Source organism: Sparus aurata, chromosome 6, assembly GCF_900880675.1.
Source record: "Sparus aurata chromosome 6, fSpaAur1.1, whole genome shotgun sequence".
In the NCBI taxonomy this organism is placed as follows: domain Eukaryota; kingdom Metazoa; phylum Chordata; class Actinopteri; order Spariformes; family Sparidae; genus Sparus; species Sparus aurata.
In genome coordinates this window covers 24,477,957-24,591,636 of record NC_044192.1, presented here as the reverse complement: position 1 = coordinate 24,591,636, position 113,680 = coordinate 24,477,957, and the positions used below count along the sequence as shown (strand labels likewise).

The 113,680-nt window shown below is 40.2% G+C and overlaps 7 protein-coding genes, 1 long non-coding RNA gene and 2 other non-coding genes across 12 annotated transcripts in view; 6 read left to right on the top strand and 4 right to left on the bottom strand.

Moving 5' to 3' along the window:
* The window catches only part of LOC115582915 (uncharacterized), a 6,580-nt gene extending 4,093 nt beyond the window's left edge, over nucleotides 1-2,487 (top strand). The window contains exons 3-4 of the long non-coding RNA XR_003984270.1: nucleotides 1-79; nucleotides 870-2,487. The exon at nucleotides 1-79 is cut by the window's left edge and continues 143 nt beyond it. This is a non-coding gene — a long non-coding RNA (uncharacterized LOC115582915). The remainder of the gene's footprint in view (nucleotides 80-869) is intronic.
* Nucleotides 2,488-4,836: 2,349 nt separating this feature from the next.
* LOC115582552 (adenosine receptor A1-like) lies at nucleotides 4,837-14,134 on the bottom strand. The gene is made up of 3 exons (XM_030418560.1): nucleotides 13,157-14,134; nucleotides 8,580-8,874; nucleotides 4,837-8,424 (listed from the first exon to the last, which is right to left on the bottom strand). Exons 1-3 carry the CDS (start codon nucleotides 13,495-13,497, stop codon nucleotides 8,041-8,043), a joined length of 1,020 nt encoding a protein of 339 aa, XP_030274420.1. The 5' UTR covers nucleotides 13,498-14,134; the 3' UTR covers nucleotides 4,837-8,040.
* Nucleotides 14,135-51,521: 37,387 nt separating this feature from the next.
* On the bottom strand, nucleotides 51,522-55,846 carry LOC115582961 (histone-lysine N-methyltransferase PRDM9-like). Its single transcript, XM_030419228.1, has 2 exons — nucleotides 55,356-55,846; nucleotides 51,522-54,105 (listed from the first exon to the last, which is right to left on the bottom strand). The coding sequence occupies exons 1-2, from the start codon at nucleotides 55,705-55,707 to the stop codon at nucleotides 53,186-53,188; spliced, it is 1,272 nt and encodes a 423-aa protein (XP_030275088.1). The 5' UTR covers nucleotides 55,708-55,846; the 3' UTR covers nucleotides 51,522-53,185.
* A 1,010-nt stretch (nucleotides 55,847-56,856) lies between these two features.
* On the top strand, nucleotides 56,857-61,650 carry gnl3 (G protein nucleolar 3). The gene is made up of 15 exons (XM_030419227.1): nucleotides 56,857-57,008; nucleotides 57,222-57,280; nucleotides 57,403-57,543; nucleotides 57,824-57,943; nucleotides 58,028-58,099; nucleotides 58,191-58,326; nucleotides 58,436-58,539; nucleotides 58,891-59,041; nucleotides 59,375-59,462; nucleotides 59,654-59,831; nucleotides 59,927-60,069; nucleotides 60,292-60,428; nucleotides 60,611-60,759; nucleotides 60,960-61,026; nucleotides 61,107-61,650. Exons 1-15 carry the CDS (start codon nucleotides 56,996-56,998, stop codon nucleotides 61,193-61,195), a joined length of 1,647 nt encoding a protein of 548 aa, XP_030275087.1. The 5' UTR covers nucleotides 56,857-56,995; the 3' UTR covers nucleotides 61,196-61,650.
* LOC115584195 (small nucleolar RNA SNORA47) lies at nucleotides 58,650-58,784 on the top strand. Its single transcript, XR_003984516.1, has one exon. It is a non-coding gene; the product is annotated as a small nucleolar RNA SNORA47 (small nucleolar RNA).
* On the top strand, nucleotides 60,126-60,200 carry LOC115584193 (small nucleolar RNA SNORD19). Its single transcript, XR_003984514.1, has one exon. It is a non-coding gene; the product is annotated as a small nucleolar RNA SNORD19 (small nucleolar RNA).
* Nucleotides 61,651-61,809: 159 nt separating the features above from the next.
* On the bottom strand, nucleotides 61,810-66,127 carry glt8d1 (glycosyltransferase 8 domain containing 1). Its single transcript, XM_030419229.1, has 9 exons — nucleotides 65,523-66,127; nucleotides 65,198-65,296; nucleotides 64,865-65,075; nucleotides 64,578-64,695; nucleotides 64,389-64,473; nucleotides 64,155-64,267; nucleotides 63,890-64,056; nucleotides 63,606-63,718; nucleotides 61,810-63,146 (listed from the first exon to the last, which is right to left on the bottom strand). The coding sequence occupies exons 1-9, from the start codon at nucleotides 65,536-65,538 to the stop codon at nucleotides 62,962-62,964; spliced, it is 1,107 nt and encodes a 368-aa protein (XP_030275089.1). The 5' UTR covers nucleotides 65,539-66,127; the 3' UTR covers nucleotides 61,810-62,961.
* A 58-nt stretch (nucleotides 66,128-66,185) lies between these two features.
* On the top strand, nucleotides 66,186-67,458 carry spcs1 (signal peptidase complex subunit 1). The gene is made up of 4 exons (XM_030419230.1): nucleotides 66,186-66,349; nucleotides 66,742-66,801; nucleotides 66,908-66,994; nucleotides 67,167-67,458. Exons 1-4 carry the CDS (start codon nucleotides 66,314-66,316, stop codon nucleotides 67,290-67,292), a joined length of 309 nt encoding a protein of 102 aa, XP_030275090.1. The 5' UTR covers nucleotides 66,186-66,313; the 3' UTR covers nucleotides 67,293-67,458.
* A 95-nt stretch (nucleotides 67,459-67,553) lies between these two features.
* Nucleotides 67,554-76,100, bottom strand: nek4 (NIMA-related kinase 4). Of its 2 annotated transcripts, none has more exons than XM_030419226.1 (16): nucleotides 75,785-76,100; nucleotides 74,780-75,046; nucleotides 74,480-74,677; nucleotides 74,285-74,392; nucleotides 73,353-73,507; nucleotides 72,973-73,108; nucleotides 70,910-71,599; nucleotides 70,780-70,830; nucleotides 70,487-70,624; nucleotides 70,236-70,400; nucleotides 69,924-69,990; nucleotides 69,665-69,777; nucleotides 69,383-69,471; nucleotides 69,031-69,242; nucleotides 68,820-68,953; nucleotides 67,554-68,243 (listed from the first exon to the last, which is right to left on the bottom strand). In XM_030419226.1, the coding sequence occupies exons 1-16, from the start codon at nucleotides 75,872-75,874 to the stop codon at nucleotides 68,145-68,147; spliced, it is 2,712 nt and encodes a 903-aa protein (XP_030275086.1). In that variant the 5' UTR covers nucleotides 75,875-76,100; the 3' UTR covers nucleotides 67,554-68,144. The 2 variants fall into 2 exon arrangements, with proteins under 2 accessions (XP_030275086.1, XP_030275084.1); XM_030419224.1 differs by having other exon boundaries at nucleotides 69,383-69,474; nucleotides 75,785-76,099.
* Nucleotides 76,101-77,412: 1,312 nt separating this feature from the next.
* camk1b (calcium/calmodulin-dependent protein kinase Ib) lies at nucleotides 77,413-112,385 on the top strand. 2 transcript variants are annotated; one of them, XM_030420357.1, is made up of 13 exons: nucleotides 77,456-77,569; nucleotides 79,427-79,439; nucleotides 83,727-83,840; nucleotides 98,146-98,277; nucleotides 104,367-104,441; nucleotides 106,056-106,194; nucleotides 106,399-106,525; nucleotides 106,734-106,809; nucleotides 106,976-107,088; nucleotides 107,811-107,889; nucleotides 108,084-108,171; nucleotides 108,759-108,876; nucleotides 108,980-112,385. In XM_030420357.1, exons 2-13 carry the CDS (start codon nucleotides 79,429-79,431, stop codon nucleotides 109,075-109,077), a joined length of 1,170 nt encoding a protein of 389 aa, XP_030276217.1. In that variant the 5' UTR covers nucleotides 77,456-77,569; nucleotides 79,427-79,428; the 3' UTR covers nucleotides 109,078-112,385. The 2 variants fall into 2 exon arrangements, with proteins under 2 accessions (XP_030276218.1, XP_030276217.1); XM_030420358.1 differs by lacking the exon at nucleotides 79,427-79,439 and having other exon boundaries at nucleotides 77,413-77,569.
* Nucleotides 112,386-113,680: the final 1,295 nt, after the last annotated feature.

Sequence of the window (113,680 nt, the reverse complement as noted above, 5' to 3'; positions counted from 1 at the left end):
GAAAAATACAGTCCAGAGTGCCATGGCCTCATTCCTCAACATGAATCTGTGCAAATGGGTCGCTGAGCAAGGTGGATGGGTAAGTAGGGCTATTCTTAAAATTGCCATCACTTGCATTAGGTATAAAACAGCAATATTGAGGAGACTTGAGATGTTTCTGATGAGATTAGATGTTAATCATTGCATTGGTCAAGGACTTTAATTACTGGACCACTAGAAAGCAAAACTTAACTTAATTAAGTCAGAACAGAAGAAGATTTAGATCAGGCAATTGGTGTCTTTCATTCTTCTTTTATGATTGAGTCACTATATAGTACATGTCATGCATTGTCATTGCAGTTGCATTACGTTTTACTAGAATTCATTAATTAGTCAAAGTGCTTCCTCTTAGTTTTTCAATCCACCTGGTTTGGTAAAATGGTAGAAACCAGCAAGAGCAAGCTAAACCAGTCCCTTTATTCATCCCTCCAAAGCCACTCTCCAAAACGCATGAAGGTGCATTGCCAGTCTACACTAACTGCCCCCCTAGCTCTCATAATTTCCTATCTTATAGACTGACTTCCTGGTGGAAAACTGGCAGTTGATATGCATTATGGAGACATGTGAAATCAACTGACTTGTAAGCTGTAACTGTAACATTTAAAGATAGACACTTAAATACGGATGTTCAACCTATCTGACATTACATTACTGACTATGCTTATTTTATGTACTGTGAAGAGCGCATCTAGGACTGTTTGTTTTGGGTAAACTAAAGATGTCATTTAATTTCTTTTTCATTTCAAGTCTGTGGCCCAACAGGTAAATGTGTTAATGACAATTTATAATTTTCTTCTGTTTTCTATTTTTTTTTTTTTTTTTTTCTCCAGAATAAATTGAACATCTGAGACTGAATCTTGCCCAAGCAGCCTCTCTTTAATAAACTACAGCCACTTGAACAACAATTTTTCACCAGCTGACCTTGTGGAGCCATCGTATCCGTCTGTAAACTGTCTGTCTGTTATCACTCAGGTACAGTGATTGAATGTCAATTAGTATATTTTTCAAGCGCTTTACCTAAGTACAATTTCGAGGCACTTGTAGTTCATGTGATTATTTCAGGTTTCTCCTACTTGATACTTCCACTCCACTACATTTTGGAAGCAAATATTGTACTTTTGACTACATTACATTTATTTGATCATTTTAGCAATTAGTTCTTCTGGAGCTTGCTGCATCAGAGCTGAAGTGCAGCCATTTTTAAATTAATTTATTTGATCATTTTAATCTGACAGATTCATTTTAATCTGCAGTGGATATATACGTGTAAATATATGTATGATTCACTTTGACTTGTATTTTTGATACTAAAGTACATTTATCAGAAAATTACTTCTAATGATTAAGTATATTGAATATACTTAATAAACATGTACTCTTTGACTTTACTCAAGTACTTTTCAAATAGGTGACTCTCACTTTTACCAAAAAATATTTCAATAAGATATCTTGACTTTTAAATAATTTTCGTACGACTTTCAGGTATGTTTACAGCACTGCACAGGCAGAAATCTGATCGCAGACTAAACCCCCTTCATTACAATTAGTTCCTGTTTCAGACAATCTGGCACTCATCCCATTCTCAAAGTGATGCACTGAAAGTCACAGCAGGTTAATGCAACCATGTCTGTTAAGATAAAAGGAATTACGGCTGATAAGAATGTGAATTAATTGGTCTACCAACTAGGAAGAAAACAAACTATTAATAAGTCACTTTCACTGTCATTAAGCTTAATGTTATTTCATCAGAAGACACTTAGATCACAACATGATACTACAGTCTTATTTTTTTCCACTACATCATTGTTTCCACTGTTATGAAAAGAAAAATAGATTTGTCTTGAGCTGAGTTTTCTATGTGATCAGTGGCAAAGGCTCCAACTTTGTATTTTTTTCCCCATCCATATGAGTTATTCTATTGGGCCCTGAATTTATTGCTTAATTAAATCAACGTGATATTAATTTAAGTTGACTAATTTTGCGGCTGTGTCTCTTTGTGCTTGCCATATCATATACAACTCACAGTGCCAGAAAAGCTCTTAACAGTGATTGTATTTCCTGCACTGATAAATTAAAACAGTAAAACAGTTCACACATTGGCATCAGTTTGCATCTAAACTGTGTGTGTTCAGTCAGGATATGTCGGGAAAGTAAATCAGTGTGTTTTGTTTTGTTTTTTTGTTTATCACAGAAAACATATGTATGTATATGATTTTCTTTTCCTTTTTTTGTAACCCATGTAGATGGGTTATGTATGCGATGTTTGTAAAAAATGTGTTGTTTTGTATATAATATTGTTTACATAGTTCAGCAAAAACATTTATGTCAAATATTTTATTGCTGGTTTTGTTTGTTATTTGCAGCTTGTTGAAAGCAGGATTAAAGGGGCACACTGTTTTTCTAATTTTTAAAAATGATTTTCATTAAAAACTTTACTTCTGAAAATGATTTGTGTATTATTAAATTCTGGACAATGACAATAACATGTTAATGTTATTTTAATACTTTTTCTACATTAAAGCCGTATTCTTGATTCTGCATCTCATGTGTTCACCTTGGAGAGTATCTCTACAGTACAACAGATGGCTCCTGTGTTTATTATCCTGTAAGTGTTTTATACTGTTCTGTCAATGTGCAGCCAGTTCCTCCAGACCAGGATCACGTACAGCAACAGCAGCTGTGAAGAGGCAGATACATTTTAGTTTCAGGGATCAGCCTTGTAAAATATCGAGCTCCGTCTCCTTTTTGTTTATCATTGAGATGGAGCAAACACAGGCGCCCACATAAAACATCTTGATATTCTCTATACTCGTGTGTCCAGGAGGAGCAGTGTGCATTTCTCCAACATGCTTTGGCTCAAGCCTCTGTAAAAGGATCGCATCTCATATCTGCCTCTTTATCTCACAGAATAATAACACAAACAGTGACCATATTTCATGAAATGCTTTCCAGGCTGCAACATTTTTAATCAGATAGATAAACTGGAAACATTACATTCGGAGGAGGACAATAAAGCCAGCACACGACTCGAGATATGAGAAATGTCACCCCTAACAAATGTGTTTTGTGCTCCTGGAAGAGGAAAGCATATCTTGGTTTGGAAAGATTGTTCTTTTACCATATATGTACACAAAACATGGTGCCTTTGTGAAAAAACCATAACCTTTATACAGCTAAGTATGAATTTAAAGGTGACCCACTTTTTTTCAGCATGTATTTCCTACCCATTACACCTACATTCTCTTATAATTTATTAAAGGAAAGATTTAACTGAAGTATTTTGTGTACAAATCTTAACTTTTGAGTAAAGAAAATCAAATATCTTGCTTTAAGATTTAAACTCTCCACAGTTCTGCGTTGCCTCATATGTTGTTTCATTACTGGGCTGTAACCAGCAGAGTGCAGCGCTGAGCCTCTTCAATCATTAAGATGCCAAGTATGAAAAATGCTGCCCACTTTTTTATAACCAGCCAAGCATCATGAACATGCAGGGAAATGTGTGATTAGAAGGGATGAAAAAGAAGAACAAATTCAGCCCATGCCTAAATTTTAATGTGTTTAATGTTTGCAAGATTCTCTTCCTTTTGCAGATTTGTGATCATCACCAAGCCTGCAGCTCCGTGGCTGCAGTTCACACATGGATGTAAAGGTATCTGACTGTAGATTTTCACCTCAGTGAAGAGGCCGGAAAGTCAAGGGTGCTCATAAATATGTGAGAAATTCTTGCTGACAGTCAGACACAACACACACCAAATACCGTCTTCACAGAAAAATGAATTTGGTGTTGGATAAATGTACTTTACATTTATTTATTTGATCTGAGGTAATATACAGCCATTGCATTCATGGACTAGCAGATTTGTATAACCACTCCTGAAACAAGTTTGAGTGCTAACACCTCACCTCTCTGTGCTGCTGTCTGCACCAGCTGCACACTAACTCTGTAAGACATCACAGGGGAGTCCTGAGACTCCACACGTGACACCAGCTTGAAGGCAAATCCATAGCGAAAAGCTTTACAGGCTGAAGAAGAAGCCTGGAATCCATTAGGTTTATTTATGAGGTGGATATTTCCAACAGACACTGTGCACACCTTTAAAAATGTGTTTCCATTTAAAGGGCCTCTATTCATTTGGGAAAAAAAGCACACCTCCATTATATAAATGTGGCAAAAACTACATACACATCACTGATTCCAGTCGGGGAAGTGGGGCCATCCAAGCAGTACATGAATGTGTTATCAGACTTGCAAGAACAATCTCAGGTGGAAGTAACAACACTACTGATGGCTCTGTTCCATAAAGTAATGCAATGTAGTACAGCAATCAGTGGTGTTATTAGTGACACCTGTGGGTGACATTTTTAAAAAAGACTGCTGTGAAAAAGGTCTGTTCAATTATTTAAGTTTTGCTCCACATTTTTCTCCACAAGTCTGATACAATTTTTTTATCAAAACAAATAAAAAAAGAAATAGATGACAGATGAAAAAAAGGCAGAGAGCGCTTGCTGCACAGCTAACTGAGCTAACTAGCTAATGGCAGCGTCCGTTAGCAGCAGTTAGCATTTATTCTAGTGATGTGCTGCTCCCCATTTGCTTTTAGTAAGAATTTAACAGCTGGTCAATTCTTACATATTGCACCTTTTAGATAATAGACAATGACCATTGTGTTTATGTTTTATATTTGCGATTTCAGGCTGAATAAACCTGACTTGACTGTACGAGCGTGGTTAATTGACAGAAAAAGAAAAAGATACTTGGAAACACCTTTCATCAAATCCATAACAAAAGCAACTTCATTTTCATTTTATTGTGTTTAATGGAAAAGTTTATTTTCCAACAGCACAGCAGTCAACACCGACTGCATTCACACAATGTACACATTCAACCAGGATTAAGAGTCTGTGTTTTGACCCCATCTATTGACCTATGTATTCACATATTCCTTCATAATTACAGTATACAATATTGGCACGTACTGCTTAGATCATCCAGGCCTTAAAACTGATAAACAGTGTCTACACATTCACAATCTAAACTACATAATTTCCTTTTGATATTGTTAATGTACATCTGATAATATTGCACACAGAATGTTTCATTTGTCACACTGGTTCAGTTAAAGTAAACAGATGAAAACATAAAGCCACTATATGTAGAATTTAAAATGTAGGTGCCCCCTAGTGGTGGTGACATAAAAGACATTGTGTTAGACAATGAGCTGTATAATCCCCACATCTCCACCCTCACCCAGAGGGCACAGAATGAAGTATAACATAATATATTGTACATATTATATCACATTCTACATACAGTGGCTGTAAAAGCATTTCACATAAGCAAATAGTGAGATAAAAATCACATGGAATCATTATTACAAAAGCAGCATTGGAAATACAGTGAGTACAACTGTCCATTGTAGACATATGTATGTGTCTGCCTATATATTGTTTAGGTTATAGCACTCAGCAGGTTAAGTGGTCACATTAACATTAGGTCTCTTGATTAGATGGGAAAGTGTCAGGGTGGCCTTGATGTTGACCTCCACTCGTGATGAGTTCCTCAGCTGCACTCTCTCCTTCTGGCTCCCTTGTAAACAGAATACTCCTTTTCGCCCGGTCCCACCTCACCCCTGAATTCCTGCATTCCTCATAACCTGCTCATTTATTCACACATGAGCCTGCTGTCTGACAGAAGATCAATGCGTGTCCACAAAAAAATGGCCCACCGCTGATAGCTTCTGCTTCAGCCTTGATGCAGAGAATCATGTGGAGAGAGAAAGAGATGCTATTTCTGTCAGAGTGGATTTTGATGCTGCCACCTGCTAAAGCACATACAAAGTAAGGAATTGAAATCAGGACGCATGATATGCTGCTACAGTTGTTGGTTACTTTCCTCTCTACATCTAAATATGTCACAAAGAAAATCTAACGAGATGCTTTGAAGACGGATTTCACAATCTGCTCGCTCAACGGCTGTCAGAGGACGCGTCAGAGATGAACAGCTGTTTGCTCAGTGAGCTGAGTTCTATAAAGTAGCTTCCATTGTTCCATTTATACATATATTAGTAACATACAATATATATTCTAAGTATTAGCAGTCTCAACTCAACACGTACCCTTAAAGTCAAATTGTGCTAATTTTAAAGGGCAACACTGGTCAATTTTAAAGCTGCTACAAGGAACTTGTCCTCAGGCTGTGAGACTCCTCAATTTATCCTTAGCGCTTCACCATAAAAACTTTTTATGACTGATCCAACCCGGACAAGTTGGAATCAGATCTGGTGGCAGGCATCAAGAATAATTAAAGTAACTATATAGAAGATAGCCAAGCTTCCCCTAGATGTTTTTGTTTGCTTATGGGGGTCAACCTAAGGCATCAGTATAAAATTGACCGTGTCATAACCAGTTAAAAGTTCTTTGTCGAACGTTAATTTAATCCTGGAGCAAAAATTACAGGTAAGTAGTGACGATACAATATTGCTATAATGACTTTGTCATAATCAGGAGGAAGAAAAAGAAAACATAAATGGAAACACCTGCAATGTGTGGTGAAACATGTACAGCAGAGGTACATTATAGTGTTAAAATGATTATCACCAAGAAAATGAAAGCTGCTGTAAGTACTGTCATCATATAAACTAACTTCAACACCATTTTGCAGATAGCAACCCCCTGACCCCTCCTCTCCAAGTCAACACACTTGCATGCCTTTATTTGGAGCACCTCGCTTTGCATCTTTATTCTCTTCAAGCACTTTCCCTTGCTTGGAATGTTTGGTAGAATAAGTCACCAGGAGCAGTGGAATTGGTAGCTTACATTGTTCAGCCATTCAGGAGGCTCCTATTGTGGGCAATGTGATCAGGGATACAAAAAATATATATATATATTCTCTTTAACTGGATGAGCGGCAACAGGAGGGACATGGGTTACTCAATCATAACGACCACTGGAATATAGCGCTATTTAACACTAATAATAAAGCAATGCTCACAGCAGCTTTGAGCTAATTGCATGGAGGTGCTCCAATGTTCTTCAGATTCACAGTCAACCATTCAAAAAAAATGGTGCAACTACAGTTATATAATTACCATTGGTTTGCTTGGCGTCCATGTCCACAAATATTGGGTGAGGAGAATTTTTCTTTTAGCATGGATGCTGTTTTCAACTACAACTATTAGCTAGGATTAGTCATTCTGTCAGTCAAATGGTCTCAGAGATGTCAGAAAACCGTCACATGCACTGGGATGCACAACACATCTGTAAAGGCCGTGGGTCTAATGACAGTGGTGGCATTCCAAACGAGCCGATATTACGTTTCTTCAGTTAGGCAGCCAGCATATAGTAAATTGTGTGTCTCTGTCCATCCCAGAGCACCAAGCTGGTTGTGCAAACTTCCCGTTGCCTTACACTTGTTTACCAGATTCACAGACTCAGCTAAAGCCTTAGTTCCTCTTCATGACACTTTCTGTCCTTAAGGCCACAGGACTAAGCATGTAAATGTAAAACACAATACAATGCTTAACTATTTGAGAACATTCACATGAAAAAGGCCATGAGTTATAGTTCACCACCAAAAAAAACACCACAGCAGACCCTACTATTGTACCGCGTGTGCTACAGATATACACTTACTGATTCAAGTTCAACAGGTTGAACTGATGAGAAGCCCCTTTTCCCATTAGACATCATCATCATTTTGTAAGCCAGTGGAGAGATAAACAATCAGTCTTATTTAAATCAAAGTCTGATTCAGGATCTTTATCCTGTCTCCTTGCTCATTTGTCATCCTGCCCTCTTACAGTGTGTTGGATGGAGGAAATCAGTCAATTAACAAAGGAGTTCCCTCATCTCTGTCATCCCTGTGGCATCCTTTGATGCCATGAAGACCGTTTTCACCGGCAATCCCTTGAGCATGAAAAGAAAAGCCAGAGTCTTTTCCATTCTGTGAACCAGTGGAGTGAAACTCAACAGTTACACAGCAATCCTGTTAGTTGACAAAGGTCACACGTCATCATCGTCATCGTCGTTCTGCCTCAGCCTCCTCTCATGACTCTGTCCTCTCTGGCTCCCTCTTTGAGGAAGCCGACCAACAGGATCCTGACAGAGCACATACAGTTTCCAGATTTTCCGGAACGCTGTGCGGAATTTGTTGATGCGGAAAGCGTAAACGATGGGGTTGACTGCCGAGTTGCCATGGGTGAGGATGATGGCGATGTAAATGAGGAACTCTGGCTTATCGCAGGTAGGGCAAAATAGGGTGATGCAGTTGAGGATGTGAAGAGGGAGCCAGCTGACTGCAAACAGGAAGAGAACGAGGGCGAGCGACTTGGCTAGCTTCAGCTCCTTGCCGAAGTAACGGCTGGGGTCTGTGTGGCTGGCTGTCACCTACAGAGATGAAAAAAAAAATTAAAAAAAAGATTATCATCAGCATATAAATGGAGCTTTAGTCTAACTGGTTCATATTAGATCTGTTTGAATAGCAAAAGATTGTCGTTAGATTGCTGCAAATCGAACGAGATTGGTCCTACACAAGTACCCACCTTTTTGTTAAGCTGCTTGTGGATCATGTAGAAGATTTCGACATAGATGGCCAGCATGAGGAGCAGAGGGGGAAGCACCCAGCCAAAGAAGTTGAAGTAGACCATGTAGTCCATGCTGATGACCGTCTCAAACTCACACGTCACCAAGAGGTCATCGGTGACCAGGGAGCCATTGTCACGGAGACTCTGCAGGTTGTTCCAGCCCAACATGGGCGTGAGGCCCACTACGATGGACACCAGCCAACACAATAGCACGGCTGTGCCAGCTCGCCGAGGGGTCACCACCCGCTTATAGCTATAGCAACAAGGGAGAAGATAGACATATTTTGACTTTCCATTATACTTTTTTTGCAAAGTGAATAATACATTTCGATCTGCAAGTGCCTTTATTACTAATTTATATGCTTTATTGTACATGTCATTAAAAATTGATGAAAACTGTTTACACCTTAAAGGTGCAATATAAGAAACTGGCCACCTGTCGAGAGCATACTCAAAACAAATGGGACAGCCTATCAGCAGGGTAACCGCTTCTTGTTGCTAACTATAGCTGCCATTAGCTAGATAGCTGAGTTAGTTATTCATCTAGTGGTTTTGAACTGGGATCTTGAAGCACCATGGAAGTGTTGTTGTTTACACTGCTAGCACAGGGTCTTTGTCCTGGGACAGGCTGGGGCTATCTGGTTAGCACGCTAACTTCAGTAGAATCCCTGCAACACAGTACATAGACAACTTATCTTCCAAACTGTTATTTCTTGGCAGTCTGATGATAATCACTGTTTATTTTTGAATGTTTACAACTAAAATATTACATATTGCACCACTAAGTAAAAAGGAAAAAACAGGAAAATCTTTATTTCAGTCCACTGAAACATCTAAACGATTGCAAAAGTAATTGTAGTGCCGTTCCTTTTGTTGAAAAGTATCCACTGTTGCCACAGTTGACAATCACCAGATAATCGTAAATGCTGAAACATAGTGAATCAGTTTCAGGTTGTTGGGGGTTTTTTGTTTTGTTTTGTTGTCGCAGTTTGGTTAGGATTAGGCACCAAACTAATTGGTTAGGTTTTGGGAAAGATCATGTTTTGAGTTCAAACAGAGCCTTTCAACTTGCATCACAGCAATGAATGCTAGCCACAGTTATAGCCAATAACTGCACAGTAGAGAAGGATGAGTTTAAACAGTCTTGGGGAAAAAAATAATGCTAAAATGCTGAAGTCAACACAATGGCTTAATAAAGCCTTTTGTGGAGCAGTATCTAGAAAAGGCTGCTAACATTGGCTAAAACCCTTGAGCTGGTTGAGCAGTGCTAAAATGTTACATTTATCAAGGGAACACTGAATTATCTCCTTTTTACACACTTTTGCTTTAAGGCTGTTATTTTTGTGACGTTGTCGTTTTAGACAGAATTATATTATAAATTCATCCAGTTAATTTGTCCTGAAATTCCAGTTTCGTTTTTGATCTCTGTGATACATTAAACCCATTGACGTAAGATGTTTTTGGTCATCTTTCTCTGGAAATGACTCCTGCTGTTTTCTAAGAAACATATCAGATTCTAAGGAGACACAAGCTAAGACATGTATCTGCTTTCAAGAGAGAAAGAGGCAGTGGGAGTTGTTGCCTAACACAACGGTCTGCAGCTCTTTGAAGTCTTCAAAGGATGTGACCAGGCCTGTCCCCCCACACACAATCATCTGCTACTGGACAGGTCCATGAATTAGTCATTCTCATGACATGGCAAGATTATTGCGGTGGACAGAACTGTTGATTCCTCTTAATCCACCGCATACAGAGTTAGCACTCAATCAGTGATGAAATGGTTGAGTAAATCACTCTCATTTCTTCACACTCTGGCATACATGAAGTAAATTTTTCCTCTTATCCTGTCTGGACGCTGGCTAACCTTGCTAACGCTGTACAAGCACATAAACACACAATGAAATATGTGCCAGACTGACATATTTGCCCTTTTCCTCTTTGTTCTTTCCTTTCACTCTCCCTGTGAAACACACACACACACACGCACACACTCAGAAGTTAGCCACAGTGGAGCAGATACAACACAAGATGAATGAACAAGTCCTCGAGGAATGTTTGAACAGACTCGGTCTGGAGTAGGTCTTATGTGATGACAGTTTATGTGATGACAGTTTTTATCTCAACTCTGTTAAGCTGCTTGTAAAGCTAAGCTACGTGTCTGCATAACGATCGGTTGTCCCTTTGCCAAAAAAAATACCTTAGGGTTCGACTGTCCTCCATCTTTCCAGTGGAATTTAAATCCTTGTTTCCCCCACCTTGCAAATCCACTCCTTCGGGCTGCTTTATTTTTTATTTTCTTATTATCATCCTCTAATCTCACACACAACATCCTTATCATGGCAGTGTGCTTCCCCTACATCCACTATAAAAAGCAATCAGTGCTTGTTAAACTGTGTCCCTCTGGAGCACCAGAGGTGGTTTAAGTGGTAGTTTAAAGGAAAAAGGTGGAAGCCAAATCCATCCGTGAGATTAAGTCTATTTTCTCTCAAATATTGGCTATGGAGAATGCGTCTTTTGCTGTTTTCTTCGCGGGGAAGCATCTAACCCCTCTTTCTGCTGCTGGTGCAAATCCTAATGAGAATTACTGATTTAAACTCGTAAGACCTATTGTCATTACACCAAATTATGAATACAGATATTACCTTGCATTGTGACTAAGTTCCCCACTGTGTGATGAAAAGGGCTGAGCAGTCCTGCAGCACACTGATGAACAGCAATGAAGCCTATCATTTTTGAGATAATACGACACATATGTTTTGATTGCTCCTGTGTGTAGCCTCACTGCAACCTGGATGTAAGTCCTCTGAGGGGTTTGTGTACATGTTTTTGTGTGTGTGTGTTGATTGCCAGCTTGGGAAAATTATGCAATCCATCAAGCAGCCACCATGAGCCTATTGACCAGTCATGCATTCTGTGCCAGACTCATCAGGCTTATTGTTAAATGAGCCAACTTAAAGTGGAAACTTTCGCTAAAATTGCGGGCGACGCAAGGGCAGAGGACAAAAATGCCCTGTTACCATGCAACAGAAATAACAGTTTATCATCAGGTTAACTGTGAGGAAACCAGAGGAGAAGGAGAAAAGAAAGAAGAAAAGCTGAACATGTGTGACTGCCACATGCGCCTTGTGTGGGTGTGCAGATGGAGAACAGCTTCGCTCCCCACAGATGTGAAATTCAACAGCTTTAAAGGTGCCAAATGGACCTTGACCTCTGGACCTGGAGTATTCCAAATTAAATCCTACAAATAGAATAAATTTTTTTTTTTAACATCAAGCTATCTATCTATCTGTCTATCTATCTATCTATCTATCTATCTATCTATCTATCTATCTATCTATTTATCTATCTATTTTCCATATTCTCATCCACAAACTCATCCACTTAAGGCAGTCCTGATAGAATTTGACTAAGTACATTAACTCAAGTGCTGTACTTAAGTTCAGTTTAAAGGTAACTTACTTTACTTTTGTATTACATTACATTGTCTGCGTCTTCATGGTTCCAATCCGCTACATTGCAGAAGTAAATATTGTCCTTTGCACTCCGCTAAGTTTATTTCATAACTGTAGTTACTTTGCAGATTGCTGCTTCAGAGCCGGCAGAGCATTTATACATGTATAAACATCATCGGCAATCGGAGAAACAAAACACTGTAATTGAGAAAAATGCAGAATATCAGATCTTATATGATATAACTGTACAGACCAACAAGAGGTTTACCTGTAGTGCACAGAATATACAAATGTGTAATTTATTTTTGCTTGTATGCCTGATATTTAAGTCCAATTATTGTCTGATAATTACTTTTGATACTTTAGCACATTTGTTATCAGACACTTTTACTCAAGTCTCATTCTTATAGTTGACTTTCACTTTTACTGAAGTGAAATTTTAACACAGTATCTTTAACTTTGCACATGTATAAGTTTTGGGTTCTTTCTACAACACTACCTATAGGCTCCCTGAATTATTTCAAATATAATACCATCTATAAATATTGAATTAAACTGTAAGGGCAAAGTGCTTTTAAAGTCAAGTATCAGTGTTTGGGAGGATGGTTTGTTTGTTTTTTAAAAAGAAGAGGGCAGTTCATATCTGATTCTTCTTTTAAGTTCCAGCCCTTGTTGGTCACGATATGTTCAGGTTTTCAGCTCATATTTTGGATAAAATTATGTGTTGCACTAAAGTGAATGAATAAAAGATGATTTGACAAGTTTAAATCTAATGTGAATTCATATTGAAAGCTGTTAATAAACTGGCGCAGCGTTAAAAAAAAATAATGAAAAGAAACAATGATGAAATCACTGACTGGCTGTGAGATGTCAGAGCAGATGCGCGCAGCCCTTCACTGTAAACTAATTAAAATGATAAGACAACATCTGGACACTTCATATCATCTGCTCGGATCTGAAATGGACATCCCTGCATGACCGTCCCCGGTGCCTGCCCTTGGACCAGGCAGCGGTCCAGACACAAAGGCTTCTCGCACATGACACAAGGTATGGACAGCTGGAAGAATTCACCTTTCTGCCTACCTCATGGGTATCTTGACTCTCAGATAGCGGTCGATGGCGATGGCCAGCAGCGCCAGGATTGAACTTTGAGTGAGGACGAGCACCGTGCAGGCGACCAACAAGCAGCTGTAAAAGTGCGTCTGGAGTCCGATGCTGATGGTTATGGCGAGGGGAATGACGAGCGCCCCGACCGCAATGTCAGCCAAGGCCAGGGAGACGATGAAACAAAACGTGGTGTCTCTCAAAGAGCGGTTAATACGCACAGCCCAGACCACCATCACGTTCCCGATGACCGACGACACGGCGATCACCACCTCCATCCCGATGTAGAGGGCTTTAGAGGCTGGCAGACCCGAAGTCATGTTCAAGGATGCTGGAGGAGTGTGCGCTCAGCGGAGAAAACGGCTCCACAACACGTCGAGGGAGTTCCCTGTTGGAGTTTGTTGGCACCGACTGAGACAGCCAGGTTTGGGGTTCGCATGTTTTATGTCCCCACAGAGGTAGAGGTAGTGTCTGATGCTCTGTATTATTTTAGGATCTCCTCCAGGACATCGAGCTGCGCGCCAGACGCTTGACTCGGTCTCCATACGGTCCCGAGGCGGTGGTTCCGAGAATGAAGTGGCCCCTGCAGTTTCGCGCTGGCAGAGGGACAGGACCGACCGGAGTACTGAATGAGTCACGAGCAGGTTCCCAAAGCGCGTCAGGCATGTGTCAAAGGTCGGCAAAATAAATAGAGTTAATCCCAAATAGTGTCGTTTCCTGCTCAGTCTGACTCATTTTTGATAATTGCGCCATCAGCCAATCCAGAAGGATCTCTCCTCTTTATTCGGACGCGATTTAATTGGCTCAAGATACGCAAATGTTTAGGTTCCTCTGGGTAATTGTTTCTCACGAAATAATCCAAATTTAGACATGCTGACATTCAAGTTCAGATTATTACAAAAAACAACAACAACAAAAAAAAACCTTATTTTCTTTCTGCAAAGTCACATGTGTGACTGAAAGCTCGCCCTCTGTGGGAGTGGACACACTGATGCCTGAGGAGAACATCATTCATTCTCATGACAGGTGCATATTGTCCAAGTAATGCAAATCACAGACGTTTACACATGATTTCATCATTTAGCCTCCCTATTTAACTCAGTCACGCCAGTATAAATGTTGGCTATGTGCTTTCTGCAAACCACGGATATGTTTCAACATTAAGTTTCTTCAGGTTTGAACATCTGTTTTAACGCTGTGCACGATCTGGTCAGGTTTATGCACCAAAACCCATTGGTTAGGATTAGGAAAAGATCATGCCTGGGCTTAAAATACCTGTTTCGGTCGCCGCAAACATGGCTAGAAATCTCCAGACTTCTCGTCAAAAATATTAAATTTCTCATCTAGCAGACACTTTTGTCAAAAGCGACATACAGTAATTCACACGTACATTCGTACACTGATGGCGCTGGCTGCCATGCAAGGTGCTGACCAGCCCACCAGGAGCAGTTTGGGGTTCAGTATCTTGCTGACACTTTGACATGCAGACCATGGGAATCGAACCAGCGACCTTTGGACCTTCTGATAACAAGACGCTGGCTCTACCCCTGAGCCACAGCCACCCCACATATTTGTTCTTTTGCACAGCACATGTTGAAACACAGCCTCGAACTGTGGTCACTGGCTCGGGCGCCTTTTTGCCTGGACGTGAAAGTCAGGTCATAAACATGTGATGAGAATGTGATAACAAACATCTTGTAGAAATGTCAATATCCTACGTCGTCTACGACACGTACAAATGTGAACGTATCAGTGATTTGCAGAAAATGTTATCTTGGCAACCGGGCTGAAAGCTGAATTGAAAAGAGTGTGAAAAGCACAAGACTTTGAAGCTTTGACACTAAGAAAGAAGCTGGGCCGAGACAAATGGCCGAATGCTTTGTGTTGGAGGGAGACAAGACAACAATACTGGACAACGTTGTCCCGGTATCAGTGGCAAACAGCAGGACTCAGCAGCACGACAGACGCATTCAAACTGACCTATCTAGATGCAAATGAGACAAATAAACAAGTTGCGTGAAAGCATGTGATGCATACACGTTCTGTTTACACAGACATGTCTTGATCCACAGTGTACTGAATTTTGAACAGACACACTTGGGACAAAGTTTTTCGTCTCCTCCAGTCAGGGAAGAGATCAACACTGTGACAACCTGTTCAGTGACAGAAAATGATCAGTGTGAGGCCTCTTTCTCTCACCTTGGCTACAGTGAAGGTCTTTCCCCTGAGAATGATTTATCTCGGCCTCTGTCCTCAATCCTTCACGTGTCTGTAACTCCGCCCTGACTTTCATCATCATTTCCATCGCTGCGCATGAGAACTCAACTCACTCTGCCACGTCTACTCAGAAATTCTTGCCGGGTTTTTAGCCACGGCTTGCTGATAAATAAATGCTACAATTCATCTGTAGAGAATTCATTAATAACAAGGAGGTGCCTGACATATTTTGGCTGTATGCTGTAAGAGTGTGCAATTTGTCAAAAGCCCTCCCACGTTTTGGAATCAAAAGGGCAAGACGTTGGCTCTATCAGTGGTTAGATTATCGGCACATTGTCTGCTACCTTTATCTATCACATTGTTTTTTTAAAACTAAATTTTCAGTGTTGGTTTCAGGAGAAAAAAACAGATGTTTCACATTTCGATTGAATGTTCATATGTGTGTGGACAATAATAAAGGTGTTTTAACTTTTGTACCTTAATGAACTAATGTGTCTTGATTTTTTTAAGGGTGAATCCATTAACTTTGACTCCCATATTTGCTTTCGGCTGAAGCTCAGTACTGTGTAACAATAGTAAGGCTGACAGACTGACTAAGAACAAATGGTCAAAATCGATACAGCAGAACCAGAGATCAGTTTTACTCCACTTATTCTTCTTCCTTTGAGTGTCCAGGCATGCTGCCACACTACACTGAATACATGATATGATTATAAATGGCGGTAATGGCAGCTCTGTGATTCTGGTGTTGTGTGTCATGGCCAAAGTTGAGTAACCTTGACTTTGTTCACAGGATGCACTCATCAGACAGATCCATACTTGAAAGTGTTCAGATGATGACAGCTAATGATCCTGTTTGGGATCCTGATCATGTTTGCTGTTTGCTGACTGAGTGCTTCTACATATTTTATAGAAAATGCAATCAGAATCATTTTCAAAATATGAATCAGTTGATCAGAGCACCCGTCCTATGTACAGAGGCTGCATCATCGCAGCAGCGGTCGGGATCTTTGCCGACCTGCGGTCAGCTGCTGCATCTCTCTTATCTCACCTCCTGTCATGTGTCTCAAGCTGTCTTAACGAATAGAGCCATAAAAGGCAAAAAAAGACAATTATGAAAATAAAAAACAAAAATTTGAATCAGAGCTGATGATTACATCTGAGCATTTCCTTGTAAAGGGGGATTATCTGCAGCTTTTGGGAGGTCTCTATCACTATGACTGTTCTTCATTGCTGAGGTTTTCTATGTGGAGCAGATTGACTCAAAACATCTGCCTGATCATGTGAACTCCAGAAGTTCAACTCTGTTGTCCTTTTATCTTTCTGTAAAATAATATTTTGTCTCCCCCGACCCTCCATCTGAAGATGAGTGCATGTGACTGCCTGCGCATCTGTACAAATGGAAGGACGGTCTAGACTCGAAAGCCTTGAAAAGTTCTTATCTTTGCTGGAACAACCTAATATTTATGATACATGGCCATGATTTTTATGTGATTCATACAGCCTGCTGACCTTCTGCAGTCCATCCTGGCAGAGATATTATGGAAAGTCTCTTCTAAGTTACAATGTTTCACTCAGTGATACAAGACTATATTTATTGGAAGAGTCATTAAATAAATTCCAAGTATTTATTTTCGCCAGCAACCCACTCTCTTCTCAATGTGTACGTGAACAAGGGGTCTCATCAGGGATTTAACCTTCACCACAGAAACAGAGGTCTGTATGATGGATTCTGCAAGTCATGCTGCAACCGGGAATTTGCTATTTCTATCTGAATTATACCATTGCTGTTTCCATGCAGTCCTCCACCTCCTTTACAATGGCAAAGCTAGGAGTGTCAGACGGTCTCTGGAAGTTGCTCTCGAGGCAGATCGAGGTGAGGATGGTTTAGCTGCACACTGTCAGCTCTGGTCTTTGTTCTTACCACTGCAAGAAACCTGCATGAGAGCCCAGGCTGGATGGGGTTTGTGACATAAAACCACTGAGGGACTAAATCTGTTCTCCTGTCACACATCTGACTCGAGAAGATGACCCTGGATTTGGAGCGAATCTCCGTAAATATTTGCTCCATCTGTCACTTCACTTCAGTCTGAGCCCATGCGTGTTCATGGTGTGTGACGAATTCATCAATGCATGACATTACATCATTTTGCTGTAAATTAAGTCGCCACCTTCACGAAGCAGGTGATGAGCTGTATTTTGAAATTGATGAGTTCTGGTGATAAGCCTGGTAGATTTTGTTTTGTATAGCATTACTCTACCAGGCTGTTACAGTCTCTGATCCCTCTGCTCAATATTTACTCACTCCCTATGTCGGATCCACGACTGACATCACATCCTTTTACAGTGCAGGGCGGTTTAATTGCACCAAGGACGAACATGATCTTAAGGCAAATATGGAGGCCCAGTAGGGCCATAAACAGTGAAAGGAGAGATTATTACTTCACTGTGCCGAAGCCTCAAAATATACCTCATTTACATCTGTAATCTGTAACAGCTTTTCAACTCATTAACTTCACTCCACATTTTGCAGTCCAACAGCTGTTTCACAGACACTGTACTCGTCCAAGGAGACAGAAACCATGGTGGAAATGAAAGAATCATTATTTGAGTCTTAGACTTTCTTTTATTGTCATTCAAATGTCACTTTACAGTGCAATGGGAACGAAATGTCGTTGCAGATAGACTCAGTATAGTGCAGGATGAAAAAAACAGCAGCATGTATTTACATAAAAATAAATGATTTAAAAATGTAAACATAAATACTATATAAAATATACAGTTTCAGACAAAAGTCATGTCCATGTGTGTTTACAGTATGTGTGCATCCGTGGTAGAAAGTATCCAAGTACATTTCCTCAAGTACAGTAGGTAAATTGAATTTTGAGGAACTTGTGCTTCACATTTTTTTCCATTCCATTTTTACTTTCTGCTTTAACTCCACCAAACTTCATAGGGAAACATCATATTTTTTAATTCTATTACATGTATTTGTTAGCCTAAGTTTGAAGTGACTTCAAGATTAAAGAGATTAAATAACAACAAACAATAAAGACCAAACTTAAAGATTCAATATTATAAAATAAGCTTGAACTTTATTTTTCCCAAAGGAAAGAAGGGGGAGATGAAACCAGTTTGCATAAAAGCACCATCTAGTTGGAGTCTTGTCAAGTTTCAGATGTCTATGAGTTGTTAGGCATTGCACAAGAAAGAGATTTTCATCTGACAGATTTACTGAATCAGTCAATAATGTCCTTCATTATGAGTTGCTTCATCCAGCAGAGGAGGAGCAGGAGCTGCTCTACCGGTTGTTTCTCTATGTTTCTTTACCAGAACTTACAAATAAGTGAACACATCTACGCGAACAAGTAGAAAAATGTGATTGTTTTCTTCACCTGTTTCCTGTGCACCACACATTGAAAAATATTTGATCTGGGAGTATTTTTTCTCCCTCTTTCAAAGAAATGAAACTTCACAGGCCTGTTGAATGATTCCCTGCTTGTATTGAGGTCCATTGTGTTGAATCTGTGCGGTGGCTGTTGAAGCGTGATAATTTAGGGAGAGAACGTGCAGCTCCTCATCAACCCTCTCCAGCCCCGTAAATGGAGGGAATTGTTCAGATACTTTACTGCTGGCGTGAGCCTCGTATCACAAGCTTTGCTGACCTGCACCATTCATCAGATGATGTGCTGAAGTTGAAATATTTGCAAAACGTCCAGTAACTAAAATTGATTCATCAAGATGCAATACTGAAGATTTCAAGCAGTTTTCACTTCTCTTGACTTCAGTCTTAATTACATTTTTAAGATTCTGTGCGGGGTGCGACAAAGAACAAACACTTTAAAATAATGCTTTCCGCCCTATAAGGAAAGAAATCATTTCAAAATATGGAAATTAGAGCAGCTAACAAACAGTGAATGTGAAAGACAAAATAGGTTGAACAATAAAATGACATGACACAACCAAATGAGCAAAAAGTGGTCCAAGATACATCAAAAAGACGTGTTCTCGGTACATCCAGAAGACGTCCTCAGATTAGCCAGAATGAAAGTTTTTATTACGTCTTTTCTAGACGTTGGATAGACATTTTATTTTGGATGTTATATGGACGTCATTAGAAGACTTTGTCAAGACATAATTATTGAACATCCAGAAGACGTCATTCAAGGAGCCAGAATGAAGGTTATTAATATACCAGTCCATCGCAGGGCCCTTACTGATGGCAGAGGCCGCCACATAATATGCCAACTGCACATCAGGAGCAATTTTTGGGTTCAGTATCTTGCTCATACTTCCACATGTAGCTCAGTTCCGCCCCAGTGCAATGCAACATACTACATGGATTTCCCATGACAGATGATTTTAGACATGACAAGCAGTGCTCTTTTTTTTTTTATTATAGCTGAAACAAACAATCAAGGACAACAGAATGGCATCCCCCACTCTTACGAACACATTCTCTCTCTCTCTCACACACACACACACACACACACACACACACACACACACACACTACTTATACCCCCCATGATCACTCATGGCTATCAGTTAAGCCACTTTAGGAAACTAAGCATTTTGTGGCTCTAGAGCTGGAAAAAACCTGTTTGGCAGCTGGTTTGTAATCAAATGCGTGATAATATTTCTTCACATTTCACTCTGAGAAAGTGTGGCTGCCAGGAAGACAGGGAGACACCCAATTTTCCTTTGAGTCGATTGTTACTGGAAAATTAGGCTTTTTGACCAAGTATGTATACTATATTTAGACATTTATACTCTAGTGGTTTAAATAAAATAATCAAAGAAATTACTCATACTGTTGGGAAAGAGCAAATGTCTTCATGGTTATGCCCCTCCTTTATTTGATTAATACACATTTTTTGGTTGTCCTTTTTTTTCAGCATGTTGTTGAGGTCAAACTGTATAAGGACACGTCATGTTCACCTGAGAGGGACATCATAAAGTCTCACCCAGGCCAACCATGGCCCATTAACGCATAAGACAAGTAAAGCCTGTTCCTATGTTTATACTGTCACATAATTACAGGAGTAGGAGGATTAAAGGAGACCATCAGCTCACACACTCACTGATTGTCCCATTGGTTTACTCATTAAGAAACCCCCTTTTCTGCTTCATAATTTACCCAGAATGCATGTGTGTGTGCGGTGTGTGTGGTGTGTGTCTATGTGTGTGTGTGTGTGTGTGTGTTTGTGTTTGTCACTATTATATTTATTTACATGGGAACAAGTTGCAAATGACATAAAACTACAGCTTCTGATCACAATCACATGAAATACGTACATTTTGTTATTCAGTCTTAGAAAAGTAATCATAATACAAATTAAAAGTTTGGGAATCTTTCATGTTCACCGTGATCATCATGATCATCATCAGCTTATCACATGCTGATGCAACAGCTGACAGGACAATTTCATCAACTAATTCTGGCTGTGATATGGACGTCCAGATATTGGTGTAGCAGAACGTCTATTTGCAGCCCAGAACCGGGTCAGGCTGGACTATAATCGCAATGTCATTTATCAACATATTCTGGCTGTGATATGGACATCCAGATCAACCGATGTGATATCAACTTGTCTTGGACGTCCATAGACGTTTCTTGCTCAGTGGGAAATGACAAAACATTTTAAAATTAATACATGGTCATTGCAATCCGATTGCAAAAAGGAATGTTTAAATCAGAAAACTAATCATCAAAATAACCAAGGCATCATACATCTGACATCACATACTTCCAATAACACAACGGAACAGTCTCTTTCAAACTTTAGACGTTCCATTAAATATATTTAACCTCTATGTACAAATTTTTAAAAAATACATCACTGGATATATTTTTTTATATTCTTTCAAAAAGTCTCTCCAAAGCCATAAATAATACTTTCAGTAGGCCCCATGAGCCGATGAGGAAACTGATCTTGGATTGCAAATTAAGTTAATCTAACTAATTACTATTTCCATCGTTACAACACCATTACCGTTACCGACTATTAAATGTGGTGCATTACAAACTGAAGCTGCTCATTGAAGCTGTTGTCATCCGACTCGGTTCTCAGCCACCGGAGCTGCAGAGCTGTTTTACTTTATTATTTTTTTAGCTTGGTGAGGGAGGAGAGAGGGGCGGGACAACCACATAAGTGGTGATGATTGGCTCTCTAACGTTGAGTGAGAGTTCGTAAGCCAATCAGTGGCAATGTTCGGTTTACACACAAACCACACACGCACACAGCAGCCTCGCACACACAAACTAGCAGAGGTGAGCTGCAGCTATGGCGAGTCCGGAGGGAAAGTTAACATTTTCAAAGTGGAAGTACAGACACTACTTTAATCTCCTTTGTCCACGTCCGTTGTGAGTAACTCTGATCTAATGAATCATCTCTCAAAGGCACACGCTTCTACAAAACTAATGCTGGCCAAAAACTCAGTTGCTGATGCTGTTGATGATGACAGCAGGCCAGGTGTGGCTAAGGTGTGCTCCACTAACAGTTTCACAAAAACTTGTGACACAGTGCGTTTACATGACACTCAAGAAAACCGAATTACTGGGTTAGTCTGACTATGATCGGATTTTTAACATGCATGTATACACCTTAGTCTGACTAAAATCGGACCGGATTGGATTTCTCATAGTCGAATTAGGCCTGTAGCTTTACAGGGGCACAGCCCCCCCCCGGTCAGTCTTGCGTCTGACCAGTGTCCTCCTCAACAGATATATCTGTTTCTATGGAATCTGTTCCCTCAGTGTGATGAAGTGATGGTCCCTCATGTCTTTTGCCTCACTCTCGTCTGTCTCTCTCCTCAACTTCCTCACTCTGACTTGACTGCCCATCTGCATCTTCTCCTGCTTTCACCTGCCACAGGAGCTGTCAACTACTCCATTCTGTGATCATAAACTGTCTGTGATGAAAAATAGACTCAATGTGAAATTTCATCTGGAATTTTTCAGGGGGGCACAGCGCATGTTTACCGGGGCACGTGCCCCGGTAAAAAGTGTCTGGCAACGCCCCTGACCCAGATTATTCGTTTGATAGTCGCATTACTCTTGCATGTATACGTTGCATCAGATCGGATCAGATTTTGCGTTCTGCGCAGGCACGAGATTTTTTCCTCGGGGCCATGAGCCAGAAGTAGACAGACGACGGCGGCGGCGTCTTTCCTCCGAAATCACCGCAAGAAAGAGTGCCATTGTGCACCTAGTTTGTGTAATTATCCTGTACACCATATACGAAATGTACAAAGATGTAGCTCCGTCTCGCTCTTCGTACGCCATCTTTCTTGAATGCCGAGGCAGCTGGTGACGTAAAGAGGTCAACCGGAGGTGGCTCTGTTACCACTAGTTGAAATGGGTACAGCACCACCTAGCGTACCGGGGTATGACATGCTTCGGTCCAATAACCCGATTTTCTCACCGGCATGTATACTCGGACAATTGCAGTTGTCTGGTTGAGTAGCATAGTCGAACTATGGCTGTAATCCGACTAAGCTGTGCATGTAAACGCACTGACAGACTGAACTGAATGCAATGATAGACAGGTATGTTGTTGGGAACTTGCTCCCGTTATCAACAGCTGACTCAGACTCCTTCAGAGCACTCATTGGCAAAATATCGGGGAGAGCAGGTGCCGGTCCGCCATGCAGAAAGACATTTTCTAAATACATATGTAGATGCCGAGTACGCTAAAATGAATGCCGAGCTCAAAAGGGGGAAGAAATAACGCAATAGTTACTTTTCCTGGTAACTAATTACTTTTAAAGTGGAGTAATTCCGTTACTAACTCAGTTACTTTTTGGGAGAAGTAACTAGTAACTATAACTAATTACTTTTTTAAAAGTAACGTGCCCAACACTTGCAGAAGAATGGAGGTGATTCTGCCGTCTAACTTTACAACGCTGTACTTGTCTCATTTTAACTATCATCAGTGAAGGAAATTAGGATAATGAGGTTACAGCTTTTTGTCTGCAACACTCACATTCAAATTGGCGTATTCTGCTTTTTTGTGTCTTTACTGATGTATCTGCTTCTCCGACAGCTTACAACAATACTGAAGTTTATTCAGTCCCACTACAAACCTCGTTAGAAAGACACGGCTGTGGGTAAGTGAGGACCGGTGTGTCATTATATATAAAATTCACATAACTGATCACTTCTGTAGAATTCTGAGGAAGCCGGTTGCATGTTTTGCAGAGCATGAGTGATTATTGTAAAGTACCTCACCAAACAACTATTTCCTGTGTTTACAACGGTCCTTCATAACTTTGTCCTCTTGTGTAAAACTACAGATTAATTTGATTCATCCATGGTCGTCACTGTTCCCATGAAACTGAATCACCATCTGTCCCCTGTCTGTCCCGAGGAGAAAATGTCCATGAAGCCGATTTACCGGAATCTCCTAAAACCCCCTGATGCCTATTTGTACAGATGATTCCTGTATTCAACACAACTATTAGCATACCAATGTACAAGATGCTTCAAGCATGCTCGGTGTCTCAGCTGTGCCATCGTGTTTGCAATACGTGTCCTTTTTTTTTCATGTGAATTGTATTTTATACTAGCCTCAAAACTCAAACTCTTAATGATCAAACCAAACAATTTTTCAGGATGACACATTTTATCTAAATGTTGATGACCTGAAAGTACAAGCTGAATGTTTGTATGGGGCTATATGTTTAAATATGTGTGCTTCTATGATACGGTGCAATTGCATGGTCAAGGTCAACTGTTCCTCTATGGGGTTAGACTTCCACCTCTGCTCTTATACATTTATTTATTCAGTTTCAACGGAGGAAAAAATGCAAATACACATAGGACTGAAATGTAATTCATGACCTTGGATTCTTCACAGTAGTAAGCAGTAAGCCCATGTGCACTCCTTGTTAACTGGTGCTGTGAAGTTGGATCCAGCTCGACCCACACTAGGGACTAAAGCTCCGGATAACTCAGCCTGATTTTGTTGGCTATTTGAAAAATGTCCTCAAATGTATGAAAGTTTAACACTAAATTGCTGAAACAGCCCTTTAAACTCGATCACTTTAAATGGCCCAGAACAACTTTCACATAAATTACCAAAGAGATTTATGGGTAAAGAATATAATCCCCTCCATTTTTCTGTGATAACGAGATCACTTTCTTGAGGTTTTGAGAGAACAAACTTTGTTTATCGTCATCGCAAAATACAGATGCATGTGTTTATTTTCTCTGTATTTGTGCATTTTACTGTTCCCCTCTTGTTTTATTGTGTTTGGCCGGCATGTTTTGCACTTCATGTAATTTCATTGTTTATTAGCAAACCCCTTGAAGCACCCACAAATGGTTTATCAGAAATCGCATTCTCACATATGAGATTCCACAACAACTGTGCAAACTAGTAGTTTGCCGTGATTCTTTGCCAAGTTACGGGAAGAATGTCTGTGTCTGAACACGCTATAAGAATCTCTTGCAGCCACATTTGAAATGTGCCCAAAACAACAAATGAAACAGCTCGCGCTCTCAGGGTCACGTTGGCACAGCTCCACTCAAAACCTTCAGTTTGCTTCCCCGGCATCTCTCTGACCCTCAAATGTCTTCCTACACACTTTAAACTAAAACAACTTGTTATAACATCAGGTTAAGTTTCCAAAAAGTCCATCTTTGTACCCCTCTTCTTTTCAACCTCTCTTTGCTTGTATGTAACTGCATAATTTCTCACCATGGATGGACAGCTTTCTTTCAGCCAGTAAGCTGCAGTTCCATTTGGACCCACGCCAGACAAGCTCACAGGACGATCGCGAGAAAATACAATCTTGCAATTTTCTACCAATGACGAGAGGGTCTCATGAGTGGTACACACACTATTCCATGATGACTTTGGTAACTCTCTTGAGAGTTAAATGGAAGTAACTGCTGTAAATGTATCTTTTTGGTTTTTCTTCATCAAATTCTTGAAGGTTTTCCAGAGGGGCACTTCAGTCTCTTGGGGCTGTGTCACTACACTGAACAGAGTGTCTTTTCTGAAATTCTGCCTAAAGGGACTTTGTTTTGGGCAACTAGTGTGAGAAAACACCATGTATGACTGCAGTTCTGACATTTTTCTCAAGAAATTCAATCTCCATTTTGGTGCAGTAGCTGAAAACCACACAGCATCTTTACACTTCTTCCGGTGGGAAACTTTGAAAGAAATTTTTCAAGTGCCACTGTGTGACCTCAACTGCTGCTCAGTTGTCCGTAATAAATACCATGCAATATTAAAGAAGGGTAAGGGAGCAGGTAGCAGCATCAAGCTGCATTATATGTGAAGATGAGGGACTGAAAATGTCAGCAAGGGGAAGGTGGAGTTGGTTCAGAGGCAGATAGTGAGTGACATAAACACTGACAACAAACGTCTGTTTGTCCTTTAAGTGCGTGTTAAGACTGCAGGAATCGCAAAACCCAAACAGGTTGAATTGATTCTTTAAACACAAAAGATTTTTAATTTTGTTGAAGTACATGAAACACTGGCACGACAGCTGTGTGCTGGATATTACAAACAGAGCACGACATGTAATGATGAATGGGTGATTTGAGAGAGGGGAGGCCTGATAATCCTAAGAGAAGGATGCCTGACTGAGAAACAAAGACGTTACATTCATGACAAATTCTTGGGAGCTGATAACCCCAACATTTTAGACACTTTAAAGGGGCATTCCACTTAATTTATTCACCAGAACTACTTTCTTTATAGACACAGAGAATACTTTGTTATGTACTCCTGTACAAATCTAATCTTACAAAGTCTATTTTAAATAAAGGCAAGTCAATTAATTAAGTAATTAAGATAACACCTCTAGTGTTGATGCTTTGTTGACACTACTAAAAATATTGAGCACAAAAAATTAGAGACATCTCTCAATATAAAATAGTCTGCTACAACAACAACAACAACAACAACACCTGTAATCGTTTCTAAAGAGGAGTTTATAACTGGTTATGAAACAGTCTCAATTTAATACTTTACATTTATATGACCTTAGTAAACGACAGGAAGTGGTGGTGCTCACACTATATTTGTCCTCATGGGCCGCCAGAATAAACAAGGAATGAGCGTTCCTTGTAGCAGCCTTCACTACGACCTCAGTGATCAGCACACAGTACAATTGACTTCCCAGCAATATCAACAAAAACATGACATCATAAACTCTGAAAAAGTTCCGCCGCAGCCGTGTCATTAACTTGTAATAGATTGTTCGGTTTTTCAAGTGACATACTGATTCCATGTCATCAGTGGTTGTGTGTTTACTTTATTTTTCTGTTATTCTGTGCTGTATTTCTGTTTTGTCTTGTTCAAATTTGTATCTATCGTTCAAACCACTGCTGTCGACCACAGCCAACCTCCGCTTGGCTTTGTGGATCGCACGCTTGAAAAGAAAGTCTGCATTATAAACTGGAGAGTCAGGGTTTGAGGTATGTGACTGTTTGTCTATAAGGGCTGGTCACATTTTTCTTTGTTTTTTATCTTCCTTTTAAATTTCATTCTTACTGGTCCCCAAACTTTATTGAATTTGCCAGATTAAAAAAACTACAGTAGCCATTACTCTTTAGAAAACAAGTGTATACAGCCTGTCCAGATATGCCGATTATAAATCCACAGTAACAGTCCTGACATTAGTTTGTTTTTAGTGTGTAGTGTAACTGCTCTATTCAAATTGTTAAGAAGACTAAAGAAGACATAAATAAAGGTGTTTGAGCTGCAGCATCGCGGGCAGAAGTTGTCAGGGCTCAAACCACTGTTCTATAACAACGCCACGGCCATGCTTGCTCTGCTCTCCATCTCTAAACTTTTGTATTCGCTGCCGGGTACAGCTTGTTATGTTTGCATTTATGAAAATAATTAGTTTGATGTTACACATGAAAGTAACTGCACAGTACTGTCTCCTCAGAGTGTCGCTGAGGCTTAAGGATTCTGTCTTTTGTAAGACTGAGCGGAGAACCACCGAGTATTACAGAGATGAGTTTGCCTCCTTTCAAGTTATTTGAGTATTGAGTATTCAATTTGACGGACATCAGAGAGAATCAGATGCGAGCACACAGAGCTTGAAAGAAATGTCTGGCAAGATGTCCAGAAGTCCACTTTAATTGTATCTTGAAAGGGTTTTGTCTTTTCTTTAAATTTGGAAATGTAATCATAATAATAAACGAGAGATGAGGGGGAAAATGCCAACTAGAAAATGTTTAGGTTTTTTTTTTGGCCTTTTATTGATAGGTCAGCTGAAGATATGACAGGAAACAGGGGGAGAGAGAGGGGGAGTGACACGCAGCAAAGGGATCCGGGCCGGGAGTCGAACCCAGATCCGCTGCAGAGCCTCAGCACATGGGACATACGCTCTACCAACTGAGCTAAACAGCACCCCGAAAATGTTTAGATTTTAAATTGTCACTCATTTATTTCAACTTAATCTGAGGACAAAGTAAATCGAGCGTAACTGAATCGATTCCATTAAGACTAACATTTAACAAGGCTTAACCAGTTACATATTATGGCATCTTGATAGCTCTTACAGTCAATGTAATTCTTAAAATTATATACTGAAGTCCTCAAAGGTTTTGAATGGTTTGGGATTGGGATTTAGTCAAAATTTCCCAGAACTCAAACCGCACACTGTTGCAATACAACCTATATGAAAAAAGACAATCAAATTACTTTTTGTAAAATCTATTGCCTAATCAGTCCTGCATGCTTTTATGACCCATGTTGAATCAAAACCAGCTGTGTTATGACTCTCAGAGGAAATGTGTTGGTGTACTGACCCTCTTACTGAGTTTTATACCAGTAACTTCTGAGAAATTAGTTTGACTTTGCAGTTCAACCGTACACACGCAGTAAGCAGCTTTCTCACATCCAGTATACCCGATTGTTATTGAAACGATCAATCAAAGTATGACAGGCAAATACCAGAGCTTGCAAATAACCACTTTCGGAACAGAAAAAAGAAATTCAGCAATAATACAAATAATTCACTGCATCTTTTATTAAATTGTGTCGTGAAGACAACATCAGAACATGTGTTAATGATGTAATTCTCTCGGTTTTACATTAGATAAACTGGAAAGTGGAGAAACACATAAAAACAGCAAACGCAGCAGATTAGATCATGTTCATTACAAATTATTTCTAGGCCCACTAATGATACATTTAAGAAAGCCAGGAATAAGGGAACACATCAAATAAGCAAATTAAATGATCCACTGGTTGCATTGGATTAAAAGTAGTCGGATCAATAAGCTTATCAGGGATCTTCCTCTGAGGACCATGAATGTCGATCTAATAGCTTTCCACACATTTCACTCACAATCAAGAATAGTCAACCTCGTGTTGTTAGCAGAGGAATTATTCATGAGTCATGATGATTCATTTTCTGAGGAACGCAAATGTGAATTTCTAGGACGATCTATCAAATACTTTGACCAGACTTGGAGTGCATGATGAGACAGACCGCAGCTTGGCTTGGCCGTGAACGGGATAAACACTTTAAAGGGGCCCCAATTAAACTACGGTGTCATGATTGAAGCCGCTCATTAGTTTAGGTTAGTGACTCCGTTTCTAAACTAACAGCAGCTACTGTTGCTCTCTGGATAGAGGAGCCAAGACGAAGCAGTTGAAAAACATACATAAAATCACATCCTCAGGACTGTCGCAGAAAACTCGACCCCAGTCCTTCACAAAGAAAATCCACAGTCCAGCATCCATTATAACTTCAACAAAAGGCTTGTATAGACAACTTAAGGAGACAGGAAGGGTCCCTGTCTATAAAAAACTGGTACAATATTGACCCCAACCATTTACACCCTTAGCAAAAAGTAGTATACTTGAAGTTCATTTTATTAAGTATGCTTGAGTATAAGTATAAGTATAGCTAGTATACTATGGACCATGTACTTAATAATAATATATTTAATTTGTAAAGCACTTTACATTTAGATAAATCTCAAAGTGCTACAGGAAAAGCACCAATACAAGAAAAACATTAGTAGAAGAAAAAAAAAGAAAAACAAAACACCTGAAAGTCAATAGCAACTTAGTGATCATAGGCTCTGCTAAAAAGGAAAGTTTTAAGTCCTTTTTTAAAGCATTCAACAGTCTGTGGTGCCCTCAGGTATTCAGGGAGGCTGTTCCATAGACGAGGGGCAGCAGAACAGAATGCTCGGTCCCCTAAGGTGCGGAACTTAGTCCTGGGGGGCTGGAGACGGTGAGAGTTGGTCGAGCGGAGGGGTCGAGATGAGGTTTGTGGGGTTAGCAGTTCTTTAAGATAGGAGGGGGCGTTGCCATGGACGCACTGGTGGGTGAGGAGGGAGACCTTGTAATCAATCCTGGCGGAGATAGGAAGCCAATGAAGTGAATGGAGGATGGGTGTGATGTGTTCATACTTTCGCACTCTCTTTCGCACTTGTAGCATACTAGAAAGTATACTAATCTAATACTTCTTCGGACTAAATTGGAACATTTTAAGTTTATAAAAGTATACTTTAAGTATACTTTATAAGGACATTTTAAGTTTACAGAAGTACACTTTCAAGTATACATCAAGTACACTCATCTATATACTACTAGTGTACTAAGTATATACTTCTAGTCCACATTTTAGTTTATTAACATGTAAGTTGAGGAGTAATACCTCAAAGCAAATGTGTGTAGTGAAAAACATTTCTATTCTGCTAAATTAAATATAAGCACAACTCAATGACTCAACCTTTTTATGTACTTACATCAAGATATTGTAAGTATTAGCAATTGTAATGTATCCCTCTAGCAAGAGATTCACCATTTATTATCATACATGACTACTGCTTAACAGACGGGAAGTCTCTCCCGGAAAACACCCCTTCACTCACGGTGCCAACATTTTTATCATCTTTGTTAATTCGACACAATTTAACCACAGAACAAGGATGTGAATTAACCCGCAACCGTCTTACACATCATCTTATTCACAAACACATTCAGGAACCATAATTACACTAACAACAACAGAATACCCAAGTATAAGCTTTAGTATTAAAGTATAAGTCTAAGTATTAATGTACTTAGTCTTAGACTATTCTTTATACTTTTCAGTATAAGCCAAGTATACTTCACTATACTTTTCTTAAGTATATAAAATGTAGTATATAAAAAGTACACTTCAAGTATACTGCCTCAGTTTTAGTATAAAATAAGTATATTTGTAGTACACTTGAATAAACTACTTTTTGCTAAGGGCAACCTGATATGTAAATACGAAATAACATGATTGGAGAGGAATCTTAATATTGGTCATGTTTTAATGTTTAATTATTTCTTGGACGATGTTTATTTAGCAGATAAAAGATATGTAGTCATTAAAGTGCAATTTTAACACAGAATGGAGGGACGGTGAAATAATGAGTGTAATATGTGTATGAATGTGTGTTTCCACACTGAACTTCAAGATTTCACACTCTTTTCAATTTCACGTATTATACACAAACACACTCTAGCTGGACCGTCTAATTATGGTGTGAATATATTTAGCTGCAGATACCTATTTGTCATTCCCAACGACGGATTTCACACATGAGCGTTTTTACCATTCCCATTATACAAGAAGCAGGTTGTTTCATGTCGCTGCTTCGGGTAAACAACATGCTAATTATGCATCTCAGAGCCACGCTGTGTTTACAGTATCTATTTGAGCGGATCCCACGGGAAGCAGAGTAATGAATAAACACGAGCAATTCGACAAGTAAATTGTCTGAACGTGTGTTTGTCTCACGTCTTCATGTACCTCAGGCCTCCTTTGTCAGCCCTGTCTCCCTTTATATATACTGCTAATTTGTTTTTTACAATGTGTTTGAGGAGCCGGGGCAGCCTTGGAGGAAGCTGAGGTAATGTAACATCATTACCAGAGAGGTACTGATGGGACTCCACAGCTAGTGTCTGTGAAATTAAACTAGTTAATTTCTCTATCATATCAACGTTGGAATCTTCTTGGAAAAAAATACCACCATCTGTCGTGAGATTGTGCATTCCAGGCGATATGCAAAGGCTGAGATCCGAGCCAAGGTTGAGTTGGTGTCCAGTCTGACTTGTTAATGACATTCACCCCCCAGTCACTCTGGGCCATGAAGCCAATGCTTTGGATCAGTGGTCTGTGAAAAGGGGATCCTTAAATCCCTCTAAATCTGTTTTCACTCCATCTATATTATTCACCTCCTGAGAAGAAACATAAACACACATATCTGCTCATTATCATTGTTCAAATACATTTTATGTAAGCAAATCTTCTTTTTTTAAAATAACGCATCTACAGAGGCTGTCCAAAGTCGTCCTCAAAAACATTATTACAATAGAGACTCAAATTTAGAATTGTTTGTCGGGTCCAAAATGATTGTTTTGTTTATCTCTGTGTAAGAATTCTGACGGTAGTTTCCAGCAACTGACGAAGTTTATGTGCCAGATGTAAAATGACGTTGGTATCTCGTGGTATCTGTTGGGCGAGTGTTGGTAGTTGCCAGTGTGTGGAAAAAAACATAAAGATGGCTGATTTCTGCAGCATGCACCCAGCATACTGCACTGACCTAACAGTCAACGTGATCTCATTGGATGAGGTATTAAGCACGCCACCTTTAAGGACATTTCGCCGGTCGTGTCTATGCATTTTGTGGCTCATTTAAAGGGGCCATTTGTAATGTGTTGGACAGAGTTTTAGTTTAAAACATTCAAGAAACGAACTGCATAGTCATCCGAGTATGACGACACAACAGTGATAACATGTCAAAGAGGTCAAAGATAAATTAACTGATCTGCAGGAACTAGATGCTGCAACAGCTCACTTCACTTCTACTGAGAGGAAGTTGAAACAGCATAATCAGCAGATGTTACGAAATAAACCAGTTCAACGTTTCCTGGAAATAATATAGAAATTATCATTTTGCAAACTGCTTTTTGGAAATTGGAGAGTATTATTATTGAATCATGTCGGGGTAATTTCCAGTACATACTGAGGGAATTATTCTGGTAATTGGCAGTTACCACCTCCGTACAATGAAACGTCTGGACCTGTAAAATGAAGAGTTACCAAATAATATGCAAATTCTCCCCTGTATAGAGCTTTTTTTTTTTTTTTTTTTTGGTTTTAGTTAAAAGTTCTCCCTCTCTCCTTCACTCTGATTGAAGTGAGCTTTAGTCAGAAACAGACTGCCAGCTGAGCCCACAGCTGTCAGCTCCTGTCCTGGCGAGAGGGAAGTGTCGCTCAGTGTGTGTCCGCTCCTCGTTGTTTGTCTACCTGAACACAGTGCACCTCTGCTGATCCATCCATCAGTCTACACCGTCTCACTCCAACACTCAGTGTAAACAACAGGCTAATAAACGTGTGGAAGAGATAAACCTCTGATAGATGAAGCGTGATACATAATAATCAGACTCTTATGGTCTCAGCAGGACCTGAGGCAGATATATTTGCAGCCTGTATTGGACATATTTGACGGTATGATGCCTCCCAGCAGTTGGGATATTGCATCATCACCATCAATGAGATGGTGATTGTTGCCAAGAAGGAGATTTCACAAGAAAAGGAAGTGGGCAGCTCCTTAGAATTGAGTTGTCGGAGGGTTCAGAAACAGCAGGCATGTAATACTAAGCACTACCAAACTTCAGATCATTGTTGCCAGCTCCTTAAATAAATACATTTTGTGGTTTACATATTTGATGAGTCTCATAGTGGGCCTAGTTGTTCAATGCAATTAATTGATCAGTGCCACTAAACATGTGATAAAAAAATAACACTAACTCAGTCAAAAACTGTTATGACCTGAATCTGAACAGGCCTGGTGTCTGTTTTATCATATAAACATTTCATAGAAATATAACATACACAGCCAACTTGACACCTAACTAATGCTTGACAGCTGTATCAAGTGGAAAAGCTACCTGTGGAATTAAAATATTAAATTCAGTGTGTTATCCCACATAACTGAATGCAACAGTAGCCTCACTAAATCATGGTGAAGAAGGCAAAAAAAGGCAAAATCAGGGTGAAAAAAACTAGCCTAGCTTAGCAGAGTAGCAATTACTGCCATCTCAGCATGTATTGATTAAGATACCGTCAAATCCCCAAATATCAGACCTATTTTATAGCCTAGATTCATATTCACAAACATTTAACCATAAATATGTATTGCAGACAGACAGCTAGCTAGCAAAACAGATATTTAAAACTGTAAATCATCTGTTGTTTGTAGGACTAGATATGTTCCCTTGCGTTCATTGACCACAGCCAAGAGCCAGACTGCATCATGTTTCATCTATATGCCTGGGATTTGGGGATTGAAATTATTATTATTATTATTTCATTTCTGTTTCACGGTTTGTCAAGCAGGCTTAAAAAGCTGAACCCTTTTTTTTTCTCAACTTCTCCACTTCAGTAATTACTGCTGTCTGCCTTTGCATGGCAGAATAAAGAGTTGACAACATGCTCTGATGGTAGATTTTGATCAGAGATCTCCAGAATGACACTTAACCTTATCTGATTACTAACACACACACACACACACACACACACACTAACCAGATAACTTCCTCTTTTCTCCCAACCGGAGGCACATCAGATCTACATAAGCCCGTAGCTACTACTGTGGGTGTGAGTAAGTGTGATGAACTGGAGACTCTCCCAGCTCTGTACCCAAATTAAGATGATGGGGACAAAACTAAGACAACACTATAACAATGCTGGTTTTGATGATGCCCATTACATCATCTGTGTTTGGCTCACTGGGAAGGAAAAGTGGCCCCGGCCAATCAGCCGGCCCCGCTGGGCTTTGGAAAGGCTCTCTGCCACCTACCAGCCTGTTTCATGTTTGTTGTGGCAAACATGAGGTCTGCTCCTGTGCTGTGACCTGGAAAATTGAGAGGCTTCAACATCTGCTTCTGGTCAATAGTTTAACTGCAATTGCGACATGTTTTTTGTTTTTTTTTCTTTTTTTGGGGAGGGAATTCAGGAGCGCAGAAATAGGAGCAATGTTTGTATTGCAAAGGGATTTGTCATTCTTGTCAGCTTTGTGGCTAGGTAGATGATTTTGTTACTCAAAGAACTGGCACAGATGGCCACGTTCTAATTTGTAAACATAGAGAATAGAGCAAAATGCTTGTTGTCTCTGCTTGTTTGGATTCGGATTTTAAGCTGTTCTCAAGGCTTTTAAAGTATTTTTTGAATTATAATAATGACAGGGGACATCATCCCACTTTACATTTCATCCCATTTACTTACATTGTCTAATATTTAACTTATTAAGCTTATATTCAAAGCAACTGACAATAAGTGCATTTACCCATCACCCCACATTGCAGTACAATATACGTTTCTTCAAATATGCTGAACTGCTTCCAGTGCTACACTTACAATAACAATAACAGATATGATTTTATTTTATTTATAATTAGGTGCATTTTCTGCACATCTGAATTTGAGTCTTAATATTCCAGTATCTCCAGTCATCCCTTCAACATTTGAATAAAACACACAAGCAACAGTTTAAGTAGTTTTAGGCATTTTTGGACACTGGAGGAGCTCTATCAAGATCTCTGATCAGATCAAGTCTGAGAAAAATATGCTGATGATGTCACCAGGCATCAGGTTGCATTATGGGGGAGTCATGGATCCAACATGTTTAGTGCTTGACTCATTGTGAATACTCACTGGTGCAATATGAAAGAATTTTATTGCAAAGCATTAAAACATTAGCCTGTGTTAGAGAGATATCTACTGAAATTAGCATGCTAACCAGCTAGCCTTGCTTCTGTCGAAATCAGTCATATCTCAGCATTTGTGCAGTCGTTGCACTTCACCTTTAAGACAATAATCAGCAGATTATTTTATAACCATACACCATTCAACATGATTGTGGCATCATTCCATCGGTTGGGACAAGTGTACCGTCACTTTCTTTAACCTCCAAGTCGTGCAGCACTTTTCTTTCTTTCTTTCTTTCTTTCTTTCTTTCTTTCTTTCCTGTTAACAAACAGCCAAACAGCCTCTGTCTTCAGTTGATTGCACAGTTTGTCAAATTAATTTCAGATTACATCTCGACCTTTGTGCTGAAGTGGAGATAGACTCCAAAGCATGCTCCTTTATTACTGACTAATCTCATAATGTCTAAGTGATTATAATGAGGGACAATAAATGAGTTAACAGGAGAAGAGTCATGCCATAGAAAAGGCTTACGATCTTGGGCTGACGTGCATGTGTTCACATAACTGAGCTCTGCACCATCCACGCCAAGCTCTCACTGGAGCCTGATCACCGATCACGGTTTATGAGGCCAAAGCAACCAACAGCCAGAACTAAGGAAAGGAAAAAAAACTGGTGTGAGAAAATGTCGCTATAAATTTAAGAAGTAATCCTCCCCTGGCGGGCAGAGTTTGTGCTTTTGCATTCTTTTCATAGATCCTGTATCACTCTGTCCTCTCACTCACACCCTCGGTAAGCTATGAGTCCGTGGTTTACCTTGGCACCGTCCATCTATCATGCAGATGAGTCCCCGTGGAAATGAGTTTGCTCACAGTGAAGGATGTCGGGCATTAGTAGTGTGATGTAAATAAATATATAATCTGATTGATTTTGTCTCGTCGTGTCGCTGACCTCGCCAAGTTCTTAATCTCGAACCTGTCAGCCACAAGGCTTGGAGGCGTGGACATTCATATTAAAATGATACATATTTTCCAGAGAATTTGATTATTAACACACTATTAGGCAAATGAACGCTTTCAGAGGCAAAATAACATCGTCGGCGTTGTCATTTGTGTCATAGTTTCAAAATGACATGAATATTGTGTTAGAGTTGAGGCAGAAAAAAACAAAACAAAGTTATTCAGCCGCTTGAAAGATGAATTCAAAGATTTTCTTTGACACCTTATCACATGTAGTTTTTCATAATAACACGAGATGAGAAGGCAGGCTTTCTTTGAGGCTAAAAATAGCGAGGTTTTTTTCTCTTCTCCCTCATACCAAATCACAAATTGATCCCTCTCAGCGGCATACGTTTATAGCCCTGCTGCTGCACCAACATATCCTCTCATGGCTCAGCGTGAAAGCCTGCTGCAACCTTTCTCACAACCCTCTCCCTCTCCTCCACGACAAAAACAACATGATGTCAAGCTTGTTTTTCTTCATGTTGAAATTGAATATGTCTAACTGAGCAAATTGTAGCATCTGCTTGTGAATTCATGAAGCATCTCTGGTGCATAAAATAAGACAACAGACTGATTACCGAGACCGACACGATAAGAAAACACTTGACTGATTAATGCCAACATTTTCAAAGAAACAGAGTGATTGGAGGGTGATTCGATAATGTTTCCTCTGTAATGCGTGGCCAGAGAGGTTCTTGTGAAGGCAATTCAGTAAAATGGACACATACAAGCCTCCTACTCACCAAACCATTTCTCCTGCATAAACTAATATCACAGACTTTCTGTTTAATCAGAAAATGCGAATCGTTAATCAAGTAGCACCAACACAATCTGATTTTGTCACCTGCATGACAAAATCTCTACTCAGTCACACCTCATGAGGTCATTCTGGGCACAGAGATGAATCCACAGACAGCCTCCAGAATGTGAATGAAAAGGCGCAACACCAAAGAGCCCTCTGCATTATATTGTCATCTAAAAGATATTGCTGGATGGAATAAATGTTTTCCCTTTTAATAAGATCATCCTCAATGTAATGTGCATTCTTTAAGCACAGGATGTGAAGCTCATTTTGATTATTGCAAATGGTGCACTACAATCCAAACCTTTTAGTGCCTGGAGCTTTGAATTTTGTTTCTCTTTCTTCTTTCCCTCGAGGACCGTTCGGGCTGTTTGAGAGGAAAACACATTTCTCACGCCGAACATACCCATTTTTATCTTTGAGGTTCAATCCAGACTTAAATATTTTTGGAATAAAGCAAGCTGTCAAAAATCAAGTTTTCGTGCAACTCTTTGACTTTAAAGGGGGCAGTTTCAAAGCGAGCCATTGTGTACAACACAGGATTAGAGGTTTAGAAATTATTTGTATGTTCAAAGTGAAACCAGTTGAACATCATTCTTCATGAGGAAACGTAATCACTCTTTTAAAATATGGAGCTGGAGTCAGAAGACAGTTAGCTAAGCCAGGAGCAGCTAGCATGGCTCTTTCCAGGCTGGCAACTATTCCACCAGCTTCTGTAACTCAAAGCGATGCACCATTCAACATTTTGTTTCATCGGTCTGAAAAGCTGAAGCGTGTTCCGTGACCCTACTTGCCATATTCCTACACATTGGTATAAATCGACAACTTGACAAATGGGCAGTTCAGGTTTTCCAAAAAATACGGTGTCAACTGAAGGCTGGTTCAGTACACATGAAATCAATCAGCATGGCAACGCAAAACACAAAGGGGCTTGGCAGAGGCAAGGTAGGGTCCAAAAAACATGGTCAGTAACACTAATGGGCAAATACACTAGGATGACTGCTGGCCCGCTTGCTGTGAAGGGCAAAGACAAACTGGCAGGGAGAGAAGGGAGCACACAGAGTACATACAGGAGGGAGGTAGGGATACATGGACACAGGTGAAACACATCAGGGAGGGACAGACATACACAACATTGGGAAACACACAAGGGCAGGAAGGGGATCTGAAACGAGAGGAGGGTTTGACTCCAAAAATTAAAACAGGAAACAGAACTGAAAAGACAAAGAAAAACAAAAACATGACCTAAGTTCAGACGAGACATGACACACCTACCTTGAGGATGAACCATTTGGCAGGTATTCATTTCAACTGTAGCTCAAAAAACTACCCAAATTTCTAGAAAATCTACAAATCAAAAGTGAGTTAATGGGCATTGTGCCACTTATAGGCAAATACTAGGATATGAACGCATAGAGATAAACAGCTGGTGGCACAAATTCTCACTCTGGTAATGATGTCATTCAAAGAGCGTCAGTCAAATGGTGGAGAACCAAATATAAAACAGAAAGGAAATTTGGCATTGATGTCTGTATGTATTAGTTTATGAAATGTTAGTTTCTCATGGCTCCACACAGATCTGATGTGTCTGTGTCCTTCACTTTTTGGAGTTTTCCACCATAACCTAAAAACTTTTGATGACATTTCAACAATTTTTTTATAATTCAGCCTTTATTATGTGCAAACTGAAAATGCACCTAAAAACAGTTTGATGGAAACAACTTAGGCCTTACAACATTTTTGCTGTAGTCATTGCTGTCTAAAAACTCCCATTACCCTTCAGTCCTCTCAGTCCTGCTGTATAGACATGTCTATACCCCCGTGACTTGCCCCAGATTCGTCGTTTCTGTCATGCTGGTGACCTGTTCTACGGCCTCTGGGAAATGGTGTTCTTCAAAAGTTGCGGAAAAAATTTAGTTTTTCAAAATACTTTTCAACATCGTTATCTTCTGATATGGATTGAAACACATGACGCAGTACTGAGTAAAGTTTGATCTTGGGACTATTTTTATTGGTTATTTACATTATTACAAATTTTCGTGTGATCTGAATGAGTTCTGACACATTTGTTTAATCGTTTAAAAAAAGAAATGTCGGATGGTTAGGTCTGGGGCCATTTCAGCTTCCCTCCAGGAAGTTGCCATCTTGAGGTTGCCAGGCAACCATAGGAGACCAAGATGTCACTGCTCTTGGTCAAGAAACACTCCTGCACAGATTACAGAAACACTTCCCAAATCCATACAGTCGTAGAAGTGATTAAGCACATGTGGAGGAAACAGCGGGCTAACAAAATAGCTTTTATGCTGAAGGTCATTTCCATTAACAAAACTGCTTACCTAAGAGGCAACTGCATCAACACACTGCCTTGAGTCATGTTATGGCGCACTGATAGGAGATTAATTGTAAACTGATGCCCGCACGGGTCCTCGCTGTCAGCAGATAGTTTAGAGGCTTTGTCACAGCTGTTCAGTTGCTGTCGCACATGTGTTTCATTCTCCAGCAGTGTCCGCCCACTGTGAAGACCTGGTCAGAGCTGGTTGCACACATCTATGAGAGAATCTCAAAGAGTGAGGAGGCGATCAGTGAACCGAAACAGGCTTTAATTAAGGCAATTAATCAAAACACATTTGTAGGTGGAAAAGAAGAAAGTGTATGTATTGTAAGACATAATTTACTGATCACTCAATTTGTCATTACAGATTTAATTAGACAGGGAGAACGACAGAGAATATTTTCCTTTATCTGAGGACGCTATGAAAGCTCACCTGCCCCCCCTATTTTCTAACCGCTCCCCTTTCTTGTTCCTTCTCTTTCTTCTTCACTGGCTCCGGTATCGACTCAGACAGACTGAGAGCCAAAGCTCATTGTAATGCTGCAGACAGCAGCAGTGAAACAGAACAGTGTCTCCTAAGTGAGCTGTAGAGTGACCTCCACATGGTCCTGAGGTATATGTGGATGTCACTATTTTATCCCTTTCATTTAGGTCTGAACATTAACTGAGTCCCAGCTTTGTGATGTCATGTAGACAGATTGATTTACATACCTGATGACATAATTTATATTTCAAGGTTTGAATTAGGTCAGTGTGGCCTCACAGTAAAAACGGAGTGAAGAATGTCACAGGAAACAGCATTTTGACTTCACTCATTTTAGGGACAGCTTAACGTCACCATCACACTTCAAAATCCTAAATGTAACTCTGCGCATTTTTGGTATGTTGACTTTCTGTGCAAAGATTCCATTGATAACTAATGAGAAGAAAAAAATCACAATTAACATTAAGGGAATACTCAAACTTCTGTGAAAAACAGTTATGGACTTTATTACCAAGAGTTTGATGAGAAGATTGAGTCTACTCTCATGTCTGTATACTAAATATGAAGCAGTAGCCAGCAGATGGTTAGCTTAGCTTAGCACAATTACCTTAAACAGGGGGACATATCTCGTCTGGTTCTGTGTGACAATAACTAAATCATCCTACCAGTGACTCTGTATCTCACTATTATGCTATGTTTGTTCAATCTGTTTAAGACCTTAAATGTAAAACACATATTACCATTTTTTTTTCTCATTTTTTCTCATTCATCCTTTTATTTTGGCTGTCAAACAAATATTCATTAAAGTTCAAATATATCATTGATTTCTGTTCATCCTCTGTCTGAAGCTCCTGTCTCTTTAAGGCCCCCCTCCCTCTCAAAGTTCAGTCTTTTCTGATTGGTCAGCCCAGAGTAGGTTTCACCCACTGTGTTTTCACATCAGCTCTGCAGGTGTTTTTGCAAACATGGAAACAGTCCTGAAAACGCATTAAAAGGCACAGTGTCCGAAAAAGTGCTGTGTGCATTTCTCAGTGTGTTTTGATACCTTCATCTTTTATTACCAAGTAAAAAAGACATGAAATCTCACTTCCTACAGTGTGGGACCTTAACCTTTGGACAGATTCAGGCTAGCTGTTTCACCATTTCCAACATTAAAGCTAAGGTAAACCATGACAAGTCTCCTGGCCAACTGTCTCCTGGCCCTCGCTTCATAATCAGACTCAGACATCAGAGTGGTATTGCTCTTCCTGTGTAAGTCTCAGCAAGAGAGCAGGGAGTTTATTTGGAGGGAGTTTATTTCCCCAAATGTCAATCTGTTTCTTCAGAGGGATGAAAATGTCCATAAAAATGACTGCTTTGTGCCATAAATTATGTTATTCACTTCCACATCCTCCACCTGCTTAGCTTTATCACCGCTAGGCCACCCCAGAGAGGCTCTCTGCTGTCAAACTCATTTATCTCTCAGCATGTTGTGATTGTTATGTTGTGTGAAACTATCAGTGAGTTCTGGCTCTGCTTTATCTCTGATCTATATGCAGCTATGGGGGGTTAGCGTTTGTTGACACTGCTGAATATTATGGATTTTTTGGCAGCTTCAGTCAATAAATGATGCTTCCTGCATTTTAGTGATTGACATTACGTGACACTGACACTAAATGGCTTCAAACTGTATCTGTCCTTGTCTCCCCAGGTAGTCATTGTGTCTGTGATTCAACACTTTTGCAGCAATAACTGTCAGCACTGCAAGGCTTCAGACAGCATGTTGGTTATAGATCGCTTTCTAGGAAAACTGCTAACAGGACATGAAGAGGGTGAGGTACATGTTACATCCATACAGGGGAGTTTAAAAATGTTGATTGGAGAAATGAGTAAAATGCAAATCATGTCTTTGATCATACTCCAGCAAAAAGGCCTGATCTCAAGTGAAAGCATTAGCATTTGACTAATCAAAAGGTAAGTAATTGACACTAAGTGCTCATAAATCATAAGAAAAAAGTAAGAACTACTTTACTTCTCATTTTCTGTCTGTCTGGAGTTTCACCCTTATGTGGTCTGAAGCACATGAAGGAGAAGAGGGATGTTGGATGAAAAGAAAAGAGAGGGCTGAAATGTTGTCAGCTGTTGGCTCAACACTGTGAATGTGGTGGTCGGTGCGCTGACATTTGTCTGATACGTCACTGCCTCAAAGAACAATCTGACCATTCATGCAGAAACACACAGCCGTGACTGACTGCTCCTCTCTGAGGAGCTGAGCCGAGACGTTCACTGACTCTGAGGAGACTGAGGTCTCCGTCTGTGTGTGTGTGTGTGTGTGTGTGTGTGTGTGTGTATGTTTCAGCTTGCTATGTTTCTCTCTGACATTTTGATCGACCTATTCTGAGATGACTAAATGTAGAATTACCTCTGAGGATACACCGGGGGATATTTGTATCAATGTGACCAAATCAACGCTGTTAACAAGATTGTTTTTACTTTCTCAGCTCGTGACGTTTGTCACTGCGTTCTCTTTGCTAATTTCAAGATTAGAATGTAACATGCTTTGACAGCTTTTTTGTCACGTTTTGTGTTTGGTGGGTCCTCTGGGATCTTAAGAAATATGGATCTGGCAGGTTCATCTGTTTCCCTGTCACTGCTAATTATTTTCTTAAATAAACTGGTTAATATTTAGCTATGGGGGAGAGGGTCGAGTCCAGAGCCAGACGAATAAACATCCAGAGTTGGATCAGATCGATTCTGGCACCATTTACTGATGGGAGAGGAGCCCAGAGATAACTTTTAAACTTTAAAGCAAAACTCTTTAATAACTCACGTTAGCAGTTGCTTGTTCCACTAGCTGCCATCATTCAGAAGTATTGATCTCCGAATGCGACGTAACTTGGAGGAGAGTTAAGGTGGACCACTGCTGTCTTCCGGCAACAACGCGATGCGATATCTCATGTGACTTTTCTGGCTTTTGATTTTAGAATTGTTTCTTACATGATGCTCCTTTTTCGACTTCAAGGTCAATATTGTTTTTCGCTAACGACAAAACAACAAATTATCCATGCATTTATATGGAACTAAGCTTTAGGAGCTGTCCACCTTAACTCACCTCCATGTTTAGTCGCATTCGGAGATCGATACTTCTGGCTGGCAGGACGGCGGCTAGCGGAACAAGGAAGTTGAGGAAGTTGAAAGTGAGTGAGTGAATGAAAATGAGTTTGACCCGAAAATGAAAATAGAGTAAATCTTAAAAGTGCCTCTTTCATCGTAATTATGCGTTTACACAAAGGTTTGACTCGGGTACATTCACAAAAAAAGCCTAGGTTGCATTTTGGCGAGAGCTTTGCTTAAACTTCAAAAATTGTATTTATTTTCACTTCTGTTTATCAACCTGACTGCAGCAGCGATCCGAGGAGGTGGCTTTCATTGTCGGATGTTTACTGTAATGTTGACTGCGGACTGGAGCTGGAGGGTAAATGCTCTCAACTTCCTCAACGTAAAGTTGCAGAGACGAGCCAAGTTGTGCCATGGCTCTCTAGCTTAAGGCTGATGCACAGTAAAGTTATCGGACTGTTTAGGGCGAATAGACACGTGTGTGACTCACAGGAATAAACACTAATGATCCAACGGTCTTACTCGCTTCGCTGGCAGTGAACACACCAATAAACAACCACTATTGCTCATGAAAATCTGTCTGGTATGACGCAGGCAAAAATGTTCATTCACGAGGTAATGTTTCAAACTTTCATAGACGTCATGTTTAGTCTCAGTTGCCAACTTCCCTTCTCACTCACTCTGTCCCGGAAGTTACAGAGACAGGCGACCAAACAAAACGCGTTATTACCCTGCGTCAACTTTTTCTGTATTTGTAACACTCCTTATAACATTTGGGATAATATCTCATAAAATAACTCAGCAGAGTAAATAAACGAAGGTCTAGTCGATTTTTGACCTTTGATGAAGAACCTGCTGAACAATTTCTAATGCATTTAGTAAAAAAGTTCATGACCTATACACCTACATTTCAAAGTTAAACCATCTCCGCATGAAATAGATGCATTGTAAGGACAGCCTTAGGGGCTTCAGACGCTGTTATCGATCGAGATAATACGAAGACTGACTGCACACAGCGTAAACAGTTTGAGTTATACCTCCTCAGGTTGTCTGAGGGGGCCCTCTCTTGAACTAAGGTCACCATAAACTTATCGTGGGCGAGTTTATCATTTCGAAACCAATCTCTTACGGTACACAGTCAAGTATAATAACATACAAGGCATTGGGGAGTGTGGAAATGATGCAGCACAACTTGATTGAGATGAGGTTGAAAGAGAGGTGGCTGTTTGAATGGAGAGTGGAGGAGGGAGAGCTTTGATGTGACACTCAAGTAGAGCTCATTGATCTTAACAGTTGCTTTATATATTTTTGCCAAAACAGCCTCTAATTGCTTTCATGATCCACGCAGACCGATGACTTGCATGAACCCTCCCTGCGAGCTTGAGAGTCCGCCTCATCAGTGGAAAAGCTGCGGTCTGTAAGAAAATTGTTCAAAAAGACGGTGCTGAGAGATAACAGGGTACCTCAAGTCCTTGACTTCATATTTCCAGAGACAGATGAACCTGTTTTCTGAAAGTCAGGTAGTTCCCAGATAAGGTTTGAAGATAGCTAGTATCCTCAGTTTCATGCCAATTTTCTTTTATGGTGGCAAAAGCAATGAAATACCTCATGTGCAACATCTTTTTTTTGGCTTGAGACCATTAAAGTTAAATGTGATATCTTCCAATCATCCCTCAGCTCTCTATAGTTTTTAAGAACACGGCTTTTGGCCGGATGCTGGAGAAGAGAGTGCAGTAAATCACTCTCTGTGTGCCTGAAACCCTTTATCCTTTCCTGGAGCTCAGCCAGCTCGTCTAATGGGTGAGTCTATTAATGTTATTGATTTTCAGGGTGATTCTTTCATCAGGATAAATAACAACAGAGGAGCCCCAGGGACCCGAGCGGGGCACCCCTGATGCTGATGTATTCATCCAAGCCTGTCCGCTCTGAACCCCGTCCTCCCACCGGGGTCAAAGCTTGTTAGCGAGTATCCTCTATTATGAGGCTTCATCTCTAATGAGGCCCACTGAACTCAGTGCCCACTGAACCAAGACTCCCTCACCCTCTCATCTACTTTTTCTCTCTTTCCCTCGCCCCCCTTTTTTTCCTCCCTTATACTGTCAACACAAAGTAGCCAGGCTAAAAGAAGGCAGTGTTAAGATGATTATTTTTGACACGTTTCCCATAATTCATGTCTTTATTTAAGTCGTTTGCCCAGAAAGTTCTTATCACAACTGAAACTGATAAACATCTGAAATTTCAGCCAAATTTAGCATCGATGGAATAAGTGACTCACAGAATTGCTTGATTTATGATATCCGGTATCAAAACAGTTGGTTGAAAGTGATATTCCTGGTAACACACAAGCAAATATTTAGAGGCGGTGGCGTTTCTGCAGACCAAGACTGGCTTCTGCATGTGACCCACATGTTGCATATCACCCATCCATTTCTCCCTCACATCCCTCGTGTTATTCTCCACTTAAAACTGACCAGTGAGGCAGAAAGGCCATAAAGAGATCTTGTAAAAAACAGCATGTGATGTGAATACATTGCCAGAGAAATGGTGCACAATAACAGAAGGCAAAGAGCACCTTACAAGTCCTGGTAATAGTTGGCTGTATGGAACAACAAGTAAATGATGATATTCAAAAAAAACACTAAGCCCCTCGACCCTTTAATGTTGCCACACCTGTCAGACTTTCCTCTCACAGCGACAGTGGCAGATCGACATCTTTAAAATAGCAGTTATTTTTAAAACAAGGGTATTACATTTCATAGGGAAGAGACAAAAAATACGATTCCAAATTTCTTCTCATTGGTTTGTCAGCTGAAATGTGGACATTCACAAGCAGATTTGAATGATATTTAGTGTTTTGTCAAACTGCAGATGGTTCAGGAGGGCCAACAACGTGTGTGCCATCTAATTCTGATTTTCGTCACTCCCTGTTGATGCGCTATCCCTCACAGCGTCGTAAAATTCTGACGCCGGGTGATTTGTTTTTCCACTTAAAAGAGATCACTGCCAGTAGGTGTGAAAAACACACAGATTTCCCTGTTTGCCTGGATAGCGGGATCAGAAAACAGCACATGTAATCCCGGAGACTTATGGCCGCAGACGGTGCTTGTGCGCGTAGGTCGACAACATTTAAAGGCCGCTGTGAAATATGATGGCACGGGCCAATGAGGATGGAAAAGCTGCAAGAGAGTGCTAGTGGAGGAGGAAATGATGGATGGGACAGGAGGATAAATAGAAAGGATATTGTTATGTAAGGAAAGAGGTAGAGGTTAAGTATAACAGAGAAGGAGGAGGAAGAGCAGAGGAAGGGGAATGACATGATGAGGTCTAGACTCAGCCGAGATTTGAAATCGTTAGCTTTATTAGCCGCACACCCAAGAACTATTATTATTTACAGTATCACGCGTCAGACTCTATCCACCTGTTTTGCTATGTTCTTTTCATGTTCATGTCTTTAGACGTTTTCTGTACAAACACATTCTTACACTTCCATTGTCCAGTTTCAGTTTTATGTGTTTCAGCCCTTTGAACCTCAATTTCTAGTAGCCTTTGATATCCAAGCATTTCCCCCCAGCTCTTTCCTAAATCCGGCAGTAAGAGGAGGAAACAAAAGTGGAGGCAGGACTGTAATGTTGATGGTATTTGTGACGGAGGTCTGTAATCCTATTATGTACAAATTAATTCCCCTGCAATGCTTATTATGGATTTTCCAAGAGATTATATACAGTAATTAGTCCACATGGCAAATCATATTAGTCAGTCGTTGGCCTCAGTGACTTATGAGGTCAAGATCAAGCGACGGGAAGGACTATGTGTAGGTCTAATGTGAAAATGGTCATCCATAGCGACGAACCCACAGGGAATCATGACCACACTCTGATGTTCTGCAAAGTGTTTCAGCAGCTTTCATTTTTTCTTCTGCAGAAATGTTCTGTTTTCCACTCTCGCCACTCACAGTTTTCAGCCACAGCAGGCAGCTGTTTCCAGAGATAAAGCTCTAAAAGCCTGTACTGTACACAACCTGCCAAACACCAAATGGCTGACAGACGGAATAGAGGACCAGCTGGCAAAAAATAGAGCAGCATTTAGCAGCTAAAAAGTGAGATTTTTCCCCCACGAGATCATCAAAACCAAAACACGAGAAGGGGGGGGGGAGGACATGTCTCAAACATGACTCAACATGAATAATAATGTTGCTCTGTATCTGTCAGATGCTCGAGTAGCAAGTTGGTTCCCTAATATGTCAGTCATATCATGTTAAATGATGAGTACAGCTCAGGAGCCCACCTATAGACTAAGACAAATGTGATACAACAAAACCTTACACATAATGTGATGTATATTTTTTATGAAATTTCATGGTTTTAACATGGGGATGCTCCAGTGCAACTCTTTTTATTCCAGTCTTGATAGCTCAACTCAGGATATGGCTAAAATTAGGCTCCAATCCAATTCCTATGCTCTCTCTCCAAAATGTAAAATGTGCCTTTATCAAATCTAACAGGACAATCTGTTTTGTGTATGGTCATATGAAGCCATATAACAATATGTAAAACTCTATAACAATGTAGCAACAGTCAGGTAAGTGTGACTATGTTGAAACAACTTGTCTCAGGGCAACACATGAGTTGCTGAGTACGCAATCAACACATTACTGACTGGTAGTTTCTGGAGAAGTATTAGTCATGCAGCCACATCTCTCTGGCTGGCCCCTCAAATCACTTAAGCTCCTGCCAAAATACAATATATGCTTTCATTTCCACAGTGCTCGACGAGCATTGTTGTGTCTTGAGATAAAACAGGGATCATAAGGATACAGGCGTAATCCTGGCATCTCCTGTCTTTGAAGGGCAGATCGATGTGTCATCGAGCGGTCGGACAGAAGCTGCAGGATATGTGAGGTGTTAAGAATTAAAGAAACATCTTTTTTTTTTCTTGCTGACATATGTGTGTGGGAGAGAGAGACTGGGTGGTGAGTGTCGGGAAATGAAAACGTTTCCAGAGATATCATGTTTGCCACTAGTAGTGTTGGATTGATTACAGTGTATTTTTTCACAAGGAAATTATTCATCATCAGCACAGATGACAAGATATTTATTTGTACCCACATGCAGATCTGTGAATCTGTGAAATTGGTTTCCCATCAAATGTTTGTCAAAATGTGATGTTGATGGCATAATGTAGAGACTCGTAAACTATAAATAAACATCTAAATAATAGCCTCTACATGATCATTATATTGTGGAGCTACAGACACAGTTGCAATGAATATAAATGAGAGTTGTTTCACTCACAGCAGTAGGATTCAGAGCTGAGAAACTCCAATTGAGGAAAAGATTCATGTTCTGCAGTAGGTGTGTTTCACAGCAGATTGACTTGTCATAGTAAGAAAAGCACCGATGAAACATGGGTGTAAATGATTTGTATGTGTGTGCTCAAAAAATTAAACTGCCAACCATAACGTGGCTTACACTGCTTCCTCAGAGATGTGTATCCAGCTAAAAATGGTTGATGTGCAGGAAATAGAGTAAATGACTAAGCCCTGCGTTTGCGAAAGACTATGTCGCCATTAAAAAAAAATCACTTGCTGGAACTGAGCAGGATGTACATTGGCCAGAAAATTGAATTAGGTATTTGTTGTTCCCGTAAAAAAAAAAAAAAATGGACTTTTGCATTCACAGTGTTCTCCAGTAAATAGCAGCACAGACTGGACTGATAGAACCTCTGGTCCCCCAGATGGAGCTGGAGTGGCTGCCTGCAGGGCCACAGGAAAACAGGGGACAGGCTCCCTGCCACTGCAGAGAGAAGACTGCAGCCCCCCTGGAGGGAAACAAAAGTCGATGGATGTCCAGCTAATCTGACTTTTAGACACAGACTGGAGGCAAAAACAGGGACGGAGCACCATGCTCATGTACAAGTACAGCAGCACCAAAGGCAAAGCAAGAGTTCAGAGTTTATGTTTAAACTTTTGGGATTAAAAAGTGGATTTATCTTCACTCCTGTTTATTTACCCGACTATAGGAGCCATCCACAGTGAAGACCTCCATTCTGAGTTGTTTATCTATCTCGAATAATGTTAGTACCAACTAAACAAAATATAAACAAAGGTCGAGTCATTTGTGGACATTTTAAAGCAGAACTCTGACATAAAATATCTTGAAAGATGAGATTCTTGACCTATAAAGTGGCTTTAATTATAGTGAGATGATTTACTGCTCTGAGGCTGAAATATGTTTTCTATTTACAAATGTGACGTAGACATTTGTGGTGCGTGCAAGACTGCAGCCATGCTTTGTTGCTCCACCACATTACTCTGATTTATGGACCAGCTGACTGATATCCATCTTCAGTGCCCTCCTCTTCTACACTATAGGCAGCTACCGACCACAACCCCTTTCTGCAAAACTTAATATTTAATGTCCAGCCTCGTGGGATATGAACTTCCATCTTCAATGAAGGCTTAAACTGGAGATCAATCAACATTTGAATGAGATCCCTGGAGTGCACTCTCGTCCCATCTCAATCAATCATCAGTGGTCAGACAGTGAAAGCTCCATCGCTCATGAAACAATGATGCTCTCTGCTATTTTTAGATATTAAGGGCATAGTGATTGATCAGAAAGTCCCCTGGTTGGAAGTTAGGGAACCACTGTGTGGGCCTGACAAAAGTAGGCCGCAATGTCATTTTGGGTGTGCCTTTTTTAAGAATGTTATGACAAAGGAGTATCAATAGACATGAGGTACAGTATTGTTGCTGTGCTGCTCTCCACTGAATGACTGGGTTTCTTCCAAGATATCTTCAGACATAACAATGTTTTCCTCTGAAGCTGCGGTCAAAGGAAGAGAGGTCACTGGCGAATATATAAATGTACTTCATTCATTCATACAAAAACACAAAAATTGATTTCCAGTCAAATCTTTTTTTTTCTTCTTTTGAGTGGGCAAAAGATCAGAGATTTAATAAATATCTCAAAACACGGGCAAATGAGACCAAACAGCTACCGTACGTGTGTGTTTGGATAGATACGGCTAGAGGCACAGGGAGTGAGAAGATACAAGTTGTCATGATTTGAAGATGTCTCACATATTTTAGGTATCATTACATGAGTGTTCAAAATTAACCCTTGAAAAGCCTGTAGGTAAAGGTCATTGTGAAACGGTATTCATTAAGTCAAAACATCAAAGGGTCAATTTTACTGTGAAATGCGGAGGACAGCGCGCAATTAAGGTGAGAAAAAACTTTTTAAAAGATGTTTCTCAATAACTTGTGTTTGGCAGCAACTTAAATCTGATACGAGCAAATGAAATGTAGTATATCACCTGCATCTCCCTTCTGTCTCCTGGCTGCATGGCGTTGCAGCCTGAGGAGATATGAGATCTGACTGCAAATCACAGAGCTGTGCCCGAGTTTTGTCCGCTGGATCTCCTTCGTTTTGTTATTAGTCTCAGTATTCATGGCCGCCGCCGCCGCTGCTGCTGCTAGAAGACATGCTTATATTCTGTCGACGCAGAAACAGAATACATTGTTATGACTGTGCCAGATGATAAAGGAATGATGGAGTGTTTCTCCACATCACAAGAGGCATGAAGGTGTCATTTGAAACATATGGAAGTGGTTCTAAATAAATTACTAGAGGATAAACCTTGGTAGGGCTGTCAGGGTCTCTCTCTTACTGATGTATTGTTTTCACAGATGTAAAGCTGCCATGTGTAAATAGATGTAAATGAGCAGTCATTGGTGAACTATAATATGTAAAACAACAGAATATACTACTAAACTGAATCATATTATAATGGCAAAGGCACATTGCAGTTTCCAGCTGATCCTTTAATTAGCAATTCTTTGATTGTTTTTCATTTCAGTAGCTGGAGATCTACTTCAATCACTCAGATAAATTAAGAAAGAAAAAAAAGTAAATCTGCACTGGCAGGAGGCAGCTTGAAATAGTGTCGCTCATGAAAAACATTAAAATGGAAAGTACCCCACCAGGTGTTCATATCTGTTACTACAGATATAAAACTAAACCAGAATCATTTGCTAGGAACCAACTATTTCTTTACATGTTGTTTGTGAAAATGCTGGCTTTCAGATGTATGTTCTCCTATAAGCTTTTTTCACAGCAGATATTGACTTGTCATGGAAGGAAAAGCACAGGTGTTGCTAATAATGTCTATTCAGCACTATTTAAGTGAGGGACGGACTGATTATGAGCCTGGCTGATTAATAGGGATGATATTCAGCATTTTCCCAGTCACTGGTATCAGTGTTTTCTGTGACCAATTGCAGAATAACTTTAAAAATGTTCTACTTTGCTCTGATGCAGCATTCTTTCTCTCTCTAGTCACCATTCTACAGTTTTACTCAGTGTCCTGCTCACAACATCTGACTGGTTACACGTCATGAGTAATAGCAGAGTAATCTGAATCTGCTAAGTAAGTAAAATGAGCAAAGGAGTGGAAGTATGAAGAAAATGTACAGAAACAAGTATCATTGAACATTCTTCTTTGATTACAAATAATAAGTATAGATGTCGGCACTGATAGAGCCGTGTCCATCAATCCAGAATTAAAAGCAACAATACATAACTTTCTGGAGAGAGATCCTTGATAGTTGAGTCTCACTTCCAGGTCAACAAATACTGACGCTTTAGGTTGGCTTTGGACCCAATAATCTATGATTGACTGGCACCCTGTCCAAGTTACAATAATGTTATACATTCATTTGTTCACAAAATACAAGACAATTACAATGGAAACTCAATTACTACTTTATTAAAAAATAACATTTAATACGCAATGATACAACACTGTACATGTAGAGTGTGAGTGTGTGTGTGCAGGGGGAGCAAAGGTGTCCCAGAGAAAACTGTGAGTGAAGGGCTGCTGGTCAGCTGTGAGGACGTGCTGTCGTCTCATGCTGCATTCATCACACATGGTGGTTTCACTGGTGTTCCTCCAAGAGCAAACAACTTAACTTAGCTTTGACACACTGGAGGTATCATATTAATAAGTTGATTTCTGCAGGACATTCAAGAGCAAATTGATATTCCTGCTCCAAGTAGATTCAAATCTTATGGGAAAACTCACAAACCCTGAGTGTCTGACATTTATTATAGCTATTTTTAGTCAGACGTTAGTATTTCTGGTATGCCCTCATGTTGTGAATGCAGCATTAGTCCTGAGAGGAGAAAGGTAACTGTAGGGTCTGCTGTTCTGGGGTCAGAGGAAGTACCTGATTCTGTGCTAAACCAACCAATCACTTCTGAAAAATTGCTTCAAAAAAATACCTCACATGTCCATGACTACTGTGTTGGAACATAAATCTTTGCGTACTGAGACCCCTGGAAAATCCCACAGAAAGGTTCAGCTAATACTGTATGGCCCTGTTATAGAGTGGAGTTCTGCATCGTCTCAGACAGATGCCTTAGTGCATGTCATAGAAAAAAAGACACCACAAAATTCCTAAATGCATGGTAGATCGTGACTAGTGGTATTTTACAGAATATCACATTATTTCACAAAATAGTGGAGCAGTCTCACAATAGACTTGTCCATACTCCAGTGGACAACATGAAGCACTGACGATGTGAGATGGCAGTATTTAGCTCTGCAACAATGTAACAGCACTTGGAAGAAAAAGGATAAAATAAAATATTCAAATGGAGATAAGTGCCAGGTCGGACTTCTCCTGCTAAGTCAGTCAAGTCCACAGTTTACGGAGGCGTTTTAGTATCTTTCTGTTTGCCCTAAACTTTGTGTCATTTGTTAAATTGCTACATATAAAAGAACTGGCAGTGTTAGGATAAGCCAGATGACACACACACACATACATACTTCATTTGTCAGGCCATCAATTCTCTGGTTAATTGAGAAAAAGGAGATCATTTCATGCACACACCGTCTCTTCATTTTGGGTTATTTTATTAGTGATCACGAGACGTCAAGTATGCCAATTTTAAACTCGAGTGTAAAGTTAAGGAAGTGGTTTAAGTGGCTGACAATGAGCCGTGAACGTGCTGAACATTGTTGCATTTCTTAATGCATCTCAGTTTCAAGGCATGTGTGGAAGACTTCATCATGCTAATTATATGACTAAGGAAGGAAAGGCTTGATAATTCAGGAAGGCTAGCTAATAACTCAAATTGTCAGAGTTAATACTCGGTGAAAAGTACAAAATTAAGTAAATGACGTACTAAACTGGCTAATACAAATTCTATTGAGGGACTATGGCGTGGAGAAATATTAGGTTAGATAAGAAACTTCCTCTAAGAGTTGCAGAATCCCTAATTCTTGGAAGGTAGAAAAAAAAAAAAAGCCTTGTCTTAATGGCAGCAATTTTAGCTTTTTGTTGGAAAGTTTCCCACATCAATATGATTCACAAACTGGGTTGTTTAACAACACACTTGCATCATTGCCCTGAGAAATACGTTCCCTCGCGGCTATGGGTCTGGAGATGCCTTTTGATTTTGTCTGAACGGCTGAAGCATTTGCCACAGACAGGACAACTGTAGGGCTTCTCCCCAGTATGGATCCTCATGTGAACCTTCAGGTGAGCCATCTGTGTGAAGCCCTTTCCACAAATCTGGCAGCGGAATGGTTTTTCCCCCGTGTGGCTACGCTGGTGCTCCTGGAGTCTGCCGGAGGAGCTGCAACATTTGCCGCACACTCCACAGCGGTAAGGTTTTTCTCGCGTGTGCACTTGTACATGCACATGGAGGTGGCCAACGTGACTAAATGCCTCACCGCAAACCTTGCAGCAAAAGGACGACATGTGGCCTTGTAAAGGAGATTTTTGATGGGGGCAGTCCACGGCATTGGCTCCTTGGTTGCGCATGTGAGAGGCCTGACCTCTGTTAGCACCAGTTCCATTTCCCTTAGCACCAACCATCTGTCCTCCATTCTCCACCCCAATAATGTCAATGTTGTTCTCGTTTGAGCAGTTTGGGTTCACTGGCGCTAAAGGCTGGGCACCGCTGTTTGAGGAAGTTGAGCCTCTGTGGGCTCCTCCACTCTCTACCTTCACATGCCTTGAGGGGCCTCGAGATCCGGGGTCCCTCTCCCTGTTCTCCACTCCTTGACTCTGAGGGAGGTTGGACGTGTGGGGGGCTTCCTGGGGATATTCATTTCCAACACGCGGAGGAGTGAACATGTTCTCTGGCGTGCTGCAAGAGCCGTGGCCACGAAGCTGATCATCTCCTTGGTTGGCCTGGAGATCTCTCTTATCCTTTATCTGAATAGGGATACGCTCTTCGTGCCCCATGCTGGGACTCCACTCACGGCGTGGATGCTCACCATCCTCCTCGTCCAACAACGCCATGGACGGACGATCTGAAAACACAACGAGAGGTAGAGGCTAAGATCAATAACATCAGCTACATTTCTGCAAAACACAACCACGTCTATTTATATGCCATATGGCACTTGCAGTTCACAGAAATTCAGAGTTTGCTTATAAAGGTTGTATCTGAGTATCAAAATGGATAGAGTCTCAAGTTAGCTGCAGCTGAACACAAGCTACAGACACTTTCAAACTATGGCAGAGCCTTCAGAGCATGTGGAAATACTAAGAGTGTTCTTCTGTAAAACAGTTTTTTAGCAGACAAACTTTTTTTCATCAAAACGCAAAGAGCTGAACTTACTACCATCTTGCCTGAAAATAACAGAAACCCGAATTTGATAAAGGTGATACACAACATGAATAAATTTCAACTAGGATACAGCATACAACATACAGGGCAGTACCAATGCTCCCCACAGGAAACTGTTTGGCAGCATGGAGAGTCACCAAAATCCTGTCACATCTTTTCTTGTGATCAATGTAGTTGTGCAATACTGTCCAAAACAACAAACACTCACTTTAACATATTTTGATCTGCTATTAAGCAGTAAGGGGACGTTTATAATCGCCAATAATGTTGTATGTGATGTCTACTATATCAAGTGTTCACTCTTTTGGACTTGTGTGTTTCACAACATCAACAGTGGATGTAACAGAACAAACACTGATGTCAAGTGCCAATGAACGTGCGCGCAAAAAGATGTCTACAAACGGATTGAATTCAGATGTGCGTAACAGATTTACACTCATACACAGTGACTTCTTTGGCAGTAGTTTGAGCCATGGGTCTGTGTGGAAACCGAGTTTGAAAATTGGAGAAAACAACCACAAGCGCAGTGACACAACAGGTGAATAGCGTGTATTCGTGTTGTCAGTTTTCACCAAGTTCTGTCACTGTCAAATAAACCATGACTCACTCAAAACGCGCAAAAGTATCCTGATATAAGTAAATGCTAACCCTGGAGTAGGCTAGTCGGCTAAACTAGCTGGTTGGCTAACGAACAAAGGTTGCTAACGCGCTAGCCGCTCCACAACAACAGCAGCTAACGTCAACTAGCCCGCTAACAGCTAAAGTTAACTTGTCTGGAAGTGGAGGAACATTATCCTGAGGCTCTTTGCTGTGTTATTGCTTTGTTCCTGCACACGGCCATTCTAGTTTCACTCCCCAATGCCACCCACACGCTCGGCTGAAAGGACATAAAGGGGCGCAACTGCACCGTTAGCTTTCAGCGGAGCTAACCTGGCCATATTTCAATTCCAGCGTCTCGAAGCCTGCGTCTCAGATGGTCGTTCTCCCGCTCCCGGATCGCTATCTCCTCCTGGTACTCCAAAATCGTGTCCTCGACAGATTTGTAGATCTCCTGCGCAGCGAGCATGAGACGCTCAGTCAAAAAGACGTTTAAAAACTGCAGTTTGGTCATTTTCTTGGGTTGCACGGAGCTCCTGCTATCCTCCAAAATGGACCAAAAAAGATGCTCGACCCAATCACGTGACCCAGAGTAGTTTCTTCTTCTTCTTCTTCTTCGTCTTCTTGTCCTCCTACTTCTTCCCTTCCTGTTATTTCCCAAGATTTGTCTAATTGTGGTAGGCATACACGACTTACACTTTCAGTTTCGACAAATACACATCTGTTGTGGTTTGCTTATATTTCGGCGCTGCAGTTTGGTTTGAGTTCGTTCAGGACACAGAATCTGACGGGTCACAGAATCTTGTGCTGCACCTGCTGCCATCACAGTCTGACAGAACAGCATACCCTCATGTGGCAAGTGACCGAGATCTGGCACATTACAATAAACTGCAACAGTGGCGATATATCTTAGATTGATTATGAAAACTTTCTGCAGGCTGCGTTTGTCATGAGGCTGCTCATGGTAGTTAAATGTTTACATGAGGTCATCACACATTTTATACAATACAGATCATGTCAACATCATCAGATTTCTGTCCAGTCACTACACATCTTAAGTAAGATGCAGTCTTGGTATGATGTACTTCAGTTATGCTTTGTTATTGTTTACTTTTTTAAAATATGTTTATCAGTTAGAAACAAGTAAAAAGGTGTGAAAGTTTCACATTTTACGCCTGGGCCTTGTAATAATAACAGGTTGCTTGCTGAAGCAAAACATAGACAAAGTGATCAGATAGTGGAAGCACCCTCTGCCAGCCAGCTTTGACATTTGTATGTCTATTTGTATGCATGAAGCTTTAACAAAGAATTCTGCATCGCGGTGTGAAAATGTGCCATTTTGTGTCTGTGTCTGAGTAACAATAGAAACAATAAGAACATGGTATCTCACTACACTTACACTATGTGGGTATATAAACAGTGTGTGGCTTACACTGTAGGCTACAGAACCATAGACTCATGGGCTGGAACACTGCAGTATGGAAGGGTTCAGGAGATTATTATACATGCATCTCCAATCAGGGGCAGAGTCATCCAATTAAAAAAAATAATAATAAAAGTAAGCAAATATGTAATATGAAATATAAACAGTGAACCCATTGTAAACAGTTGTTATAATTAAAATACAAATATCAACATGTGGATATAATAATATAAATGAGGTGATTATTAAATATATTGAGAAGTGAAATAGAAATAATAAGACACATTTTGAATCACAAGGCAGAATATGATGTCTTCAAATATTTTTTTAAGTTCATTTATGTATTTATTTATATATATATTTATTTATTTATTTATTTATTCCAAACGCATAAATTAGCACCGTGTCGTCGCCTGGTTGTACTCCAGCTCAGCAGGTGGCGCCACTTGTGCTGACAAAAGCGGAAGTGACCAAACATCGAAACTTGTTCGCTCCTCCACGTGTGTGAGAGCAGAGCAGGCAGTCACATTTGCAGGTCCGCAGCCCCACGATGAAACGACCAAGTAAGTCAGCACTGATATAGAAGTTATAATTTAGCTAATAGAAAACAACTCTTTAATGTCTTACTGTTCGGTTAATCCGCCGAGCTAATAAGATAACTGTTTTAGCCGACAGCATCCATTATTCGTGGCTCTGCATTAGCTTCGCTTTAGCTAACAATTCAACAAATGTTCAACTGTGGTTGTGTCAACGGTGTTTTTATCATTCATCCTCAGAGTTAAAGAAAGCAAGTAAGCGGGTGTCATGTTCCAAACGTTATAAAATACAGAAAAAGGTAAGAGTTTGTAAATTACTAAAACATTTTTAAGCTTAATGGTCGGCCTGTGTGGATGAGATTGCTACGGCTACTCTAATTTATAACCCGTTTGATGTATTGTTCTGGTGATATGTGTTTAGGTCCGGGAGCACAACAGAAAGTTAAGAAAAGAGGCAAAGAAGAAGGGAGTGAGTAAACGACCGAAGAAGGACCTCGGTGTGCCCAGCAGTGCTCCCTTCAAGGAGGAGATCCTGAGGGAGGCAGAGCAGAGGAGGCAGCAGGTGACAGCCATGTGCTCTGATGATGCAGTTTATTATAACGACCAGCATGTATACATGCAGTGTTGTTTTCAGATGGCTGTATACATCTACTCTAGTTCTCAAAAGTGGTTTAAGATGAAAATTATCTTGGTCCCATATGTACATATGTGGGCCAAGATCATCTCGGTCTAAAGATGCTTTTGGGAAACAGTACAGTCTGTACAGTTTTTTTAAGTCGACTTGTGTTGGTGCAGCCTTATTTATACCACTCAGTAAATGGTCTGTTTATTCGGTTTTGCAGATTGAAGAAGAAAAACAAAGAAAGAGACAAGCTAAAAAAGCGGAGCGAGCCCAGAAAAGGAAAAAGGAAAAAGAGCCTGCAAGTAAAGAAACAGAACCCAAGGTCAAGAGGGTTCGACAGGTAAAAGGCACCAGTGAAATCATCAGTCTGTTGGGGTTAACTACTCTGCGGTTGACTTACACTTTTTTTGCCTTGTTTTCACAGGATGTGGATACAGAGAAACAGACCGCCCCAGACAAGAACTCAAAACAGTACCTCTGCTCCGAGTTAAACAAGGTAAGCCCACCCAACCCCAGTCAGCAGTCATCTGTGACAGGAATGTCTTCCCTGATGATCCTTAAACTTACCTCACTCTCTTATTTTTCAGGTAATTGATGCATCGGATGTAGTGATAGAAGTCCTCGATGCTCGGGATCCGCTGGGGTACAGGTGTCCACAGCTGGAGGAGGCGGTGCTGCAAAGGGAAGGCAACAAGAAGCTGCTTCTGGTTCTTAACAAAATAGGTAAATGGACATGAGATGCTGCTGTGTTAATGTAGTTATGCACACAGACAGATGAGCGATTGCACCTACACGTCTTGAGTTTTGTTGAATTTGATTTTCTGTGTTATAGATCTAGTACCAAAGGAAAATGTGGAGAGGTGGATACAGTGTTTACAACAGGAGTTTCCGGTGGTGGCATTTAAAGCATCAACACAAATCAAGGACAAAACAGTGGTAAGAGGTGCATTATTTTTTTTTGTTTACAACCCTTTCTTCCATAGTTTGGATTTTTTTGTCACTTAAAACAAACTGCTGCTAATGTTGTTTATACCTTTGTTATAATATGGAGGACTGAGAAGGTTGAGCAGCTTGTGTTGTGCTACTACAACTGGTTATAACCTCCAAGAGTAACAAACAAACTACACAAATTTCATGGCTCTGTCCAAAGCAGAGCTGACATGTGTGTTTGTGGACAAAATGGTTTCCAATATGTGCATAGTGTCTGCATGGGAGCACGCTTGTTTCTTTACATGTGAATGGTATTTAAAGTAGTTTTACATAAGATCTTCTTTCTCACTTCTTCAGCAAGCCAAGAAGAGCAGGATAGTTGCCTCCAATGAAGTCCTGGACAAATCGAGAGGAGCAGCCTGCTTTGGAAACAGTTTACTCACTGAGCTCCTCACAAGTCTGGCTGCAAGCAAACAGAGTGAAACTTCACTTAGAGTGGGTGTAGTTGGTAAGATCAGTGTTTCTACATATAAAGTTACCTCCTTTGACATGATATTGTATCAGTTGTGGATTTAGAAGAACTGAGTTCTATGATGAATTAAAATCCTTTACTGAAGGGCTTGTATATGCTCTTAAAAGTTAGAAAAATGCCTAGTTTAGGTCAGGAATGTGCTTAATTTTCGCCATAGTCTTGTTTCTTCTGCACAGTAACTCCTCTAAGTCAAAGTATTTCCATTATTGATCCAGAATTTTACTATCTGCTTTGTAATGTAGTTTTCATTCTTTTGAATTGAAAATACATAGTCTGAATGTTCATTTGTAATGCTCTTTTTACCTTCAGGTTTTCCTAATGTGGGGAAGAGCAGTCTCATCAACAGTTTAAAGGGGGTTCTTGCGTGCAATGCTGGTGTCAAGAGAGGCATCACAAAGTGAGTGACAAATCAGCAGAAAAACTTTCTCTAAATGGATTATAGCATTTACTTTGTGATTTGTACCACAGTGTATAGTTGGCACCATTGCAGAGAGTTGTAATTTACACATCAACATATTTCTTAACCCCCTTGTATTTGTAGCTGGTCCCTAAAGTGAAGAATTGTCAACCTGTCGTCATCTCCCTCAGATCAATGCAGGAAGTGCACATCTTGAAGAATGTAAAGCTAATGGACAGCCCAGGAGTCATAGCCTCATTGTCCAACCCACCAGCCTCGATGGCTCTGAGGAGTCTGCAGGTGGAGGAAGGCCAGGAGAGTGTGCTGGAGGCTGTCAGGACTCTGCTCAAACAGTGTGACAAGACTCAGGTAGGAGGAGAGATGAACTGTCAACTGATGAGTTTGGGTGTTTTGTAAATTAAACCGTTTTAGTAATTTCAGGTCTCCTGCTCTTGTTGTTTCAGATCATGCTTCAGTATACTGTCCCTGACTTCAGGAACTCTCTGGAGTTTTTAAGCTTGTTTGCCAAAAAGCGTGGATATCTGCAGAAAGGTGGAATCCCCAACACAGAGCAGGCAGCCACAGCTTTCCTTGCCGATTGGACAGGGTGAGCGTTTGTATTTTCCTAAAGGAGGAAGGTTGAGCAGCAATAATGCATCAGTGTGGAAATGAGGACAAAAACGCAAATCTAGATTTCTTTATGAAGACTTCTAATCCAACTCTGATCCCAACACTGTGCCAGGAAAATTGCACATATTCAAATTCATAGAATAGGGAGTGGTGTGTGTGTATGTGTGATTTAGATCTCACAGGAGTTTTCTCTCCTCAGAGCCAAGATGAGCTATCACTGTAAGCCACAAGAGAACCGCAGCCTACCCGCCTACATGTCCGATGCTGTGATTGCTGAGATGAAGAGCGGCTGGGATCTTGACCAACTGCAAAAGGGCAACAAGGAAACACTGAAAGGTATTTTATAACCACCTGAATATCTCTAAAAATGTACATTTCCAGCTGTGCAAGGATTAGAGAGAGAGTGCAGGACTCTAAAATGCAGCAGCGCTAAAGGTCAGTCTGCTGTATCAGCTCAGTCTACAAAAAGAATGTTGTTGCTTCTGTCTGTTCCATAAAACAACTTTTGCTTCTTTCAGGTATTAAATTCCCAAACCAGGCCAGCAGTATAAGCATTATCTCTAAAGGCCCGACTGCCGGTCTGCTGAATGTCAGCGACATCTCTGAAGATAAACCTGGCGCTGCGGCCACAGAGACAGTAGCAGAGCAGAATGATGAGAATAATGAGGTAACTTACTGCCAGACAATACAGCTGCTTCAGATCAGTCAAGCAGACTGGTCTGCTGGAAATGAGGACAAAAACGCAAGTCTTGATTTGTTTATGAAGACTTCTAATCCAACTCTGATCCAGCTGACTGAACTGCTTTGTTTTAAATGTTGAAGTCACTCTGTGTATCTTGATGACTTAAACATCTGCTCTTCTTACAGCCTGAACAAACTACCAAGGAGGAAAATGAAATGGTAGAACCGGAGAAACAAAAGGAGCCACTCAAAAGTAAATTGTTTTTTTAAATTAATATTTGCTCAAATCCACACCTATTAGACCTTATTTTTATATCACACCTTGTCTTTCAGAACAACCAGGCCGCGTGCAGTTCCAGTCTGTCCCCATCGACATCAGCCTCTCTACAGATGCCTATGACTTCAACACAGATTTTAAATGAGCTTTGCCTTCACACTTATTATGATTGTGTGCCTGCGCTCATGTGGTCTGGTTGACATGCAGTCCGGGATCTGTCAGCATACATGAACATGCTGACAAAGAATCACCGTCAGGAAAAAAGTTGATTCAGTTTGAAGGCACTGCCTAGTTGAGTTATTTCATGCAGCTCCTTGGTATTTCTGACCCTCTTTAAACTTTTAACCTGGGAGACAGCATCCAGGCAAGAAGTAACTTCCCATCCTAGACCACATTTTTCAGTCGGTGGCTCCATTAAACTTTGTATTGCTAGGACTAATCCCTTCAAAGGAGATGGACTTATTTCTTAAGTGGTTGTGTGTGTATATGTCCACTGATGGCCGTTTTAAATGTCATTTGAGGTTATTTGTAATTGTGTTCATGCAGAATACTGTAAATAGACAACATACTATACATGTAATAAACCCTCTACAAAGTCTATATCTGTTGGTTCCTCAACTGCCTTTTTATATTTTTCTAAATTATGAATTTGCACAATACCAGTTGCACACTGTAGTGACAATTCAACTGCTTTGTCTTTACTTGTAGCTCTTAAATAAATTTTCAGTAAATATTTCACAAAACCTGACCGTCTTGGGAAAAAAAAGTAACAGGTCCATTACAGATAGTTTTTTTGAAATCACAAGATTTAAATTGGTTTTATTTCATGTACTTTACAAAAGATGACATATTTACACTTACAAGGTAAATGCATTGTCCAATATGTATAAAAACTGATGGGAATAAAAGATGAGAACTTCGTACAAACATATTCTTTTTTTGCAGAGGTGCAGTCTGCTTAGTGGTCTGAATTCATTAAAAACCATAATGTAACAGTTCAATGAGGCAGTACAGTACTGAAATAGTTTTGATTTATGGCAGAGTTGATAGGTGGGAAAAATAAAAATGGTAGTGTCGTAACTTCACTGCAATTAACTGTAGGTGCTCTTTAAAAAGTAATTGAAACACCCCTCAGAATAATTGAATAAAACGAGGATCAGGAGTAAAAAATTGCATTTTCTGTACAGTTGTGATGTAAATACTGAACTAGGCTCAGATCACTATAACAAGGTGTCCAAACATGGATGTGATCAATAACCCTATGTGCAATTACAAATACAAAATCCATTACTTTTCCACAGGGAAGTACTGAAATGAGGTAACTTTATAAGGAATCTTTTTAAAATGTATTTGTGTTACCACTGAGGCAACCAAACTGCTGTAGTGTGAAAATAAAGTAAATAAGTCAATATTAAGCTGCATGTGCACATCCCTTCTAAAGCCATTATTACTTTGACAGTGGCTTAAGTTGTACATGGTTGTCTTGGCACATTATCACAATGCATCTTATTACTGCTGCCTGGGATTGATGCATACATGATCTATTAAAAAGGTCATAACCTCCAGATGCAACAAGTTTTGAATCATGTTCAGGATAAATCGCTGCTCTTATAAGGAGGAAATCTTCTCTGTGCCTCTTAGTGGAAAAAAGCATGTCAGAGCAAACTCAAGGGTACTGACTAAGGAAATGTAAAAACAAATTCTGCACTCCAAGCAATAATAATGCAGGGTTACAGAAAAACGGTAAATTCTGTGTGTTCAGGGGAATGTGAGCGTACACACGTCTACATGTTCAGAGGATGTCAGAAGTGGCAAGTGAGAAGGCCTTACTTCATTCCTGAGATATCACGAGCTGCGGTCCTGCTGGGACATTGCTGGTCCAAAGTTCCTGAAACCAATTTCGTTTTCAATCTATTTGTCCCCTGTGTGTCTTCGCACAGGATTAAATTTTCCTGTAGGGTCTGGGATGAACCACTTGTCCCACAATTCAGTAAAGGAGGATGTTCTCCCCCACGGCTTATAGTGTCCATTCCAGTGGAGGAGTTTGGCAGCTTTTACAAACTGATTGGAGTAGCGGTTTCCCGCTCCACTTGCACCTGAAAAACAAGGTTTCGCTGTTATATAATCATTATTATTATTATTATTGTTATTATTATTATTATTATTATTATTATTATTATTATTATTATTATTATTATTATTATTATTAATAATAATCATCATCATCATCAGTACTTTTAACCTGAAAACTTCACATCCAACAGAGCTTCTTAAGACATTCTAAAGGTCTGTTGAAAGGAATAGTTCAACATTTTGGGACGTATGCTTATTTGGTTTCTTGCCTACAGTTACATGGGAAGATGATACCACACTCATATCTGCCTGTTCAGTATATAGTTACAGCCAGGAGATGATGACTGGGAACAGAGGGACATATTTACCATTGCTTCAAGAACTCTAAAAACTTAACAAAATACCGTCCAACTGTAAAAATCAGTTCAAGCTCAACCTCTTAATGGATTCTAGTTTCCTATCAGTAACAAACCAGAGCTTACCAAGGTGCCTGACATGCCACATGGGGTCGATTGAGGAGTGACGTTTGTAGAAAACAATGAGGAGGGGAGGGGTGGTGACACTCTCTGCCAGACTCTTACTGTACAGATCTTCACTGAGGAAACCAATAAGATTAAATTAATACAAACAGAAATAATAATTAAATTAACGTTCATTCATGTAAAATGGAAAAAAAAATCCCAATTTTTGCTTTCAGTTGTGTGGGTGTTTAGCAGGGATGACTGTCTCATATTCGCCCATCTTTTCAACAGTATGAGTAACGTACTGTGTGTTCAGTTCCATCCAGTGCTCCAGCTGCTGGGTGATGTTCTGGTTCCTCCACTCAGTCAGGTTGGCGATGATGACCCCAGGGTTAAAGGAGCATGTGTTGGCCCTCATCCCCAGCTTCTTGATAGCCTCCTTCTTGAAGTCCAGGAAACCTATATAATTATTCTATTGAAAAAGATTTGGATTTTAATCACACTTGTGATGCATAACGATAGATTGTTTTATATAACTGAATAAAGCAAGATCGTGGAAGGGATGCCTACCTGATTTCCAGCCCCTCGAACAATGCCCTTAGCAGATGCTGAATCACAGTCATCTGAGAAGGCAGCTGCGTGTCCTGGTTTGAGGTTGGTTTCATAAAGCTCCTGAATATCCCCTGTTGTAACACATATCAAGTTAATGAGTGAAATTGTACATGGAAAACACATTTTCTGAGTTACAAGTAGCTGTAAAATGTCTGGCCAAGGTAAATATCTTCCTTTATGGTGCCGTCTTACCTTGTACAATGACATCGTCATCCAAATAGACCGCTTTCTCTGCCTCAGGTATGTATACAGGCAGATAAAACCTGGCGAAACTCAACTGAAAAACAAACCATTAAAACAAAGTAAGCAAGAGATTAACATAAGTTAACAGTGGCATGGATATCTATCCTGGCCCAGTGATGAAGCATTTAGCAGTCTTACTGGTTTTGTAGCCTCCAGGGTTTGTGGATCTTTCAATATCTTCCTGTTGAGGAGCTCCGGCTGGAAAATAACTATCTTATATTTGATATTTTTCAGGTTCGTCTTACTAAGCCACACTCTGTAGATAAGAGAAAGGGAAAATGTTTTGTCAGACAATGGTTTATACTTGAATCAAATAAAATACATTTCACAAATTCCTCTTCTCTTAGGCACCTAAAGATAATAGAGATCTGCGTTATGCCCAAGTCAACATATGAAATGCATGAAGACTTGCTTTATTGTCTTACTTTAGGTGATCCACCGTGTCATTCATAGTCACAATGGTGAAGGCAACATTGGCTTTACTGTTCTGGTAGACACTGTTCATGGCAGCAATGACAGCACCGAGTCTGTCCCCAGCAGCAGTGATGAGGACGGGGATTTCCTCTCCTTTCCTCAACGCCTCTAGTCTGAGGTCAGGAGACAACTCAGATTCAAAGGGAAGAATCATCCCTGCATCTGGATAAAGACACATTTGGTGTTTTAAAAGTTGTCTCCAATGTTTACGGATTAGTCTGATAAGATGATCACAACAACAGTGCACACTAGATAGAGCAGCTGACACGCAGAGATAAACATACCAGGGTGTTCCTTGTGTAGAAAGTCACTGAGGTTGAGGAGATTTCGTTGAACTATGATCAGGAAGGCCACAGCCAGCAGCACAAGGATGACCACGTTTACTGGAAGGCACAATAAAGAGCTGGCATTAGTAATAGACGGCAACAGTGTCAGTGTGAGAACTGTGAAAACCACACCATGGGTGGAAGAAATGTGAGATTTAAATGACAGCTCAATTACATCTGCTATGTTACTATTGTTTTTCACCAGCACTGGGCTATCTGAACATAATGACAGAAACGTAACAGAGATGCCAATAAAGACACCGCTTCATCCAAACTGACTCACCTCTCCTCAGTGTCATGACAACGGCCTCATCCGTTTTCCAGCGAAGAAATTCAACAAAACCAGTAAAAACTTAAAAGTTGACCTAAGTGCACCCAGAGGTGTATTAGCTGGCTAGCTAATGTGGACTGAGGTGAACCCGTTTATCTGCTGCACCGCTGCGTGGCTACTACATGAACACACAACGAGACCGCCGGCAAACTAGCGGCTTTCAACACACTCTTTATGCTTAAATCTGAAATATTTGCAGCGCAGGTAAAGTAAGCTCTGGAGAAAAATCAGTTAGAGCGGTAAAAGTAATTGACGGTAGAGCCAAACTGCCAACTCAACATCAACAAGTTTATCCGCTATCCCAAATTGCACGTAGTAATAGCTGCCCATGCATTTGCCTGACTATAAAATGACATTCGCTTGCTATTTCCAGCGTATAAAAATATTTCTGAGTTCAGTTAAGTATGATTTTATAATCTCATGACAGGGTATACAAGGTACGAATTACATGCTTAAAATAGAAAAGCTTCAAAAATAATTAGAAATAATAGCGGTCACCCATTTAGGCAGGCACAGCTTTCCACTAACCCCAGACAAAACTTGTCAAGAACGTGTAGCACTTCGCCCAATCCCTGTTTTTATAGATCTATGAACCTGCGCAGCTAACTCAAGTTATGATACTCGGGAGGAGCCGGATGGGTCCTCGACAACACGACGTATCTTTTTGAAACCGGAAGCCAAACAGCCTCCGCTTGTATCCGCTTGAGCTAAATTCAGTCTGTTTGTTCATTTTAAGCGGAAAGATGTTGTCTATATTCAAGAGCATTCCAACGCACATGGTAGGATATAATGCGATGAAATGTGGTGGAACTATATAGTCATGCGAGCCATTCATAAATGCCTTTATATCATGATAACGGTAATTGTTAGCTAGTCAGTGCTATGGTTCAATCAACGTAACAGCTGCTAGCTAACGCGATGCTATCCTCTGAAGACATAACCAACGTGTTATGTCCTATAGTAGCTTTTAACAAAGCCGCAAATGCAATTCGTAACTTCTCTTCCGTTATTTAACATTTTCCTTATATTCGTGTCACGTTAAACAAAGCTATTAATCAACACCCATGTGACACCTGCTACCGGGTTTGCACAGCTGGACCCACTAACTTACCATCCTCACGTCAATGTGAACTCATTGTATTATAACTATCTTCCTTCTTTATTGTTGCAGGACTATAAAGGCCAGAAGCTGGCTGAACAGATTTTCCAAGGAATAATACTCATCTCAGCAGTAAGTAAACATGATGCATTCAAATTAGCAATACAAATGTCCCATTATAGCAAGAGCGTTTTTACCTGTTCAGTTTCTGTGATATCATTTGTATGGTTTTTTCCAGGTGATTGGATTCGTGTATGGTCTGATCATTGAACAGTTCGGGTGGACAGTGTACATAGTCTTGGGTGGTTTTGCAATTTCCTGTGTGGTAAGTTTTTGTTTTGCTTTGTAGTTTTTTATTTGTAGGGAATGAGTAGTATGTAGACATGTTGGAAACTCAACTTGGGTTTCTGCAGTTAAACCCTTGTCTGTTAACACTTATTGAGGCCCATACATAACAGTCAACTTTATGATTTTTTTCTTCCGTGTCTGTCCTTCAGTTGACCCTGCCTCCATGGCCCATGTACAGACAGAATCCTCTAGCCTGGCAGCCAGCTTTACCAGAGACCAGCGGGGAGCCCAGCCAAAAACCTCAGGAAAGTCTCAAGAAGAAGAAGCACAAATAACTCAGAATCATCCCTACCTGGCTGTTAATACATCCTTTTTATATTGGAAATTATTTTGAATTTTGTCCCACAGGTCACATTTGAAGCATTTTTGAAGAAAACACCATTACAGTGTTTGATCAATCATTAAATACTTATGTCCAAATAATAAACATCTGATACTGTCCATCTTTCATAAATGGGATGTTTGATATGTGTTCAGAATTGTTTTCTACAGCAGGACTTGCCAACATATGTTATAGTGCACGAAACTACAGTGTCCACAAAAAAATACATGTCGGATTTATTAGAAACAATTCAAAAGTAATTATCTGCAATGCATTATTCTACATTACATTATTTTGTTAAGAAATTACAACACAGCAGTATTGAGATCTAGTGTCTTCACCGATACAGCATATGTAAAACAATTATTGAAATTCTGTCTATTATAAATAAACATGAACATCCACTACAGAAAATAAAAAGACATGGAGTGCTTTAACATAACAAAAAACGTTTTGCATAGCTATTCTGATTACAGGAATAATTTCAAATTCTATGTTTGATGAATGAGGTAAAAAAAAAATTTTTTTACAAAATTTACAAGATTGCATGCAGAACTGTATAACTGCAATACCATGACAAAACCTGGATGCATAAATTATAGTTTGTGTGCAATTATGGAGGGAGAAAGTGGGATTTTTTGAAAGAAAGTACATTCACAAACAATAATATCCACTTTAAAACAAACATTTCTCCTAAAGACTTAGTTTCCTGCTCCACAAGATCCATCAAAATGCTTGCGTCTTTAAGTTCTCACAAGTGATGTCATGGAAATGCAAATATACTCCCTTATATACAGCATTTTCTCTAAACCTGGAAGGCAATATCCTCAAAGAATTTCAGCTGCCTCACCATCACAGCATAAGCATGGTACTTTTCTTCTCCCATCTGGTCACGAAGGTACAGCTGCAGTAAGAATAAAAAGGATGTTAACTGTGACTAAGTACAGTCAAATTGAACTCAGTACAAACTAGGTTTTGCAGATAAATTGGTTCCACAGTGCATGAACAAGGTAATCTATTCCAAAGGTGCGATTGAAAGGAACATCATAGAAGTTGATCCAAAAGTTAACTTTTTTTTTCTTTACTAAATTTAATCTAATTTACTTTATTGAATTATTCTCATTGGGCCTTTATCTCTGCATTTATATATGGCAGAATTTTAACAAAACATTATTAAACAATTGCAGTGACCACATTGACCAATGCCACAGAAAATCACTGCACCATTTCTTTCTGTAACTTGCTTACCTGGTTTACACATGTGACTTCGATTTTACTTCATGGTGTAAAAGTACACAATGTATTTAATTTAAGGAACCACATTCTAAATGTCTAAACATTTGCAAAGCACTATATACACATAAACAAACCAAACATATAATTTCCTAATCAGCTATTTTGCTGCTTATCCTGAGCAAGTGTTATGAGTATGACTATTGTATAATAAGGTGTGATGTGTTTCTGTTCTCTCAAGTCATACTTCTCGTTTGGTTTCATCCTCCTCTTCCATGATTTCCAGCACTCTGTCCAGCATCTTCACCCCCAGGCCCTTCACCACATCAGTCCTGAGTTGTTCTATGGCTCTCCTTATCTTGGCTGGACCAGAAGTGGAGCCTTTTAAAGAGACATGCTGGTTAAACACTAGGAAGCTCAAGAATGTCAGACTGATGACAATAGAGTTCATATCTAACCTGTTGGTATTTCACCGAGTGACAGGCTCTCTGCTTCCTCTCGAGCCTTCCCATGAAGCACCAGGGTGTCCCTGTACCTCCTGTTCAATTTAAATTCTGGCAGTGCAGTAGAGCCAAATCTTCTTCCATCACACACACCGTCTCCAATCTCCATTCTTAAAGTTTGGGTCATCATATGGACTAAATCCTGCATGTCACTGGATTCTGTCTTCCTGCAGATGACCAATAAAATCATGGATTACACAACTAATTTACCCAAGGATTGTGAATCAATGTGTTAACATAGACCTTACACAGCTAATTAACGAATAGCAGTATGGTGTCTGAGTTGAGATATGTTTCTTGCTCTCACCTTTCTCTGCTGTCTCCCTCTGAACGCTCTGTGGAACTTGTGGATGAGTTGTACTCATCTTCATCTGACCTTCGCTCTGGCAGCTTATCCTGCTGTAAGGAAACACATCCCACTGCAGTTTTGAAACAGATTTCTGTTTTAAATTCACTGTATAATTAGATCAAATTCGCCACATATGGCACATCTATTTTTTGTCATACTAGGAGACATCCAAAAAGTGCATTGCCTTTTTAATGACCTTACAAAGTCCAATCAAATTTCATAGAAACAGGGTGTCAGTACCTTACTGTTGGTCTCAATAATATTGTCTGAAACAGATCTGATAACCGGGACATTGTAGTGCTCATCTGTGGTGGATGTGACATCATAAGATGCCCTTCTCACAACACTAACACCTGTGAAAGGAGCATCATCACAAATAAATAAATAAATAAACAATATTTTTTTTTCTTTATTCAAGCATCCTATCTTTAGCTTAGCTGTTTCTTGTTAAAGGTCCAACTGACATGTTCTGGTGTCGGGACAGTTAAGACAAAAGTACCTGGTTGGCTGGCACACTCCTGGGACTGCCTCAGTCTTCTCCTCTCTCTGGCAGACAAAGGACGATCCTGGATATCAAATTTAACCCCATTTTACTTACAACTGCTGGTTTCAACAAGAATACACTAATATAGCAAAACCATAAGCCATGAGCACAAAAAAGTGTTGTTCAACACCGTTCCCTAAAACTGAACAAACTATGACCTTACCTGATTTCAACTTACAAAATGTTTATACAGCTTTTTATTTTACCAACATACAACATTACAGCTTTGTAGTAATGAGGCTATATACTGTGGGGGAGAATTGTCACCTGTGGCAGTGGTAAGAGTCCGTCCTTACAGGAACTAACTGATGTGGAGGTTGCAGCTACACCCGTCCTCTTGCTCTCTGTGCTCCTCCTGCTCCTCTTCTTCCCCTCCACGGCAGTGCTCTCAACCGGAGGAGGAGGTAAAGGTCTAGGAGCAGCCACCTTGGACTAACGGAAGGCAAAACAATGAACTGATTAAAATTAAGATAAAAAATATAAAATAATTTTAGAAACATCACTGTCTGTATCTTTACCTTGTCCTGATCTCCATGTGTCCGACTTATGTCCCTCTTGCTGTGCTGCTGTGATACAGATGGCTCTGATGAACGGATGCATGGAGTGGTAGGACAGTGCTTACTGGCTGGTGAGGGAGAATCCTCCTGAACAGGCTCCTAAACAGACACAAGTACACTTTTTCCACTGTGGCAGAATATAAGAAAAACTTCCTGTGCCATGTGCCATTGGTTGTTGCTGTGCTGCGCAATCAGGTTATGGGTTTTACTCTGGCAAGAGTTCACAGAGTGAATACAACAATGTTAATGCTCACCAGTGTTGGAGGGAATGGTTCTAACAGCTTTTCAGTAGATTCTAGGTTTTCCTGGAAACACATTAACACACGTAAACAAATATTTCATATGAAAACACCAGAACAATGCTGTATTACTATAAGCACTTACTTGGATGTATGAGGTATGTTGTTGTGTTGGAGCTCCCTTGAGAAGGGTAAGCGTGTCATCTTCATTGTCTATAGTCACATCCAAACTCACTCCGATATTTTCATTATTGGATTTGGGTACAGTTTTCCTCTCGGGAATGGAAAAATCAGCCTTTCTCTCCACTTCTAGGTTTGTGTTCTGCATGTTAGCCTCTTTAAGTAACTCCATGGTATCCTCCTTATCATCCACCACTGACATCTGTTCCTCCCCACAGACAACGGAAAATGTATCCCGAGGGTTTGGCCTGGCCTGTTGGTGGATGTCCAATAATCCATTGGATGCCCTCCTCTCGTCTGCTCCCCGACTGACAACACCTGATACAGACTTCAGAGAGGGCTTAACAGGGGAAGGAGGGGGCGAGGGATCTGGTTTCCCTCGTCCCCTGTTGTCTTTGTACACACTGTGAGTCACAGGTTCATTACCTGCCCGGTGGTGTGACACAATTGACTGAGGCCCCTGCACCTGTTTCTTCAGTAGGTCCTCATCCTCCTGTCGTTGAATATCAATATTAATGTTGCTAATGGTTGCCAGGGACACGAGGCTGGCTTTGAGGGCATCAGGAGAGGAGGGTTTGTGTGGCGGAGGTGTTTGGACTGGAGTGGATTCAATGATGCCATTCCAAACCTTATGTGGTTGAGATTTCTCTTCTTTCTGAGGAGGGCAAGAAAAAAAACAAAAGTCACAATAAACTCTCACAATGTCCCAACTTACATCAGCACAAGAGAAACCTGGGTAGACTGTTTAACTTTGCTTTCATCGTAGCGATCCAATGGACTTCTGTTAATACTTAACAGCTTAACATAACAAGGATAGATCTACACACCTACTGAGAATAAACCTATAATAGTGGAAGTTATTCAGGATTTGTTTAAGGCAATTTGAAAAAACATTGATTTAGTGTCATGTGATGATTAGAATGTTGTAGAATTTATGTTGATTCCGTGTCAGAAAATGTTCAATGTGGCTTAAATCAAACAACATTTGCAACATTAACTATTCTACAGTAAAAATATAAAAGCAATACGTTTTTACCGTATTTCTTACTATGACTAGGAAATAAAAAGTATGTTCATTCAGAAAGCAAAAAGAGGTGTCAATAAATAATTAAATGTCACAATCATACATGCTAATATTAACGTCAGCTGATGTTAATGCTGGCGTTAATGAGTTTTTTCCACTGACAGCAGCGCACTGCTAGCACTTATTATAAGCAGCACTGTTCATTGTTTGAGTCTTGCCAATGCAATACCATCCTTCCATCCATATCTATACAGCAAACAAATAACCATTTTATTCAAACAAACTAGTATGTAATAAAATGCAGTATAACACATGACAACAGGCAAAAAGTTCCCTTTCATTCTAAATCCTCTTTGCTGAGTATAATTGAAGATACCTGTATGTATCTTTACTTCATTATGAAGTAATATTATAACAAGAAAAACAAGAAAATCATAGGATGGTTTTTCAATAAATGACAACACAGTTTAGTAATCAATGACTGAAAAACATTGGGCTACAACTCGCAATTGCAAAAAATTTGGAACAATGTAAAGCATAAATAAAACAGTAATAATTTGATGATCCATTTTTACTCAATTTAAAACAGTACAAAGAAAAAATATTTAAAGGTGCACCTCATCAACTTGAATGATTTTACAGAATATGTTTATTCTGAATTTGAGATATTTTTCAAGCAACTTGAGATAGGGCAACGGAAGACTATGAATGTTGTGAAATGCACAAAAACAGCCTGTTGAAACTTTCCACAGGTGAAGGTTAATTGGAAACAAGTGATAGTATCCTGATGGTGCACAATAGGGGCAGCCTGGCTCAGTTGCTCCCGAGCATGTGAACAAGCACTAAGCAAGGGTGTGATGAAGTGTTCTTTAAACGCACCTGACACCGTTTTCTTTAAACACATGTTGTACACAGCCTCTAAACCTTTTTGGGTTGGGATATAATATCATAATATAACAAAGTTGTCTGTGTTTTAACTGTCATGCTATTCTGCAGTGACTCACCCGTTTCATTCTGGCTAGAGGTTCAGACTGGGGACTCCTGTCAGGTTTTGGCTGAGATGACACCACAGACGATGCCCTGTTAGCCTTACAATCACCACTGCCACCCACAGCTTTCTTTCTTGACTTGGCAGTTTTTCTAGTGAGAACCATAACAAACAGATGTTAAAAATGTTTTCAATTTAGTTAGCATTAGCAACTCACTGTGGCCGAAGAGTAACAAAAATGGAGGATTAGATTTGAATATCCGACCGTGTAAGATTATTAAAATGAAGTATACAATGAAAGAAATGTCAGCAAAAGACAAACAAATGGAGTTGTTGTATGAAATAAACAGCCTTAAAGCCATTAGAAATAATGACAAAGCAGTCAGGGCCACCTACTCTTTAGTGGCCTCAAGGAACATGGCGATTTGTCGTTTGATGTAGGGCTGCCGGAGGATAAGTTTAACATCAGGCCTGTCTTCAGGTCTCTTACACAGCATGCTCTTGATTAGATCTCCCAGCTGGGGATCGTACCTACTGGGCATCTGTGGCAGCTGATGAGAAACCCAGAGAAAAACATTATATATCATTGTGACAGTATTTTTTTGGCCAGAAATTACAATTCTAGATTATCAGGATACAGAAAAATAACTCCCTGTATGAACTAGAAGGGAACCAATGTAATGTTTTTACTGTTATGTTTCTTTTTATGTATGTTTTTGCTATTCATTCCATTTTTACCTTTCTTCTCTCATCATTACAATCTTATTTGTGATTTAACATCTGATATTTTAGACCTAGTAAGTAGTCATTGCTCATTATGTCACAGAAATGTTACTGCTCAAAATGACCCTTTGTTACACATTACATTTGACCAAAAAATTACAACAAAAAACATTTCTGACCTCAACTTTGAATAATTAAATTCCTGATCAAGATGATTAAAGTTACCAGTCAACTACCTGACAGCTATGCTATCGGCGGCAAATAGGACAAGACTATTCCAAACTTTTGCTAACCTTTCCTCTCAGGAAATGACAAACAAACTTCACAACTCAGATCAATATTCAATAGTTTTGTCTGCAAAACAATGCCCTGGTGCAAAAGATCAAAACAATTTATTAAAAGTAAAAACATTCAGGGGTGCCCACTAGCTCAGTTGGTCTTTTTCCTCGCTGCAGCGGCCCAGGGTTCGAGTGCAACCTGCGGCCCTTTGCATCATGTCATTCCACCCTTTCTCATTCCATTTCCTGTCATCTCTCTCAACTGTCCTATCAATAAAGCCATGAAAGGCAAAACAATAATAAATAAATAAATAAGATGCAACATACCTTCCCTTCAACAATGCGATAGACCAGTGAGTTCATGTCCTTGGCATTGAAGGCATGTTTCAGGGTGGACATTTCATACACACAGCAACCCAGGGCCCATACATCTGACTGGAAAAAATAACAACCATATGTAAATCAGTCCTATGACAGCTCCTGAATAAAACTACACAGTGCAATTGCAGACAACCTAATCACCTTGTGGTTGTAGGGTTTATTAGAGAAGAGCTCTGGACTCATGTAGTAAGGGGTCCCTATGAGTGTGCTGGCCATATCATTCTGGTTCTCCAATACTCGTGCGATGCCAAGGTCCCCAACTTTGATGATGTTGGTCTTCGTCAGGAAGATGTTTTGTGTTTTAAGGTCCCGGTGAAGAATGTTCCTCTCATGGAGGTACTGCAAAGTAAAATGACAACAATAACTCCAGATGTCCTATAATCATATATATAAGTTACTTTTGACTCTCACATGGCCTTCACTTTCAATCTCACAGCATACCTGGAGGGCCATGGCTATCTGCACAAACCACTCCACCACCTGCCTCTCAGGTAAGAGCTCGCCCTTTTGCTGTTTGAGTCGATGATACAGGTCGCCGCCTTCACAGAAACCCATCACAATGTACAACTGGCAGTCATCTCCTTCCCATGACTCCCTGTATGTCACAATGTTAGGATGTCGCAGCTGGGACAGGAGCTGCGCCTCCTGCTCAGCAGCACGCCGCTCCCACTTGGAGGAGGTGATTAAATTCAGCTTCTTGATAACATACTGGAAAAAAAGCAGATTGCACAAATAATCTCTGTAAATTGGAAATGAAAGAAAACACATCATTCTATAATTGTGATCAAGAACCAAAATGCTAGGAACATAACATGACAATCACCATAGGACGAAGAAGCTGCAACCACATCACAAAGAACTGAACTCAGCTATAATTGTTTAATAACTGATGTAGACTCGGGATTTACAACCCTTGCCAAAGTTAGTGATCCACATATGAATTAGTACTTTTTAAGCCATGAAACACTGAGAGTCCTGCACCTGAAACTATTCTTGATGTTTGATGGCTTTAAAGGCAAAGTACAAATCTTCGTCTCCTGGAGGGTGATAACTCTCAACATGGTGTTCAGTAGTATAAATCACGTAGGTACAACAATGTTAAGTAGGTTAAATCTAATTGTCCCTGTAGTCTCAAACACAAGGAAACAGCTGGTTATTGTACTGCTGTAGCTAAAAAATAACAGCATACATTATGTTCCCTAATATATGACGTGAATGTTTCGTTATGGATGTGACAGTATTATTAGATTAGCTTCATAAATCTGAACATTATTGATGAGAGCGTAAACAAATCTGCTAGCCGACTATAGCTAACTTTAAGCTAGTTGAACTTTAGCGGGGTTTGGGAATGGCAAGCTAAAAACTGTCAACCGTTAACGCTATATGTTGGTTATTTTTAGCTCTTGTGTGATGTACTGAATTCCACACATATTTTCCGCCTCTCACCTGTTTTCGGTCTGATTTGTGTTTCACCAAATTCACCTCCCCGTAGCTCCCCTTCCCGACGACCCTGATGAAAATATAATTATTCATCATTCTTCAAAAGTCTTCATAACGCGACCCGAAACGCTGAAACGTCACTCTACAAGCACAGCGGTTTTATTTCGCCCCATACTCGAGCTGTAGGGGGATGAGACAACGATAACAAATCTGTGTGGGGAAACTTCGCACTAGTTAGCTCAGTGCCAGCGATGAGGTTTTGAAAACGCAGGAAATCAGCAGCAGTCGATAGTTTTTCGTCACTAGGCAACTGTCAGCTTACCGCCGACGATGGAGAGAGGGTCCGACCGGACACAAACACCGCTCCATCTACAGCACAGCGCCCCCCGGCGTGTGCAGGTACACACCGGTACTGATTCCGGCACTGCTTCACTGTCAGGGCGGTTTGAGGCAGTTTATTCTGATTTTACACATCTAAAAGCTCACATTTCAAATCTCTTTGTATTGCATATTTTCAAATATGTTATATAACATATAATATGTCATTAAGTTTTTTTCGTTTTATATTCTTTCACCCTCTTTTGGTGTGCTTTTTACTTCCTGAAATTGGGCAATACCAAAGTGATCTGTGTAAATAAATAAGAATAGTAAAGGCAGTAGTCTAATAATAGGACGGGTGTATTAAGAGATTTCTTTTAATTTTTTTTTACTACAATAACATAACACCTATGGGCACCTGAATCGTTGCGCAACACCCATTGCTAAGTTGTTACCGCCACACTTTGCTTGATTTCAAGCACATTGTTTTTGTGGATCTTACTGTTTGGGCCCTCACAATCCACTAGATGGAGCACCAGACCACTGCGAGCTGACACCGCACTGTTTCCCAGTAGCACGCACCTGGCAGCGAGAATGGAAATGGTAAAGTCACTTGTTTATGGTTTATCCCAGGCTTTATTTTGAGCATCATTACAAATAGATTAGTTAAAGTGGTTTGGTATTGATTTTGATTCAAAACAAAAATAAAATATAAAAAAAATAACTGCAGTCAAAGAAGAGTAAAAACAATAACAAAAATTGTAAAAAATCTAGAGTAAATCAAAGTAGGCCTAAAGAATACTATACTAGATACTAAATAGACGACAAGCAATAGAGACGTGGTAGATGTTAACCACGAAGCTGAAGCAGCAAGTTAAGCAAAACGTTAAGAAATCCCTCTCAGAGTCAAATCAAATTTGCCCTCTTTGATCAAACTGTAAGCTCTATTAAGTTGTCCACTACATCCACTAGCCTGCTGTCTTCTATCTATTTATTCTTATCTTATTTTATCTACTTATCTGTAAATAGTAGTTCTGTTTTTCACTTTTACCTTTCTTTGTGTGGCTTTATTGTCCTCTACCTCTACTTCGACCCATCATGTTCATGTGTTTAACTTCCCACAGACTTGGTCAACAAAGCGGATCCCGACTAACAGCGGGCGCCTTTATTCCACTGTCAGCACCACCAAGGCTGCAGCTCACCTCTCCGAGGCTTTCCATCCCCGGTACATTACGGTGCAGCGCAGGAGTCACGGGTGGAGGGAGGTGACCAATGCTGTCTCAGAACTGTTTACCTGTGCGCCACAGCTCGGGCTCCGATTGGTCAGATCGCCGTCCTGCCTGCGGTGACGTCAGGAGGAGCGCTGCTGGTGAGGTTGCCAAGTACAGATTCCGTGTGAGAGCGCTCCGAGTTGGAGAGAGACAGACGGACACTGGACACGGCTGCTGGACCTCACGCACCGGTACATTTCAGGTAGGAGTGACTGCTGCCGCACTGTCGTGACACAAAACTTTTATTTCTCAACCTCTTTCACGGAAGGCTTGGAGAGATGTTGGAGCGTGGTTTTCTTGCTAGGTCTCCTCCTGACAGGTCGTTTTTTTTTATCAGTTAGCTAACCTTAACTATCGCTTCATCGCAGTCGTTGGGGACTTTTCGCTCAGAGTACCTCCTGGAGGGAGATTTAACGACTTTAAAACCACGGCTATAAGTAGCTTCACAACAGGGGAGACGGCCGAAGTTGACAGCAGCCGACAGCGTCAGTTATGCATATGGTCAGTACTCCCAATCACATCAGCAGGACCTCTATGTAACTGAAGCTGCGGTTTCAAAGATCAGATACCGACATGGAATATGCGACTGAAGTGTCTTCTTCCAAGCAAACCAGTACAACTAGATGGCCCTTTGAATTAACATAATTTATCAAAGTCAAGCAGTATCAGTACAGTATCTACTAATGACTCTCTAGAAAGAGCCCTCATTGGTGTTATTATTATTCTTTACTGTAGAAATGGCGCGAAGGTTTTCACCATTAATATGCGGCGATGTGTAATCTTCCGCTGCTCGTTTCTCCTTCCCTCTTTCTGTTTCTGTCTCCCTTTCACTCTCAACTCTCTCCTCACACACACAAGCACACCTCCTCATCTCCTCTGCCTGTCTGTGGGATCTCGCCAGGAGAAGTCTGCTTATCAATTAATAAGCTCACTTTGAGAGGAGATTTGCTGTGCGTCATCGACACCAGCTGACCAATCAGACTGCTGTTTAGTAAATCTCCCAGTCCAGCCAATGGGTTGCATGGGGTTTCGAGGGCTAGGGGACCATGTAGTTTTGGGACAGGCACCATGGCAAGCAGCCGAGGGAGTGATGGTGATGAGTTGGTTGGTTCTCTGATACCTACGGTAGTGAATGTTGATGTCTCTGTTCATGCTTTTAAACATGTTGCTCTTGGCACAGAAGGAGAAAGCGCTCGCCCACCACTGCTGCATCGGTTCAACCGTTTTGACCCAGTGAATCATCTTTATTTGTTGTACTGAATGTGTGAATGGAGCATTGTTGTGCTGGCTCTAGCCTCGGTCGATGCTTACAGTTTTTTGCTGAGATTTCCAAAGAGACATTAAAGCCGTTAAGGTAAAAAAAAAAAAAGACCAAACGCATGGATCCAAAACCCTGGGTAACTGGATTTGATGTATTATTATTTTTTATTTTTTAAACTGCCCAGCTTTGGTCTTCAGGCCAGATTTCAGATTGATGCTCTCAAGGCATTAAAAGATCAGACATGTAGCTCCGCACCTGACCAAACTAAGCCCTAAAAGGAAGCAGTCGGATAAAAAACATTTCAAAAACAATTTGGCTTCCCGCGCAGTCAATCTGATTTAACAGGAATGCAGTCCTTCGGCACGAGCCTGCCAAAGCCTGTCCGTAAGTTGGCAGGACTGGAAATTCACCACTGTTTGGAGCCATCTATTGTCTGCTGGGATAACAAGTAAAACAAGTAAAGGCACCCAAAACTCAAAATTTAAAAGAAGTTATTTAATGTTGCTTGTTAGTTTGTTATGAACACATTTGTTGATAAGCGAGCCACCCAGTTTGGAGAAAATAAGTGGATCCTTCTCAAGTTTTAGTTCAACTCCAAATATCAGTTTTTAATATGTTTGTCTGTTTGATTCTGTCTGTGTGCATGTGTGTATGCAAGAGTTGCCAAAATGCTTTAACACCATTGCAGATAAAATTTCACACTCAAGCAACAAAACTTGTGCGTCATTTTGTCACATTTAACTGTGGTGGTGCGTATGTGTGTGTTTGTGTGTTTCTTCTGTCCACTGCACATCACAGGAATGGGAAACCAGTGAGTACAGCGACTCTCTTCTGTGTAAACCTTAAACAAGGGTGAATGCTGCATGTTACAAACTACTCAGGGAATGTCGTCATGGTATTGTGCATCTCCCTATCTCAAGCCTCTTCAATCCTGTTGCTTCGTGGGTCTTTGAACAGCATAATCTTCACCCGCCGACCAAACGTCATGTCATCAGTGGACATGGAGGGGCTGTTTTTGGCCCTCTACATGCTCATACGACACCTGCATGTGTCTCTCCCCTCTACTCTCCCAAGTTTTTCAAAATTTGCCCACATCTGCCCCTGCGTGTCTTAAACATGAACCTTATCCTGCTGTTTATAGCATTTGCCTGTTTGATAAACAGGCCCCCCTTGCTCAACTTGTCCTTAACGCTCCAATTGCTTGAAATGTGTCCTGTAAGTGAAGCTGCTTAATCCAGATGTTTGTGCCACTGGAGTGAAATCTAAGCGTTATGAAGGAGATTTAGGTGCATGTTGGTATTTCCTGGGTACACACACAGTTGCTACCTGTTAGATCTCTAAATGAACACAACCGGTGACAAGTAAGGTTGGTGCATTCTGACTTTGATGTTTAAATGACTTTGATGTTCGATATCACCCATTCTCGGTGCATGAATTAACATGAATCTCCATGAATCTCAATATGAGCAAGGTGAGATGCTACAAACAAGCAGTATGTGAGAGGTGCTTTCACTCCGTCTCTGACTTCAGTGTCTTCTCTTGTGCTGTGCAAGTTATTTTTAACCAAAAGGTTACTACTCTTTTAACAGGAGAACTGTGATGCCCTGCCTGAATAATGCAAGTTAGGGGACACAGCTGCAGATATTATCATTAGTTGTTGGTTCTATATAGGTAAGGCCGGTCAGTGTTTCCGAAAAGGCGGAGATAACGCAATCAGATGTCTTGTTTTGTCTCAAAGATATTCAGTTCATGGTCATGCAGAAGTAAATACACCAGAAAAAGAAATTAAGAAACTGAAATTCCTTGAAAAATTAAACAAGCAGTTATCCAAATAGTTGGTAATAAATTTAACTTCATAGGTGGTCAATAATCTGTCAATAGTTGGAGATCACTATTAATTTGAGTTAGAGAAAGTAAGCAATGTTCACATTTAAGAGGTTGTAATCATACATCTTATTTGTAATTATTGAATAATGAATCAATAACTGCTTGCATAATTATAAAGAAATATTTCTGTGTTGATCATGTTTCAGCACTACAGACTCGTCTACAGCGTCTTCTCCTCACAGTAACCAGACATAAGAAACTTAACAAAAATCACACTATTCTTCATACAAATGCTGTCATGTAATCTTTTGTATTTTCAAATTGGTACGCATCAACCTACTCCAGATCACTTTTGAATGAAAACATTGGAGGGGAAAAATCATGCTCTCTCTGTAATGGATCCTTAATTTCCACAGAAAGAGACTGGTGTCAAGTTGAAGATGTACTAAGGAATAGAGTTACAGTCTACACTATGTATTGTTTGTTTGTCCCCGACAGTAAGAAAAGACGACAGGAACAAAGGCCCTAAGATTTACCAGCAAACCTCTAACACGTTTGACTGGACTTCCTCTTACCACTTCCCCTGAGCACATTTACTTTGCATGCTGCTTTTTATTTTAGAAATACTTCCTTTTACTTGAGTTGCTTTAAATGGTATGCAAAATGCAGTGGGGGAAATGATGGTTGACTGAGATATTGTTTTAAATATACAGTTGTGAGTTTTGTTCCCAGTAGTTTTGGTTACATTGTTCAGCAAATTTACATCAGATAAAGGCAAAGTAGTGTCTCCAATCATGAACTGAAATTGGTCATGTGAATTAGTATGACATTTAAAATCATGGCCACGTGGCTGCTCTACTAATGAGTTGTACAGTATTGAATGTATACCTGTTAAGGTTATATTATATTTCACTGCTTCCTCTGTTTGATATGTGCTTCTAATTCATATCCAGTAACCACAAGCGGGATGCTTTCATGTTTTCTTTTTTACTAAACATAACGCACTTCAGCCAGCCATCAAATGATTCCCGCCTTAGCTGCACCTGCCATTAATCCCTAAAGCAATTTAAACTCTCAGATACCATAGCAGCTCCTTTAGGTTTCCATGACAACAGGTATGAAGCCGACTTCTGTCATTAGTGAAGGCAGCGAGAGGGCCACCACGCACGTGTGTGCATGAGAGAGAGAAAGAGAGCCTCTGTGTGCATCAATCAGTAACTGCAGTGAAATGTAGCTAGAAGAGGCCACATCCTATTAACGTTTATCCTGAGATAACAGCAGTGTCAAGTCTCACCAGTCTGTCTGTCGTTTAATGCCGCTCATACACACAATTTGGGATTTAAGTGAGGTGGCTGCACTGATAGGGAGATGATTAACCAAGCTATTATATTGTCTTTGGCAAAATGGCTCTTGTACTGTCGAGAACAATATGTTACATCATCTCATATAGATAGACTATGAAGTTGCCAGGCAGGCAGCAGGAACAGAGGAGGAGTGAGGCACGCTGATATGAACAGGGCTATTTTAGTCTTCCAGGTCCTGAGTTATAGACACTTTCTGGGTTTAGATGATGATATCAGTGACAGCAGGGTCCTCTGTGATCACTACCTCTCTTGAGAGTATGGTGAGGACAAACATCTGAATGTGAACTTCCCCTGAGAAATGAACAAGTGAGACAAAGGATTAACAATGTTGTTTTCCTTCTCTTATTCTTAAAGGTAGGAGTGTCTTATACTCTAACTCTGGGTATGATATTTGATTTGGCACAGGTTGTGAGGCTAATTCCCTAAAACGTGTGCATACACAAGCTCACTAAAAGCCCCTTTAAGAAAGACTGACATGTTATAGATTACAGGAGTGTATTGCTGCCACGGCAGAAAAAGAAACATGGATCAGTATCATGTTAGATTAGGAAAAGTTTATTGTTATAACTAGAGCCCGACTGAAAACTGGATTTTGGAAGTAGAAATTCAAATATTTACTCTGATGTAACCTACACAAATTTTTGCCAATGATCCCTCAAATGTGGGTATTAAACACTTTGGGCAAAAATATCCAACCATTTGTTAATTATAAATTATCCCAAGCATCCTTTTCTGCTTCATAGTTTTCATATCACATATCAGGCAACTCTAATACTGATATATCCATAACGTCAGGGTCACTCCTCACCACTGACATACATAGGGTCTTTCTTTCTACACCACATAACTTAGCTGTGTGCAGCTTCAGAAGCTTGAAACAAAGAAACTATCTGTTCGGAGGAAGCTAAATTAAGAAAACAGAAAAATGACAGCACGGATGAAAGAAACACAATAAGAGCTGTCTGGGGTATACTTGAAGTCATAGACTTAGACAGCAATAATCGCGTCACCAGAGTGAAACAGTTTACTTATTAACTTTATATAGATATTGGCCATGACTTTTAGCCCTTTCTACCATAAATTCCATGAGGCAGAAACACAGCCACACTGAAGTTGCAGATGCAGGATATGCCTAAACAACATTGACCTAGTAATTACCTGTGACAGTGTTTTCAGTTCAATGGATGAAATGCAGCCTAAACCATGTTCAATACCCCATGTCAAAGGATATGTTTTGTGTGTGAAAATTATATTAGAGAGGAAACAGGATTAACCACATTCTTAAGTCACCTAAGACACATGCAACTTGTCTGTTTTGTAACAGACTTTAAAAGTTTTTGCAATGTCATGTTTGTCAAGCTGGTTGTTCCATCCTTAGTAACTGGTAAGTTTATGAAAGTTTCTTGCCTTAACCTGTGAAGTACAAGTTTTCTTTCTGGCATCATGAAATTTCACTGTACTAAAGTTGTTCAAGTGTTTCTTATCATCATGTGACTTCTGGCTGCAGGAAGTGCTCTTCTCCAGTACACACCCACGGTGTGAATGCAAACCCTAGCCAAAAAAATACAGTACTTCACACACATAAATATCATAATGGTTGCACAGCAATGGGAACACCTAGTAGTTTAAGACATGGTTAATGTAAAGTACTCTGTTTAAAAGACAACCTCTGAATAAACCTGCCTTGCCGAACAATAGAATATATGTCAGATGTTTTTTTACATGCATTGCATACTTTTAGTGTGTCATCACAAGTGGCAAACACTGTAAGAAATATCTTTTATAATAGTCAGCCATATAAGAAAAGTGAGCAGCACTAGGTGCAGTATTGGGATGGATTCCAGGGATGAATGCACTTCAGCAGTTGGTATTAACAAGTGTTTCCTCCTTTCATTCTTCTTCACTAGTATTGTTTCTGACCGTAACAACAAGAAGATGCCGCTGGGTGATGATTGCCATGCCTGGAAAAAGAAGACCACAGATGTGAAGGATCAGTATGACTTCAAAGAGATCCTGGGAACGTAAGTGTGTCAGTGCCAGCAGCTAAAACCCCTTGTGTTTCAGCTATGTATGATGGCTATTTTATACTCTGCGAAACATTGCCACGCTTTGAATAGAGGATGTGTGTTTGATGCATTTTGTGCCTATTTGTTAACTGTGGTCTCAGATGGACAAAAGACATTTGCATTTGTTTTGTTTCTGATCCCGACGCTTTTGTATGGATTGAATGTTTTAAATCATCATACAAGTCTAGACTTGGGTGTTTTCTGTAAATGTATATCTGGTTTATGTGTATTTATGCTGGGCTGCTGCTGCTGCTGCTGTTCATGTTCCCAGATAAACAGCTCGATGCTTTGGTTGGAACATCAAAGGCTCTAATGTGAATCTGATGTGGTGCGGGCAGATCATGTACTGTATGTGGCCAGGTATTTAGTAACCATGTCAGGGCAAATCAAACGATAGCAGCAATGCTCTTTTCCTCTGGCCACTTTATGCATCTTTACCAGTTTGGTAATTTCATGGCTCCAAACAATTCTGCTAATGCCAAGGTCGGAGGAGAGGCACAGATGAGTATATATAAAACAGCTACTTTTGAGCTTTAGTTGAAACACACACAAGGGTTTCTTCAAATTCTTGTAAAACTCTGACATTTAAAAGCGTATTAAAACACAATATTTAAGCAAGTAAAACTTCTCGTGCTGGTCAACTATTTCCTGTAGAACAGGAGTTGTCTTCAGGATTTATCCTGAGCACTATCACACAGATCTGGTGACATTTTTCTTTTGGCATATCTCCAAACACACTTTCTCAGGCCAGTCAAGAGGATATATTTCAGTCAAGCAAACATTTTTTTAAAATAATTTTTTAGAGTGGTCATTGTGCATAGTCTGATGCAATTTAATACATCACCCCACAGTAAAGTTTCAGTAATGGATAAACACTGCAATATATCTTTGTGAAACTTCTACTGTTCACTTTTGTTGACTTTTGTTGAGTGTCATCAGAACTGAGTGTCACTGTTGATTTAACTCCCTGACACAGTGTCAACAGCCAGCCACAAAGCCTGATACTGAGAGCCTGCATGTAAATGAGTGTAGACAGAGCGTTAAAAACGGCTCTTAAGGAAATGCCATTCACTGTGAAACTGCACCACTAAATATACAGCCACGTGAATTACCTCAGAGTTGAGTCACCTCTGACACGAACATGATACGCTTCACAAAGATGAGGGTTATTGCTCGGCTGCAGTATTGGTTTCCAGTTAGATTGTAGTTGTACTTAACGTATTAGGAACTCTCAAGGACATGACTAAACCTGACTAATCAACTGTCATTTATAAACCCAAAGTGAAAGAGAGAGAGTTGAGAGAGCTCAGCACAGCTCGTTAGCTTAAGGAAACACATACAAATGGCCAGAACAAGAGCAAATAATAAAATTACCCAATTAAATTGATTCTGTAAGTAACTAATCCAGAGTGATGCTGTTTCTATGTTGAAAACATCAACTTCTTTTCAGTGTTTGTTAATGCAATTTAATGTCTTTTGTTTTTGATTATTAATGTTATTGTATGGTTGTGGCTGTGTTGAAACAACTTCATTCAAGGTCTTCGTGCTTATGTCGTTGAATCAGGCCAGGGTTCAGTAGTATGTTGCCAGAACTGTTTTAATCAGATGTTTGTTTTTATTTTTGAAATTCAAAGTTTTCATGTGTATTTGAGTATTTTCGATTTACCTAAAAATGAAAAATAGTGCCTCAGTTTATGAAAGTGCTCTCCTCGTTGCAAGACATCGGCAGGTTAAAGTCTGTATTAGCAGTTCTTCATGAGGGGGGTTGTTATACTGTGGAATACTGTGGGGGTAAACTGCCTTTTTTGTTTGATGAGTCTGTGCTGTTGGTTCAGGAGCACATGGTGGCATGTTTACTGCTTGTCATATGTAGAACCATATCTCACTGCTGAACCCCTCAAACAGGACTTATATGGAAGTCTATTCTTTATTTATGTAAGTGAGCAGGGATACCATGCTGGTAGCTATACAGTACACTTGTCCAAACCTAAATGTAATTCGGCAAATTGTCACAACACAGCATGTTTTCTATCCTCCTGAGTTCCTCCTCCCACAGTGAAATCTTTGGCCAGCTTTCCCAAATTGGCAGAAGCCATTGTGACCCAGAGAACAAATTTCTCGGAGAGAGCACAGCGGTTAAATGTAACATTTAATCCTACTTCTCTTTGTTACAAGATCCTTTATCACAGGTGCTGAGAGTCATGAGACTGGATGTTTATCCAAGGTGTCTTACTTAAGGCTCCTTTTACATACACCCACATCCTTGTTAGCCCAGGATGAAGTTGTGTTAACACTTACTGAATCAAGATGAAACGTAAGCTTGTTTTGTTAGTTTATTAAACCCTCCTAAGTCTCTTAGTCACGGATGTACAGAGGGTAAAAGAATGTCATAAGCACCTAATGAAAAGGACTTTACCTGATGGAACTTAACCATAGTTGCAAACGTTTCCACTGAAGTCAGTTATAACAGCTTGATGGCCACTTACCATCCCTCCTGTCTGCATCTCAATTGTAGACACTCTGAAAAGCCAAAATGTTAGTTATTTAAAACTTAATTCATTATTTTTCTCGCAACAAATGTGATTATGTACAGGTAAATTTAGCAATATCAATCCAAATTGAAGTTGTATAAGTATATAAGCACAGCTGATAGGTGCATACATAAAAATGTTTTACCTCCTTTCAAACCTCTCATTTATTCTCCAGCTGCCTCCAGTTTTGGTGCTGAGCTTGTTTATGGAGAGATCCTCCAGCTCACCGCATCACTCAGCTGTGTGCCACATTCATTTGCCATCGCTGGATTGTTGTCTTGGTAACAACAGGAAACACTTTCCATAATGAACTCAAACAGTCTCTATGGAAACAAAGTTTTTGATTTGCTATTAATAATCCCCCGACGGGTGCATATGTGAGCGTTGTGCAAGCGATAAACTCGGTCTTGGTTACAGGAAGAGACAGAAAAAATGACACGCTTGGAGACGTTTCTCTATAAATGTGCTTCTGTTTCTGGAGCCTCCCTACCCGCACATGCTACATATCATCTCATCAGCAAATCCAATGCCCATCATGAATCATAAAAAAGAAAGAAGCCTAACTTCAGATTTACTTGAACTAACACAAAACATTCAATTAGTACATACAGAATAACCTACACTGTATTTGAAAACAGCAGTATTTATGCGTTAAACAGTATTCTTTATGACAAATTGAGAGTGACTAATCACTTATTAGCCTCTGCACACAAAGTGCATGCATTTCACTGCATGTTAACATATAACAAATACACTATCCCAAATACTTCTTACATATGATATTTTCTTTGATAGTGTCTTTAGTGAAACGCAAATGATATTAGGGCGAGTGTAAACCGCATACCAGGGGCATGCCTAGGTTTGCACTGTGGATCTCCAGCTGCTGCCACATGTTTTTGTAATCAAAACAGATGGGTATTAATAATGCACAAACAGGCGACAGCACTTTCACCGCAATCAACTCAAATCCTCTTTAGCCTTCCTTCTTTTCTCATTTCTATTACTTATTTTAATCTATCCCCCATCCCTCTGTCTTCCTCCCTCTCTCTGTCTGGCTCTGTCCGTCCTCCCAGCCACAAAACCACAACCCTACTGTCAGAAATCCAGCTCCATTTTGGCTCCTTCTTCCTGACACCTGCTCTCTAACTGTTTCCTGGTTTCACACTGTGTTTTCTGTGGAACAGGGATCCCAGCATGTCCTGCCGCTCTTTAATTTTCAGGTGAAATTAAACCTTCATTATGCAGCAATCAGGACATACGACTTAGCATCAGAGTGAACCATTATTATCATCAAGATGACATAGAATAAAGTCAAATAACAATCTACTCTTTTAAAAGTGACACACTATCATCTGCAAAACCAAAACCAGCTTTTTTATACCATGCCGTGCATACACACATATAAATACACACACAAACCCACCCACCCATCCAGACTTTCTTGCTTGGAAAGAGTAAATTCCGTTGGCTTCCCCGGCGCTTCCCTTGGCACCATTTCAACTATTGACATACAAGGCACTCTTCAGCATATGTTGCTCGATGTGTCATTATTCAGAGCTGGCTGGTTATAGATTCATAGGACATGTATTTTGAAAATTGATATTGATATTTTCTGTTTAAATGCTGTAAATCTATTATTTCAGAACTATTTTTAGCATTGTACCACTTTCATTTTCCATGTTGCACAGCTCTACCAGCTCACAGGTCTATGGATTAAATATTATTCTGATAACATTGATGTAATGTTAAGATTCCTGAATCAACCAAGGGCACCTCAGTTTTATTTTTCGTTGTCTTATACTCAGCTGCCAGCTATACTACTACTGATGATGACAAACTGTACAGATGAGCCTTCTCTGACTTGTTCTCATGCCGAGAGCAGTGAGGGGGATTTCTCAGCATTTTCAGCCCAAAATACATTGCAGTACGCACGGACGGGGCATGGGAGGGAGGAAGTAGAGGGTAAGAGTAGGGGAGCGTGGTGTAATCATCTAAAAATCGTTAGGCCTGATGGATTGGCCCCTGCCTGTTCCTGTCGCTCATGTGGAACGGTGACCCAGTAGTCCCTGCTCTCGACGGTCGTATGATCAGCTGCTGGCCGTATTGATTTGGGAAGGGAGGAGCGTGTGCAAGAGAGAGAGGGTTCATAACAAAACACTTGTTTTGGCTATAGTTTTTCTGCGCTGTTGTTTTTGTGAGTGTGTGTATGTTCGTGAGGAGATGTGTTTGTGACTGAAGGTTGTTCTGTATATTGTTCTCTGCATCTATCAGTGAACACATGGCACCCTATACACATCTTCTCTTTTTACAAAGGCCTTCTTGCCAATGGCCTGTTATTTTTTATTTGACACGCTGATGATCCCTCATTAAAATGTTAATCAGGCATTTCTGCACATTAAACAAGTATGCTTAAATATGTTTGTATAGGCGGTGTCCTGTTAAAATCTTGTACACAGATTACTCATAGATTTTTATTTTCTGATACACAATTTGTACTCTGGGCTGGATCACAGTCTGGCAGTCAAAAGAGGAACCGTTTGCTCCACTTGTTCCCTCACACTTGCGCCTCTCTGCTACATTACCCAGGTTTTAACACTGATTTACCACTTTGTCTGAGGGCTCTCTGCTTCTGAGTGAAAAGGGTTCGATTACTCTACACTCTTTGCTGTGTGTGTGCGTTTGTGTGTGCAATTGTGCTTGCAGCTGCATTTGTGGAGTTGTGTGAAGAGAGTTGAGGCTTTGACTCTGCCTTAGTGTCAAATGCACTTGAATTAAATTATGACATGAACTGTTATTCGTAGGGGCCATGGAAAAGTCTTACAAAACTCCCAGTGTTGTGGGACTTGTTAGAGAAAATGCATAATGTGTTGTACAGTATTTGAGTCACTCTGACGTATAAGCAATTACTGTATATCTGATACCAATAAGATAAACCATACTTTTCCTTTAGATAGTGACTTTGAATCCCTATTGTTCAGCTTAATTTGCTCCATTGCTGTGATGTCTATCTTCCTGATTTCCAGATAGCAAGCAGGCAAAGCACGCTATGACCAATCATCCCTCAGACACCATATTTCAGTGTCAGCATGTACTTCTAAAACTTAGCGAGGAGGTGTAGACACAGAAATTGGTTCTTTGAGGGAATTTTAGCCCAGATCCACTATTCGGGGGCTATTTTTGTCGCTCTTTTATTATTCATTGTTTGTATGCTGAATAAAAATCAAATGAATTCAAAATGATGATTAACAAAGTAGTTCAGACAAAACGAAACAACCACCTTTATGGAGCAGATGAGTCTCCCAGCGTGAGAGCTGTCCCACCTCATCTATTTTTCATCTCTCTCTCTCCACGCTTCTCTTTTTCTGTCTCTCTCCCCATCATTACTACTTATTGTATTTATCCCATTCTGTTTCTTTTATATTATAATTTTGGTTGTCTCTTCCTCAGATCTCTGGTTCTCCACACTGGAAGAAGAGTGAATTACTTGCCCCCCCCTTTCTCTCAGCTTTTCTATTGTAACACTGTTTTAAGCTGTGGGATGAGTTAGAGCCAAGACCACCATTATATAGTGCTCTGCTCCTGTACAGGCTCCTTAAAGCACAGGACAACATATTCCTGTGTCTGCCCTTGTAATTCTGTCTCAGCCCCTGAAAAGACCATACAGGAGTTATGAGTGAGGATTGTGGTACACTACTCCGTCCCCATGCAATTGTTCATCCATCTCATCTCCTCTCTTTGTTTCTTTTATAGATTAATGGCTTTGGACATTATTTGTGCTGAAAAAGTGTGCAGATTCCCTCGTGGTCTCGTTTGAGCCTAATATACATTACAGTCATTAAAAACCAAGTCAGCTTCTGATCCCTTTCGAAGACTAAATTATGTTAATTTTAACACCCCTAGCATTCATAGCAATTACAGTTTAACAAATATTTTGAAAAATGACAACATGGAACCGTTTCCAAGGCTGACCCAGTCCTGAAAATCCACCCCTGCTTATGGCATCCTCAGCCCTTCAGCCCTGCCCTGACCTAATTCGAACAGAAGCCTGCATCTCAGCACAGCACAGCTCAGCATGGCATAGCCTGCTGTTCCTGGAATACATACACACACAGGCACATGCAAACACACACACACATACGAGCCCACTGTCTGGCCCACTTCTGCTAGCATCTCCATCTGCTCACAGCGATATATCCCCCGAACAATTTTAAGTACACTCAGAGGCTTGTCATGTACATCTTCCCACAGTCTTTTTTCTATTGTTATAATCCCTTATCGCCCATATTCCCCCAGTGATGACAAGCTGTCCACATATCAGCAAACTGGCATGAGAAGACTTTTGCTTTTTATCGCCTGCTCAAGGATCCTCAGGGAAACGTGTACTTTGATTAACAGCTTAATCACAATCCGATATACGATTTGGTTAAGGATACTGTTTTTTTTGCGTGTGTGTTTCAGAGCAATTCCTCTCAGTAAGCGGATAGTGGAAAGTTAGATCTATTATTCCCTGACAAAGTTCTATTAGTTGAGTTTTGGTGCACAAAATGGATTGGAGTGTAAGCGCACAATTGCCTACGTCCACCACAGAGCACCACAGTCCTTCCATTGAATTCATGTTTCTGGCCACCTGGCTCCTTTAAGGTCAAACATTAGCTCTGCTTTTGATTGCATTTGTGTCACCACCAACTCTTGAACCAAATTTTTGTGTTTAGCTCGTTAGATGTTCGACATTCTTCAGCAGCGACTTGCTAAGTAGGTCTGTGTTTGGTGGCAGGAAAATAGTGGGATCTATTAGTGTACTGAACTCATAAATGCACAGACTGTAGAACCTGGCTAAGAACCTGTGTAGTGATGGAGAGTAGGTTTTAAATCTCCTTGTGTTAGAGTTTATTTCTCCTCAAGAAATAGTTGCTACTAAAACTGTTCACCACAATTTCTGTGAACTATCCTGAGCAATCTGGAAACGTATAAAATCGCGTGGAATGAATGGTGCAAATCCAGTGTCACTGTCTGCTTTACCATCATCATACTCCTCACTGAATCTGACACAGTACACAAGCATACAAGTGGCAACATTTGTCTTAAGCTATTTGATTAATCACTTTACACCTGTTAATGCATGTTTTATGTCTCTCCTATTTCTTAATATGGTCATTTCCCCTCTGTGAGCCATCGTGTTTAGTTCACTGAGGTCTTCAGCCGAGGGACAGGGAAGTTACTGGCAGCAAGTCCAACATACCAGCACCATGACCAACACTCATATTAAGGAGTTATTACGATGAGGGTGAACTAAACTTGATGATACCAGAAGATTACATTTTTTATCATCTCAATTAATCCCTTTTTTATTACAGTCACTAGTTGTGGTACAATGATTCATGCATCCATCATGGAACATTTTCAATTATCAACAGCGTGGGGAAGTTTATTATTGCAGATACGTGACTTAGAGGAAAACCCAGGATTTAAGCATGCAATCATCAGCATGTTGTTCTGTAGATAACTAAAAGGAACGCTGACATACTGTCTTTTTCATTTGTTACTGACCTACAACAACTGTTTGACTAGCTGGATTTTTACACAAGGATTATTTCAGGGTGTTTTGGAGCTTTTCTACCGAAACAGCTTCCTGGAGCATCCAGAACAGTGCTTATTAGAGTCGTGAGAGTGAACCAAAAAAGTAATTTTTTTGCCATTAGGGCTGTAACAATGATTTTCATTATCAGTTAATCTGCCAGTTATTTTCAGGATCAGTTTATTACTGTAATTGGGACAAATGCTCATTACAATTGCCCAGAGCCTAAAGTGACATCTTCAAATTCCTCTTGTCCAAACTGTGTATCTTCTTTCTGTTAATTAATTAGCTAATCATTTGCAGCTCTTCTGGCCATAAAACCAAAACAATGAGCTGAAAAATACTTATTTAATCTAAGACTTTCTGCCGAATCGAGTGATAATTTTCATTGGGTCTATCAATACTATTATGTGCCATACAGTAATTTAATTCACTGTTAATATAAAAGTATTGATTATAGCAGCTTTAAGGTCCCACCTCTTTACCAAGGGATCCAAACAGGGTTGTTATGGTCTCACAATTATACATTTACCTTCAATATTTGTGAAAAATATGTCTACTATTGCTAAAATTGCTCTATGTATTTAATTGGAGCTCTAAATATAACTCATAGTGTTTGCGTACACTAAATTGGTCTTCATTGTGCTAGTTCTCGGATAAAGTGAGCGATTGTGGTTTGGTTTTTTAGATCTTTGTGTTTGGAGGACCCACAGAGTAAAGATGGTCTTTTTATGTTTCACCGCCAGTATCACAGTTGGGTACCTCTCAGCTCTGATTGGACCAGATGGTCCTTCTCCATTTCTCTCTGACCTTTCCACAGTTACCGTTTTGTCATCTGCTTACATACTTTCTTGACCAATTTCCCAGCAGGACAGATGGCACAAGAGAAACATGGGATTTACAGGAAAGAAATACATGGCTTATAGTCAAGGATGTCTTTTCTCAAAACACCACAGCAAACAAGAGGGGCATCCTTGTTTGTCTTATAATCAGATGGGATGGATCATGTTGAAAAAAATGGCATTGATAGCAAATAGAGAGTGGGCCCTGCCCATCTCGTGCAGATTGAGTTTGTCTTGTGATGATTGTATGTCAAAGTGTGTCACTAATAGTTATCAATAGATTTATGGTCTTTTAAGTTGTCATTTTAAATCGTTAGAGCTCGGCTGGTTTAATCTTTCTGGATGTGACTGCAGCCTCTTGTTTCTCATGTTTGCCCCTGCCTGTTTGTTATATGGGAGTGAGCACACATGAATGCGTGATGGCATTTGAGATCCTAATTCCTTGGTTTTGATTTGTTTTGATGCACCAAGTGAGGCATCATGGGATACGCACATGGAAAGGTTGCTTGTAGCTACAACGGAAACTAAGCAACACCAAGACTGTATTTTAAGCAAGCAGCTTACTCAGAGACCGAAAAGAGTAATGTAATAAAGAGATTAACTGAGTGGAAGAACTATGCTAATATTTGAACTTTTTCATCAGTGAAAGTAGAAAGGCTGCCTCTTATCTACTGTTTGGATAAAGGATTTGTGCACTATAGGACGATGTCAATCATTGGAATATATGTCGTTTCATTGACATGTAAATATTTACTCTGTGGCGCCACATATTTAAATGTAATGCTGCCAGTTTATATTTAAACTCTTGTGTAAAGTATTTGCTCAGTGAATGTCTGAGAACACGCCCGACTGTTTGGATAGTGGTAGTAAGCATGTCTTAGGGTTTAGTGGCTAATAGTTGTGTGTGTGTGTGTGTGTGTGTGTGTGTGTGTGTGTGTGTGTGTGTGTGTGTGTGTATGTGTGTGTGTGTGTGTGTGTATCCTCTTCCTGGACACTCCCACGGTGGTGATAAGAATGTCCTGTTAAGAACAGGAACAGCTCAGTAAACACGGTTGTTTACCTTATAATCCAGCTGAAACCTTTGCAAGGATTAAGCTCTCAGCAAACTCACTACATTACTCGGCATCCATCAAATATTCAGCACAATTATGCTCTTCTTGTGTCTGTGCTATGTCAGCAGCAAGCAGACTTTAGCTTGTTTTTTTTCTCCACTTCATGGTATTTTTTGCCTCTCTTTCTGATTTTAGAGCCAATGCTGTACTTTGAGGGGGAACATTTTGAAGAGATGTCAAGTAATCAACTAAGCTTAGCGTAACATCTGTCCCACAGCCTCTCAAAAGACTTGTTCTTCGTCTGTTTCATCCCTGTAGTTGAAATGAAGTGGCTTTCCACAATATAGCTGTTGAAAGACAGGTTTTAAATAAGGTAGCATCTCCCTTTCTTCATCAGTGCAAGCGAAAATCCATCGAATCTCAGAGTTTATCATTTTGGTAACACAACACTAAGTTGTTAATGTGGGAAAAACATTCTGGCAGTGTAATTAAGCCGACGATCGGCAGCTAATAGAGTTATGATAATTGCTATCGTGCCCAGAATAAACAGTGTGATTGGCAGAAAGGCTTGTTTTATGGAACTGTTGCGTAGTCCACAATATGTGGAATCTGTTGTTTTAAAAGGCGTTGTGTTAGAGATTGTTGCCTGGCACAATGAAAATGTACCCCTACAGTTTACTGAAATTCAGAAAGAAGGAAGTATCTCCTGGGACTTCATGTAAACAATGTGTGGTGCCATTTGCTGACAGGAAGTCAGGGATAAATAGCTTCTGCTTCTGACAAACGATTTTGCACAGCCATTATATACAGTCCAGCTAACTAGGTTTGTTTTTTCACTTACTTTGCAAGTGAAAGCAATTAGGAACCAGAGGTGCAACCAGTTAAATTATTTATAATACCACTTTTAAATGTTGACATAAATCCATGTTAAACAATTAGAAATCTGTACAATTCCCAGCATTATGTCATTATTTCACAAGACAAAGAAGTGGTTCATTACCAAAATAACAGACTGACAATGGGACTCTCCATAGTCTAAGACCTATTAGTGTTCTCAGATTATCCCAATGTTTGTGTGAGCCACTGTATGACACTTCCCCAGAGCCCCTCGGTCTGTCAGTGGTGGGTGCATGGAGAATGTCAACTAAATCCTCCAGATGCTACAAAGGAATTTGCAGCTCTGACAACCTCCTCCACACAGCTGGATTTCTGCCAAAGCTAATGGCCTTTCTGTGGCAGTTTTACTTTCTTTTGAGATGTGACCGCAAAGGCCTCAGTGTCAGGATAATGGTCACTTTGATCTGGAAATGGGTTAGGTGTTCTGTGCTTTGAGGTTTGGTGATAAAATTTAATAGGGAATAAGTATACTTTTTTTAACACTATTGTGTAAGTAAGATAGTAGTAACTGCTCCTTCTTTTACTTTAACTGTCCCTTTTGCTATATCATTTTTGTATGCTTTCCTTTAACACCTTTCAGACTTGGTTTGAGTTTCTCAATCTTGGGATTGGGGATTCCTGATAAAATGAGACATTTGCAAGAATCGCATCTTGATGATATTGTTTGAATTAGAAAGGCTACTTTCTATGAATAAATGCAGTAACCATTACAATTGTAAGCAACACTTGCAAGTCAGAAAGTTACATTTTGTCCCCACCTATTTTCCTGTTGAAGCACCCAGAGTGTCTGCCTGAGGAGAAGAGAACAATTTCTCAGTTCAAAGTTGAGTAATACAGTTGTCAAATAACTATGATCTACATATAAGTAGTCAAACACACTGTGGATCAAAACATCAGTAATCTTCAGTGTTGAGGTTCAGATATTGTAGCTGTGGAGAAAACGAAATAGAGGGGCTGTGGTCTGGAGTCTGGAGTTTCTTTTCTGGTCACATTGGCATGGAACCAGATCTGTCTTGTTTTGGTAAAGCTAATAAAGTGTCTACCAATCTAGTGACTGGAAAGTTGTGGTTCCTCTCTGCCCACACATGCAGCTATATGTGGCCGATGATACTGTTTGGCAAGAACTGACAGCTGACATCCCCACCCCCCCCCCCCCCCCCCCCCCCCCCCCCCACACACACACACACACACACACACACACACACACACACAAACACACATATGCACACACTAAATATACAGTACACATTCAAACACCCTTGGGTGGTTGTATTAATGACATAGAAGTATTTCACATTTTTCCAAACCTTTAAAAAGTTCCCCTGTAAGTAGTTTTTAGTTTTTATGAGTCTCATCTTTGTGTCTTTGTATGCTTTCCAACAGTGATGCAGAAATTCAGATGACTTGATGTCCATATTGCAGCTTTAACCATAGAGCCACATGTTTTGGGGAGGCAGAGACGTGCTTCAACATGTGGACACAGCAAACAATTCTGGCAGCATTGTTAATGTACTGAATAGATGCTGGACTGTTCCAAAATAAACATGCATTTGTTCACCACAAGTTGATGTTGAGGGGTGCATGGGAGCAGAACATCAGAGGAAGTATGAGTGAAATCAGATTTTGTTCAGATGAGTTGAACCATGAACTTAAGTTGGAGCTTTTAATGGTTTCTGTGAAACCTCACACAGTGCAGTTGTGTGTTACTTAAAGAATGGCTTTCCTGGCTGGGACGGTGTAAGTTTGTCATGCTTTTTCTTAATAATGTTAACTACCAATGTCCAGTTTGCGAATAGCATTTACGTTAACATCCAAGTTAAACATCCAAGTTGGCACTTAAAAATACAGAAAGCCAGAACAAATACAGATACCTCACATCAGCCAGTTCACTTTTTTTTTTTTACCTGAGCGTGTCCAGCTCTGCAATCACACAACTGTCTTGAATTGTCTGGTGAAGTGCACTGATGAGTTGTAAACATGGCAATCGCCGCAATCTCTACAATCTGTCCCCTGTGACGTAAACACAGCATAAGTTTACAGGATGCACAGATGTTTTGCGTTGCGACTACCTACTGGAATGCCTTTATATACACTTGAGTGTTTCTTTGTTCTCTGTTTGCCCTTTATGCCTCAAGGAGGTCTACGACTAAAAGTGTATGAATTAAAATAGAGAAAGCAGATCCCAGTGTGTGAAAGCTCCTCCTCGTGACCTTATTAACCATAAATCATCTGTACCCTAGTTATAATGTAGGCTCCTATGCTGCTTTTCCTCCAGCATTTCTGTCACACTCGACTATATCCGTATTCATGTTCCACGGTTCCTTTCCTTCCTGCTCCACACCTTGTGCAGTTGTTCTACTACCACTGCTATTTTATTGTTGTAATGTTCAGTTGAAAATTGTGGGTCAGGGTTCCATATTGTTTTTGTGCTGCTTTTTGGATCTCAGTCAGAAATCTCTGGCGCTCAGCCAAAACGCCAGAGGTCATAAGAAATGTCTGCCTCTGCTGTTAAATGGGTCATGGGAAAATGCTAAACATTTTTTAATGTGACTTTGAGCTTTTTTTCCTGCTTGTTTTCCAGTATTGATTTTTGTTGGCAGGGAGACACAGAGAGAGCAAAAGAGAAAGAAATGTGGCTGTTTATTGAAGAAGGTGTCAGGGCCAATCCATGTAGTAGCTGTGCATACTTCAGCTTGTCACAATCTAGCATAAAACCGCTCACTGTTCAGTGTTATGTGCTAAATTTGAATAATACATGGAGTAAGCTGCTCTGTTGTTTTAATGTTTATTATATTTATGAACCTAGCTATGGTGAACTGTATCATCCACATACATATTTACCTTCATATAAACTACTGAATTACACTGGCTCAAACACACACACACACACGCACACACACACACACACACACACATACAAATAATTGAATGTTGTAAAAATCTGTAAAAACACTGCAGTTTTATTAACTGTCACATCAGTAAAACATGTTGAAAGAAAGAAAGAGTTTGGGGCCAGTGTCATAATATCATCACAAAGATGAACCTCAGTATTTTATATCTGTGCTACCAAATTATCCCACTAAGTTGTTCCCTTTCCAACGCTTGACTCAGCAGCAGCAGCAGCAACAGCCCCAAAGACTTCAGGAGGAGGCTGAAGTTTAAAATAAACACAACCTGGCATCAGCAGGCTACAATTTCTACCAGCACTTAGTTGTATGCTGCCAAGTTATCACAAAAGTTTGGGCCAATTTAGAGCAGGTGTTTATTCCTTTTTTCTCTCCAGATTGTCACACAGCTCTGCCTCAACACTTGAAGATAAATGTACTGAGGTCGGCCGGACTGACCTGTGTGTTTGTGTTTCAGGGGAGCTTTCTCTGAGGTGGTCCTTGCTGAGGAGAAGAGGACACAGAAGTTGGTGGCTATCAAGTGTATCCCCAAGAAGGCATTAGAGGGAAAGGAAAACAGCATTGAGAATGAGATCGCAGTCCTACACAAGTAAGTAGACCTCTATGATTTGAGAAATTAACATGTATAAACCATATATTTATTTATGACTTAGAAAACATGACGTTTAGCATAATAACTGTACAGCGAGCAAAAACCTTTTGAATGCTTCTGTTACTACTGCCTGCATCTGAAATACTATTAAGATGCTTCATTTTTCATCACTGTATCTCCATTACTGCATCATGTAAGTTGTATCACATTACTGGATATCATATAGATGTCATGTATGGTATATGCTGTAGTAATATGATCAACTATGGTTGATTATATTTAGACTAGGATCCATATATTCATTAAAGAAGGAACACTTTCCCAATAGGAGAGTTAAACGGCCAGTTCATCCAAAATAGTGGAAAGAAAATACATTTTCTCACTTACTTCTATTGGCAGGTAGGCATCCAGTTAATGTTGCTTTTATTAGCCCAGGTGCAGTTCAATAGAGTTGAATATAATTTGACGTGGGGATGAAATATCTGATGTATTTCTGGTCAATCTGGATAAATCGCACATTCTATTGGAAGTATTCACAGACCCCTAAACTTAAGCAAACAGAACAGTAAAAACAATATATACATCAGTCATTTTATATAATTATACAATCGAATTATATCTTGAAGATCACAGTGTTACACGTACTGATTTGTAACCTGGCCTAAACATAACACGACAGATTTACCTTAACCTTCATTTCTGGACTTAAATTGCAAAATTTAAGTGGTTATGCCTGCAATATGGACTCAAGACACACACATACACATTTTATCATGTAAAGACAAAGGTAAGAGACAATAAGACTGGCTGTAATTGTGGAGCACTTCAAACGTACTTCTCTTTAGATGTGGGGAATTACAGGCAATGGTGAAAATGGCTGATCTACATTGGGTCCCAAGTTATTTTTAGAGCTCTTGTTGCCTGGGTTACAGGAGACACAACTCCAGCCAATATACAGCTATGATCCCTCCTGAGGTGAGGATGGTGGAATGAGAGTGGTGGGGTGATAGTTAGCTGATTGGTTACAAATTTGACAAAAAGGGTAAACTGATTAAACTTGGCCTGAAAATCATGATTCGCCTGCTCTGTCTGAAGTTTGTGTAGAGTCATGTGAAGGCGTCATTACTCATTTTGACTCGTCATCCCCAACTCCTCCTCGGTACACAGATCACGGGGAAGGGGTCTGACACACTCACCCAAAAAGGTAAACTACACATTCCCAGCTGAACTAAACAATATTTTTTTATATATTAACAATAGAAAGAATGTCTTCATGTAATGGGAAATGGGTGACTCATAGTGATGAACCCACAGGGACTCTGCAGCTCCCCTCAGCTCTGCAGTCTGTCAGATCACTGTTGGTTTTACAGTTTGTAAGGATATTGTTTAGATTCAGTCTCAGTGCTCTTCCCTGCCTCATTACTGGCAACATTTAAGAGTTAAGCAGATACAATCTGCTGAGCTGAATGGGTGCAACTTTTAGCAGAAATAGTGCAATATCTCAACATTTGCGGTTCCTTTGATTCCTGCGGTGGAGGTCATCCACGTTTCCTCCCTTTGAATTATTCAACCAAGATAAAGATGTAATCACAGCCAGGTGTTTGAGCACAACAGCCAGACCAAACTGACACCCCTTTTAAGGATCCTCAAACGCTGGTAAACATACTAAAAATAGTCAACTGACTCCTTTTCCGTTGCCAATAGCTGAATTTGCGCTTCTGTTTTTTTCTGATGTGTCACATTTGTCCCGAACATGACAGAAAAACAAGAAACAATAAAAAGTAGGGCATCATATTCCCTACTGAAGAAGTCTTAATACAGTTCTGAATTAGGCACATCCTTTTTTATGGAGCTGACAATTGGAAGTTGCCAAGGAGTGAGATATCTCACTTCTTTCTCAATGCTGTCAAGAGTTGCCCATGGACGGCACCGATCAGATACTGACGTGGAGGCCAATGACAATGTGACAGTGTTTACTTTTTTATTCCTTATACTTCAGTCCCTCTTTTGAACCCAACGGCAACTGAATGATGTCTGAACGCTGCTTGAATGAGGACAGAATTTCCAAAATTCAACGCATGTAATAGCATAGCAGCAGAAAAGGTTGGAAAATTTTGTGTCATGTTTCCATCACAACCGACTGAAAACTGCGACCTTACGACTTTTGCCAATCGTATTCATTTCAGCTAAAGACAGCAGCCAGATGATAATCAGTGTTACTGGGTTTTCTCTAGTGTGAAAGGGGTCAGAAGTATTAATGACACAAATTTAATCATGTTAGCTGTGTAAATGTAAAGTCCAACTGTTGTGTCCGTGCTGCTCCAATCACCGCATTCCCCTCACCTGAGCTTCCCTGCTCATCTCTGCACACCTGGATCTCATTACCCTCATCAGTCACTTGTTCACACACCGGCCCGGATACTTTGTTTCTCCGCCAGTTCGTGGTTGTTGCTTTGTTGGCTTCTTGCTTTGTCCTTTTGTTTTTTGAGCATCTATTGTTTGCACGTTTAGCTGGACCTATACCTGCCTGCCAGTGTCTGGCTGTGAGTTATTGCATCAATGAATCACAAAAATCATTCTGCTGCTTTCTTCTGTAAGCATTTGGGTCCAATTCTTTATTTCCTGAGTGTGACAGATGTACTATGAAACTCACTGCCAACCGTTTTTTGATCTTTTCCCACATAAATGGGTCTTGTTTTTGACCACAGGAGTAAGTCACGCTGAAAGGACTTTGTATTTGCGTCTTCCTGTGATGCCAGAGCCAACCTGACATTTTGACTTTTCTTTAATGACTCACTTTAAATGTATTATTAATTATTCTGACCTAAGTAAATCACTTGGAACAGTTAATGTATTAACAATTAACAACTAATGGGAGTTTGATGTACCACTAATGTAGTCATGATATCACATTGTGTAGCTGGCTGTTCCTTCTCCTCCATTTTATCCAGACCAAATATTTACCCCAAACGCAGACGTGCAAATACAGTGACTAATCACACTCTGCCAAGTCACTTGTCACCATGCCAATCAGAGGAGTTGTTGTGAAGTTGCTGCGGAGGCTCTGAAAATCAGAGAACATTTATTAACATGTCTATAACATCCCAGAAACATGTCTTTGAGCTAGTAGTGTCACATGGCTTTGTCATTAATGCTGAGCTCTAAATAGAGGACTAAAAGTTATGGGACACAGGGCTTTCTTTCCTTAATACCCAAATCTTAACCTGTGTTATATATGGCTACATTTATAAGCACGTAAGTAAGTTGTCAGCTCTAACGGTGGTGGATTTCTGTACAGAGATTGTCTTCTCTGTAATGAATGAAACCCTTTTGAGACTCAAGAAGAAATACAAGAAAAGTTCCGCAGAAACAGGAACAGATAAGACTGTTTATCTATATAATTCGTCCCACAACAGGAAATGTTATGGTCCCACAGATATTGTAAGAAGCATCCATTCATCCATGGCCAGCCCACTCATTGCTCTGGAAAAAATAGACAAATTGTGTCAAAGCTGTGAGAAGAACAAATAAATCACAAAAGCTAATGTGCAGAAAGCTTGAAGTGGAATAGGAGTGATGCCAGAGGACCTGAAGCTGTGTTTCCACTCACAGCTGTTAATAATTCAGAGAAGGTATTTATCCAACAAAAGTTTCCTCAAAAATATCAATCGACTGTAATTAATTGTTGGGAAGCTCTAAAATTCAGTAGATCTGTCACTTTCACTCTGATGTCAGATGTAGTGGTTACTGGCTGCAGAGCATGCAGCTCCATTTTCTAATTTGCTGACTTCTGTGTTCTGATGCCCTGTGAGACCATATTGGTACTGACAGAGGTCAGCAGATGACTCATCAGCCTTCAGTAGACATTTCAGCTCTCTGACAATCACTCTGACCAGTGTCGACCTTTTGGGTCATCACCCACACAAACAGAAAACACACCTGCACAGAAATCCAAGTTAAAGTCCCCACCGTCACTGCATGTATCTGACCTTCTCTTATGGTGTGAGAAAGTGCATGCTCAAGCTCACACGGGTTCACACGTGTGTGCTCACTGAGCAGGTTTAATCCATCATTCATCCTTCACTGGGTCAATTTCTCCTTCCTCACTGAGCTAAGCAGATGAATGAAGATGTCCAAGCATTGTTACAATCTGGATCAGAGTCACTGCTGTAATCCAGAATGAGCTCAGGCTGACGCATACACAGATACATCGGCTACACAGCTCAGACACATGGCTTTGTGTTCTTTGTCTTCCTGCCTTCAAGTGTACTCAATAACCCTCAAACAGACAGTCATGGTCCAGAAACTACTTACTTATCTAAAGATAATACACAAACACAATCAGTCAAAGGCTCCCAGTGAAGCTTTAAACCGTTAGTAGTGCTATGGAGCAATATGTTCATGAGCATTTGCATATTGTTCTGTGTGTTGCACATGCAAATAAGGCCAGCATGCAGGGCACAAGATGCATGATTCACATCCTGTCGTTGGTTAAACGCTATTTCACTGATCCACAGTTGTTGACGGTAATGTGCCAGTAAACGCAGTAAAGAAAAAGAATGCTGGCAAACGTAGATGTAAACAGTGCATGATTTTAAATAATCTTAAAATCAGCTTTATAAATACTTTATGAGGAAACGGAGTCAACATGTGATCTCAAGGATACACACTGTTGTTTTGGTGGGAGACACTGAGTATCTAAACCCTATGGTTTAACATGTTTCTTGAATAATCCAATCTTAAGTTCACAGCTCATTTCACTGAGCTATATTTGTAATATGAGAGAAAGTTTCTAAACGAGCTGCCATGTTGGTCTGGTTTGAAATCCCACTGGATACGACCCACGACCAAACAAAAAGTGTAGTAAAGTTTAAAACCCAACCAACATTTATCACGACGGGAGGTGAAACGACCATTAAATATTCAAATTGTTTAAAAGCATAAGATGCGTTTAAAGCATCATCACATTCCCACGTACAGTTTGGTGCAAACAGACACTTAAAGGGATATTCCGGTGTAAATTTAATCTAGTTCCCAACAAACCGTGAAACTGTGTTAGACTCCCTCTCGAGAGATCAAGTTAGCAGACCGCTAATTTACGGAGTTTTATCAACCTCAGAAACGACCGCACGACAACAATGCACTGCAGTAAATGGATCCAAATATAAACCGCCACCAAAAAGCCACAAATAATGCTCAGAACAGCACCAAACTTCAGCAACAGTACAAATGGGGTCTCAGCACATAGTCTGGGGCATCTAACCTCCGCTAATTTAGTTTATATTTGGATCCATTTACTGCAGTGTATTGTTGTCGTGCGGTCGTTTCTGAGGTTGATAAAACTCCGTAAATTAGCGGTCTGCTAACTTGATCTCTCGAGAAGGAGTCTAACACAGTTTCACGGTGATTTAGACCATGGATTAAACTTACACCGGAATATCCCTTTAAGTCGCCATAGTTTAAAATACATAGGTTCCTCTTGTTAAAAGCACAGTTCAGGAAGTGCTTCAACTGAAATGCAAATAAGATGCTCATAATGCACCACAATCATGCTAAGTAAGTAAATAACACTTAATAGTAAAGAGACAGAAATTGTATGTCTATGCGACATTTTGACATACACCCAGTTTTCACTTCATAAGGTGTGCCTTTGTGCTGGATTGCAATAGATTGTACAGGTGCACATAATAAAGTGGCCGTTGGGTGTATTTAAGATATGGTAGCTGTAAACACTGGTCAGGCAGAGAAGTGCAATATGAATCTAGATGTAGTGAGTCAGCTTCTCACCCCTGTCACTACACCTATGGGTCTCAAGGGGCAGCAGAGTTCAGCCAGTTAAGGCAGCTATGTGCCATCACACAGTGTAGCCTTGTCTCCAGTCAGTAAGAAGTACATGTGACCGCTGGATGAAGCTCTGTGGAGGTGACATACACTGACTGTCTCAACTCAACCTATTGGGAAACATTTAAATAAATTCTTCTGACAACCAGGGAAGTCATGTGAAAGACTACTTGTTAAATAAAAATGTCTAGTAGAATTATTATTATTAATCTCTTGCTTTTTTCTTGTTCTCTTCTTCCTCACAGGATTAAACATGCCAACATTGTGTCTCTTGAAGAGATCTTTGAAAGTAAATCACACCTCTACCTTATCATGCAACTGTGAGTATTCACGTGTGTGGGTTTGTGTGACTTGTTTTTTACGTGCGATGTGTGTTTCAAGCTTCCTACTTGTGCTATCTCCCACACACTGGATGTCACATGCCATTAATTGCACTCCGTAACACACTCACATGTGCATAACTGCACGCACGCACGCAGGCAAACACAGTCCTCTGCCCACTCATGAACACCAGTGGGGAGTTCGCCCTCACACCTGCAACCTGTCAGCCTCCCACCCACCTCGACCACGGAAATGTCAGAATGAGAGAGAGAGAGAGCAAAAGAAAATCAAGATCAGGAGCGCTATTAACTGGCTCCAGAAAATATAAATTATTTATGTATTTATCACAGTCAGCGGCAAATCAGAGAGATAAAAGACAGCGGCAGAGAGGGAGGGATGCACTGAGATCAAGGGGCGGACTAATATGTGTCATTCCTCTGCAATGTATTTGTGTCCCCTCATAAATTGATTGTGGTGGTCCTCGCAAAATGTCTTATATTCATGATTCAAGACTCTTAGATGTAACGTCCAGTGCTGCGCCACAGTTATGCATCCACTTATTCAATCTTTATCTTTAATTTGACCCAACAACGTCAAGGAAAAATTGCAAGGAGTTGTAAAAGTGGTAATATATCATGAGGGAACTGAAAGTATTGGCCGGCAAGGTGACACAACGGTTGTCCAGCTGAGTTATCACAGAGGTCAGCTCTCCTTTACAAACCCCTGAAAACCTCTGTTTTCCTTCTAAATCTTTCCAGCTTCCCTTCCAAAGTTTGTGTTTGTGTGTGTGTGTATGTGCGCACATGTTAATATTGTAAGAGCAGGCAACCTGCAGCATTTTTTTTGCAGACAAAGTCTCCATCTAGTGGTTTCTAAGTCTAATAACAGTCACATTAGATAGTAAGACTCCCACAATGACATGCTTTTGTGTTTCCATCTTCATATATGTGTTTGTAAGAGACATATATCATGTAGACTATTACAGTTATCGCAGTTATTTACAACAAACAAAACAAATAAACAAGTTTGTTTCTTGTTCAGATTGATGGGGTAGTAGAAAGTCCCCATTTAATCTTTCCCTCCTGACTTTTCTTTCTCAATCTCTGGCAGTTTGTCTGTTGTTAACAGATACTTTACAAACAATTAGTTAACACTGTTCTCTTTCGTACTGTTTCCCTGTTGCAACCACCAACATATAAAATTGTCTCAGCAATCAACTGACTGTATTATTTCTACAATTTTTAGCCCTAGCTTCACATCACTTTAATGTTGGGTTGCAACTAACAATCATTTTTATTATGAATTAATCTGCAGAATATTTTCAGGATTTATCATTTAGTCTGTAAAATGTAAAAAAAAAAAAAAAAATGGAATAATATAATAATAAAAAAAGTGAAAAGTGCTCATCATAAATTCCTAGAGCTCACAGTGATATCTTGAAATTGCTTCTTTTGTCCAACTAATAAACCCAAAGACTCTTCATTTACTATCATTATTGACAAGAAAAGCAGCAAATCGCCACATTAAGGAAGCTAAAACTGGCAAATGTCTCACATTTTTGCCTGAAAAAATTATTTAAGTGCACCTTTCATAAATTATTATTTTCTTTGCAGTGTCTCTGGTGGGGAACTCTTCGATCGTATCATAGAGAAGGGCTTCTACACAGAGAAGGACGCCAGTAAACTCATTCAGCAGATTCTTGATGCCGTCAAATATCTCCACGACATGGGCATTGTGCACCGTGACCTCAAGGTCAGTTCAGGGTCAGAGTTTGATGGTTAACATTGTGTCATCTATTTACTGACTCACAAATACAAACTAAGTGAAAATGTTTTGAAAGTATCTGTAATTTCCCATTGTCGTGGCTTTGCTGTTAGCACATGATGGAGGTGCATGAGATGTATGATGGTATTTAATTAACGTTTCTGTTATTGGCTCTATCTTTCCCCACTGCAGCCAGAGAATCTGCTCTACTACAGCATGGATGAAGACTCCAAGATCATGATCAGTGACTTTGGGCTGTCTAAAATTGAGGGCTCCGGTAGCGTGATGTCAACGGCGTGTGGAACACCAGGATATGTTGGTAAAGACGCCAGATACTGTCTTAGATTAGATAAATCATGTTCTGATAAATCATTTAAATGGAAGAGGACAGTGTAGATGTGATATGCGCACAGTGTCAAAAGCTAATCTTTGGCTCACAGCGATATATAAGTTATGAGCAATTTGAGCCCATTTTGTGTCAAACTTCTTTGCTTACACACTTGTATTACCTTGTTTTGTTCTATCAGCCCCTGAAGTATTGGCTCAGAAACCCTACAGTAAAGCCGTGGACTGCTGGTCTATTGGCGTAATAGCCTACATTCTGTAAGTACACCTTCTAAGACATGGAAATAGCCAAACACAGGAGGGATACATTTATTTCCACACAGATTTATTCATTGTTATTAAAAACTCCTAGCATACTCCTAGTTGAAAAGCTCCCGCACATCTCAGATCACTAATGACGTATGTGCTCTCCTGTGTTTCTCAGGTTGTGTGGTTACCCTCCGTTCTATGACGAGAATGACGCCAAACTGTTTGAACAGATCCTGAAGGCAGAATATGAGTTTGATTCTCCTTACTGGGACGATATCTCTGATTCAGGTACAACAAGCTGTTTTTCTCCAGTCCTCTCAGCATGACATTGATGTAGATATAACAGAGAGTCAGAGCCAATCTAGAGGAAAAACAATGGTTAAAGCTTTGAAATTGCACTGAAACGATTCCAGTGGATCAGACGAATTGGAAGCAGTTCTCAACGGTTCTGGTACATGTAACAATCAAGTTTTCCTCTTTGCTACACACAGACTATCTGATCTTACTGCAAAAACTCCCCAACCTGAAGTATTCAGCCGGGGGTTGTTAACATCCACTCACACACCTGACACTTCTCACCTTTAGCAAGTCCTGAGAACAAGAGAGAGACACTTTTAAGCAAGAGTTTGTTTCCAGAGCCAGTAAAGCTCTTTCTTATACAGAGAAAGTAATGTCTGGATATTCTGAGCCACTAAATAATTTTTCCGATCCCTACCTTCCACATTGCAGCTGTTGAGCTCACAAGCCAAAGCAATGATCCCATGTTGATGTTCTTCCCAGTCCTGGCTCTTGGATTGGGTCTCTACTCTACTATTTTTCTGCTCTCGATCTCTCCAACTTTTAGAGCAAATGATACAACTGATGCAGCAGCCAATTCTCTGTCATGCGGGAATTACCTAGAGATTTGTTTTCTCTTGTTTACAGCAGTTAGATACTGACGCATAGTTACATTAAAGAGTATCCAATTTTAAACTGTAACGCATTCTTTTCTCACCTTTCTTTTTCATTAGCTAAAGACTTCATAGTCCACCTTATGGAGAAAGACCCCCACGTACGTTACACCTGTGATCAGGCTCTGCAGCACCCCTGGTACTGGTCCCATTCTCCTCTTTCAAGATGCACTCACACTGCACACAACATTTTTGTTGTCTGTTGAAAAAATTCATGCTCAAAGTTCACTACTTATCGAGCACAAAAGCATTATGAAGCTTATGAAATTTCTATTAATACTGTGACTACACATATGACACACACTAATGTCTCCTTGCCCGTCTGTGTGCCAGGATTGCGGGGGATACCGCTCTGGATAAGAACATCCATGAGTCTGTCAGTGCTCAGATCAAGAAGAATTTTGCTAAGAGCAAGTGGAAGGTAAGTCAGATTTCCAGTTTATCTTGGATGCACTTTGATTTTCTTATATGCATGATTTATGCATATTTCCCCTTTGGTGCACATGGAGAGAATAAAGAGCAGCTTCATTAAAAGTCTGGATTGGTTTGAACCTCAGGACTCATTCCAGTACAGACGTTTTTAATTTTAACTTTTAGGAATGGATGTTGAATTGTAAGAAGCATTAAAGACTTGGGGACGGCCACAAATCTGTCAGTGATTGTCAACCTGGGTGACCCCCTTGACGGTTGTCGGATAAATCCACGGGGTCACAAATTGATGGTGAAATTGTGCTACACTAAATTCTAAATCTTTTCTTTTATCTTTGCTCTGTTCTTTCGCCAAACACTGTTCTATTTAATTATTACGAGGCCTAAAACAACCAAAACCAGTCTTCTAATGAACTGCTCTCAACTCACAGAGATGCAGGGGTGGCTACATATTGAGCAAAAAATGTCTGGAACGGCTGCACTGGGCTGCTCTCCGAGTCCCTGTCAGTTTTCAGTTTCAGATGATTGAGATGCTGCAGGTTTCTGGGCTGTATTTGATTTGTTTCTTTTCCTCTGCAGCAAGCGTTCAACGCCACAGCAGTGGTTCGTCACATGAGGCGTCTCCAGCTGGGCACCAGTAGCGAGGGACCCAGCCCCACCCTGCCCAGTCCGTGCCAAACTCACCTGGAAGATGGAGGTACACACACACACACACACACACACACAGTTACTGAAGTAGATAATATGTGTGGATTGCAGCTGATCTAAAGTACTGATAGTATGTCCATTTTGTCTCCCAGAGGCTTGTTGTGAGGGAGGGTGCTCCCAGAACGTCGAAGGAGGAGCTGACCCTCTGTCCAACTGCACCTACCGCTGCCACCCAACCAGCAGGGTGTGATCCCCGCACCTGCTCCACTTAACCTGTCTAACCAATCCCAGCGACTTTCCAATTTTAACCCCCTCGGTGGAACCAGAGGCACCATCTCCTCCTTATCTGGTTAGGAATACAGCGTCATTCCAACCTCTCGCCTGCAGGGGGAGCAAGCCTGGTCTGCTTGAGAAGGAAGACATACAATGGGATGAAAGGAGGAGGAGGAGGAGGAGGAGGAGGAGGTAGACTTGATGATAATGATGATGCACCAGAGAGGATCACTTTTACAGACTGGGCTGGTGGTTTGGGAGAGTTGAAATGGGGCGAGGAGACAAAGGAAGGAGGGGAAGATAAGCTCCTCCACCAGCATGTCAGGGGGATTGTTTTTGCCGAAGCAGGACAGAGCTTGTTGGACACTGTTTTTACTCATGATTCAACCTGTCTCTCTGTTTGTTTTGTATAAATTTTTTGTGTTGTCTTTTTAACCTCCTACTGCTTAAATTCAAAAACAATATCTGCATGATCAGGAGAGAGTGTCCCCCATGCATGTTTTCTTATATAATTATACCCTGTTGCAGAGATGCAGTATGATGCAAATGGTGGAGTGCTGTGTGCAAAGTTTGTGCAGGCGGAGAGGCATAGAGCACTTCGATATGTTGCCGTATTTAAAATGAAATTGAGTCAAATGTTGTAATTTTACAGATCTGCATTCTGTCTTATAAGCTTGTAGACAATCAGTACCAGAATAGTTTATGCAAGGAAAAAACTCAATCTTTGTAGCCTTTCCTGTGGCGATATAGTGTTTCCATGCCGTGGTTTAGAGGTAAAAAGGCTTCTCCCTTCTCTCTTTTTAACCCCAAACTTCTTTAGCCACTCAAGCACAGGGATATATCTTTCTCTAAGGTGCCTTCAGGATTTACAGTATGATGGGTTTATTATCGGGTAGCTTCTGAAAGGTTTCGTCTCCTCGTGCAGCACAGACTTTTTCTTCTAACTTCATATTTTGTATGTATAACATTTTTAGCTTTAAAATGCAGGTTAATGCTTTCTGTTAAAGTTATGTACTGTAATCTAAGAAGGGAGGCACACGGTGTTGATTATGATAATGTCATTTGTTATTCACTGAATCTGCTCTAAATGGAAATAACAAATATAACGATATGAAATGAATAAACCGACGATAGGCTTCACCAGGAGCCTCATTTATTTAAAAGAATTCCTTCAAATAAATGTTTGGTTTTTCAGACGTGTTTTTTAGCTCCCCCTGTGACACATATTAAAGAACTGTATTCATGTATTTTAATACAAATCCTACAGTGCATTTTGCTGAAAAAATGTGGATTTCCAAACAAGAAAACTGATTGATCAGTGTGCTTAGCCGCCCCCAAGACTAGGCTGACTCAGTAGGATTAAGTAGGTTATTTGAAAGCAAAAACAAAGAAAACTGCAACCAAATTTTAATATGCATCCGTCACCATGTATTGTAATCGTACTGTCATTACAATCCTTTTTGCTTCTTACATTCTTCTGCAGGCTCATTTCCTCAACGTGCAGCCTGATCAGAAAGAACCTGGATTAAAGAATGTGAATATGCATCAGATTGACTCTCTTCATCTTTACTGTGCAGCCATCTAAGCTTTTTATGTTCGTGTGTGCATGAAGAGTTTGTGCTTTGCGATCATTTGTCATTTATCCCACTCTTTTTTTTTTTTTTTTTTTTACGACATGCATTGACAAACACGTAGCCGAGTTGGTTCTTTATTTGGATTTCTAGAAGAAACCTGTTCAGAGGAGACGGTTCAGAGTGTCAGATGTGCGTGTGTCTGAACCCTCGGCCTGTTCCCAACAGTGTGACTGTCCTGGATGGCTCGCAGTGAAAGTGACGCTGACTTCTTCCACAGACATGAGCTTCATCCATCCATCCAGTTTCTTTGCACACGCATTCTCTCTCTGATACAACAGTATAGACATTTGCTATTGATGTCATTTGGTTATGTTTGCATGATGTGGCTTGAAATTTGTGAATCCTGCGATCAGCAATGAATAACGTGTAAACTACTTTGTGATGATAGGACAGTTGCCATGAGATGAGTGCCGGTAAAAGGAGAGATTTTGTCAGATGTTTTGATCTTTAAAAAGTTCAAAAATTCTCTTGAAAGGTTTGTCTATTAGACGAGTAAAGAGCAACAAAAAGCTGTAATTGCGTCGCAGGCTAAAGCGAGTTCAACGTGCTGCTTCAAAAAGTCTTTTTGAGCTTTATTCTGCATTTCTATTGGGTAGTCGTCGTAGTTTATTTGGACAATAATGTAACTGGTGACTCCAAACTGTAAAGTTAAAAAAAAAAAAAAGAAAAAGTGATATTCTTTTCTTGGATTTTCAGTGTGACTTGTTTGTACATCACAAATTAACATAACAGAGGAAGATCCTAACAAGCACGGGGCAGCCGAAGCTTGTTGCTGTTGGCAGACTGACAAATCTCCTGAAAAGAGAAAACAAGTCTTCTAATTTGACGTATTGCCCCGGAGGCTGTCATTACACCCCTGCAGTCTCATTTAGCTCCTGTAATTTGCCTGCCGACGATGATGATGATGAATTATCTGGTATTAATATACAAACTTTTTTCCTCACACCCCAGCTGCTTCTTTTGGTCCAGCACACCCAGTCCCGAAAGAGCTCAAATGAAAATCTTTCCCACAAACCCCCTACAATAAAAACTGAGAGACATATAGTCGGAGGATAGTTTGTCATGAAGAACAAAACAGTTTGCTCTTGTTGTGTGGAGACGGAAAAATAAAGATTTTACATTCCAGTGCAATGAAACAAGCGCTGAAGTGCATAACCAAGTATCCCATTACCTCACCACTCAACCACCTTGGTAGGCAAATAGCAGGAGTGATATTAAGAAGCACTGCAAGGAAAAAGAAGCGATACAGAACTTATCCTCATGATTACCTGCCTAGAGGGTGTTTAGATCAATTACAACAGGTTTTGCATTAAAAAATAACATTTTTACAGCACATACATTTCATTGATAGATTTCACAGTGCACCAGCCTAAAGAAAAGAGAGCATCTCTCCTTTGATCGCTCACTGACCGCTTGTTGAGAACGACCAATGTTGGATAAGTTCTGTTGTACAAATGTGTATGCGTACCATGAATATGTTGCCTTTTGAAGAAATGCTGTTTTGGGCTACAGTAACCTACCGTATACACAGATGCAATGCATCATGGGTTGTTGAAAAGTAAGTACTGCTCAGTGTGAAAAGCCAGTGGCTTGTGCTTGGAACAGATTTGTCAGTGAAACACAGTACATTAAAATCCCTGTCTATGCATTATCAATCTGTCTGGGTGTGTTTGTAACAGAAAAACTACATCTTTTACAATTTTGGTGTGCACATTCTGAAAAAGTGCTTGTAGTGCTACAACGATTTGAAGACATTATATTGTTAGCCAAACAAAACGTGTCCTGTCGGCTTTCTCTGATTAATTAACTTTAAATTAATCTGACAAATTAGCTTGGAGTTTGTATTTGACTCTTTGCTTGGTTCTCATGTGTAATTACTGCATTTTGGTGGTTTCGGCAGAGTAGTAGGCCAATTAATGGCGAGGTTTTATTCACGCCCTTCGTCAGAAAACCTGCAGGAACAGTCATAATAGGAGTGATACTTTCCTCAATGATGAAATTCTGCTCTCAAGAAATAGTGATGTGGTTTGAGAGGTTTGTCATGAATGTTAATTTCATAGTGTGCTACATGAGGCCTCTCTCGTCCTCTCCAAGGAATGCTGGGTAATTGAGGCTTGTGGTCTGGCCGCTGCAGCATTGCGCCCGAGGACACCAGCGAGCCGGGGCGAGAGCGGGAGTCTGGTGGTGAACCTCATTCAGGAGACAGTAGGCAGAGTAAAAATTACGCGGTCAACCCAGAAACAAGGGACTGATTCAAAATAATGGGAGAGAAATTGCATGGATCACAAGGTAAAGAGTGCTGAAAGATGCAGGCGGTGTTTAGATGTGGAAGAGTGGTGAACACAAAGAGAAACTTGGCACCATTCAGAAGAGTTCAGCGAAATCAAAGATGGCAACAGAAGACAGTGGGCGTGCATTTTTTAAATTAAAACACACGTAGCCTGATTTACTGCCTGAGTTTAATTTCTCCTACAAATTGAGAGTATAAAACACAGATGAAGATTGTGCTTAGTCCACATCCTCCTCCCTGCATGACTTTGGGGTGCTGTTGCCCATGCTTGCATGGAATGTGAAATCGAGACTTGATGCAGTGACGAGCCAGGAGTGAACCACACTGATATGACTGACTCAACTTCATTGTTTGTATGTTGATTTATTAGAGCGGTGTTGGCAATTTGAAACCTTAGAGGAGCATTGAAAACAAAATGCTGATTTGGAGGTCTGCCAAAATGTATCGGCAAGCCATATGGCTGCGCATAGATGCAAACAGGGTTATGGGCGGAGCTTAAATCTTCTGGTTGGAGGAACATCTCTGTCCCTGGCAGAGATATAATGACTGTTGGGATTTTTAAGGAAGTCACTAATATAATCATTAATTTATATCTGCCATGCTAGCTCTGAGGCTGTAGCCTAGCTTCCTTTATCCAACTTTCAGCTAAATGCTAA

What these genes read in the sequence shown, in the direction of transcription:
- LOC115582552 (XM_030418560.1), bottom strand. Translation starts at nt 13,497, where the DNA reads ATGACTTCGGGTCTGCCAGCCTCTAAAGCCCTCTACATCGGGATGGAG. An exon ending in AGAGTCAAGATACCCATGAG is followed by an intron (nt 8,875 to 13,156) that starts GTAGGCAGAAAG and finishes TTGTTGCTATAG; the next exon opens with CTATAAGCGGGTGGTGACCC. An exon ending in ACAAGCAGCTTAACAAAAAG is followed by an intron (nt 8,425 to 8,579) that starts GTGGGTACTTGT and finishes TCATCTCTGTAG; the next exon opens with GTGACAGCCAGCCACACAGA.
- LOC115582961 (XM_030419228.1), bottom strand. Translation starts at nt 55,707, where the DNA reads ATGCCTACCACAATTAGACAAATCTTGGGAAATAACAGGAAGGGAAGA. An exon ending in TGGAATTGAAATATGGCCAG is followed by an intron (nt 54,106 to 55,355) that starts GTTAGCTCCGCT and finishes TTGTGTTTTCAG; the next exon opens with ATCGTCCGTCCATGGCGTTG.
- gnl3 (XM_030419227.1), top strand. An exon ending in GTTATAAAATACAGAAAAAG is followed by an intron (nt 57,281 to 57,402) that starts GTAAGAGTTTGT and finishes ATATGTGTTTAG; the next exon opens with GTCCGGGAGCACAACAGAAA. An exon ending in AAATCAAGGACAAAACAGTG is followed by an intron (nt 58,540 to 58,890) that starts GTAAGAGGTGCA and finishes TCACTTCTTCAG; the next exon opens with CAAGCCAAGAAGAGCAGGAT.
- glt8d1 (XM_030419229.1), bottom strand. An exon ending in TTCGAGGGGCTGGAAATCAG is followed by an intron (nt 64,057 to 64,154) that starts GTAGGCATCCCT and finishes CTTTTTCAATAG; the next exon opens with AATAATTATATAGGTTTCCT. An exon ending in GTGGCATGTCAGGCACCTTG is followed by an intron (nt 63,147 to 63,605) that starts GTAAGCTCTGGT and finishes CTTGTTTTTCAG; the next exon opens with GTGCAAGTGGAGCGGGAAAC.
- spcs1 (XM_030419230.1), top strand. Translation starts at nt 66,314, where the DNA reads ATGTTGTCTATATTCAAGAGCATTCCAACGCACATG. An exon ending in AGAGCATTCCAACGCACATG is followed by an intron (nt 66,350 to 66,741) that starts GTAGGATATAAT and finishes TTATTGTTGCAG; the next exon opens with GACTATAAAGGCCAGAAGCT. An exon ending in GTTTTGCAATTTCCTGTGTG is followed by an intron (nt 66,995 to 67,166) that starts GTAAGTTTTTGT and finishes TCTGTCCTTCAG; the next exon opens with TTGACCCTGCCTCCATGGCC.
- nek4 (XM_030419224.1), bottom strand. Translation starts at nt 75,874, where the DNA reads ATGATGAATAATTATATTTTCATCAGGGTCGTCGGGAAGGGGAGCTAC. An exon ending in ATCGCATTGTTGAAGGGAAG is followed by an intron (nt 73,508 to 74,284) that starts GTATGTTGCATC and finishes GTTTCTCATCAG; the next exon opens with CTGCCACAGATGCCCAGTAG. An exon ending in AACCATTCCCTCCAACACTG is followed by an intron (nt 70,625 to 70,779) that starts GTGAGCATTAAC and finishes GTGTCTGTTTAG; the next exon opens with GAGCCTGTTCAGGAGGATTC.
- camk1b (XM_030420357.1), top strand. An exon ending in TTGTGCACCGTGACCTCAAG is followed by an intron (nt 106,195 to 106,398) that starts GTCAGTTCAGGG and finishes TCCCCACTGCAG; the next exon opens with CCAGAGAATCTGCTCTACTA. An exon ending in GGACGATATCTCTGATTCAG is followed by an intron (nt 107,089 to 107,810) that starts GTACAACAAGCT and finishes CTTTTTCATTAG; the next exon opens with CTAAAGACTTCATAGTCCAC.